The 144,179-nt window shown below is 42.2% G+C and overlaps 3 protein-coding genes across 6 annotated transcripts in view; all 3 read right to left on the minus strand.

The window, feature by feature from the left end:
• Positions 1-14,226: 14,226 nt before the first annotated feature.
• Positions 14,227-74,806, minus strand: Faxc (failed axon connections homolog, metaxin like GST domain containing). 2 transcript variants are annotated; one of them, XM_075971317.1, is made up of 7 exons: positions 74,691-74,806; positions 73,924-74,045; positions 68,673-68,808; positions 55,584-55,780; positions 46,119-46,342; positions 26,192-26,308; positions 14,227-19,476 (listed from the first exon to the last, which is right to left on the minus strand). In XM_075971317.1, the coding sequence occupies exons 2-7, from the start codon at positions 74,028-74,030 to the stop codon at positions 19,187-19,189; spliced, it is 1,071 nt and encodes a 356-aa protein (XP_075827432.1). In that variant the 5' UTR covers positions 74,031-74,045; positions 74,691-74,806; the 3' UTR covers positions 14,227-19,186. The 2 variants fall into 2 exon arrangements, with proteins under 2 accessions (XP_075827432.1, XP_075827433.1); XM_075971318.1 differs by lacking the exon at positions 74,691-74,806 and having other exon boundaries at positions 73,924-74,439.
• A 14,116-nt stretch (positions 74,807-88,922) lies between these two features.
• On the minus strand, positions 88,923-124,946 carry Coq3 (coenzyme Q3, methyltransferase). Its single transcript, XM_075971311.1, has 7 exons — positions 124,790-124,946; positions 111,584-111,710; positions 109,150-109,302; positions 106,625-106,724; positions 105,322-105,564; positions 90,699-90,858; positions 88,923-89,517 (listed from the first exon to the last, which is right to left on the minus strand). The coding sequence occupies exons 1-7, from the start codon at positions 124,896-124,898 to the stop codon at positions 89,300-89,302; spliced, it is 1,110 nt and encodes a 369-aa protein (XP_075827426.1). The 5' UTR covers positions 124,899-124,946; the 3' UTR covers positions 88,923-89,299.
• Positions 124,947-129,279: 4,333 nt separating this feature from the next.
• Pnisr (PNN interacting serine and arginine rich protein) overlaps positions 129,280-144,179 on the minus strand; it is a 26,622-nt gene continuing 11,722 nt past the window's right edge. For 2 of the 3 annotated variants that reach the window (XM_075971312.1, XM_075971313.1), the window contains exons 5-12: positions 142,500-142,671; positions 141,323-141,513; positions 138,514-138,651; positions 134,881-134,980; positions 134,110-134,163; positions 132,840-133,010; positions 129,853-130,939; positions 129,280-129,613 (exon numbers count right to left, since the gene is read on the minus strand). In XM_075971312.1, coding sequence (XP_075827427.1) covers positions 129,583-129,613; positions 129,853-130,939; positions 132,840-133,010; positions 134,110-134,163; positions 134,881-134,980; positions 138,514-138,651; positions 141,323-141,513; positions 142,500-142,671 — 1,944 coding nt within the window. In that variant the 3' untranslated portion in view covers positions 129,280-129,582. Of the gene's footprint in view, positions 129,614-129,852; positions 130,940-132,839; positions 133,011-134,109; positions 134,164-134,880; positions 134,981-138,513; positions 138,652-141,322; positions 141,514-142,499; positions 142,672-144,179 lie in introns of those variants that run through there. The other variant, XM_075971314.1, reaches the window with a different exon arrangement.

A 144,179-nucleotide genomic window follows, 5' to 3' on the forward strand; every position in this document is an offset into this window, starting at 1 on the left:
TGAGAGTCCCTCCTTCCAGGTGACTCATGAAATAACGCATCAGATTTTGTGTTGGGTTTTCAGCCTCACCTCTAGAAAGAAAAGACTAGTGTAGGCCTCCAAGTTGCTTCACATTGCAAAACTTCATATCTTCCGATGAAAAGGGACATCCGGCAGGGAAGGGCTATAGGCAGAGAGCAGGAAGGGGAGCATGGAAGGAAAGGGGTCTGCACAGGCTAAACAATAGCCAGGGGAAGGAAAAGTTCCAAAAGAAAGGAAATGCACAAACCAAAGTTATGTAGCGACAGGGAATTTAAAAGACAGCAACAGGCAGAAGCGAAGTGGAGGATGCACATGGACATGGTGGTGAAGATGCTCAGCCTCTCTTTAGCCTACTTCAAAGTGCCATCCAGAGCGCTTCAGAAAATCTCAATGGCACTAGTGCAAGTCACGTGATTAGGACCACAGTTTTAACTTCCAATTCAATTTTATTATTAAAGGTTCTTCTAGTCCAAACAAGGGTTTCCCCGAGACTTGCGGCATTTGATCCTTTATACCCACCACCTATTAAAGATTTCCAGCATCACCTAAACTCCCCACTTATGTTGAGCCCCCCATTCGGTATGCGGAAGATTCGGCAGCACCCCTCGTTATGAACGAGCTACAGCGGCACCGCAGCAGCACTCAGCAAGCAGCGCCTGACTTCCAGGTGTTGTTACACGCGAGTTAGACTAAATGGATGAATTTCTAGCCGGAATAACGTAGTGCGTGTTGACATTACTCGCAGCTTCCCCAAGAAGACAAGCATTAATCAGACAACACTCGTGTAGCTCTCTGTGTATAAATATTTGGGTGTCTGGCTAAACAGTGCCCTAACCTTTAAAGGGCATATAGACCTTCTGCTTTAAATAGGATCATCAGTATAAAGGGCAATTTAGAACAAATAGGAGGAAGCAGCTCTTTGCCCAGGAGTCTGGATGTTTGCGGAACCCATCATTTCAAAAGTTTGAACGGCACAACAACAAAAACAAGCACAACAATAACTTAGGTAAGTCACTAACCACAGGGTCCTATGGGGTTTTCTTTCAAAATCACCCAAGCAGTGGGGAGCAGTGGTGGCTCAAGCCTAAGAAAGGAGAAGCAATTGAGCTGGAGGTTTTGAGACAGACTGGGCAGCACAGTGAGACCATATCACACTGCCACCTCCCTGAAGATCACTGTCATGTGTCCTTTCCCTTACATTCTCACTGTCCCCACCTTCAACAGGATAGTTGTTGACATCCCTACTTCCTCCCATTCCGCTGTCACAAACAGACACACACACACACACACACACACACACACACACACCTAGCAAGGGAATAGTTTGTTTTCATTCAGGAACCCGGTTACTTTTTTCTGGAAGTGTATAATGTATACAGTGAGATGTGGTATATCTATCCCTGGGGATGGATAGAAACTGTGTATGCCTAGGCTAAGTGCTAAGTGAGCAAATGAACTGTGTTTGCTTCAGAAGTTAAGATGGAACCGTCTTTATTTGGGGGAAAGAAAATATTTTTCTTTAATGACATGATTCTCTCAAAGTTTTAAGTAAATGTTTCATCACTCCACAGCTCTGAAGGGCATCACTTTAAAGAGACTTTCCCAGAAAGGATCTGGAAGAGAGGTAGAATCTGAAACAAGAAGCAACAGCCTCACAGCCAAGCCAGTCTGAGGGAGAGCTGCTTGTTTTATTAAAGGTGATAGGTCTCCATTAGAGGGAAGTTTTCAAGGGGGCTGTGAAAGTGCCCCAGAAAGTCATCTTTACACATCTGTGGACATCTACAACCAGTTGGTGTTAGGCAAATGAGATGTTCCTTCAAAGCAGTCTTCTACCTCTGCCTCCCGAGTGCTGGGATTAAAGGCGTGCACCACCATCGCCCGGCACTAACACAGCTTGTTCCGGGACAGGCTCCAAAACCACAGAGAAACCCTGTCTCGAAAAAACAAAAAAAAAAAAAAGCAGTCTTCTACTTTAACTTGAGAAAAAAGTGCTGTGATTGAGATCTGGGCATAGTCAGTGTGTGCACAGGGTAGCAGAGAGAAGGTGGAGATGAAGCTGATAGAGCAAAGAAAGTGAAAGTGTCGTGCTCATCTTTAGATGGGGACCCAAGGATGGCAGGTGAGTGCGGTTCATGCTAACCATTCCATGTTTTCATAATAGGACAGTAACTATTCTGAGGAACTAGAGATTTCCCTCTCCGCTCTTTATTGTCTAAGAGTAAATATAATACACACGTAATGAGGCTTTCCTGGTACACCATCCAATATCATGGGGGACACACGCCCCACTGAGCTGCTGGACAGCTGCACCTGTGAAATACTGGTTGCACACATCAGATAGCATAGGAAAGAGGACCCAAAACAACACCATGTTTCTATAAGTTGGAATTCATCTTATAGAAGAAAGAAGGAGAAGAAAAAAATGAAAGGGTCCATCATCTCCTACTACCTAGGAATTTCTCCCACTGTCTCTGTGTGCAGAGATTAAGGGCACCCATGTGTGCAGGCACTTAAGCAAACAGAACATCACTAACCTTAGTCTTCTTTATATAGAATGCAAGAGCCAACAGATAACAGGAACGAACTTAATTTTAAAATTTTTTTTACAGTACTTACTGTTAGTAGTGTGTGGGTAAGTATATGGGGGGTGTGCATGTATGTGTTCATTATGTATATGCATGTGTGTGTTTACATATACCACTGATCCCATAGCACACATGTGAAGGTCAGAGAAGAGCCTTTGGTGGTCAACTCTTTCCTTCCACGATGGGTTCTGAGTGAACTGTACAGCAAGTGCTTTTACCCACTGAGCAACACTGCCAGCCTAGTAATGGATTTCAGAACAATCTATAACACTTTAATGTGTATACCTTTATCAAGTTAAATGTAGAAAGCAAGGTAATACAAAGAAATCTCCGAGTGTACCTGTGTTTTCATTAATCTGAAATCAAGATCCCTGACACTGAAGGTGCCAACAAGAGACTTTATTGTGCAGCAGAGAAGTTCAGTAGTAAAGACACACAGTGCCAACCAAGGCCAGGATTTGGAATTCATATCCATGCTACATGTGTTTCAAGGAAGCGGGAGCTATTTGAATTGTGGGGCTATAATTCCATCAAGAGATGCTGAAGACTGCATAAACCACCTGAGCCTACAAAAATTACTATCCTGTATTTCAGCCACCTGTGGTTTGTTTTATGAGTAATTTGCGAACTCCCTTTGCACAGTATGGTGTGTCAAACTTCAAACTTTGGATATTTCTCTGCAATTTGATTTGTCTCTTATCTGAGAATCTGTCCACTTCTATAGCAAATCTTCATTGAGCACTTACTATGTGTGTCATGCTGCGGAGAGAAGTGGATTGTGTGGTCCTGTTTGGACCTCCAGCTGCTGCAGGCTTGACGTCCTTCATATTAACCAGCACAGAAATCAGACACCCCAGAGCCAGCAAGGAAGCCCTGCCTAGAAAATAAGTACCTATTGACATCTGAAATGAAAGCAAATGTTTATTCAGGACACAACTACAAAGGTTTCAGGATGGGATTCTCAGGGGATTGCATCCTTGGGGCTCTAAATAGTTTCCCAGAACTCGACTTGGGGGAAAGAAAGCTAATGCACAATGACGTGGAAATGCGCCCCTTAAGGAAGCCTCTTGAAGGAAACACTTAGATGAAGCTAAAATATAAGGTAGACACCAGTCAGCCCATACCACTGACCTCCAAGGCGCTAGAATGCTATTGGATAAAATCTGCTTCTCTCCTATTGAAGACACTGCCTGTCTATTTTAAGATGCCTTGCTACATTCTTCATCCCTTCGTTGCACACAGTATTTAGTGTAATTTAGTGGATTATGGAGAATCCTTGATAGTATGAGTCACCCTGGCTGATGATACCACTGAATTTCACACTTATTATTTAGGATTCAGGTCAACAGCTGTTGATTGGTAGGAGGAAGGGTGGGCTAAAGTTGCGGAAGATGCTGGGGTTTATTTTGGTTTTCCCTCCTTACCACTCAGAGACCTTCTTGTCTGCACTGTAAGGCCCTTTGCTGAGACAGCAATGGGGCTACCAGGGACTGAAAATAAAATTACACATCCTTTTGTGAAGAAGAGATGGAATGACGGGCAGAAGACAGCAAGGAGACCTTGAGGCAAAAATGTACGCGATATGAGGACACTCCCCTCGGAGATGAACTTAATGCCTCTAAGAAGGACAAGAAAGACAAGGAAAGACAAGAAAAGTCCAGACCAGTCCTTCAGGCTCCAGTTTCAGACTCTCCCAAATGCCTCGAGACATCAGTCCAACATAACAAGAGCAAGCTGCAGATCCAATGACAACCCCTCTACTCCTAACAGTGCTGAGCCAGTCAGAGATTCCTTCAACAAGAAGGTCTCTGTCCAAAGCTCTAAGTATCCGAGACTCCTGCCTGCTTGCCTCATCAATAAGACCTCTTTGCCTCTAGTCAATATCAATGCATTCACTCCAGAGTCCCATAGAACATTATTCCTTCAATCAAAGGCCATGAGGAAGCCCAGAACTAGCTTGAAGAAATTTGCAGAAGGGGAAAGCAAAACAAAATGTGACTGCCTGCTAAGGCAACTGTTCTACAAACAAAACTAATATGGCTTCCTGCTATAAGAAAGAACTCTTGGAAGTAGAAGAAATTAAAGCTGAGGAATTTGGTACCGTCTACAAGTGCATTAAGAGGCTGGAGAGATGCATTTATGCAATAAAGCGCTCTACAGAAACCCTTCCAGGATTATCAAAGTTTGGATTTGCACCAAGTTAATGTTCATGTGGTGCTTAGCCTTCAGCCCCACATGGTATATTACTGCTCTTCCTTTGCAGAAGAGGATCATGTGATTGATCAAAGTAAATAAGGATGGGAGCTTGCGAGTTGCTGTATTTGATAATGCTAATGCTACATCTGGTAACCACGTTCAAGAGTCCAACTTAAAAGCATCCTTCTACAGATTGCCCTGGGGCTTAAGGACATCCACAACTCTGGACATCAAACCCAGCAACATCTTTATGTGTCATAAGATGCCAAGTGATGACCCAAAGAGATTAAAACTGAAGCTAACTGATTGTCCTCTCTCTGCTGGTATGATGTATAAAACTGGTAACTTGGGTAATGGGACATCAATTAGCAAACCCAAAGTAGATGAAGGATGTTCCTTTGCTTCTCAACTAATGAGGTGTTGGAAGAGCCTGGGCAATGCCTTCCCAGTGCATATTCTTCTTGTGGTTAACAATTGCGATAGTTTCAGGAGCAGAGTCACTACTCATCCATGGTGATATGAGGTATCACAGCCACAGAGTGTTTCCTGACATCCCTCAGGAGCTCCCAGATGACTTTTACAGTCTACTCAAGTGGACTCAGAGAGACATCCACCACAGTGGTCCTGAAAGCTCTGGGGCCCATCCCGAGACAAGAAGCACAAGACGCCTGATGAAGGAAAGGGCAGGAAGTCTTCAAACTTTAGCAGTGGGAATCTTCCTTAGAAGAATTCATTTCTCACTGGGCAGGCTTTTTGCCACACAGCCTTCAGAAATCTCTTACAGAGTGCAGAAATGAGCTAGCTTGAATATCCAAAGATTTTAAAGACAATCCTGATTCGGCTTCTATTGACAAAATCCAAGCTTCTAGCTCATGTATACTATTTCATGTATAATAACTACTAGGCACTTCTCTTCCCTGATGTCATACTTCTAGTGCCACCTACTGAGAACTTCTGGTTAATCAGAAACCTGCCTCTGGAAGACAAGGAAACACCCTTTGTCTTAACCTAGGGATCAAGAAGTTGTCATTTCTGGTTACTCACTAGGGACCCAAGGAACTTTCCCTGTACATAGAAGGGGATAAGATGCAGCTTTAAGTACCAGCTCATACAAGAACATTGTCTGTATTTTAGCACTGCTTCCCCAGTTGAATCTGCTCCTACCATTGCCAGCTCTGGTAAGTAAGCAGTTTGCATATTGCATTTTATGGATATAGGCAATCGAAGCAATCTCTTACCTGATAGTGCATTAATAAATAAAAGACGATTATTATGTGAAATGATTACAAATAAGAATTTGGACATTCCTGAGATGCATATTAACTTGTTAAACACAATCAGCAGATGCAGAGGGGCCGAAGGACATTTGGTGTGACTGCTCTCCACGGGGCTAGCCCTCTGGTGGTGGGTTCTGATTGCTTTTTACTTCTCTCGGTTTTAGCAGAAATTGTCTTTGTCTCCTGTGCTTTGTGCATATTTTAGTCAAACCTCTCCCTCTGTGTACATTTTAAAGGAGCAGTACATGATTAGATAAAATTTCTTATCTTGTCCAAAGACCACAAAAGGGGGCGGGGGGGGGGGGGGGGGACTGGGATTCAGATCATTCATTCTATAGCCTGTCTGTTTTCAACTATCTGGTTTTAAAAATATATTTTTCCAACAAAAAAAGCTAAATTTCCCACTCTCCTAGAGAGAGGACACTTCCGGAATTGTTCTGACTTGGAAGAGGAAGTTAACTGTTCGTGCTATGAAGGCCTGTGAATAATGGAGATTAAAGAGCCCGGAAGGACTTCCATCTGCAAGGATCCCATGTTTGCAGGCTTAAAGGACTCATTCCACAGTGGGGCCCAGACTATCTTGTTACCGGCACCTCTGCTTGGTCACGTTTGTGTGTTCACGCCTTACCTTCCACTGAAGGTCAGTGCTTATCTTTATTGATTCCACCCTCAATGGAAGGTGGAAGGATCTAATCTTGAGTCCAGAAACAAGAAAACCTCGGGCATTAATATGTAAATCTCAGTCTGAGGACAGACGACAGGAGAAGTTCCAACTGAAGTAGGAAGGCAGACAAGAGGTGAAGATTTACTTTTTCCTGCCTCTACACGTTTTCTTCTCTGGGCCCTCTGTGGAATGAATGGCGCCACCCTAGTCCACCCGGCTGAGTCCTTTTCTCTGGAATACGTTGAGAGTCAGGGCAACCCAAGGCTTTCTCAACAATCCTGATGAAAGGACAGGGGAATGCTAGTTCTGCGTCCTTGCGTAGAGGCAGAGTTGGCAAGGTCCAGTGTGGGGTTGGGACCTCATCGAGTTTAAGGTTTCCACTGCTGGGAAGCTGGCCTTTCCCTGTGAAGAGCCCTGGAGTTATCAGAACCGAGGCTGCTGAGTGTTCGGTCTACGGTGAGACACCCTGTGTCCCCTTTGTGCAGCCTTGCTTCATTAGCTTCCCACTGGTTTTGCCCACTGTATGATAACTTTCTCCTGACTCTGTCCCATCTTTTCACCGCGAACTGAATATAAGATGCTGTATAATACTTCTTAAAAATTTTCTTAATAAATTTGCTTGACATGAGCCATCAGTTCACGCAGGACCTCCTGGACCCAAGCTTCCGGTCTTCTGGGTCTTCTGTACCTTCTCGTCTCCTGTCCTCCCTCTGCACACTTTGTTGTTCAGGATCCTTATTCCTGAGGCTTTGAGTCAGGAATATATTTAGGAATGGAAATAAAGTATGTATGTTCTCAGCTTACCATGTTGTTGTGTTATTCGCCTTTTACAGTGTTAAAATTCCCAGAGCATATAAATTCCTATAATGCTGATCTTATCCAGAAACACCCTCAAAGACATGCTCAGAAGCAACTCTTAATCAAGGCACCTCATGACCCACTCAAGCTCACACATAATATTAGCCATCATAAAACTAAAGCGATGGTTAATAAAATTAACCACTATTAACTCGCCGTTAAAGAAATGAATATTTACAATAATGACTATGGTGGGGACAAGGACAAAACGTATCTCCTAGCATTGTAGGGATGATTACATGAGTTATATGCGCAGACTCCTAAGAACGTTGTGCTTAGTGCATAGCAGTTTGTTCATGTTAGCTATAATTACTTGATTTGGTCAATTAACTCCTCTTCCCAGTGCTGTAAAATCATCAAAGCAGGAGGTAAAGTCAGTGTTTACAGAGAAGGAGCCAGCTTCAGGGAAGGATGGGAGGAGATTTGGGCTGGAAGATATCAGAGATCAACATGGAAGATTCCTCATTTTATGGAGAAGGGCTCAGGCATGGTTGATATTGCTCTTTACATGTATGATATTTATATTTAATTAATTAATTTAATATAATTAATTGTTCTCTAGCCTGCCCCTTTGCTTCAGCATCTCGTCAGGGTGAATTCACTTTCCCACCTTGAGAAGTTTGAGAACTCTTGGGATGTAAAATAAATTTAAAAAAAATTTAATTAATAAAAAATGCAAAAAAAAAAAAGAAAAAGTTTCAGAATTCAACCCCCTGCAGGATGGGTTTAGTGTGGCTAGCACCAAACTCTCCCTGTTCTTCCTTCCCTTTTCTGCCACCCGACATCAGCAACATCAGGCCAGGAACCTCAGCATCCCCTTCATCTCAAGCACGGAACTTCGGTGCCGCTGTCAGCACAGTGGCCTCTTCTCTGAGCATTCCCTTACACGGGCTACCCTCATTAAACGCAGTGCCCATGCTAGTCTTCTGCTCAAGTGCCCTCTTTGTAGTCATGGAGATAGTTTCCAAGTAGCCTGGTCCTACTTCCTCATATACCCCATCAAAGCTTAAGCCACCAGCAAATGTGAATTATTTTATGTCACCAAGTAAATGTATAAACTTTCTGCCACCTTCCCTGAATTCTCAAGTAAAGTTTTAGAGAGGCCTAGGAGGACTGAGAAGGAACCCAGCATGATTGCCTATTACTTGTGAACCTCATAGGACAGGGGGCTGAGATTCCTGCTTCTTTTTACCTTTCTCTGACCCTCGTCCTTTTCAAGGCTGCCAAGAGTCTTGGTGTTGCTTGGAATTCAGGTTACATTGAACTGTATGAACTATAGAACACTTGCCCAAGCCAAGGCAACCCCTCCCCTCAGGTAGGAAAGCCTCAGTCTCAGACCCAGGGGTGCCTCCCCTACAGACAGCTTCCAGGAGTTTCAGCATCAACCAACTAGGCACCCTGCTCATGCCCAAAGAGCAGTCTTACCCTAACTCCCTAAAGAAGGAACTGACTCTCTTTCCTCTCTATTTTCTAGAATTCCCTTTGGTCCATAGGAAGTCTCTAAAAGAAAAGTCTACAACCAAAAAGTAGCAGCATATCTGGGAGACGTTCAACGGGAGCTGAGCAGGCAATTCCTGGAGCACAGAGACCAGTTCTTCCACTCTCCTCTTGCAGGAAAGGAAGACAAAAGATGAGAGTTAGGGAACATTGAGTACAAGCAGCAAAACAAAGTGTTCATCTTCACTCTGTAGCAGCACAAGCAGGGAAGGCAAACAGCCCTCCCCTAGTGACTCCTAAAGGCAAGTACAGTCATGCCTTCCTAAGTAGGCAGGTGCCAAGTTTAGAGTATACGCCCCCTCCTCCTAGAAGAGTCTGGTACCAACTTACATTTGGGTAGAGTATATTTATAGCCAAATATATCTGATGAGGGTCCATGAAGGCTTGGCATGGTGCTGCATGCCTTTAATGCCAGAGTTCAAGAGGCAGAGACAAAGGAGTTCTGTGAGTTCAGGGCCAGCCTGGTCTACATAGCAAGCCCCAGGCATTCCAAGTCTACAAAATAATGCTGTGTCTCAAAAAGTACAAAACGTTAAGGTAGGCATGGGTGAATGGTTAAGAATGGAGTTCTTAGACCATATGATGGTGCTACATGACTTTAGTCTCAACACTAAGGTGGCAATGGCAGGCAGACCTCTCTATTCAAGGATAGCCTGGTCTACAGAACAATCTGAGGACAGCCAGGGCTACACAGAGAAATCTTGTCTTGAAAAAAATGAGTGGGGGGAAGGAGAAAATGGAGCTCTTAACCAAGATTTGTGTATATGGGGTGGTGGAGACTCTGGGGGTGTTAGGCAAGCACTCTGTCACTGAGCTACATCCCAACCCATGAGTTCTCACAGGACAGAAATTCCCATTCTATTTAGAATGTAGGATCAGAGAGAGAATCCACTCATTTTCTACGTAGTGTTCTAATTGTAGGGTAGATTTTGGATATTACCATATTGTAATTTATCCTAAATGGTAAAAAAAAAACTATTATTTGATTATTAAGGGATCCAACTTGATGATTACATTTGAAACTTTCTGCATATCTCCACAGAACCTGATATACCTATAGGTCCAGTTACCCTCTGAGGTTCAATGCCACACACTTACTGTGAGACATGTAGAAACAAGATTTATCTTTCCAAAACTTTACCTGTGTGCACCTCTGGTGCCAAGATTTATCCACACATTAGCCATATGCAAATCCCACCCCCTTGGTCTGTAAATGGAAAGTATAGTTACTTTATTGAAGAAGTGTAGAAACTAAGAAAGGCAATATCATACAAGTGGGTTCTTTACAGGTTCTAGCCACAGCTAAAGTTTTAAGAAGTGCCACTAGCTGTCCCTCTGATTCCTTCCTAGCCAGGGTTATCACTCCTTCTAGTGTTCTTAGAGGGCACATGAGCATGACATAAAAGCAGAAAAGGGAGGGCTGCATAATCCAGAGACCAGTGCTGCTTCTCTTAAAAACACTCATTCAAAATCCAAGCAGGAAGTTATATGTCTAATCAAGTCATTACCTTGTTCCAATTGTACAATAGCCCTACAATAGCCTTAAAATGTTAAGAAGAGGCCACCACTTACTTAACAGCATATTTGATGCAAACTTCCATATTTCCTCATAGGTATAAATATTAAACACTTAAATTTTCAATAGAAATAAATTGGAATAAAGACATTCACAGCAAGCTATTTCATATCCATTAGTTATCATTTACACATCAAATACATACAGCATAAGACCAAATATAGAGAATTTCCACATTTACATGGAGTAATCAACATAGTGCACAATTTAAGTCTATCTTACAATCAAGTGTACAAGTGGAAGTATGGCTTTATAAACTACTAACAGCAACTGTGCTAAAGTAACTCGTGGCTCCAGAAATAACACTGCACGATGCCTCCACAGTGGGGCCCTCCATCAGTGAGATGCTAGTCACCGTGTTTGCGAACCAGACGACACAGGTAAACGTCCTCCATCAGCCCCAAATCACGCCAGTAGGCCCTCACTCTTTTAGTTTTCTTAGGGTAAACCCGGACATCTTCCACACATTCGGATACACAAGTGAGACGGGAGGGGATTACCTGGTGTTAGCAAAGCTTGCATTTCAGAAAGGTGCCCAAATTCTCCGACAATGCATTTTTATTGAATAGTTGGGGTTCATCTCCCTTGATCTTCTTGTTTTCACCTTAGTATGGTGAAAGAATTTGGGGAATTGTCAAGGCATTCTAGACCAAGTGTCCCCAAAACCAGAATGAAAACGAGTTCTTGCGAAAGCGAGATCTAGCCACATGAGATCCTGCCTCAAAGGAAAACAAGCTACATCTAACTCTTGATTTTTCTTGCCACCTACTTTACAGAAAAATTAGTAAATAACTTGACCCAAATCATGCATCCATATCTATCCACTTGCCACACGGGCTACAGCCTTCTGGGTGATAAGTAACCGCCCCCATTCCTTAAACTCTACTGAATAATAATACACTTTCTAATGTCTAGGCCTAAGATGCTTTGAAATGAACATTATAAATCAGCAGAGCCATATACACATCTACAACAGTGTCTGCACATATACATCTGCATTGCTCATAAGTAGATACAGAGAGACAAGTACAGAAAGTTCTACGGATAAATTAAATAAATGGTTTGGACAGATGCCTAAATATGAATGACTTAGTGTGTCTCCAAACATTTTAAAAACGTCTCAAAAAAATATAATTGCTTCACACACTTTCTATAAGTGCCATGAGTTTTGATACTAGAACGTAGTTGCGAAATCAAAGGAGTAAACACACTGGGCCAGGACCTGTCAATTGCACAGCAAATTGCCAATCCCGCCTCAGTGGAACAGTACTGAGCACTGAGGTCAGGATGAACAGTGACTGTCCTCAGTGAGGTAACAGCGCTGGGACATGAGCACTGATATCAGGATGAACAGTGACTGTCCTCAGTGGGACAGCAGGGACATTGAGCACTGAGGTCAGGATGAACAGTGACTGTCCTCAGTGGGACAGCAGGGACATTGAGCACTGAGATCAGGATGAACAGCACTATGCATTCAGAGATCATGTCTATGGTCAGAAATTAAGCTAGACAAACCTTACTTCGGTGCTTCCCACATTGGCCACTTGTACATCCATAGGCAATCCATCACTGTGGAGACTGTGTTTTTTTTTTTATTTGGAAGCCTGCACTTTTTATTATTTTCATAACATTCCATCACCTGAAAAACTTTCCATGACCAACACATCATCAACACAGCCACACTCCATTGTCGTCTGAGTCCTGGTATTTACTGGCACTTCTTTCTCTCCTGTCAAGGTGAAAGGCTAAGAATCCCAAGAAAGGGACTTGGTACCTCACCTTCCCAACCACCATCATGAAGCAACCATCACCCAAATTAAAACTTGAGTTGTCATTTAATACAGTGCAGGTAAGTGAGTCAAAACTCTGTTTACAGTTGGCATGATCTGATCTCAGGAGGCTTCTTACTGAGGCAAAATCAGTTTGACAAGAGCCACAGAAACATGGCACTCCTGTTGACAGAGAGACCTGCCAAACGTTGAAAGGTTGTCTTCTGTCATAATACTACAAAAAATCAAATATAATGAAAAATTAAAATATAGCCACTGGACTTGGCTAATAATCAAAAGTGATCTCCCAGAGGGTGTAAGATGGAAAGAAGTATAGAAGACCACTTCCATTCTAAACAGCTGTTAAAGGGGAAACACCTCCTACTGAAGAGCCTCCCTCTCTTATAGCCCTGAAACAACCGTTCTGTCTTTTTTGTTACCGGTTTGACCAGCACTAATAAGCAGGGTAATTTATAAGCTAAATCCATTTTTTTTAAAGATCAGAGGGTAGCTCAATAAAGGAAAACACTAAAATATTATTGACAAATGAAGTATTCTAGAGTCATAGAATAAAAGCAAATAAATAAAAATAAATGCTTGCTGACAGAAGTTGGGAGACAAATTGTTCTCATTTAACAATACTGCTTTTTAAACTATAATCCGGCCATAATAAATGGGTGTGTGTAGCACTCAGCAGTCAGTAGGTTGTCTTAGAGTAGTGAAAGTTGTAATGAGGGGTGCTAGTGTTCTTAAATGCTGGGAAGCAATGCTGGAACTCACTGTGCACCCAACTCCAAAGCACTGTAGCAGTACTTGGTGTGGGACCAGATTCATAACACTATTTCACTATTGGTTTCACTATTGCAAAGGCCCCTTCTTGTGACCACAAGCTAGATATCCTGGAGCAATGATCCTCCTGAAACCAGAGCTTTGTGCTTGTCACGGTCTAGCACAATGACTTTTGGAAACTGTGGGTCTGAAGAAGCTCTCTGCTTCAGCAAAAGACAGAATGTCCGGGGTCACACTGTCTATCAGCTCTAAAATTGCCGAGTCCCTTTCCCTGAAGCCGCTTTTCACTACCTCCCATAACTGTACTCTGAAAAGGAAAGTACTGACTGGTGCCGGCAATCACTGGTTCAGGGCTTCAGGTATTCTTCAAAGACCAAAAGCTCCAGGTGAAGAGTTGGAAAAAAGAAAGAGCAAAGAATTGAAATAGGGGGCTGGAGAGATGGCTCAGAGGTTAAGAGCACTGACTGCTCTTCCAGAGGTCCTGAGTTCAATTCCCAGCAACCACATGATGGCTCACAACCATCTGTAATGAGATCTGGCGCCCTCTTCGGGTGTGTGGGAAGCAGAATGTTGTACACATAATAAATAAATATTAAAAAAAAAAGAATTGAAATAAACGAAGCATCCTACGTGTGTTTGCTACCTACCCATGGCATTAGTAAGAATTCTACAGGCAAGCGGCACGCCAGTCTTACCTACCCACCAAGGGGATCCTTGTGAACTCTGCAGGTTCATTCAGCTCACCAGAAGCACAGAATATAGGCAAAGCATGTCACAGGTGTTCACCATTGCTCTCTGGACCTGCTAACAGTGGACTGGCAGAGCTCAGCTTTCAAAGTGGGAAACTGCCACTGAATATACATTCCTAGTATATTCAGCATACTAGTCCTAAATCTAGTCAAACAGTACTGCACACCTAGAAAGGAACCCAGGTCAGTTGGAAGCACTAAAGATAACTTTGTTCTGGCTTTGTTTGTTTTTATTTTTTGTTTTTAAATTGAAGAATAAACTGAGCTGTTCCCTACCAGGATAATGCATCACCATCTTATGGAAAATAGAATCAGCAATAGACCCATAATAAGATGAACACAGGAAAATTTGTTGCATAGATCTCATTCCACAAGAAAAAAAAAATCCAACCACTTCTTTCAGCCCCAAGTCCACCCCTTAGCCACTCAGAAGAGGTGGGTTTCAGGGCAGAAATGATGCTGACTTGGTCCTGAACTCACTTTGCTACATCAACTTCAGAAGTGGCTAAAAATAAGTAACAATGACAACAATGACAAACTCTATCGCTTTCAAAATTGTAAATCTGGGAGCTAGAGGAATGGCTCAGTGGTTTCGAGTGATTGCTGCTCAATTATGAGGCCCAGAATCCTAATATTCCTGCTTGTGAGCCTAGCCTTTAACAGACGAAGCATTTCTCCAGCCTGTGAGGACCAGAATTCTAACCCCAGCACCCACTTCTTGCAAACACCCATATCTCCAGCTGAGCAGGATCCAATTCCCCATGCTGGCTTGTATACCCTCAAAGGTGCGTACATCCCAAAGACAATGTACACACACATAACATAAAAATTCCAGCTCTGTCTGAATAAAGATATTTTCCCAGACAATGTGAGGCAGCTGGTCTTTCTTCCCTCTCTGTCACTCAGCACATATTCAGGGTGAATAACAATAGCCTTGTGCTTGCACGCCTCATACCAATTCTCTCCTCCCTGGATGTGTAAAAGACAAGAACACCACCAAGAGTGCTGTTTAGAGACGCTTTAGAACAAGACCTCTTCATCTGGGGTCCGTGGGCCCCCTGAGGAATCAAAGAACAATTCTACTTTCCAAATCTTTGAATTTATATGTAAAATTGTGGAGATTTGCATATGCGCACTTTTCTGGGAATAGAGCCTAGGACTCTCATTAGATTATCAATGGAGGAGGCACTGATACACACAATGAAAACCCATTACTTTATAGCACGTGGCCCACTTTCTGAGCACGCTTTTCCCATCTAGCCTTCAGGGAAGGAAATGATAAGTGTTTTTGTTTTTAGAGGAAAGGGGGGATGATAATAAATTGGGGCTCTTCATGCGGAACTGATGAAGTTGGGCCTTAAGAGATGATGATTAGGGCTAGAGGGTAGGGCATTTCAGCAGAGGGGCTGGCATGACCAGCAACCCAAAGGTGGGATACGGGAGGCTTGTAGAGGTAATGATAAATGGATCTGCTGCACTAGAGGGTGTGTGGAAAAGCCATGGGAGACAAGAGAAGGAACTGAGAATATCAAGCCCTAAGGAGGAGGCCTCAGCCTAAGGCAATTGAGACCCCCTACAGACCAAAAGTTTGTTCCAAAGACTGCTCCGGTGGTAATGTGTGAGACAGATCTGGGGAGAGTCTGGGCATGTGAAGGTTATCACTCAAATCTAAGCAAAAGAGGATGCTCTGAAGTCAGTGTCAGTCTGCCTTTTCAGTTAGTTTACACCCAATGTGCATCCCAGGGCCAGACACAGGGTGGATGCTCAGTACAGATTCAGTGAACGAGTGACTAAGGGAACACAAGTTATTTTAAAGGTAACAAAAGACAGAAAGGGAAGCGTTGAATTTGAAAAGCCATCTTCTTGTGATTCACAGAGCTTAGCAGTGCTACACCTAGGATAGATACTGAGGAAGGGTCTCTTGAACTGGCCTGAACCAGCCTGGCTGGGTGTGGGTGGCGAAAGAGATGTAGTCGGAATCCAGCACTCAGAGTGAGGCCCGGGTGTGTTGGTGCTGAAACAGGGAGCAATCATTCAGAACATGGGTGTGTAAGGAAGCCAAAGCAAGGTGGTGCGGTGGCAAGAGCGCTCTAGGGCAAGGTCAAAGACGACAGTTGTGGATCTTACTCTTCCTCCAACTACACAGTGTGTGATCGAGACAGCAATGACCTCTGCAGCTCTCTTGCAAGGGCCCCTCTACAGTTATGTCCTAGACTTTTTTTCAGTTCTCTACTTGCAAAGAACTCTAGTTCTTCCTTTCCTTGACTCCTACTCATTTCCCAGAAGCAAATCAAATACCTCTGTGCACTCAGGCAAGACTCACCTGAAGCCTAGATTGCAATAATGATTCAAGTCCAAAGGTTCTAAGTCTGTAATCAAAGATGTGGTGGCCATGGCCTTGGTGTGTCACTGGTCACAACTGATTATAAGACAACAAAATGGTAGACTCTGACCACATAGTCTATTTCTGCAAAAATGTACCTTGTCCTTTTAACTGCCCTGATGGATCCAGAGCTCATAACTACTGCTCTCTCATCCTGGGTGTGGAATGGGAGACAGACATATAAGAAGCTTTGTTTCTATAATAAAAACTTAAAAGCAACCCTTGGTCCTCGGATTTTCTGCTCAATCAAAAGCATCAGTTTACATTAAAAGATTGTGCTCCCTTACATAACTTTCCAGAAGGAAAAAAGAAAGACTTGAGCAAATGAGTAAAATGTCCCCAATTTTCTTATTGTTGTCATTACCAGTAGCACCTACCCACCAAACTGCACAGGCCTTCAAATCTGGGCAACACATATAGAAGTTAAGCCCTCCCGTTAGGGACCCACACAGCCATAATTTTTGTCTTGATCATTTTGTTCCAATAATCCATATGGAGGAGGGAAAAAGAGGTATAGTCTCGGGCTCTATTCAAATCCGTATCTACAAGGTACCCAGCTGTAAGCTGTCCAAGTGTCTAGGACTCCAGTTAAGAATGCCCACTCATTACCCTCCTCTAACGGTGCCTGGATGGAATAAATTGCCCTACGACTTAACAACAAACACTGCCTGTCTATGGAGTTGCCCTCCAAATAATGCACAAGAAAGCAGATATTAGTCCACATACTCATACTGAAAACATTCATACAGGGAAAAGCATCACACAGGAAGAATAAATCAGTTATAAGCAAAATGTCAAGAATTTCTTTCCAGTTGAGAGAGAGGAGCGGACAAGAAAACTTGTACCCGGTCAGGTCCACAGTCGTCCTAGCCACGCTTCATTCAGTAGTTTCCCTTGTCACAGAGGACTGCCGCCAGGTGCTCAGAACACCAGGAGGCAAACGGGACGCACGCGTGACACCAACACACAAGTGTGTTTAATCAAACGCAGCTTCTCGAGCCTATGCTGACTACTCACCAAACAGGTTCCTCCACACAGGAGTGGCTTCAACAGAAAATAATCTACAGCTAACTTTTCTACAGGTAAGACTTTCTAACCTAAGAGTTCAACATTATCCCCATTTCCATACGCTCGCTCTGCAGCGGCTTAAGTGGCAAGCATCTTCAAAATGCTTCCTCTTGGCCTCTTTGAAAATGAACAACACTCTTTAAAGATTTTTTGTGGGAAAGCTATATCAAAAATAGGTTGCTTTTCAAGCAAAATGCATTGATTTGTCAGGAACTTCCATCTTTGAGGGGCCTCATCAACCCAGTAAGGAGTAACTTTTACGCAGTTGATCAGAAGAAAAGTCATTGACTTGCAGTTAAGACTTACAGCCCAATCCACAGCCACCACACAGAACCCTTGCCCCACCACTGCCTGGAAAATGAACTAAGCTATCCAACACTGTTTTCAGAGACAAATACAGAGACATTCCACCCATTCGGGGGCTTTGGGGAGAGGGAGAGAGAGGGGGGTGATGGGAAGGGATGAGAGATCATGAAGTCCTGTCCTACTCTGACCCACGACAGTGGGACACCTAACAAGGTGCATTCAGGAAACTGCAGGGGACTCAGACACAAGGAACACCCTCAGGCTTCTCTTTCCAATGTATCTTTGTCTTCAAAAAGCCATGACAGTCAACAAGCTTCTGCCTACAACAAATACTGTCCTTCACCTCTGTTAACCCACCATGGTTAACCTAAGCTTTATCTTCTCCAAATCAATAAACACAGGTACATTAGCACTTGGGAGGCAATGAAGCCACACACCAATGCACTCGGCAATGAAGGAAAGTGCTGTTCCATAAAGGCCTAGAGTGGAGGACCACATTGTAGCTGATGATGATTTGCGAAGCTACTTCCAAAGTTCTTCCAGCCAAGCCACAAAGAGGAATGACTCGGCCCTAGTTGGCTTTGTGTGTGTTTAGTCTGCACAGCCTTTGCGAGTGGCCGTGCTTGTTGCCCAGCTATGGAAGTCACTTTGCCGGCAGATCCTAACATGTATGAAGCCCAGTGAAGAATAAAATTGGCTCGTGTTGCACCACTTCCGAGAAGTTTAAAGCGCCATACTAATGCGGCCGCGCGAATCCCCACAACACCCCTGTGAGGTAGGTAGGTGGAGAGTATTGTCACGCCCACTTTACAGGTGGGATAAATGAGGCACACAAGAGTTAAAGGACCTGCCCCAAATCACCCAGCTAGTCACTGGCAGGGTTCAGAGCGAAACTCCTGCTGCATAGCACCCCCACTCAGCGCCGCACGCATAACGGTTATCTGTCCACTGAATATCGGCGGACTTCATCTGACTTCTGTCTCAACATACAAGTACACACACAAAGTACAGCAGCAGCTGAAGGACATCACCGCCTACGTGTTTTTTGATGATACCTCTTATTACTTAAAACCCAGGTAGATGGCTGATGCTCAAGAATCCACCTGACGATCGAGTCCTCAGATGGAAAGGATCAATGTCAACACTCAGGTGACAACCCACACTCACGTATCTGCCCTCCCACACAATATTGGTTTTCTAATGAAAACGAAAATGGATTTCAGGTACCATGCTGATATTTGTTTGGTCTGTTTTAAACGGAGCCATCTGAATGGCTCTGTGTTTTGTTTGTACAAAAAAAGAAATAAGGCGGCTTATAGTCCCGTTAGCATGTCAAAACTGAGCCAAGCTTGAAGATCTCCTCCCAGCTCAGGTGGATTTCTACCTGGGAAACCAGACCGACCCCAGGGAGTGGTAGCTCCTAAGGAAGAGGGGTCCGTGGCGGGACATCACTTGCACTGTTCATGGTCTGTACAGTCATCCATGTCCACGTCAGAATCAAAGAGAGAGTGTCCCGTGAAATCCGTGTCTGGCGTCCTGGAAAAACTGTTCTCAGCCCCCTCATCTTCGAAGGTCTCTGTCCTTGAGTAGAAGCTAAAATCCAGCATGGGTGTGTGAGTCTTGCTGCCCTCGCTGCTCTCCTCAGACTCGTAGATAGTATTGTCGTCATCATGGTGCCACTCGGGCCAGAATTTCCGCCTGATCCTCTCACAGTACATGGCGAGGTTGATCAGCTCCCCTGCAGTGTGGCAGACAAGCACGAGTTAGCGCTCAACAGCTGTGACCTAACAGTGGTGTGGTCAGAAGGCCTGTGCCCCCCCGGAATCCAAGCGCTACAATCCAAACTCCCAAGGAGATGTTGGGAGGCGGGGCATCTGGAGGGGATGAGGGAGGGGCTCAGGTGGGCACCTGAAGGTGATGAGGGAGGGGCTCAGGTGGGCATCTGGAGGGGATGAGGGATAGGACTCAGGTGGGCACCTGGAGGGGATGAGGGAGAGGACTCAGGTGGGCACCTGGAGGGGATGAGGGAGGGGCTCAAGTGGGGCATCTGAAGGGGATGAGGGAGAGGGCTCAGGTACATGTACATAAAGGATGCTCAATCACACCACAAGAACACTTCCTTAGTTATGTTCATAGCAGCTTTATTTGTAATAGCCAGAACCTAGAAACAACCTAGATATCCCTCCGCTGAGGAACGGATAAAGAAAACATGGTACATTTACACAATGACGTATTCCTCAGCTGTTACAAACAAATACACCAGGAAATTTGAAGGCAAATGGATGGAACTAGAAATAATCATCCTGAGTGAGGTAACCCAGACCAATAAAGACAAACATGATACGTACTCACTCATAAATGAATGCTAGCGGCAAAATAAAAGATAACTATGATACAATCCACAGAGCCAGAGAGACTAGGTGACAAGGAGAGTTGATTGTGGAACGCCCAGATTTCCCTGCTGAGGGGAAATAGAAGAGATTTTGTGAATGGACAGAGGGCGAGTGGGGATGGGAATGTGAGTGATCGAGTTAGTGGGGGCAGAAAAGGGGAGAGTGTTGAGGGGACTGCTGGGGGGGCAGAAAAGGGGAGAGTGTTGAGGGGACTGCGGGGGGGGGGGCAGAAAAGGGGAGAGTGTTGAGGGGACTGCTGGGGGGGGGCAGAAAAGGGGAGAGTGTTGAGGGGACTGCTGGGGGGGGCAGAAAAGGGGAGAGTGTTGAGGGGACTGCTGGGGGGGCAGAAAAGGGGAGAGTGTTGAGGGGACTGCTGGGGGGGGCAGAAAAAGGGAGAGTGTTGAGGGGACTGCTGGGGGAGCAGAAAAGGGGAGAGTGTTGAGGGGACTGCTGGGGGGGCAGAAAAGGGGAGAGTGTTGAGGGGACTGCTGGGGGGGCAGAAAAGGGGAGAGTGTTGAGGGGACTGCTGGGGGGGCAGAAAAGGGGAGAGTGTTGAGGGGACTGCTGGGGGGGGCAGAAAAGGGGAGAGTGTTGAGGGGACTGCTGGGGGGGGCAGAAAAGGGGAGAGTGTTGAGGGGACTGCTGGGGGGGGCAGAAAAGGGGAGAGTGTTGAGGGGACTGCTGGGGGGGCAGAAAAGGGGAGAGTGTTGAGGGGACTGCTGGGGGGGCAGAAAAGGGGAGAGTGTTGAGGGGGACTGCTGGGGGGCGTGCATTTCGGAGTTGTGTGGAAGCCCAGCACAAGGGAATCTCCCAGGAGTCTGTGGGGAAGACCCAGCTCAGGCTCCTAGTAATAGTAGATAGGTTAACCTAAATTTGCTGTCTCCTGTGACCAGACTGGTGCCTGGCTCAATTGTCATCAGAGAGGCTTCAACCAGCCACTGATGGAGGCAGATGTAGAGACCCACAGCCTAACATTAGGTGGAGTTCAGGAAGCCGGCAGAGGAGGAGGGAAAAGAGGTGTGGTAGCCAGAGGGGTCAAGGACACCATGGGAAGGCTCACACAACCAACTAACTTGGGCTTATAGGGGCTCACAGAGACTGAATTGACAACCACGGAGTCTGTATGAGACTGATCTAGGCACTCTGCAAATATGTTACAGTTGTGTAGCTTGGTCGTCTTATGGGACTCCTAATAGTAGGGACAGCGGCTGTCTCCAACTCTTTTACTGACTTTTGGGACCCTACTTCTCATACTGGGTTGCCTTGCCCAATCTTAATATATGGGGAGGCACTTAGTCTTACTGCAGTTTGACAGGCCATGTTTTATTAATTCTCATATGAGACCCGCCCTTTCCTGGATGGAGATGGAAGAAAAGGGGATCGAGGGCTGGGAGAGGGAATGGGGAAGGGGGGGGGGGCTGCAGGTGGGATGTAAAATAAATAGATGAAAAACAAAAGAATTGTCCTTACAGATGACTGTGCCTACAAACACATCTAATAAAATTTGTTTTTACTCCTTTAAATATTTCAAGTTAAACAGCTGTACACACAATTATAAATAGTATCTGATCACCATTTCCAGCAGAAAAATGAAGAAATTGTGTGAGTTTTGCCTTTGATCCACCAGATGGCAGTGTTGCTTACAAACAGTAATTCAACTAACTTCCTCTAAAGACACTTTCTTTTTAGCTTTATAAACATTTCCCTTCTTACATGTGTAATCCATGTTTAGTGAAAAAACTAGAAAATACTAATAAGCAAAGATCAAAGAATGTCTAGTAACATTTTTTATGTTCATGTGCTTTTCCTGTGCTTACACAGACTTGCATTTGCTACACAGTCTGCCGCGGTCCCTTGTCTACTTAACAGCACACACAAGGACCTGAGCTTCACAGTACAGCACCTATGCTTATCTCATGACCTATCAGTGTGTGAAGGCAGCACACACGAGTTTTCTTTCTTTCAGTCCCTTGACAAAGGACGCTTCACTTCTTTCCACACTGATGGCTGTTGGTTAGAGTCTCACTGCTCTATTAGAGAAAATGATTTGTAAGGCTACAAGTCTGTGCATGGAAAGGATATAAACACAAAGGAAAAGCATTTATCATCAATCCAGGGTAATCACTATTAACGCTTTAACTTACCTTGTCTTTTCTACTTATCTACTGTCATTACCGGTTACCCCATTTAACATTACTGTAAACGTTTTCCCCTGTCATTAAAACATCCAGACCCTGATAGGTGTTTTCCTTGAATTTACACGCCCTGATAAGCATAATGACACAAGAGTCCCTGCTTTACGGGCCTGCAAATCTAAGGCCTTCTACTGGTTAGAGGTCACCAATTTTATTCTTAAATCACAATAGTGAAGGCCACGTGGTTTAAGAGCCCATGCTATTTGTCTTCCGCTGAGGTAGTTATCCATAGGCTCAGGAGACAGAAACTGAGAATGGGCATTAACACTCCCTTGAGGAGATGCATATAAACTCTTTCCCTGTTTTCTCCTTCGGGGATAGGCATGGGACATCTTCCCAGTACCAATGAGAACCACAGGTAACCAGGAACTGTAAAAGAATGTGGAGACAGCAGCAAGAGAGAGGAAGACTTGAGAGCCTGAGGCAGGCAGATCAGAAGGTCAAGGTTGGTCTGGTGTGGTAGTTTGAATGAGAATGCCCCCCTAAAGGCCCATACATTTGAATGTTTGTTCACCAGAAAATGGCCTTATTTGAAAGGACTGGAAATATTAGGAGATATGTAGCCTTGTTGAATCAGGTGTGATCTTGTTGGAGGAAGGATGCTATTGGAGGTTTCAAAAGCCCATGCCAGGCCCAGGGTGTCTTTCTGCTTGCAGATCAGTTACTTCTCCAGCGCTATGCCTCATGCCACACTCTGAGCCATGATGATAATGGACCACACCTCTGGAACTGTAAGTCACCCCTTAATTAAATGTTTTTCTTTATAAGAGTTGCTGTGGGTCACGGTGTCTCTTCACAGCAGTAAAATAGTGACACCTGGACTACAAGAGTGAGTTCAAGGCCACCATGGACAACTTAATGAGATCTTGTCTCTAAATATAAAAGTAAAAATTTTTAAAAGTATATTAAAATGAAAGCTAGGGACATGGCTCAGTTACAGAGCACTGGCCTAGCCACAAAAAGCCTTGGGTTTTATTCCCAGCATTAACAAAAAAATGGGAGAAGAGGAGGAAGGGAAGCAAAAGGAGGAGAGGGAAGATAAAAGGGTAGAACAAGAAAAGCAGGAGAAAGAAGAAAAGAAAATAAAACTCTAGCCATAAGATCTATGAGACACACAGCATTTGAGCCTCTACCACTGGGACTGCTTTTCTTTCTATGCCCTTGTTTCTTTACCTTTCTAACAGAGGAGTCGTTCCCTTGGGGGGGACACTAATGTCACTCTTATGTGAGATCATGAAAATTAATAATTACTGTGGATTATGCTCATTGTTAATAAAAAGCTGATTGGCCAGTAGCTGCCCAGGGAGAAATTGAGCTCAGCCAGACTAGGAGAATTCTGAGAAAAGGAAGGGTAGAGCCAAAGTCGCCAGCCAGGCGCAAAGGAAGCCAATAAAGAAAGTGCCAAGTGGCAGAGTGTATGTGAGAACTATAGGTTAACTTAAAATGTAAGAGCTAGTTAGTAACAAACCTGAGCTATTGACCGAGCATTTATAATTCATAGTCAGCCTCTGAGTCAGTTACCTGGAACCTGATGGTCAGGACAGGAAACGTCCATTTACAAATAATCAGGGGACATTTATATGCTCTTCATTGTGACCAACACGCCACTGCATGTGCTTTCCTCGTTTGCTGAACTCATACTAACCTGCACATTCATCACCTCCAACCATGATCCTACAGTCTCGGCTGAGGAGTAGATTGACCTGGCATGTAACTTTACACTATTGGTCATGAACTACTGCCCTGTGTTTCTTCCTGGAATTACGAGAGGTAAAGACCTACTTCCTAACAGCCATGAGCTATGCAAGACGAAGTCATAATTCTATTGCATAGTTAAGAGAACCCTTGATGCACAAGTTCCGGGACCCCACATATCACACCCTACCCCTGAAAAGAGAATGGAACAAAGAGTGAACATCTGGAGCTGGAATCTGCCTTTACCCTGAGATGGCCCACTCAGCATGCCACCAACCAAAAAAAAATTGTAAAGGTTACAATAGAAGCAGAAGTTGGGAGGACAAGAGAGAGGTGGGGGAAGGGAGCGAAGGACAGAGGGAGAGAGGACACTGTGTTAACATAAGTGCCTATGCTAAATATATAATCTTTATGAAGAGAAAAACAGGATTTCTTCAAGGCATGCTCAACAATCACATAACAATCTCATTCTCTGTAGAGTATTGGATGTGTGGTAAGGATACAATCAATCAATGAAGACAGGAAAGAAGGAAGAAAGGAAGGAAGGAAGGAAGGAAGGAAGGAAGGAAGGAAGGAAGGAAGGAAGGAAGAAAGGAAGGAAAAGAACTGAAATGACTCTCTCGGACTTCAAATCTGAATGTTCTTCTACCCAGAAGGCAATCCTAGACAGAAAAGAGCCTTCTCTTGGCATTTCCCACAGGGAAACACCCTGTACTCCTTTTTGGAAAAAAAAAAATGTGAGTAGTTTTCTCTTCCTGTGTCACCTTAATATCCATAATAATCAAAAAACATTCTGTGCCACTGGAAACACTGTCACCAGACCGAGATCCAAGACAATTTTCTCTAAGATTCAATAACATACAGTAGGAATGAGGAAGAAGGAGAGGTCTACAACATTCCCCAGCAATCCCTACTGCCTATTCTGGGGCATTAGCCAGCAAGCTTTTGTCAAACATGGGGCCACACACACGCACATACACGCATTCTGCAGGCAGGCATGTACTCAGTACAGCCCTGTCCCATGTGCTGGAAACTTGTAAAAAGAATACTAGCAAAAATATCTTAAACAACCCATAAATACAAAAAAAAAATATTAACCACATAAATTACAATATAGCAAAAGAATAGGATATTATATAACTACTAAAAATACATTCTTGAAGAATATTTAATGACAAAGGAAGTGTAAAATGTACTGCCTATTTAAAACTTCAGGTTAAAACTGTGTCAACACGACAGTTCCAGCTTTTTAAAGTGCATGCACACTTGTGCTTGATAAAAAAAATGAAAACACATAGCACAATATATCAGTGTTCTCTGTAATGGGTGAAATCACAACTATGTGTGTCTGTCCGCTTGTCTGTTAGCTCAGGCCTGGAACTCTCTATGCCAATAATGCTGGTCTCCAGCCCGCCATTCTTTAGCCTCTGCCCCCGTGTGCCAGGGTTACAGGTGTGAACCCCCATGCCTTGTTTACTTTTCTCATTTTTCACATTTTCTATCTTTTCTCCAGTTAAATGTGTAATATCTGACAGTTGTATGTATAGCTGCAGTGCATGGCTTTATTTTTATTATACTTATCTATTCAGAGTGGCACAAGTAAGGTCAGAGGAATTGATTCTCTCCTACTGTGTGGGTTCTGGAGATCAAACACTGGCTAGCAGGCTTGGGGGCAGGCCCCTGTACCTGCTGTGCCATCTCACTGACCCTCCACAAGTGTAATTTCAGAACTGCTGACTATTCGGTCTGTCTTCCTAGTCATCTACACTAAGGAGAATTTCTCACCCTGTCAAGCAGCTCCAGTAGTAGCTTGTGTGGTTCTGCCAGCAGCAAGGACCAAAGAACAACCCACTCCATCACACTCATACACAAAGACAAGGCCAACGGTGTCCTAGTTGTTCCAAAGCTATGGCAGAAAACTTCCCCACCCAAGCCACTTAGGCTCCTGGGTTTGGACCAATTCTAAATCATCCTGGTCCTTTATTGCTACTTTCTTGGCAAAGTTTCTACCAAAAGAACAAAAGCAGTGAAAGGGGTGGATACCAAATTGGCTACATGTTAGGGACACAGAACTGGGGGCCTCACTGAGTCTCACTGCACCCATCTTCCCATGCTGCCCCCTACCCACCCATCCCAGCAGCTCCTATAACACAAAGGGGTTGGTACTTGCCTTTGATTAGCCGCTCTGGCCTCGTCCCTGGCAAAGTCCACATTGCCTGTGCCAAGTGCCCAAAGACAGTGGCATCAAGAGTGGAAAGCTTGGGCCCCATGATGTACTTCTTGTCACCTGTAGCAAATGGAACAGAAAGGTCACTAGACTGGCCCACATGGTTTGATGTGATCACAGACATTGAGCAGAGTCTCCTTATGCAGCTGTTTAACTGTGCACCAAAAACTTTTATAAGGTCAAAACACAAGCATGCCCTTGACAAAAAAACAAAAATGAACAAATGTAACTCCCAAGGTAGCAAAGCAGGGAAGCATGCTTACATACACAAAGGAATAAGGATGCTCCCAGAAAAGGGAATAATTCATCAATAATTAAATTCCAGAGAACCTCCCTGTCTCGACTCTAGTAATAAAAAGATGTGATGCTTACCAAAACCCGGGAAGTTTGCTAGAACCATCTCAAAAGTAATTTACACCACACACCCAAGACCTCAATACTTATAAGCCTAAATCAATACATTTGCTTAGAAATGAGCAAAAAATCTAGGCTAAGGAGTTTGGAGCAAGGTTGTCCATGATACTCCCAAGAATAGGACAATTGTTTTGCAGAGTGCCAGCTTCCCTGGGAAACCTCGACTACAGAGAAGATACAAGGTCACAGGTTCGACCCTGGCATCAGGACCTAGGCTCACATAAAGGTCCTTGTGTCTCTGTTTATCCAACACTGATGTTAACTAAGTTCAGGTCTATCACACTTGGCTAAGAAGAACTGCCCACGTTATGTTTTGGGCTGTTGCTGGGTACTGTATAGCATAAACAGGAACTTCTTGCAGCAGACTGAGACCAACAGAAAGTCACAACCAGTCAAAATGTAGAGAAGAGTTGATCATGGGATTGTAGTAATACGAGCGGCAGGGCTGCGTCCCCAGCACCCCAGCTGCCTGGCTAGCTTATGCCCCGAAATAACAACACACAAACTGTATTCATTTAAACACAGCTTGGCCCACTAGCTCTAGCCTCTTCTCGGCTAACTCTTGCACCTGGACTAGCCCATTTCTAATAATGTTTGTAGCACCCCAAGGTGTGCTTACCGGGAAGATTCTAGCCTACGTCCATCCTGGGTCTGAGCTTCATGCATCTGCCTGGAAGAGGGGAACATGGCGTCTCTGCTCCTGAGAGCAGAGCTGTCGAGTCTAAGCTCACTTCCTCTTCCTCCCAGCATTCTGTTCTGTTTACTCCTCCCACCTATGTTTTAACCTATGAGGCCAAGCAGTTTCTTTATTACTTAACCAATGACCTTCCTCCATCATGGGATGCCCAGTCCCAGTTGATATGATACATCTACAATATAACTCCTATACCTAGAGCTCAGGAAGCATAATAGAAGAGGGGACAAAAGTATTTTAAGAGCCAGAGGACCAGGACATCTGCCTTTAGACATCAGTCACAGATGATCAGTCACAGCCCTTGGGCTGTTGTCAGAAAGAGGCAACAGTAGCGCTGTATTAACCCAGGTTACATTTTTATAGAACCTCTCAGAGTTTTCCTGTCTGTAATAGGGAGATGTTCCTAGGATCTGGGGACATATCTTGTCCATAAAGTGCTTGCTTTACAAAGATAATAGCTTAAATTCACTCCTTACAACCCACATAAAGCAAAAACGAGTGCAACAGCATCTGCTTGTGCTTTTGTGGGAGGTGGAACCTGCTTCGCCGGGCAGCAAGTCGAGACTATTTTGTGAGTGTCAGGTGAGTAGGAGGGCCTGTCTCAAAGGAAAGGGGGATGACGCCTGAGGTAAAACCTCTGAGGCTATTCCCTGACCTCTAGATGCCAAGCACTAACGAGCCTGTTCCTCAGGACTGCTGTGGGGATGTCAAACACTCTGCATCCATTTCAAGTAACTTGGTGAACACTAGCACTCTCGATAAGAAATTCTCCCTTTCTTAAGTGCGCTACATTAAGTGCGTGCCTCACACGATATGGATGTAATCTTATAAAGCCTTGTCACTCCTTTCCACAAACACTTCCAATGGTTTATTAAAGGAGTCCAGAAATAAAGTCCAAACTCAACTTGGAAGACGAGGCCCATGGTACTCTGCTCCCAAACCAACCTGTACTCGGTGAAATGTGTCTCTTCTCTTACTCTAGCAGCCCTACTGTTCCGTTCCCCAGAACAAGCTGTCTCCCACTGAATACTTCACATGCTATGCTCCACAGCCTGGATTAGTCCCCACTTCTGCATCATCCACCCTGTCAATCTTTGAGGCTCATCACCAGCTTCCTTTCAGAGCTTTCTCCCTCACTCTGCCCAGTGATGACGAAAGCTTCCAATTCACACAGCAGAAGCTCAGTCTGTCCATCTTTAAGTCCATCAGCTGCCCAGGACATAAAGCATTTAATGTCTATTAACATCATAGTCCTGAACTATAAAGTGGGAATAGTTTCAAGTCATCAAGAAGACTAAGGTGACTTCAGCTGAACACAGAGAAAATAAGTATCTACCTGGCTTCCTCCTCTCAGGCCCCTTACATGTATTTTTTCTCTGCTGTGTGTGCTCAGGTTGTCTTTTATTGATAGATTTTATCCTTCTAGTAGATGGAAAGAAAGCTCTCTGAAAGCAGGGGTCATTTCTGATTTTTACTTAACAAACTCTTGCTATGTGCTTTATTTTCCTGGTCTTGTCATATCTTTGAGTGACGCGCTGAGGAAGTTGGACCTCTGATATCAAAGCACAGGCCAAGGAAGAGGAGAACTTCTAGAGGAGGCAACACGAGGAAACAAGATGTAAAGACAAACGAAACTGGGAGATGCTGCTTTTTAAATGGCATCTACTGCCAGACATGGGGTGCACCCCTTGGATCCCCATATTCTGAAGGCATAGGCAGAATTTTTGTGAGTTTGAGGTGTACACAGTGAGTTTCAGGCCAACCGGGGAAAAATAATGAGATCCTGTCTCCAAAAATGAGAGAGGGAGGGAGGGAGGAAGGGAGGGAGGGAGGGAGGGAGGGAGGGGAAGTGGAGAAGGAAGAGAATGGAGGAAGGAGAGGGAGAGAGAACATCTATTATGTATTCTGTAGGAACCAAGGAATACCCTATGGTAGGACAATACCTGAGCTTAGCCAAATTATCTTTTCTGATGAAGAAAATCAAGTTTTCCTTGTTAGAGCCCTCGGTGTTTCTCATTGTCCACTGATCTCTATTACTTCTGTCTTACCTCAGAATCTAAGCAATTTACTCAAGTAATAGGAAAGTAGTGATATACTATCCAGGCAAGAAGGTCATCATTCAATCTAAGGACTGCAATGTCTCTGTTTTTAACTTCATAAAAGTCCTAAGTGTGTGTGCGTGTGCGTGTGCGTGTGTGTGCGTGTGCGTCTGCTACAGCAGGTATGTAGAGGTCATAGGACAATCTCAGGTACCAGTCCCCACTTCCCCACTTCTACCTTGCATCTCTGTGTGCCATACTACACCAGGCTACCTGACATACTAAGCACTCACCTGCCTTTGCCTACTAGCAGGAGCACAGACACACGCTACAGTATCTGGCTTTATGTGAGTTCTGGGCGACAGAACTCAGGTTCTCAGTCTTGTGTGACAAAGGCTTCCCCACTGAGCTATCTCCCAGGCCAATGATTTTCTGATGGTAGATCTTGTTCTCTCCATGCCTCACTTACTGCTCTATTTACATGGGAAATGTCGGTGGCTGAGAGATACTTCTCAGAGCTCTCATGCCATTCTGCTAAGGCAGGAGACATCAGCAGATGATCCAAGAATCCCTCCTAGGGATTGTGTCAGGATTCCTCCCAGTCACAGTCCAAACCAGACCAGCCCACTTGGACACCTTAAAGGTAGTAAAAATGAAGCCACATAAAACCTACAGAGCAAGTAACACTGAAAAAAAAAAAAGGAGGAAGAGGGAAGGAGGAGGAAAAGGAGAAGGAAAAGGAGGAGGAGGAAAAAGAGGAGGAAGAAGAGGAGGAGGAGAAAGAGGAAGAAGGAGGAGGATTTCTGACTCCTGTCCCTCATCCCCCCAAAAAGGAAAGAAGTATTCTAGAGGAACTAGAGAGATGGCTCATCAGCAAGACAAGCGCAACTGAATTCTGTCTGCAGAACACACTTTGGGATTTTTTTTAAAAGACTGAACAGGGTGTCGCATGTTTGTAATCCCAGAACTGGGGATGCAGAGACAGGGGACCTTCAGATTTGTGGGAAAGCTAGCTCACTCAGAAAGCTGTAGCCACTAGGAGGTCTGCATTAAAAAAGAACAACAATGATGAACAGTACCTGAGGAACGGCACCTGCAGTTGTCCTCTGGGTCTTCATGCACACACAAGCACACATGCACAAGCACACACACACGCAAGCACTCTAAGGGAAATACTAGGGTGTGTAATATGAAGTCTGATAAAAAATCAAAGACTTTGAGGACAAAATGGAAAGCTGCATACAGACAAAACATTTAGAAAATCTCAACGTAGAGCATGATAATACATATAATATCTATATAATCATTTTAACTTGTCCATCAGCTTGTGTGCATGGTAGTTAGCCAAAACTATTTGGTCTTAGAAAATTACAAGTGGAAAGAAGCCAAATTAACAACAGAACCAGACTAAGCTGCTGGCACCACAGCCTTATGGGTTCTGGCCCAGTGTTCTTTGTCTTCCTAATAATATGCATGCATCCATCTCAAAGACAAAGGCACCAGAAACAACAAGGCCAGCAGAGCCAAGAGAGGAAAAGCAGAGTAGAAAAAGAAAAGTAAGACAGAAATCTGAGAGATTTTAAAGAGGTATTCATAAAATAAATATAAATTGAATCTAGCACTCGTGGAAAACATTGAGGTAGACAGAAAACTGCATGCGTATGCTCACAAACATGAGACAGTTGTAAATTTAAATGGTATAAAAATATCTTCTATCATTAAAAAGTCCTCAGAGTACCCATTACGCTTCTGTTTTGAGGGGCTAGAGAGATGTCTTAGTGGTTAAGAGAATGTATTGTTCTTACAGAGGACCCAAGTTCCGTTCGCAGCGCCTGCCATCAGGCAGCTCACAATCACCTGTAACTCCAGCTCCAGGGAACCCAGCACCTACAGCCTCTGTGGGCATGTGCCCACACACGGATATACACACCCATACATCTAATTAAAATGAAATAAATCCTTTTAAAAATTAATCTAAATGTTTATTTTAAAATAAGTTGAGCCATGGAAAGGCTGCAAAAATAAGTTTCTGTATGTCTTTCAACTGGTTTCTGCTAATATTAATACCCTACATAATCATTTTATGTTTATGAAAATCAAGAACCAGGAAATTAAGCATGAGTGCAATATAATTAAGACCACTGTGGAATTTATTCTAATTTTATTGGTTTTTGGATTAGCATCCCTTTTTGTTCCAGGTTCCAATTCAGGATTCCACGTTGCATCCAGCTGTCCTACTTGAGTGTGCTTCGACTGACTGAACTCCCTCAGTCTGTCTGTTTCTCTTACACCCTTGGTACCCTTAAATGACACCGGTCAGAACTGGATGCGGTGTGCACACAGGAAGCTGACACAGGCTGATCTCAAGTCTCAGCTTCTGTCGGTTATTTTATCAAATACTTATCAACTTGAATTTATCTAAGGCTCCCTTATGTTGAGAAGAGATTCCCATATTGTTTGGGACAAATACCACAGAGATACTCATGTATTCTTCTTATTGGCAAACAAAATTATGTCATTTTATGACTAGGCCATGGAGTGCGCTCTTTGCACAAACAATATTCTGGATGTGTCTGTGAAAGTACTCTGAATTAAATTAGCAAGTGAGCTGGAGGACTGAATACAGAAGGTACCTGCCCTACCTTGAGTGGGTAAGTCTCTCCCTGGCAGGTGAGCGAACAGGACAGAGAGGCTGATCCTCCTCCCAGAAGGAGAGCTCCTTCCCAACTGTCTTCAGACTTGCTGCTGCTTGCCTTCGGACTCAGTCTGAAACTTTGGCTCTCTGAGGGTCCTAACTGCTGTCTCCAGATCTATGCTTCAGCAACAACCTGCCCGGTTCTCGGCATTTGGCATCACGCTGGAGCACACCATGGGCTCCCCAGTCCTCCAACTTACTAAGTCTTTCTGCTGATTTGGGGACTTGTCACCTTCCATAACTGTGGAGCAGCTCCTTACGATAAATGTACTTACATCCTAATAGCTGTGTTTCTCTGGAGAGTTTTAACTAACTCCCTTCTGAGGGTGTGTATAAAGGGTTACAGGACTGTGTCTTATCACTGGCAAGGGTAACTCTGACCATGTGGGAAAAGTGAGTTATGACAGGCTGCTTCATAAAAGTACTGTATTTCCATTTGCAATTAATAATCTTGGAAAGATTGATTGAAACAAATATCTCGGTTTTCTTTAAATTCTGACCCATTAATGTCTTTATTCATTAGTAGATATTATCTAAAACAATGCTACAGTACTTGCTTCTGATTTTCTATTTCTCTAATTCTTTCTGTACAAATTAATTAGAATTTTACTATCCCATCATCTCATTTACTAATGCATTCAATTATTTATGTATTAAAGTATACACTCATGGATATTTGACTTGTTCTATGGGTTATAACCCCATACTTTATTTATTTTTGTTTTGAGACAGGATCTCATGTAGCCCAGGCTGGCCTTGGAACTTTATTTATAGCCAAGGATGATCTTTAATTTCTGATCCTCCTGCCTCTACCTCCTGGATGCTGAGATATAAGTATGTGCTGGGTATCAAACCCAGGAACTCAGACATGTTAGATAAGCACTCTATCAACTGACTTTAAACACACACAAAGGAAGGGAAAAATTCATCAGATTTTACCCAACTTATAGGTAAAGAGACTTATAAATGCCGATCTGGAAGTGACAAAAAAAATTCAGGGCCTGACAATATTTGCCATTTGTACTCCAAACTTCAGCTTATGGTCCACTATATCTCAGAGTCCACTCTTCTCCCAAATCACAGAGAACAACTCTACAGCTCTCAGAGAATCATCCAGCAGACCTGGCAGAAACACAAATCAAGATGGGTATGGAGATGTGAACTTGTAACTCCACCGTATTGAAAGGGGAGGGAGAAGGATCGGGATTACAAAGGCCAGCTTTGGCTGCATAGGAAGCTAAAGGCCATCCCGGGACACATGTCTCCGAACAATCACAAAAGCCCGCAAATAAATGCAACAGATGCTTGTGTGGGGAAGAAGAGAACACATGCAAAGACGTTTTCAAATGAACAATTCTCAAGTTTAAGGGGCATTAAATCACTAACGAATCTCCTGCCGTGTCACATTTTAATAATAATTTTTGAATGACTTTTATTTATACTAAAATCTGAGAGGCACTGAGAAAAAAAATTGAGAACCATTAAGACATACTAGAGTGGAGAAATGATGCTAAACTTGGGAACACTAATCACAAGGTCAGTGAGGCACAGCTCAGAGCTGATGCTCAGCAGGCTGGAGGCCCTGGACGGTCTGATCCCCTCCAGCATCAACAGGAACAAAACCCCCTGGTTCCGGTCCTCACTCCAGGGGTTTCTCATCATAAGTACGGAGTGTGACCTGTACCTACTATTTGTTTTCTGTTTGTTTGTTTGTTTATTACTTTTTCTACATTCTCTTCCCTTCTCTCCTCCCAGTCCCCCAGCCACCCAATCCCCTCTCTTCCCAGCGCTCCATCTCCTCCTCCTCTGTTTCTGTTTAGGAAAGGGCAGGTCTTCTATGGGTATCAACAAAGCAAGGCATATCAAGTTGCAGTAAGACTAAGCATCTCCCCATGTGTTAAGACTGGACAAGGTACCCAGTATGAGGAGTAGGGTCCCAAAAGCTTGTAAAAGAGTCTGAGACAGTCCTTTTTCCCACTATTAGGTGTCCCAAAAAAAGACCAAGTTACACAACTGTAACATATATGCAGAATGCCTAAATCAGTCCCATGCAGGCTCCATGATTCAAGCAGTTCAGTCTCTGTGAGCCCCTATAAGCCCAGGCTTGTAGGTTCTGTGAGTTTTCTTCTGGTGTCCTACAATCCTGTCTCCCCCTGTTCTGCAGGATTCCCCGAACTCCACTTAATGTTTGACCATGGGTCTGCATCTGCTTCCATCAGTTGCTGAATTAAGGCTCTCTGACAACAACTGGGCTAGGCACCACTCTTGGAAATAATATATTCAGCAGCCTTCACTGGTGTTCCCAGCAAACACCATTCTCATCACAGAGTTCTTTCCACAATAAGGAGCTTTTCTCTCGGTTGAGGTTCTGACGCACTTCGTGGGTAAATCTCAGAGCTAAAGTCATCAACTTTGACAAACTAGTTGCACTAGCTTGCTCAAAATCTGGGGAGCCAGACTAGAAGGCACTGCTTATGTCTTATCACCACATTAGAGTAAGTAACTAGGTAGTGCTTTAATTTCCTGTGTGATCCTCAGAAAGAACTTTTTTTAGTTTGTATGGAATTTATACATCATCCCCACTCACCACCAACATCAATGGCCCTTCCTCTTCCCCCCAACCTTTCCTTTGCTGATCTCCTACCTCTTGAAGTTCGCTAAGGACGAGCGGGCAGTGCATGAGCCCCACACACTCTCTAAGAAATGGGCTTTGTTCATCTCACCTTATTTGATATGTCTGAGCACCTTCTGGACTCCATGCACTCAAAGGCCCATAAGCATATTCTGTAAACCTAGGAAACTTAGGTGTAGGATTGCATCCATGCGGAAAGAAAGACTCATAGGAACTGCGGACGATGAAAGCATTCCTCGGGAGTCAAAAGCCTCCTAGGCTCACTTCCTGTCTCCTAGGCTCAGTTCTTGCAGTTCAACACCACTGAACAGCAGCTCATAAGCCTTACAGTCTACAGCTAGCATCTGGAACAAAGAGACCCGTGTTTCTAACTCACTACTAACCAGACTTGTTGCTCTGGGAAAACATTGCTTCAATATTGTTGCTTCTGGGTCTAAGGATCTATCTGGCAGAAATGGTGAGATTTGAAGGCTATAAAAGCCAAATGAAGGGACTGAAAAGATGGCTTTCTGGGTAAAAACAATTTGCTGCCAAATCTGGCAACCTGAGTTAAATCCCTGCAACCTACATGGTGAAAAAAGAGAACCAACCCCTACAAGTTATCACATATATGTTCTCTCTCTCTCTCTCTCTCTCTCTCTCTCTCTCTCTCTCTCTCTCACACACACACACACACACACACACACACACACACAAATAAATGTAAGAGAAAATTACGCCATATGAGTCAAATGTTCCTCCCAAGTTTGAATTCCCAAAAACACTTTTGAGCTAAAGAATATAAAACATGCAACTGAACTCATCAAGACAGGCTCCCTCATTTCTGCCTTGGCTGCCTTATTTCAAGCATCAAATGAACCTGCTTTTCTATCTCTTTATTCAGACTTATTCTCCTTACACGACTATTTGGCAACCTCCAAATTTGGCTTGATAACCTATTACAGAGAACTCAATGTCATGATGAAATTTTGTTTTCAAACCTTCTACAAAGAGCATGCCTTTCTATTAAGAAAACACAATAGTAGCAGACCCTGGTGAATGGTTTTGTATTTGATCATCAGGGCCAGAAGAGCTCAGCTGCACAAGCAGACTCCTGGATGTTTCTTCAATTATGAACCCCATGTGTCACCTTAAACAGAACCTGAGATCTTCAATAACTTCCAACACCTGTGCAAGCAGCAAACAGGTGAATGTCTTTAACAATCAGCACACTGGGCCTGACTAGAGTGGTATACACAATCTAACTAATCTAAAACTATACACAATCTAACCCCTGAGCATGGGTCCCCAAGGAGGAAGTCCAGGTGCTTTGTGCATGGGGTTGGTGGGGGGGCTGGGAATCACATGTGCAGGTACAGGCACATATACATGTACATCTGTGCACATGCATTGAGACCAAAGGCCAATCTCAGGCACTGCTCCTTAGGAAACATTCTCCACTTTGGGGTTTCTGAGACAGGGTCCCTCATAGGGAATCGGGGCTCACTGATTAGAATAGTTTGGCTGATTGATGGAGGAGGATCATCTTTCTATCTGTTGTTTCATTGGTTAAGTAATAAAGAAACTGCTTGGCCTCTGATAAGACAGAAAATTAGGTAGGCGGAGTAGACAGAACAGAATGCTGGGAGAAAGAAGCTGAGTCAGGCAGTCACCATGATTCTCTCACTCCAGACAGACGCAGGTTAAGATCTTTCCTGGTAAGCCAGCTCATGGTGCTACACAGAATATTAGAAATGGGTTAGATCAATATGTAAGAGCTAGCCAATAAGAGGCTGGAACTAATGGGCCAGGCAGTGTTTAAAAGAATACAGTTTCCATGTAATTATTTCGGGTATAAAGCTAGCCGTGCGGGTGGCCGGGTGCCAGGAACGTAGCCCACCGCTCCTATTACTACAGCTGATAACTGAACTCAAGGGATCCCCCATCTTTAGTTCCCTAGTGCTGGGATATTAACATGTGCCTCTGCACCCAGCTTTTTACATGGCTTCTGGGGGTAACCTCAAATCCTCATGCTTGCAGGGGAAGCACTTAAGCAGTTGAACTATCTCCCCAGGTTCCTATCTTTAAACACAGGAGTCCTATGCTTTCTTAGTTCTCTGGGCATCATGACAAAATTCTGTATGAGGCTTCTTGGCAGGTACAATACTGAACCTCTAACCCCCACTCTGTGGGAGACTTTATTATTGCCTGCCCGATGCTCTTCTTGCTTGTGTCCGGACCACTAGAAAGTTAAGAGTGGCCACAGCTCTTCTGCCAGTGCACACTCCCTTTCCAAAGACCATGGAATGCACAGACAGAACCCTCGACATGCCATGCTCTGGAACCTTGGCATTAGTCCTTTTCTTCACAGTCGAGATAAGAATACCCCTGCTGGGCTCAGAATCGTGGAAATAACGAGAATATCTCAGATAATGAACAGTAAGATGGTACCTCTAAAAGATGTCAAGTCTTTTATCTAAACAATTTGAAAATATCTGAGATCCGGTGCCTGCTATCAATGGATTGAGTAAGCATTCTTAGGACCGATGACAAACTGGCTTTCCTCTACCAGCTTAGCAGCTAAATAAAGGAGCCTACTATAATTAATGGAGCATTACTGCAAGCTGATAACAAATCACCCCCTCAAAAAATTAGCAGATTACAACAATAAACTTTTGCTGTTGTTACTGTTTTTAGAGACAGGAGTCTCTCTATGTATCCTGGCTTAAAACCTACAAATATCCCTTACAGCAGGCTGATTCCATAAAGCCCCCTTTCCAGTCATATCTCTCTCTCTCTCTCTCTCTCTCTCTCTCTCTCAACACTCTCCCCCTCTGCCCAACCCCAGATCAATCCCTCAAGTTTCCGTACCCACCAACCCCCAATCCATGGGAACTCATGGAGTCTGAACCAAGAACCAGGGAACCTGCGTGGGACAAACCTAGGTCTTCTGCATATATGTGACAGTTGTGTAGCTTGGTCTATTTGAGGGACTCCTGGCTATGGGAGCAGGGGCTGTCCCGAGTGCTATGGCTGGTTCTAGGGAACCTATTCTTCATGCTGGGTTGCCTTGCCCAGCCTGAATACAAGGGGAAGTGCTTAGCCTTAAGGGCAGTTTGATATGCCAAGTTTTGCTGATGTCCATAAGAGGTCTGCTCCTTTTTAAGCAAATACTGAGGAGGGGTGGGTTGAGGGGGGCAGAGAGAAGGGAGTAAGTGGGAGGAGAGGAGGGATGGGAGGCTGCAGTTAGGATGTAAAATAAATAAATTATTAAATTTGAGAAAGAGAAAGAAAGAAATGGGAAAGCTGCAAATATCTACCTACCTCTGCCTCCTGAGTGCTGTGATTTTTTTTTGGTGGGGGGGGGTTTCAAGACAGGGTTTCTCTGTGGCTTTGGAGCCTGTCCTGGAACTAGCTCTGTGTGCTGTGATTAAAGGTGTGTGCCACCATGCCCAGACATATTTTTAATTATATTTATTATGTGTGTGTGCAAGAGAGAGAGAGAGAGAGAGAGAGAGAGAGAGAGAGAGAGAGAATTCGTGTCATGGAGTATTTGTAGATACCAATAGACCAGCTGAGAAGTTGGTTCTCTCCTTCCACTATGTTGATCTTGGTAACAGAAAGCAATTTTTTCAGGCTTGGTGACAAGTGTCCTTACTCAATAAGCTAGAATCTATGGGTCCAGAACCTAGGAAACCTTATCTAGGTACCACTGGATCAGGGTCTCTCAGAATCTACAAATAAGATGCTAGCCAGGTGTGAGAGTTTTAATCTTACATGTTCTCCAAAGGTCCACATATTAAAAGGCCCATCCCTAGAGGAGTTCTCTTGGTAGACAGCAAAACTCTTAGGAGGCAGGACTTTAGTGGGAGATCTTTAAGTCAGGAGAGGCATGCCGTGAAAGGGACATCGGCATGCATTCTCTCTCTTTCTCCCTCCCTCCCTCCCTCTCTCTCTCTCTTTCCCTGACCCTCCTCTTTCCTCCCACGATGAAATGAGCAGTTTTTTCGTGACATGTTAACATATCATTACCATCCAACACCACTATCAAAGCGGTAAAAGCAATGAGTTTCCCTGACCTTGAATAGCCTCTGTCAGCCAAAATAAACCTTTTCTCTTTGCAAGTTGATTGCCTTTGTTATTTATTATAGCATCAGAAAACTGACTGATATGTCAGAGCTAACTTGGGGAAGATCTACTAAAAAAATATTGTTCATGTAGCTGCTAGTCCATCTCGGTTCTTCACTGGCTCTTGGGTAAGGGCAACTCTTCCTTGGTGCACGTTCCTTTGTACAGCAAAGTTGGCTTATCAGAGCAAGTGATAAAGAATTAACAGTGGCAGGACAGGGGGCCTAGGACAGACTACCATCTTATGTAATTAAAGCTTAGGATGTCACCTAATAATAATTCACAATTCAGTTTTTAGAAGCAAAGTAAGTTTGGCCTATGATCACCCAGGGAGGATTCACAGAGGTTGCATCCCAGGATCATTGGTGCCTTCTAGAGGTGCCTATGCCAGGAGGGAAAGATCCCTATTCCCCTGCTCAGAGGAGGAAAAAAAACAATGTAAGTAGTTTCATGAGGTTGGAAAGAAAGAAAGAAAATGTCTAAGGAGAAATAAGTAACAAGCAAGGAAGGGGAGATAGCAGTGAACTTCAGCAAGCAAGGGTTCTACAGTGCAGCAGACGCATATGGGGACAAGTGGGAAAGATGTTATACACACACACACACACACACACACATATATATATATATATATTATAGTGATATATATATAATATACATATAGCGAGAGTAGGGTTAGAGCCATAAAAAGAGCTTAAATTTTAGCAAAGAACAGTGAAGGACTTTGGTTCTGGTTTATATTTTTGAAACTAAAATAAAAGATAAAACTAAAGCTTGGGCCAGCAGCCGTGAAGCTAGAGCAAATCGAGGCAAGCCACCTGGTGCTTCTACCACAGCTTAAGAGCAGAAAGCAGGGAGGAGACTAGAGAATTTGGTGAGCACTCTGACAGTGAAACCTACCAGTCCTCCCAGTGAGCAACCAGCTACTGAGCATCTCTACAGCCAGGGTCTTCCTTCTACACACCAGACATAAGTACACCACTGGTAACAATAATCAGAATAATACCTACAGTCTGGTGAGGTTTAATATAATAATACCTACAGTCTGGTGAGGATTAATATAATAATACCTACAGTCTGGTGAGGATTAATATAATAATACCTACAGTCTGGTGAGGAGTAATATAATAATACCTACAGTCTGGTGAGGAGTAATATAATAATACCTACAGTCTGGTGAGGATTAATATAATAATACCTACAGTCTGGTGAGGATTAATATAATAATACCTACAGTCTGGTGAGGATTAATATAATAATACCTACAGTCTGGTGAGGATTAATATAATAATACCTACAGTCTGGTGAGGATTAATATAATAATACCTACAGTCTGGTGAGGATTAATATAATAATACCTACAGTCTGGTGAGGAGTAATATAATAATACCTACAGTCTGGTGAGGATTAATATAATAATACCTACAGTCTGGTGAGGATTAATATAATAATACCTACAGTCTGGTGAGGATTAATATAATAATACCTACAGTCTGGTGAGGATTAATATAATAATACCTACAGTCTGGTGAGGATTAATATAATAATACCTACAGTCTGGTGAGGATTAATGAAGACAATCTCCATTCCTACAATCTCTAATCTCACCAAACCTACATAAGACATTGTCATTACATCAGAACTAGGACACATATCTAACTTATAGCCAGTGTTTTTGTGCACATTGCAGCATATATAATACATTCATAATAACATAATATACATAATATACAAATTATTTTGAACTGTGTTCCTCTGAAGGAACTTCATAGTTGCACTGAACTACGAAAGTGCGTACTATACCCTGTGTTTCTGCTGTCTATGTGCATTGTGGTTGTTGCATGAATGGCAGCTCTTGTCAATGCTATCTTGATTCTATGAGGCACAGCTCTGGGGGCTTGAGATACAGACATGAATAGAATAAACAAACTCTTGTGGAGTTTCCATCACAGGGAATGTCTATAAATAACCACCAAATAAAAAAACAGTAGCTAGTGACACATGGCATTCGGAGACGGAAGGTAAGGGAATATGAGGAGGGCGACTGTCAACTGCGTTAGACAGATGGTCAGGGATCCCCGCTCTGGGGAGGTGACACTGATACAGAAATATGAAGAAGGACCCAGAGATGCAAATGCTTAAAGGAAGATAATTGACTGTTGCAAAACAGCTAAGACATATACTTGAAGGTTAAGCTGGGTGTGGTCTTGAAACATGGAGGTTGACAGATGCTGTTAGGATACAGCAAGAAAGAACTGGGTTGAGGTTAAAGAGAAGGCGGGAGTAAAGAGACAGTAAAAGGCATGAAGCAGAGGCAGAAAACGGAGATAAGGCAATTTCTGGTCATCTTGGGCAAATGATTGGATAAGGCTCCTGTTCACCAAGGGAGGTCACAGGGGTGCTAGTCTGGTGGGAAGATGGTATGTCCCGACTGAAGATCTACTCCATTAGAGGAGGTTGTAGACATCTAAGTGAAGAGCTACAAAACACCTGAGATTCAGAACAGAGAACACTTGGGAATCTACGTGTGTGGAAGTGTGCAGTGAGAAACAAGTGGGAGGGGCGGGGTAAGATCTGAATCTATCCATTTGTTATTACCTGTAAAGAAGAGATGGGAAGGAAGGGCCAGCGAGCATCATAGGTAAGATAAAGCTGGGTATCCTTCTTCTTGGCTTGCTCATGGAGCAAGTCATGTGAACAATTAGGACGCCCGAATGGCATGGGGCACAGTTCCGGCATTGAGGCATAGCTTATCCTATCCGGCATAAGCTCTGGCTTATGTTTCACTCAGCTTAAATGTCACCCCACCCCAATGGAATGACCCACTCCAGGAATGACCGTATCCTGCCCACAACCACTACCCTGGAAACTGCCCTCTTTGTGTCCTGTTCTTCCCGGAGGTATCCCTCACACATGTGTGGTTTTACAAATGATTCCCAACAGTATTTATTTCTCATGGCAGTCCTGCTAACTCAGAGCTGTGCCAAACTTGTTCATCCCTTCACAAAGATTTCAGCATGCTAGTCAATGCATGCCTCTTTGATAAAAGACACTGCTCTGAATTCTCATTTTTACAAATACATCCTCCTTCTATGTTTCTAGCTCGTGGAAATGGGTCTTGTGGCGGCATTAGAGCCTGTTACTCTTTTTGTCCCCATCCTTTAAAAAGTATCCATAATTTAAGATATTCATGATGACTCATGCCAGTAATCCCAATACTCAGGACACTGAGGCAAGAGGATCGGGAGTTCAAGGCCAGACTCTGCTACGTAGTGAGTTTGAGAGCAGACTACGCTTCCTAAGACCCTAGCTAGAAAAAAAGAGGGGGTGGGGATTTGTGAATTTAATACTCTACTCAGAATTAATTCTTAGATCCAGAAATCCTGAGCTTATTATTGGCTGTCTGCTAACAGTCACTATTAGCCACTGCCTATGTAGTGTTGGTCCCCATACCTAAAACTGGGTTTCATTATTCTCCCTATCACACACACACACACACACACACACACACACACACACAAAGAAATTCTCCATTTATCAATTACTCATCTACTGTCAAATGAGATCATGGTTGTTTCACCACACAGGACCTAGAGATGTCCCAAAGCAAAGATATAATTGAATAGTCTATACTGCTTCATCATGATCAGAGATACACAGTGCTCAGATGGATGGTCTCCAAATTCAATTCCCACAGCCAGGAGCATATTATTATTACTCCATCATGAGCCTTAGAAGTCAGTAGAAATTCTAGAGAAGAAACCAAAGCCCATTTCAACCCACCCCTTTACTGCTGTCATGCATACACCACACGCATACACACACACACACACACACACACACACACACACACGGTCACTACCTCCATATTTTGTAACACTTAGCTGTGATCAATACTACGAAATCTGTTTTTTTCAAAAGCAACATAATACAATCTTGTTTTGTGACTTGGAAGGTCTGAGAAACAAAAGGTAAGATGGTTACCCAAGAGGGCTAGAGATTTTCTATTTCTCATTACAGCTTTTCTCTGCAATTCTTGGAGAATAGTTTAATTTTCTATATATGATTTAACCCAGAACTAAGTGATGAGCCAAATACGTTTACTTGAAAAACAGAATGAAATGACTTCTTTTAGCCAGCACCACCACATAACCATTTTGTAAAACTGCACCACCTTGTAATGACACATGCTTGGGAAGGGGGCAGCTTAGGAAGGAAGGCCGCCTCTGGCAGAACTCCCTCCTTTGTATCATTTACCCTTCGTTAAATCATCAAGATCACAGATAGTTATTAAAATAGCCAACGCATGTAGTTCTTACAAATGTGCCAACCTGATGTCAACAAGGACTGAAAACCAAAGAGACCCTGAGCTATTTTTGTACTCAAATACTTCACACTAGAAAATGCACAATCAATCTTTTATTAAGCAGCTGCTGCTTTCTGGAAGTCAGCTTTTCATCACCTCCATTGTAAGTCCCATTTTTCATCTGGCTCCTACCGACCGGAGCAGGCTCTTAAAAGCATGCCTCTTGAGAAAGGGTACAACCTCAATTTACAGACATATCCATGATTGTTTTGTTTTGTTTGCAGTCCTGGCGGTGCAGCCCAGGGTCTTCCACTGGACAAGCACTCTGCAACAGAGCTACATTCCCAGACAACGGGAAATCATCCCATAGTCCACTTCTAGGAGCGGGCAAATAAAACATTCTCAAACATTACTTTAGAGACCATTTCTTAATTCCATAGTCCAGGCTCTGACTACCTCCGGAAATGTTCTATATCTGCCATCCTGAGATAATAAAAACTCACCTTAAAGCATAATTAATGAGGAAATTTGGAGGTGTAGCTGGGTAATAGGGAGTCAGTGGAGTCCTAAGGGAACATGTGTTGTCATGGGGGCCATGTCAAGGACCCCAGGGCCTCAGGCCCATGACAATGGCAAGGCCTTCCCTCCCAGTTCATGTGTGGATGTTGATAGCATGTGTAGAAAATGTTTACCGTAGCTTTGTCTCCTCAGCCCAGATTTACAGCCTGAGGCTGCTTCACCACTGATTTGCACCCACCATGATTACCTAAACCTGTGTCCCTGACTCCACTGTTTGCCATAACCCTGACTCCTTATTCAATGGTATATAATAAACACACTGAGCTTTGGGATGCTGCAGCATCTCCATCAGAGAGTCCACACCAGCCAGTCAGAGCTCTCCTGTATGTGTCTGACCTTGCATTATTCCCTCATCACCTCAGTCAGGTTCTCAAACCCAAGCCATGCAAAGATTCAGCAGTTCGAAAATAATGTCTTAAGCTTGACATTCCAGATGTGAACCCCGGCTCGAATCTACCTGATTGTGTGACTTTTGGAAAGTCATTCAATTTCTGTAGGCTTCAGATTTCCTCATTTATCAAATGGGTGGTCTTATTTGACTCTGTCCTGGATTCCATGGTCTTTTCTTACTTTGATTGCATACCTAATGTCCACAGCTGGGGAGCTCTTTGTTACTAATAGACATGGCTGTACAAATCTTCTTCTCAGACTGTCTTATTTTCTGTTTGTTTTTTGAAGTATCTGTAGACTCAGAACTAACAAAACCAAAGTATAAGACAAGTAGTAAGCAAAATAGAGTCTGTCTGGTAAGTTTTCCCAGCCCAAGTGATACTAGGCATATAATGGTTCAGAATACTTAATAATGGAAAAGATAGAAGAAATGAAAAATAATGTATCATGGTACACAGAACAACAACCAACTTCAAATTTACAAATATTAAATGGTACTTCCCATTCAGTTCACAGTCAACCACTGGTGGTTGAAACTGTAACAAATGAGCTGACTGAGGGCAAAATACCGCGCTTACAAGGTCTCCAGGCTACCCACCAGTGATGCACTGGCGTCCTGTCATCCCGATTGGGAACAAAGCATTGGTTTAGTCATTGAGTGCTTGGAGAAAGTGTCTGTTTACATTAGTGCCTTCACCCTGCCCCCTAAACTTCTCTCAACGAGAAACACTCTAGTGAAGTGATATTTACCAATGCTCTGATGGAGAAATTAATGCTGTGCAATTGTTAAAAGGCTTTTATTGCCATAATCATTGCCACAATAACTCTGGGACTCAACTCCTTATTTGCTGAGGCTTCCAGAAGCATTCACTAGAGAGGAGGAGGAGTGAGTCAGAAACAGCAACTGCCACTGTTAGGGAAGAAGGACCCAACTCAGGGCTGGTCATCTGAGGGTATGATCTCAATTCCCACAGCAAGGCACCAAATGGAGTTCAAAGGAGGATTCTGGGTCCAGCAAATATCTGGCATGTGGAACAATAAAGAGTGGTCAACACAGATGATTATGCCAGAGAGGTGATGTCCACAGAGCCTCCACTTCCAAGGCACCAGGTAGGTTTTATCAAAACAAGTCCCATACCCCACTTCGTCATGGAGGCAAGGAATCTAACACGCTCTAAGATGAGGATGGTGACAGATCTGGACATCACTGCCTTTATGGGAGGGCTCGGAAACAAAACCAACTTCTGAAAATAAAACCAGAAGTCCCGTCGAGAACTCGGTTCCTGTAACTGCCCCATATTGGAGGACATTGGTTCACATCTAGGCCCTTGATTTGAACAGTCTCTTTGTGAACTGTCAGAGCAAAGAAACAAGCTGACCCAATGCAGAACTACAGCAGCCCAGGGCTCTCTGTAGCCAGCTGGTGAGTGGAATATGTCTATCCTCACTGGTCCATGGGAATTGAAGGCCCTGTGCCTCTCTAAGGAGCTCTCCAAACACACTTTAGCCCATGGTGTGCAACAAATGCAACACCTGGAATAAAACACACTAGGAAGAAGAAAGCTAAGGCTTCACACCAACATGACAGGACTAAAACGATGACAACTGTCAACACAATCACACACACACATACAAATAGGTCAGAAGCCCGACTGTCACCTCATCTGTCTAACTTTATTGGTGTATGTGCTCGCAACCAGCCTGACCCGTATATAAATAGAAGAGGTTCCCTGCTCAGAATCGCCCTATCCTCCCAGTACACTGGGAAATGACAGCATCCTCTGCAGCCAGGTCCTGATGCTGAAGCAGGCTCCACATATTCTCACATGGAACCTCAGTAACTACGCTAATATTGAATACCAGAGATGGCTCCAGGAAATTAGGAGCTTGGTTAAATGGTGCAAATGCAACCTACGCGTAGGAGCAAAAACCCCAACCAAGTTAAGCTCGTAAAGCAGCAGCACTCTACTCGTCATGCAACAGTAAGCACAGAAATATAGAAGGTGTGGTACATTACCCAAAAGCCCCGCTAAAGACCGCATGTCCTTCTCCATCAGCATGTAAATCTCTTCCTCCGAGAAGCGGCCAATGCCGTGGCCGTGCATCTCCCGTTTCACAATTCCTTTTGTTATGTGGCACACGACCCACCTGAGCAGGTTACTGAAGGGACCACCACCACTAAGAGACAGCATCTTCCGGGTCTCATTGAGATTGTCCACCCACTGGCAATAAGCTAACGTCCTGGAATTGTGTGGAAACAAGTTACTACTGTGCACCAGAGATGTGTAGCTCTGCAGTCACTTTCAAAAGCATTGTTCAGAAGTTAGCACTTTCTGGAGGAACCAAACAATCGCAGCGTTTAACCTGTGGGGGGCAGGAATTACCACAGCAGCTCTGGTCGATGTCTAGACTTACAAGCCTTGAGAGAATGACAGTGTCCCGCGTTCCTTTTTGACCAAATCTCCCCAGTCACCTGCCCCCAGCCTCCTTTGCTCTTCCTCTTATGCCAGTTCACAGAAGCCTTAGTTTCTCAACTGAGCTGGCAAGTACTATGGGAAGCACCTCAGCGACAGCAGCAAGGGGGAAGAGGGCATCGCTCCCTCCTGGAGCTTAAGGAGGGCTCCACGGGCAAGGGCTCTGTGCTAAGTCGTGTGTTTCTATTCTCTATACTGCATGTATTTTACATTTCGTGATGAAAGGGGTTCGGTTAGTTCTCAAGACACTTTTTTTGCCTTTTGGATAAAGTTTATTGGGAAGGTACACCTGTCTTTGTTGATATGTCATAAATTATATGCTGTGAACATGTAAATTATTTGCTCTCCAGAAAAATCAACTCTCTACCTCAGGCTGTTTCCAGAAATGTTTAGTGCTCACCCAAGGAACTGTGGAGTCGCTTTTCCCATTGGGTGGCACTTGTGGCAAACTCACCCATCCCCTGTTCCCACAGGACACACACAGACAGTCAAGCATCCTATTGGTTGCAAGGCCTGTACTTTTCCTTACTTGGTTTTAGAAACCTGTACAATCTCAAAAGTGCCTTTTTATAACTAACCATGTTGTCAGATATAAAGTAAAGGGTTCCTTCTGAGAAGAATAGAGCTGTGAGAATATACACATGAAATATTTTTTAATTGAAAAATGTATTGATCATTATCTCTACCCCTGATGCGGGCTAATATTTAGTAATGGCCTCTTAAAAAATCATAAATGTAAAAATAAATATTATTAGAGAAAACACAAAAGGTGATAGTAAGTTGTAGCTATAAAGAAATGTTATTTTATACATTAGGAAGAAAATGGGAGCTGGGCTGCATCTCAGTAGTATGTGTTGGTCCTGGTATCCATCCCTAGCACCACCAAAAAAAAAAGCCCTGAAATTTTTAGCATTTTTATGTAGTTATGTTCAATTGGGGTCCACTCAACTAAAAATGAAAATATACAAGAAATAGGTTTGAGCTGGAGAGATGGCTCAGAGGTTAAGACCTCTGACTGCCCTTCCAGAGGTCCTGAGTTCAATTCCCAGCAACCGCATGGTGGCTCAGTCATCTGTAATGAGATCTGGTGCCCTCTTCTGGCCAGCAAGCATACAGACAGACAAAACACTGTATACATAATAAATAAATAAATGTTTTAAAAAAATAGGTTTACCTAAAGTTTTTTAATCATCCTTGAATTTTTACTAAAAGTCTTCATTTTAATGCCCTCTCCATACTACAGCCATATTTAACTTTTACCTATTATCTTCTAAAAGGAATACCTACAATTCTTGTAGAAAGCTCTCTGTGTGTTTCATAAATCTCTCAAAACAAAGCATTGCAAAGTAAAGAACTGAATTTTGCTGAAAACAGGAAAAAATATTTCACAGCAATATTTGACTGTTCATAGACAGTGCAAGCGACAGGCCTTCTGATGTAAAATATCTATTCCACTGAATTCTACGCAAATGTGAATATTTATCTCTTTTTTTATACCTGCAATAATTTAGCGGTGGATTTCACATTCCATTAGAATAATAAGCACCGAATCATCGAAATTCACAACAGGGTTACACAGTCTTTGATTGTCTGGAAATCCAACGGCCTTAGGGAAAAAATTAATTCTAAACTGAATACAGAGAGGTAATAACAGAACAGAGGAGGCGCCTGGAGCACAAACATAAGGGACAGATGACTCTACCCTGGAAGGTTCACGTAAAAAGAAAGGAAGTTTTGTGCCAGCCAGTCACACAAGTTAGATCCTGGGCAGAGCTGCAGGATGGACAGGCATGAGCCGAAGCGGTGCCGGCCTGAAGACTAACCTGCTGGACCCACCAGAAGTCCAGGAGTGTGGGCTCCAGGATGCATGTGAAGAAATCTGCAAGGCCTGTGGCAGACGGGTGCTACGGAGCAGATCACCACAGAGCCAGGCTTAATCGCTTAATTCCAAAAGGAAAGGTTAAGCATGGGAAACATCAGCCCGACAAGAAACATCATCAGACCTGTGGCAGTGCTGGGAGGAAGGCTGGCTAGAAGACAGGCTGTGGGAGGCAGGCAAGAAATGAGGCGCTGACTAGACCAGGACAGAGATACTGAGGCAGAAGACTCCAGTCACAGACGGATATGCGGGGAAAGTGAGTGGTTTGTCTCCCAGACTAATCATTTGAGTGTATTTCACTAATCGGGGCTGGATTACAAAGGGCAGGATGAATTTGGGGAAGGAGAGATAGGTCCCCCACTTGCATTTGAGGGTTCCAAAGAGCCGCCAACTGAAGACGTCCAGAAAGTAGAAAGAACTCAGGAGACGAGTTTAGACTTTCCACAGAGAACTGGTGGGCAGGGACATGTTAGCAAGTTTTAAAACGGTGAGGGGAAATGAGATTATCCAAGGAAATTTCTAGAATAAGGACAATGTCAGGAAGACCATAGCTCAAAGATAAGAAAGTGAGGCTGGAAGAGGGTATGGAGAGGAGAGGAATCTCATTTTCCAAGAAGGGTGGGGGAGGCGGATGAGGGTCTCATAAAGGATACAGGGCTACAGAGGTTAAGCTTCCTGCCCTGTGATGACTTCTCTTTTCTCTCCAGAGAAGGAAGCGTGCATGTGGGCATGTGCAGGAAGTAAGATATGACAGTGGGTACAGAATAGCAGGTGGCAGTAAAGGCAGCTGTCGGGCCACACAGCAGGGATGACAGGAAGTCAAAGGTGTTAGGTTCTTACCCTGCAATTGCAGCTTGAAAACATAGTACAGAAGAAGAAACACTGCGCTCAGTTAGAACTCTGCCCTAAAAGTAACCTTGCAAACTGGTCTTTCTCTCTTCCCCTTTCTGCTCTGCATGCATGCATGCGTGTGTGCACGCATGCGTGCATGCCTACCCATGTGCATGTTCACTATGTATACAAGTGAACATATTATGAGGGCACATGAGCGCATATGAGGCTGGAGGTTCCTCAGGTTCTGCCCCACAATTTTTTATTTAGGCAGGGTCTCTACCAACTTACCAGGTATAACTAGGCTAGCTCGCCAGTAAGGCCCAGAGCCTTTCCAGCACTGAGATTTAGCATACACCACCACACCTGGTTTTCTGTGGGGGAGCAGTGCGGGCAGTACACTTTATGTGTGCACGCGCCCTAAGAAACCAGAAGATAGCTGGTAGCTGGAGTTACAGGTGGCTGCTAGCTGCCTTCTGTGGACACTAGGAACAGAACTCAACTCCACTGGAAGAACTGCAAGTATTCTTAACCACTAAACCATCTCTCCGGTCCCCAAACTCATCGTTTTTAAAACATGGGTTATGTAAATTAAACTCGGGTCTTCACTCCTGCAAGGCCCTGCAGGCACTGCAGTAAATGACTATCTCCCCCGCACCTGCTTTGTATTTGATTTCTCTGCTTCTCTACTGCCCCCATTCCAGACCAGGTTGTTAAAGAAGGACCCCACAGGCTTGTTAGGGATCAACTCCAACCAAGTGTCAAAAGTACCAAAAGAAGAAATAATGTGTGAATCGCATACTCTTATCTCACCTATGACAAGCAGGGGACTTCATATTTTGTGTTTCCTTGGCATTACAGTTAAAGACACACCTCTCAGCCAGGATTCCAGAAATAGTGAGAGATCCCACCTCATCCCTCCACCCAAACAACTCTCATCCAATCCAGCAGCCAGCAACTTGCTGTATGCCCTCCAGCACCTCTTCTCTGAACGTAGCTTTCACAAGCCTACCGCATCGGGCACGATTAGCCTCTCTGGGAACTTACCTTTGGCTCATATGGCTGATTTCCCTCCCATTTTTCCCATGGTCCAAAGATTTATCTATTTACTCTTCTTCTGTTCTCCTACCTACTTAATCTACAGTCATGAGGTGATCTAACTCATACCAGCAACTCAAAGGGATGCCTAAATCTATACCTAACCCAGACCTCTCTGTCCTGACACCCAGGAGTCCCACACAGGAGACCCTCAGGAAATGCAAACTACATTTCCAAAATTGGACTCATTTTTTTTTTTTTGCTTGCTTCACCTCACCCTCCAAGAATCCCAGGAGTCACTCGTCAGGAATTCCAGGACATTTTCTCCATGGCTCCCACCCAGGTGTGCCTAACGTACGCTCACAGGCCAACACGTTGGTAGATTACATAATTTTGCAATGTCAGAAACCCCTGGACCCTCACCAAGGTCTGGCCCTTCCCAGACTCCATCTCTCAATATGGCCTTCCATAAACCCTTCAGATCAGCTGTACAGAAAAACATGAACCTGCCCTCCCTACTACAGACTGAATGTTCATGTCCCCAAATATCTTATATTGAAACAAGTCTAGTGGTATTAGGAAGCAGGGCCTTTGGGGTACTAAAGTCATGAGGACAGTGTCCTCAAGAGTGAGATTACTGCCTTTATAAAAAGGACCCATAGAGTTTCTATATCCTTTCTGTCAAGTGATCTTACAACAAGAAGATGGTTATGTGTGGACCAGAAAGCAGGCCCTCACTAAACACTGAGTCTGCCAAAACCTTGGCCTCAGGCTAACTGGTGTCCGTGACTCTTGAGATAGAAACTTCTGAACTTCCCAGACTGCTCTTCAGTGACAGGAGTCTAGATAGACTGAGACACTCCCCAAACCCCAGTTTCTTGGCTCCAAGTATTTACAGACACTGCCGCCTCTACCGGAACATCCTAACTGCCCTTACCATCGGCTCCTTCACCTGCTGCTCCAGTTGTCCTTGGTATTATCACACTGCGCTTCCTCTGGGAGCCTTGCTTTCATCTCACCAGCGGGTGCTTACTGCCCTCCCTCCGCTCCTCAAGCTCTCCCTCCCCCAACAGTGACAATTCTGGAGGCTTAAGGACAGCTTTCTCTATAGAGGCTCCTGCCAGCCTGAGAGCCACTTGGGGGTAGGAGCATGGTATCTGTACGCTATAGTGGCCATTCACTTCATTTGCTGAAGCATGAATTGTTGATTGAACGAAAACCAACTTTAACTGAACCAATGCTGGCTATGTGATGTTTCTGAGGGAGGACATGTACTTAGGAAAAAGAGAGAGAAGGATCCATGAGGAAGATGAAGTGGCTGGCACGGGTGTCTACACCTTTATCTTCACTGGGAAGAAGCCCAGTGCACCAGGAGTCCTGAATTATTAACCGGAGTCAGCAGGCAGGGTCAACTGGGAAAGCAGAGTAGCGTAAGCAATTAGTGAAATTTATCATGGGAAAATCTATTTCAGAAAGTTAAGATCCTCATTTTCCTCAGCACAACTAATGGGTCTAATCTTGCCGACAAGAATGTGGTCAAAGATTTAAAGATACTTGCTCAAACGTTTCTAAAGGAAACCAAGAAAACAGGCAAAAGGCCAAGCATCATCACCCATGCCCATGCCCAGCACCTGGGAAGCTGAGGCAGAGGGATTGTGAGTTTAAGTAACTCACCAGACTACATAACACGACTGTGTCAAGGAGACCAAAACGTCAGGGAGGAAAAGGAGGAAAAGAACAGGGCAAAACCATTGATCCCTGATTGGTTTGGTTTGGTTTGGTTTTGATTTGATTTTTAGTACAGAATCCAACCCAATACCTTGTGCCTGCTAAGCTGGTGCTCAACCTCTGAGCTATATCCCCACCCACCATAACCTGCCATGAAGTCAGGCACAAGGCATAAATGAATACTACTATACAGAAAGTTACAAACTACTGAGTCTGAGAGCATGGTCTTCCAAGCCATAAGAACGCCTTTCACTGCCAGGCATGGCGGACTAATGCCAGCACTCAGAAGGCAGGGGTGGGTGGATCTCTATGAGTTCCCAGCTAGCCAAGATAATACAGTAAGACCCTATCTCAAAAATAAATAAACAAATAAATAAAATAAGCCTCTCTTTCCATGGGGCTATACCCTTGCTGCCTTTTATTTATATTCTATTATACAGGGGTAGAAACTTAATGATATATTTTTTCCACCGTCCTCAAATCTCACAAACCATCCAAAAAGGAGCACTCCCTACAGTTAAAATTGGGTAAGAAAAAAGTGGAATGAATCTGTGCCATCATAATCTGCCATCGTGTTCAGGCTCCCTGTAAACCACCTTACACAGGTTCCCCATCTTCCTCGGATACTAAAATCACACCAAAAGCCAAGTTCAGGCTGGAGATGGCCTTCAACACTGGAGTTCTTGCCTACCATGCACACGGCCCTGGCTTCAATACCAGTGCCAAAACACACTGGAACTTAAAATTCACAAATTATGGGAACCTAGAAGCAGATTTGTATCACTGAAAATGTTGAGGGCTGTAGTTATTATACAGGGTTAGAAGCCTCTTAAGGTCGTCTCTGATGGCCACAAGGGGGCAGTATGTATCACCGAAGAAGCAAGGGTATTACAAAAATCAATTTCATTCTGGTAATTTGATTCTCTGTCTCAGAAAACCTCTTATACCAGTTTCCAAGCATTGGATCTAACTTAAGCACTCATAAAACAAAGGAGATAAGAAAGAAAGAAAAAAAAGCCTTATCCGTCTTCAATAATAGCTTTTATAATGCAAGTGGGATATAATTATATAGATTTCAAGTGCAAGAGAAACAACTTTAGAGCTGACTGTGCTTATCTGAACAGACCAAAAACAGAGCTTCGAAATTATGTCACGTTATGTAACAATGCCAGCTTTCCGCCACCTCTGCCTTGCAGAAAACTGTATCCAAACATTTTTAAAGTTTTGAGCCAAAATAAAATATACCTAAAAAACAAACCTCAGATGATCAAGTAGCTGAGCCAAGCACCAAGGGTTTTACTGATTCTGCCCTCCCACCTCTGTAAGAACAGGAGCTCAACGCTTGTTAACGTGTAAGAGGATCTCACAGAAAATCCCATACACTGAGGGCAGCTCCTGTACAGGTTCCACTCTGCTCTCTGAGATGGATAGAGCAAGACAGGAAAAGGGCCAGTCCAGGGATTCGTGGTTTAGACATTCCTGTGAGAGAGGGGATACAAAGCTTTCCAGTGGGTGTGGGGGAGTCTCTACAGGAAGGAATTGGGGGAGGAAATGAAACAGGACAAAGATTTGTTTTCCTTTTGCTACTAGACATGAATATATATTATATCTCAAAATGCCCCCAAATTTTTCTAATAGAAAGTGAATTCGAGAAGCAATGCTGGCCTTTAAGGAAGCTATGTGCCACCCAAGCGTAGTAAGCTCTTGGAAGTTAATGATCTTCCTCCTGCCCCACTCTGGATCACATCCACAGCTCCCTCTACCTCCCATATTAGCGGAGGGCTAGTGAAGAGAAGAACAGAAACATGCCATCTGTGAGCTCCTACCAGAGAATAAAGTAGTAATAAGAATAATAGAACACTGTCAAAAGGTCAGGCTCCTCATTTCCCTCTGCCACTGCAGAGGCAGGTCTGAAGCCTGGCAAACAAACGGCATGGGATCCTTTCCAAAAGCCTTTCCCAGAAGCCAAGCGAGCCGGACAGTCATGCACCTTAATGCCCACTGTGACAAAGCAGACCTGGCATCTCCACCAGCATTACATGAAAGGACCCAGGCTCCTGCCAACACTCGATCTGCTCTCTTCCACACTGCTGTGTCTACACTCTCCCACAAGACACCTCCCTGGTCAGCCGTCCTTCATCCTCACAGTGGGGTGGGGAGAGGATGTGGAATACATCAGCCCTGGGATAAACAGAGTTTTAAGAAAAGCAAACATAGGAAGAGAAAAATAGAGGTTCATTTAAAATCTCGGAGATAGGAACTTCCAGTTTTCTACTTATAAAGAGGACAAATGGATGAAATAGTGCACCAGCGAGGAAGAATCGCACAGCCAGTCCCAGGAGGAGATGGCCACGATGGGAGGAAGTGGTTAGTAAAAGCTCCTAGGCCAACATCTGGCCAAGAAATAGCAATGTTAATAAAGTAGAATTAATGATGTTTAATTAAGTATTGAGGTCAAAGTAAAAGTCTGCAAATATTTGGAAGAGACCTCCTGTCATCTCTAGGAGTATAGAGAAGGGGTGAAGTGCCAGAAACTAGATGTAAGGGAGAACAGACCACAAGACAAATAAGTTTGCAAAGCAAGACTAGCCAAATGGGATTGATTCACATGGCGCTGAAGCTCGGGGCCACCAAAGCAAAACAGAGCAAATGGTCAACACAACTATATGATGCTTCAAATTTATGTGATGCTTCAAACTTGGGGAGTATGAACTACGAAATGCAGCAATCAGGGAAGAAGGCTATCTAAGGAAAGGTGACATTATCTCAGAAATGTGATAATTTTACTGAGGAGTCCAATCTCTACTTAGCCTTCTATGCCTTCCTCTAGTGTCTGATGCTCTTTCTTTCTTTCTTCCTTCCTTCCTTCCTTCCTTCCTTCCTTCCTTCCTTCTTTTCTTTTCTTTTCTTTTCTTTCCTCTTTTCTTCTTTTCTTTTCTTTTTAGACAGAGTTTCTCTGTGTAGCCCTGGCTGTTCTGGGACTCACTCTATAGACCAAGCTGGTCTCAAACTCACAGAGATCCACCTGCCTCTGCCTCCTGAGTGCTAGGATTAAAGGCATCTGATGCACTGTAGTTATTTAGAAGGTTGTACTAATGAGCCCCACAAATTAAAATATCCACCTCACCTAAAATCCAGCAGGCTGTGAAGGTTTTGCGTAAGTATGTGGTTGGGAAAATATCAAAGGAAGATTGTGTTAATATAAATGAAACCCAAGTTTTAATGTACATGATAGATTTACTGAAATGCAGTCTGCTTATAAACTTCCAGGCTTTTTGGCAGAGCTGAGTGGTTGTAACTGTGGAAGATGGGCTCTAGAGAATACCTGTGTAGTCCTGGTGTACTTGGAGACAACAGAGAGAACTCTGACCCTAAGTCAAAGTTGTTTCTGATTTAAAAAAAAAAAAAAAAAAAAAAAAACTTTGAGAGAGGTACGTAAAATGTAGCCAAAAAAATGAGAAAGTGGGTGTCAGAAAACCCAAAAGGTTTTGGGCTAGCTGGGGGAGTGCAGGGACACACAGCAAGGACTCACCAATAGAAGTGCTCTTCCACCATCTTGGTGACGGCTCTTGAGACGGCTCTTTCATGAGGGCCAAGGTTTTTGTTTAAGTTCACGCCAAGTTTCTCTTCCAGAAAGTCGATTATGAATTCTGTGCCAGATACTTTTTCATTGTTATATTCAATCCAAGGCATTTTCCCTTGAGCAGAGAGCTTTCCACCAAAATAGTTCTGGATAGCATTTTTTAAAAAAGAGAAAAGCAATGTGTTTATGAATTTCCCCGGTTAGCAGAGACAAACACCCCAACCCATGAGTGTTTGTGCCCACACTATCCACTCAAACGAGCTCAGCATTTTTTTAAGATCATTATTCTAGAAGGGAGAAGAGAGACTTTTACTGAACATTAAAGAATTAATTCATTTCCATAGGTTTTATCATGAACTCAAATTCTATCTAGACTAGGGGAGTTAGGGAACTCTGAAGCACTGCAGTGTCTCCTAAAGGAAATTCAGCAGGTTCCTGGTTTTCAGCCCAAACCTTTCATTTCTAGTCCTAGGGGTGGTACCCAGAATCTGTGCAGACAAGCTCCATTCTGATCTATAACGGTATTTGAAACTTACAGTATCTCAGAATATCTTGATCCAGAAAGGAGGTAGCTAGATCAAGTCACACAATTAATTGTTAAAATTACAGTAACTTGTGTTCTCTAATGTATAAAAAGCAAAGACCTGGACCACATGAATGAGGGGATCCTGGAGAATTTCATGTCTTCAATCATATTTCTCAATAAGTAAAGTCATTTAAGCCTCAAAGTTGATTGTCAGAACTGTATCCACTGTTTTGCAGACTACACCACCTAAATTAATCTGATTTGCCACAAACTCTTCCTCATACTTTGTACAAATAGGTAATGCAAACCCTGTTACATATCGGCAGATGTTAGCCCCTCTGAGAAAACAGGTACTCAACTACATGGCAGGGATGTTAAATGGCCAACCACTTAAAAACCTCTGATGATGTCTTAAGTTAAAAACACACCTCTCTTCACCTTTTTAAAAAAATACATACTTATTATTTTATGTGTATAAGTGTTTGCCTGCATGTATGTCTGCACCCCATGCATGCCTGGTGCCAGTAGAAGCAAAAGACATCATTAGATCCCTAGAAGTAAAATTACAGACAGTTGTGAGCCTTCATGTGGATGCTGGAAACTGAACCAGGATCCTCTGGAAGAGAAGTGTTAACTCAACTAAAAAGCCATCCCTCCAGCCCCCTACAACTTTCTTCTAATTGAGCCAGTTCACCCCTAAGTATTTACCCAAAAGTCAGAAAGCATATAGCCATGCAAAGACATCTGAACAAAAGTTTGGGTGGAGAGATGTTTCTGTAGTTAAGAAAATGTAGTGTTCTTCCAGAGGACCTGGAATTTGGTTCTCACTGACTATAACAGGTGGCTCACAATCCACCTGTAACTCTATACACATAGACATAAATCAAAATAAAATAAATACTTTAAAAATGCACAAACATTTTTAATGATCAAAAACAGGAAGCATGTTATTCAGAGATAAATTAATAAACAAGTCTACAAACATACAACGTATTATCACTCTTGGAAAAAGAAAGAAAATGAACTACTTATACACAAATAATATAAACTGTTAAGTAATTTTGTGAGTAGAATTAGCCAGACTTAAAAGGACTACACAGGGCTAGGAAGACAGCTCAGTCAGTAAAGTGCTTGCCTTGCAAGCATAAGGATCTGCATTCAACACAAAATCCACACGGAAGGCCACAGTGGAACTGGCAAGTGGTCTCAGCACTGGGCAGGCAGAGACAAGCAGAATCCTGGGGTTTGCTATCCCGCCAGCCTGGTCAAAATCATGAGCTCTGTGATGGTTTAAATGGAGCTCAGGTGTTTGAATTAGAGCAGGTGTGCCGTTGGGGGATGGCTGTCTCTGCCTCCCCCCTCTTCCGCATGCTGTCTGGGGATCAGCATATAATATTCACAGTTACTGCTCCAAAACCATGTCTGCCTCCTTCTTGCCATGATGATCATGGACTAACCCTCTAACACTATATCCAAGCCCAATTAAACACTTTCTTTTATCAGGGTTGCTGTCGTCCAGGGACACTTGCTCAACTATGTTCACAGCAGCATTATTCGCAATAATCAGAACCTGGAAACAACCTAGATGTCCCTCATCCGACGAATGGATAAGAAAAATGTGGTACACAATGGAGTATTACTCAGCTGAAAAAAAAATCAAATAAAAAAAATGACCTCCTGAAATTTGCAGGCAAATGGATGAAACTAGAAAAAGGCATTCTGAGTGAGGTAGCCCAGACCCAGAAAGACAAACATGGTATGTGTTCACTCATAACTGGATATAGGAATAAAGTACAGGATAACCAACCTACAATCCACAGCCCAGAGAGGCTAGATAACTAGGAGGGCCCAAAAAGGTATGCAAGGATTTCCCTGGGAAGGGGAAAAAGAAGAGCTCTCCTGAGAAAACAAGAGGCCAGGGGGGGGGGGGGGGGTGGAGGGGAGGGGAACTTGAGGGAGCGGGTAGGATGCAGGAGGCAGGTTCCAGGCAGGTTGGAGGGGAGAGTCAGGAAAGAGACTTCTTGATGGGGAGCCCATTTAGGGGTTAGGGAGAAGTCTGATACCAAGGAAACCCCAGGAATCCACAAGGATGACCACAGCTAAGACACCTAGTGGAGAGGGTGCCTGAACTGGCCATCTACTGTAATCAGATGGGTGACTACCCTAATTGTCATCGGAGGGCCTTTATCCCGTAATGAAAGCAGATGCAGAGATCCACAGCCAAGCCCAGCTCTGGGAGTTCTGAAGAAAAGGGAGGAGGGACTGTATGAGCCAGGCAGGGCAAGGTCATGCCAGGGAGTGGGGGGCACAGAGATAGATGACCTGAGCTCATGGGAGTTCGTGGACTCTGAACCAATAGTTAGGGAGCCTGCATGGGACCCACCTGGGCCCTCTTCATGTGTGTGAGAGTTGTGTAGCTTGGTCTCTTTGTAAGGCTCCTAGAAGTGAGATCAGGAGCTTAGCTGAGGCTTAGCTGGCTTTGGTAACCTGTTTCCCATTCTGATTACCTTGTCCAGACTTATATAGAGGGGGAGCTTGGTCCTGCCTCAACTCTGTGCCACGCTTTGTTCAAGCCCTTAGGAGGCCTGCCACTTTCTGAATGGAGAGGGAAGAGGAGTGGATGAGGAGCAGGTGGGAGTGGGCAGGGAACAGGAGGAGAAGAGGGAGGCAAAACTCTGGTTGGGATGTAAAATAAATGAAAAAATGTTAATTAAATAAAAGGAAAAATAGAGTTGTCATGGTCATGGTGTCTCTTCACTCCAGTAGAAGAGTGACTAAGACAACTCCAAGTCAGTAAGCAGGAGACCGCGTCTCAAACCTTACAATAGACAGCAATAACACCAGCCTATGGCTTCTACAGGCCACACACAAACAGGCACACGCATGCTGGGCATGGGGGTGCCCATCTTTAATCCCAGCATTAGATAGGCAGAAGCAGACAGATTTCTGTGAGTTCCAGGCCAGCACACATACAAAAGAGGTACACTGTAAATTATTCTTCAGAAACTCTGGAAAATATAAACTAATCTCCAGTGACAGAAGATCTTTCCATGGTTGTTGAGGACAATGAAGAATGGAAGGAAGTGAACTTCCAAGAGGAAGATAAAAATTTGAGAAGAAAATGGATCCTTTTACTGTGTTTTGTTTTGAGACAGTCTCAAGCGGCCCCGGCTAGCCTTGAATTCACTGTGTAGTTAAGACTGGCCTCGAACTCCCAGTCCTTCTGCTTCCGGCCCTAAGCGCTAGGATGAGAGGTTTGCACCACCACCTGGCTGGTCCCCTCACTCCTGACTGTGACAACGCTTTTTTAGTACTTCCCTGGTTAAAAAAGAAAAAGAGGAGGCAGTTGCCATGATTCTCCCACCCGACACAGATGCAGGTTAAGATCTTCCCTGTTCTTAGACACTATGAAATGCCTCAAGCACTGTCAACGATGAAACAGACTGAGAAGACTCATCTCGACTTTTCTAAATAGTGTAACAGCTGTTTGACAATCTACCTCTCATGGTTAATCTTCATGGTCAGCCTGGCCCATGGAACCCACTTCTGGCTGTATCCTAGGAGAACTCTTCCAGGAAGGTTTTAGCTGCAGAAGGAAGGCCTCCCCTGATCGTGTATGGCACCATTCCACAGGCTGGAGTCTTGAACTGGATGAAAAGGAGAAAGACTGGCAAAGCAGCACTCCTCCCTCAGCTTCCTAACTGTGGGTGCCATGTGCTGCACACTCTTGCCGCCACCGTGAGCGGTAGATTGCACCCTCAACCTGTAAGCCAGAAGGCGCCCTTCCCTCCTTAAGCTGCTTTCGTCAGAGCCATGAGAAAAGTAATTCACTGTCCATCTTTCCTGCTGATCTCTTCCTGGTTTGCAGAAAATCATGTCACATCTACTAGGCCAGTTAGCCTCCTATAAAGAATCCTGATTTCACTGGGGGAAGAGTCCACATAGCCCGGATGGATCCGCTTCCTCTCTCTATGCCATCACCAGTGGCCCAGGAGCTCAGCCATAACCCCAAGTGCACTCACTGTAATTAAACAATACAAACACACTTGGGCTCAATAGACAATTTTAAAAAAAAAGAGTTATCAACACTCATACTTGAAACATGTGTAACTTTTTGCATGTCAATTTTAGCTATATAAAGTTGTGAGGTTTTCCTTTTTTTTTAACATATACAAACAAGTTTTTATTTAATCCTTAGAATCTATAATTTTTCTTTTTTCTTGAAATTATTTGATGGTGTGACATTTATACTTATTGTCCTATTAGCCTTTTCTGCAGTCAAAATGCAACTGAATTGTGACTGAAATTTGTTTTTATTCCCATTATCATGGTTCACTAAGTATTAAGCATTTTTCTCTAGATTTAGTCCTTATTAAATTTTTATAAGTAAACAGTTAAACAGACAGATTCAAATATAAGTTTTGGTAATATATATTTTTTCAATAATTATTACAACATGCAAGAAAACTCTTTGTATTCCTCTCCTCTTTCCTTTTAAGAGAAGACAGTATTAGATAAAATTTGGGATCTATCAGTCCTGAATATCTTTAAATGTGTCTCTAGATGTCAGCAAAACCTTCCCATAAAAAGACATATAGTCCATTCTTAAGGCCGTAAAGTCTACTAAGAGCGCAACACCGCAGCAGACGCAGAAGAGCAGGCATGGGTCACCACAAGGGAACAAATATGACTTCCAACAAAAACGCGGAACATTGAAATCTGAGCTTCATGTATTGATGTGGGATGTCCTCAATAAGTGTTGCTTTTATTGGGTAATAAATAAAGCTTTTGTGGCCAATGGCTTAGCAGAGTAAAGCCAGGCAGGACATGGACAGAGGACGCAGAGTCAAGGAGACACCATGTGCCTGCCGATGAAGAATGACACCCAGAACCTTTCTGGTAGGCCACAGCCTGTGGTGATACACAGATTAATAGAAATGGGTTATTTTAAGATATAAGAGTTACTTAATAAGAAGTTTGAGTTAATAGGCTAAACAGTGTTGTAATTAATATACTTTCTGGGTGATTAATCAGGTCTTGGGGGACAGGCACAAAAGAGCAGTTTCTGATTACAATGTACAAAAAAATATTTATTTACTCCCCCTCAAGTATTTAAATATGTATAAAAGTTTCTCCCTGCCGGGCGGTAGTGACACATACCTTTAATCCCAGCACTCAGGAGGCAGAGGCAGGCGAATCTCTGTGAGTTCGAGGCCAGCCTGGTCTAGAAGAGCTAGTTCCAGGACAGGACCAAGCTACAGAAAAACCCTGTCTCGAAAATTAAAAATAAATAAATAAATAAATAAATAAAAGTTTCTTCCTTCGCAGGCCTGATATGACAACCCCTGCTGCAAAGACTGGCAGCTACCCACCTTATCTGCTAGAAAAAAACAAACTAAAACTAAGGTAGCATTCAGACCAAACCCTTCTTGCAAAAAAGAAGAATACACCTTTTTGCAAAGGTGTAATATATCAGAAAATTCTAGAAATGCACTAGCCAACTCTCCCCAGTAATCCCAAAACTTCAAAAATTTCAGAACACAAAATTCTTTGTGTTTGGCCACTGGGATTAAGACCCAAATGTTAGAGAAGACCAGAAGAGACAGTGTCTTCTTCATAGGATAGGACAGGACCACAGTGCTCACCAATGCACCACAGCTGTGCTTGCGTGCATAGGACCTGTAGAAGACACGTCAGTCAACTGTAGCACAGTGGAAGAAGAGGCTGATGGGAGCAGCCACAGAGGATGGTTGAAGGTGAGGAACAGTCGTTTTCGTTAAGCATGTGGTATCTGGGAAGTTGGCCACGTTCTAACGGATGACTCCACACCCATGGGTAAATGGGGCCCAACAAATTGGATTCAGTGTGGTATTTAAAAAAAAAAAAAGATTGAAGTGGGTGGAAAGGTAGATCTTGGAAAAGTCAGAGGAAAGAGCTGAGGGTGAATATGATCTAAGTGTATTAAATACATGTATGAAATTCTCAAAAAGATTTTTAAAAATTATTGTATTAAAAGTCAATCATGTTGCAATTGGAAACATGACTTAGTAGTTACAAATACTGGGTTCAAGTCCCAAAACTCATATGACATCTCACAACCATCTGTAACTCCAATCCCAGAGGATCTAATGCCCTTTTCTGACATTCACAAACACCAAACACACACACATACATGGTCCATAAACATAAATAAAGGCCAAATACCCATAAGCCAGATTAGGGACATATGTGTTTTTAAATCATTCAACTTGCTTTTGCCTAAATCACACCAAAATATGTACGTGCCTTTCCCAGTGACACATGTTGCCTCAATGGATAACAACAGAAGATGGCAACTCTCTAAAGCGAGTCTCTGTCTAGGAGCTTCCCTTCTTACAAATTGTGTATGATACCCTCTAGAGTATGCCCTTCTTCTGAAATCTCAGTGAGATCACAGGGTCATGGTGACAGGGCAGGCTTGTGCTCACAAGCTTGGACAGAGTTTCAGGGTCCTGGACTTCTCAAACTGGTAGATGATCTTACCTTTTCAGAAGACTCAAAAGCAGTGTAAAATAGCTAAATGCCACTTGGCACTATATTGGGTAGACTGGTCTCTGTTCATAGAGTGTTGATGCTTTATTTCATTTCTTATTAACAAATGAAAATAAGCCTACCCTGAAAAAATGGTAACTAAACAGATTGACTATGCACCGTGTGTGTGTGTGTGTATATATATATATATATATATATATATATATATATATATATATATTCTATGCCAAGAACCTTTGGCCCTATACTGCTATACAGTAAACAACTTGTACAGCATACATGGCCACTGCCTAGACATTATTAATGCTAACATTATTAATGCTAACTAAAAGAAACATCACACATCTGTTGTGGAATATTGTTTATACAGTGAAGATGTGTCTTTGCCAAGACGCCTTCTGATTGGTTTAATTAAGAGCAGAATGGCCAATACCTAGGCAGGAAGAGGTTAGGCAGGACTTCCAGGGACAGAGAGGACTCTGGGAAGAAGAAAGGCAGAGTCACCATCCAGACTTGGAGGACAAAGGGGGTTCAAGATATAGGAGGGATAATGCCACATGGCAAAATGTAGATTAATATAACTGGTTAATTTAAATTATAAGAGCTAGTTGAGACAAACCTAAGCTAAAGACTGAGCTTTCATAATTAATATAAGTCTCCGTGTCATTATTTGGGAGTTGGCTGGTGGGACAGAAAAAGACTCATTACACACATCTCTGAAAGTTACTAGGGCACCTGACATTCATGCAATTTGTATTCTAGAGGTGTAAAATCCCCATACCACACAGCCACACAACTGCTTCCAGTTTCTCTTGCTTCACTGGTATCCTCCTAACATATCCCTTCTAGACTCATCGCTTCAAAAGTCACCTAGCCTCAACGCCACCAGAAGGAACTCTTTACACTGCAAACAAGGGCAAATATTCTTCCTCAAAATCATCAAGTGATAATCAAGCATGGTAGCATATGCTTGTATCCCTACACTAAGAAGACTGAGGCAGGAGGATCACTTTAAGACTAGGGTCTGCTTGGACAACATAGTTGAGTTCAAGACCAGTCTTACCATGTACTCAAGATCAGAGTTCAGATTCCCAGACACATGTAAATGCTGGGTGGGCATGGCAGCTCACCTATAATTCCAACCTTGGTGATGGAGACAGCATCCCAAAGCTGGTGAGGAAGACTAGCCAAGTCAGCAAGCTCAGGTTTGATTGAAAGGTCCTGCCTTAGTGAATAAGGTGGAAGAGCAATCAAGGAAGATTCCCATTAGCGACCTTGGGCCTCCAAAAACAAACCCTCGCACTGACACACACACACACACACACACACACACATACACATTCACAGGCATAGCATACATGCACACATGAAAACAAAGCAAAATTTAAAAACTGAGGCTGTTATTCAGTCGTAGATCACTTTGTCTCACGTACATAGGCCCTTGGTTGATTCCAGCAACCTCCTCTCACAAGAAACGAATTCCAGTGGCAACCCTAGGCTCACACCACACAGCAACTGCCACCTGCCAGCCTCCACTTCCACACCCAACCAGATCATTCTGCATAGTCGCCGCTTTTATGTGAACCCTGCCCCCCCATCCTCTGCAATACCCTGGCCTCCTAAACAATTTTGTTCAAATTTCACCTTGATGAACTACTTACCCAAGGTGAAACCATTATCTGCCCTTCCTTTGGCTTCCACTAAACAGTGTACATGCTCCTCCCCTAAAGTAGAACTGTTCCCATATCTGCCCCTAGACCATGCTCTCCCCTGGACTCTTGGTACATGTTTGTGTGACTTGTAATCTCCTACAGAAACATCGGGGCATAGTGATGCATGCTTTTAATACCACCAAAGCGGAGGCAGAAACAGGAAGATCTCTGTGAGTTTGAGGCTAGCCTGGTTTATATAGTGAATTCCAGAACAGTCAGGGCTACATAGTGAGATCCTTTTCTAAAACAACAAAATGAACAAAAAACTACAGAAATAAAAATTAGAGATTAATTCTGGAAATGATTGACTCAAGTATGTTTTCCATAATCAATTTTTGCTTTATGGCCAAAAAGCAGGAGACAGCATTTTAGAGACAATTATAGCTTTCTTAGATATGATTATACCTAAGTGTGATACTGCCATTATCATCGCCGCCATTTTGAGATGAAGAATTTCAAAGTCTAAGAGGGATTTCAAAGTCTTAGGCTTCTGACCTGTTAAACCGACCACTAAATCTACAGCTCAACAGCTATCCACTCTAGAAGGAAGTGAATAATTACTGCACTGCAGAACTACCCCAGACACCTTCCACTGGCTACCTTCAAAACAATCTGACTACCTTCTGAAAACTGCAACATATTGGGAAAAGCCAATGTATCTACTGTATATTGTAGTTCTGTAGAAAAACTGTATTTATTTGGGACATATGCATGTTAAAGCATTTAAGGTGAAGTGTCATAATTTCTGCATAGTACTTCCAAATGATGTACCCAAACATGTTTTTAAAAGAAGAGTAAAGCAAAGGAAGCCAAATAATAACCATAAGTGGATCTGTGGGGAAGGACTGGGGGTGCTCATTATACTAGTCATTTAAGTTATCCATAGATGGGAAATAATCCAGTCAAGAGATGGAAAGACTGGATGAGGAAAATAAGTAGAACATCGGAAGTGAAGCCTAAGAAACATGGAGAAGGCTTTAGCTCTTGCCCAGTACAAATTCCTGGGCAGGAAAGCCAGTATCCCTCATAGGAGATCTAAAAACAAAGCACTAGACCTCCAAGAAGTATAACCACCACAAGAGAAAAGGAACACGCTAAATATAGGCACCATGAAGTAGAAATACTGGAACAGACCAGTATTTTCGGTAGCATAATAAATATCCTCCCACACATAAAGGGAAATATTAGGAAAACTGATTAAGGAAACACACTTTTTAAGAAAAAAGTCAACTTTAGTCAACTGTCGACCAAGAATGGCGATACACACTTGTACTAGGAAGAAAAAGACAAGAGGAAAAACCAACCAAGGCAACATAGAAACCATCTGAAAAAGAAAGAACACAACACACAAAAACACACACAATGAGGGCTTGGAGAGATGGATCAACAGTCAGGAGAACCCAAGTGTGATTCCCACCACCTACATCTGGCAGATCACATCTACAAGTTCAAAGGATCGCCTGAGTCCTCCCCCAAGCACCTGTATGCACACATGCACACCCCTAATCACACAGGCACACCTAATTAAAAACTAAAACAATAAAACTTGGGAAAAAAATAATGGTTACAAAAACAGAACACTGCATTACATTGGAAGTTCAACAAGAGGAAAGTTCCGCATAGAAGCAGAGAATTGCAGGACAGCGCAGAGACCCAGACAACAGGAAACAGGCAGGAAAAGTTATTAAAGGGGATATTTTAAGAATATTGATCATTAGTTTCCTCAGAATTTAAAAAAAGCACATAATCCATCTCACTCCAGGCAGAGTGGCTCTTTCCAAGAAAACAAATGATAACAAATGCTGGAAAAAAAAATACAGAGAAAGAACAACACTTAAGCACCGCTGGAGTGGATATAAATTGGTGCAGCCAGTATGCAAAATGAAGGTGTCTGACAATATGTGAATGAATAAGGAAAATATGTACACAGTGGGGTTTCACTCAGCCACAAAGAAAAATGAAATTGTGTCAGTTAATTGGAAAATGGATTGAACTGGAAATCACTGTGGTAAGTGAATCATACCAGACTCAGAAAGAGCAAGTTCATATTTTCTTACATATGAAAAAACCTAGATTTAAATTGATACATAGACATGCATTTGTGTGCGCCATGAAACTAGAGAGAGGACCATGAGAGGGGAAGAGATCTGAAACAGAATGTTGGCGAAATAGAAGGTAACGGAATTTATGTGGCTTGAATACTGGAGGAGGAGACTATTTGGGAAAAAGAATTGGACCATCAAGAGAGTAGGGGAGCAGTGGAGAACAGGGCCAAATTAAACAAAGTATAATAATGACACACGTGTAAGAATATGTATACTCCCAACCAACAAACTACTAAGGAAAACAACAGCAAACCCCAAGCAAGCCTCTCTAGTTCTAAACTATGCATCTTCGTGGAGTCAGATTTTCTTCACCAATTTCTGACATCAGCCAAAATAAAATACTGAATATGAAAGCAAATATGAGAATATGGCATTTACCCAATAAGCTAGAAATAAAATAGATTTATAAAAATGCAAGAAAGTTACTTTTTTCAGGAAATGTTTTTATGTTTGAAAATTCGATTATTGTCCTAAGAAATGTCATTTACACTCATGTGTATTAGTCTTGTTATCTTAAAGATTCAAAAGATATAATTATGTTTAATAAAAGAAAGAAAATAACATAATGAAATCCTTTGCTTTTTATATTAGCTTTAAGAATTATTGAAAAGACTAAAGATACATAAGAACTGATATTGGAAGAGTTTAGAAAGAATAGGAGGGGCACTGTACTTTAAAAACTAAGACATTTTTAAATGTGATCCTTTGTAATATACATACCCAATAAATAGCCTCAAATATATAAGTAGTATTAAAATGCTAATAGAAGAGCAAAATAGAGATCAATCAACGAAGACTAACAGACAAAGCACTGTATAAGAGTTAAAACTGTAGCTCTACATAACACATTCAATATCTTCAAGCAAGGAAACACATAAATAGCTCCATATTGATAAGATTTTATAAATTATTTTCTACTACGTAAGAGAAAATAACCACATACTTGAATAAAGACTCAGTAAACTGAAGGACTTGGTATCACAGAGATTATTTTCTCTGACCATAATATCAAAACCCATTATAGAAACAAAGCTTCAACAAATTTACTTACAGATAGAACTTGTTAAAAAAGGAAAACATAAGGGAAAAATTTAAAGCTACACAGAGAAACAACAACAACAACAGCAAAATCACATCAAAAGTGTTAGCTAGCTCCTGCATGACTGAGGGAAAATGGATACCTTCAAATACATACTTTTGTTTATTCTTTTTTAAGGGAATAATGTTTATTCCCATTTTTATATTGGGGAAGATTTGTAAATCATATATATATATATCCCATATTCTAAACTTCAGTAATTAGGTATAATTAAGAGTTTGGCTTGTTTCCTTTTTCTCATGGTGTGAAAATACTTGCAAATCACTTACTTCTTATGAGTATATATGTATGTGTAGGCATGTATATACGACTGTGTGTTTCTTTTTTTTTCTTGAATTTTTTAGCTTTATTTACTTTATGTGTCAATCTTTTGCCACATGACTGATTGACTTGATGCCTGAGATCAGAAGGGGACCTGGGTTGCCCTGTAACTGGAGTTACATATGATACATGAACCACATGTAGGTGCTGGAAACCGAACCAGGATCCCTTACAGGAGTCACTACTGAGCATCTCTCCAACAACCTTTGCCTCTTTTAGCGCTGAAATGAACAGATACTTCCTTGAAAGCCACTTGAGCAAAACATGGAAAAGTTCAAAAATATATTCGAAGCCCAGAACTATAGCTAAGTGGTAGAAACCTTGTCTAGTACACGTCTAATACACTTAAATCCTTGGTATTGCCAATCTTTCTTTTTTCAAATATCCACCCAACACCTGCTGTGCCCTCCAAACCCACATTCATGAAGGACAAAATGATAAATGAAAACCTAAAAGAAAAGTCCCACCAGGAAGTGGTACACTCACACTTCTCACTTGTTGCCCAGTAAGCTCACCCAAACCTCTAACCTAAGGACAGATTAAAAGAGATACCATGATTCCTTCATTAAAACTGATGTAAAAAGAAATCAAAGACCCTGGAGTCAAGCATCTCTCTCTTACCAAAGACTGGGCACTGTTACCTTCAGACCCTTCTATTCTGACATCCATTTGTGTGACATTAACTACACCCCCTCTATGTGATATTGAGACCCATAAGAATAAAACATATTTGCAAACAAGTACCTGATAGGGTAGGTCAGCCATTCTTAAGTAGGTTTCCATTTTCAGACAGAAAGGAGATAAGCTGGGGACCCCATTATTAGGTCTGGCAAACTGATGTAAAATAATAGCATCCTTGGAGTCAAGCTCTTGCTGTTTCCTGTCAAAACCAAAACAGAAATAAAGAACACCCTGCACGTTAGCTTTGTGTTGTTGCCTTAGGGCCTCAAGGGGACCCTGTAGGGTTGGAGTCCTCCATGAACAAGCAGAAGTGTGTGTGCAGGTCTTACCTCATCCCCTGTTTCGAGAACAGAAGCCCAGTAGACATGCAAGAGGTTCTTACACACTCTGAAATGACTATAACCCAGTGGCTCTGGGAAGTAACTACAAATCAACTTGTTTCCATTACATGCAGCCTATGGGCAAGAGGATTACCTTCGGGTTTCCTCCAAGAGGAGGCGTTTTGGGTTTACTATGTGTTCTACCTGATTCTGCAGCATTCTGATTTCATGGGTATTATCTCATTTAACTTTCAAAACAACCTTATGAAGTAGACATATTGCATATATTTTATGGATGCAAGTTCTAGAAGGTGAGCATAGTACGTCAGGCCCTTAATGCTAGCTCTTGGAAGGCTGAAACAGAAGGATCACATAATTATGGCCTGCCTGAGCTACAGAGAATGCTGGGTGCAGAGACAGTCATGTTGTTAGTACATTGCAGAACTGGACAGAACCTATGTGCCTGCCTTATACAACACATCGGAACAGACCCTTCCCAATACAATGAGGTGATAACCGGATGGGTCTGCTGTGACATGATGCATATTTATGGGGAGTCTGATAACAAACATTCTATTTCTTTTTCTATATTAATAATCACCAGGATTAAATAAAACAGTATCTGTAAACATTTAGTAAGCTATTAAACATTGAAAGTGTGGAGGAATTTATTTTTACACAACAAGATATGGTTTTGTTCACATGCAAACTCTTCCTAGTTCACCAAATCTGACTCAATAAACTCCACAAAAACCTATTACAATTCCATCTTTTAGTCTGCCTAGTTTTCCCAGTCTGATGAACTCCATTGTCAAGGCTTGACCTTGACCCTCCCTAAGCTTCTACTTTCCTCTCCACTTTCCGGCTTAATTCCGCACTGACTTCTGGCCAAGCAAGCATGGTTTATCACCTTCACTGCACGGTGCTCACCAGCTTCAGCACCTCCACTTCCTAAAACAAGTTCTCTTGAGGTTCACCAGCCAGGGGGCTAGTCAATTTAAAGAACTCAGAATGACTCGTTCTGAAATTATAAGCCAAAAAAACCCACAAAACATTTACTATAAAACAAAGGCTTTCCTGGATAGGAAATGTGTGGGAGGGCATATATGAAAATCCAGGATTTATTTGGACTGTTGGTAGACAACACAAACTCTACAATTCACAACTGACTTTACCCAATAAAATAATTCACAACACAAAGTAGTGTTTTGTGTAAATTAGCAGGTCAAAAGTTTAAGAACTAAAAGGCGATAAATATGAAATCCTCTGCTCTACTGGCCAGAAGAATTGAATTCTAAAGGTTCACTTGGGCATCTCATAGTCAAAATAGATGCTGGTCAGGAGCCAGCGTGCTAATGACTTTATAGACACGATCCATATTAGCCCACTTAACTCTGATAATAGCACTCTAAAGTGGGGACTCTTAAAGTTTAAATTTGGGACACCAGACTAACATTTTATAGTAGACAGGAAATCTAAAAGTCAGAATGTAACTTGCCCAAGGAACACCAATTTCAGATCAAGTCTGTCAGGCCAAGCCTGGCAGTAGACCCCAGCTATTCAGAAGGCAAGAAAACTGCAAATTCAAGGCCTAGACAACTGAGCTAGACCATGTCTCAAAAACAAAAAGGAAAGGAAAGGAAAGGAAAGGAAAGGAAAGGAAAGGAAAGGAAAGGAAAGGAAAGGAAAGGAAAGGAAAGGAAAGGAAAGAGAAAATGCCAAACATGGAGTGAGGTGATGAGGACATAGTTCTGTGCTGGGTTACTTGGCTTCCACAGGTGGAACACTGGGTCCAATCCCTAGTACAAATGAAAAAAAAGGTATTATATATCAAGTTTGAAATAACTCCAGATCCCAAAATTCCAAAGAAAAGAAAACTGGCAATTTCTTGGTTAGTTCTATTAACCCAGACAGTGTGGCTCAGCTTGCTAGTGATGGCTAGTCTTTATAGAATGCCCACAGGGCAAACTGTCCTACATAGTTCACATGTGTTTACATATTAAGTCAACTGGAAAAGGAAGACCACTATTATTATTTCTACTCTATAGATGATACTAATTAAGAAGTTGTTAGCACCAACAGTGTCTGGTTGGCTAAATACAGAAGCAAATTTGAACCCAGATAATCCAGCCGCTCCATAGGCCTCCTATTTGTCAGGACACACCCCCTAGTTTAGGGTCAGACAGATGAGTTGCTTCCTGTGCAGATTGTTTCATGAAACGACCTTAGAGTGAGATCTGAAAAGAGAACACCTGCAGAGGCCAGCTGGCCCACCAAATAAGAGACTAACTAGGTCCTGCCCTCCTCTAAGGACACCACAGATGATCATGCCTCTGTGACAGGCATGAGTCACTTGTGGAGATCAGATAGAGACTCTTCAGCTGGAGTACCAAAGCGCAGATGAGCTCCGGGGAATGAAGAATTATTTAGTCATTGAGCTTACAAGCAAATATCCAGATGCCTGAGTAAATTTATTATAGATGCCAGGCCATCTCCACTTGAGGAAAACAAAGGGTTAAGACAATAATCATTTAAAAATATAACAGTAGAGAAAATACAGATACCCAAAATAATATCCCAGACAAGTACCCACGCTTCCCGCTAGAAATAAATACGTTGGTTATACTCATTAATTAGGCTTCTTAAGTGGCCTGACAACTTCACTTTCTCATGAGACAAAGTCACAGACTAAGGTTAACCTGGGCAGCAGAAAGTCCAGGCACGGTAGGGAAGGCTTGAGAGCTGCCAATGAATGACAGTGGGAACATTTTACATTATGTTTTTCTCCCACACATTTCAGGTGTTGATTTGTTGTTCTGCCTACACTGTACAGACAGTTGAAGCTTTGATTACAGAACAAGTGGCAGTTTTCCTGTCCTGTACCCTCTGAAGCTTGTCTTCAGTGCTCCTGTCTGTCCCTTATCTCTCTACTCTTGGAAGCTAGCAGAAAGTTGCATTTTGACCACAGGCCTGTCTTCCTAGGAAATGCCCCTGTTCTTCTCCTCTCTTCCTCAACAAAACACCTCAAAGTGAGCCCTTTCTCACAAGCAGCCAGGCTTCATACTGGAACCTTAGCCTTACTCCTGTTTCTGCATAGTCTTGGGCAGGTTCCTTAACTTCATTCTCCTCTTGAGTGGCAGTTGTTAAAGACACTTGCAATCACAGGCACAGAGTCCTACCAAGTTCCGAAAACTTTGACAGCCTTCTTTCAGCTTGCATTATAATAAGGTTTATCAACTCATTTCTCAAGAAACAAAAGTAAATAAACAGGGATCTTAAAACATCTTGATCCAAGGAAGTATCCAGAGCTGAGATTTGTGGTCACCATAAACAGGAAGGACCTAACATGGGCAGAGGACTTAAAAGTGTCCAGGATCCTAAGCTTCCAGGGCGTGGTCTTTTCCAAAGTGAGCTCCCAAGGCCCCATTATTTCTGCAAGGTCATCTAGGCCACATTTTAGATTCAATTATATGAAGCGTTCACTCTCCACAAATGGGAAAATGTCGGGAAGCTGCATGGTGCGGGGTCAGTCCCCACAGGCTTTGGATTGAAATAAAGTCGGGATACAACTAGCTACTGTTTAAAGTGCTGCAGAGGTGTGCGTGAATTCTCTATATGGACAGAACCTGACTTGAAACAGGGTTCTAAGGCGGCACAAATGGGGAGTAATCTTCGAGACATTTCACTTTAAAACTTTTGTATTTGGTTCAAGTAGATTCGAGACAACGTGCTAAATGAGATGTGGCGAGCTTAAACCTCTCACTCAGTCTTCCACTGTGGCTAAATAATAGGGAAACCAACACAATTTCTCAGCCCTAGCTGACCTCTTACCCTCTCAGAACCAACAATGTGAACACTGTCGGGCTATCACAGCGTCCTCCTGGAGCGCCCGTCAGCCCACTGGAGGTCACCAGCCACTTTATAACCTAGCACGGTGTGTCTTTACTCACTATATTCTAGTCACCATACCTCTGGGGAAAGTGGTGTTAACACATCCTTGCCCCTCCAGAAAATGCTGGGCAGAAGAGAAAGGCTGAACTACTGAAAACTGTTCTGCCTCCAATAATCTCCAGTGACTTGGGATCCAAAATCAGGGAAATTTTAACCATAAACGGACGTATCAGTTAACCAAAGACTTTCTGGGTATCCTGTGGTATCACCTACTCTGCTAAAGACCTATGGGACTAGCAGGACCAACACCAGGGGGCCTCCGTTTATTGTTAAGTTTCGAGTCAGCCCTGTACACATTCTGCGGCAGGCAGCCATGAAACTGTTTACAGCCCAGGGAGACTCCCTGTTATGGCAAGTACCCCATGTGCTAATGCTGCCCTCGGATCTCCTACTGTGCACACAACAATGGCATTTAAACCTGAAGGCACTTACAGTTTCACACCAGATAAGCAGGTAAGCAAGTTAAGGCTGCATCAAAACTGAACAAGGGCTACTTAGCCAAGCATCTTTAACAGCGACTGGAGGTTCCAAGCTTCTGTAACTGCAGCCTCTTAATAATGTTGACATTTAGAGAGGAGTAAGGGAGAACTAACCTTTTATGTAGAGATGAGGTTAATACTTAATATTCCAGCATTGTTACCCATAAACCAATTAGGCGTTTATAAAATGTACCTTCGTATTTCTGCAGAGCTTCATTTTATTGCTGCAAAGGCATTGATTGCAGTTAGAATCTTTCTATGGGGCTTTAACAGACTGTTTTGATCCATAGCACGAGTGACTCACAGCACTTTGCTTTTAGCATCCAAATGCTAGAAGGCAAATGCTTTCCCCTCCCAATTTAATTCTCCCATCAACTCTAAATGACCCCTCACAAGTGGCCAGGTGACCATGAAACCCTTAGAGGAAAGAAGATAGGAGAGGACGCTTGGATCTTTGGGCGGTAGGATGGAGGGGCTGGCCCCGGACCCCCCTTCGCGCCAGCCCTGTCTGGGCCAGATGCCCCTGTGGGCGCCCGCGTGTGGGGGTCCCTCTCTGCGGCTCACCTAATGACCAGGAGTTCGTGGAGCAGATACGCAGCCGCGGCCAGCAAAGCTCCCCCGGTCAAATAAAGGGTTTTCTTCCACCAGGGATCCGAGCCCAGCCCTGCCATGATCCCACCGTAATCCTGCAAAGGGAAAGCGATGATGTCCCCATAAAAGGAGAAGGGCTCCTCGGACCCGGCCCACCAGCCGAAGAAAGAGATGCTCTGGTTCCAGCTCAGGTCCACCACGCACGGCCTGGACGAGGCAAAGCCAACCCCCCAGTGCATGCTGCGCGGCTGGCTCCGGGCGCCCCTCCCAGGGCCCTCGCAGCCCGCATGGGAAAGAGCCGGCGCCCGGGCGGGCTCAGTGGTGCGCGGGGGGCGCAGGCGACGGCGGTGGTGGCAGAAGGGCGCGGACAGCGGGCGGAGGGCCGGGCTGGCGGGGCCCCGGAGCCCTGAGAGGCAGCGGCGGCCGCCGGCCTCCCTGGCCGAGGCCTCTCGCAGCCGCTCTTTGTGTCGGCGCGTGGAAAGGGCCACGTGATGTCATTGCTCCCCTGGGCCGGGCAACAGAGGCGGGATAAAGTCACCTACCCCGCGCCCTCCCCCCCGCCCCGCATCTCGGCGATGCTCGGCCTCCGTTTGCTCGGGGACAACTGCAGGGCTGGCCGCCGGGGCTCGGGGAGGCGGGTGGCCTGGGAGACTGTGACTGCGGCTAGGCCGAGCCCGCAGCCGCCGCCCTCGGTGCCGCCCGTCTCCGCAGGCGCTGTGCGGGGCGGGCGCGGGACTCACCTGCCCTGAGCCGCCGGCCGGAAGCGTCAGGCGGGGGCAGGTTAAGATCGGGAGAGTCTGGCCATCAGGAAACCTCTGCTCAGGGAGGCACAGACACCTAAGTCTGGGTAGGGTGCCGACGAAGAGATGTCTGCCTTGACAAATAACAGCAGAAAGTACTCTAGGTGAGAAATCTTCCCTCTGACTGCTTGTCTTTGCCCCTCAGAAACTGTTAGCAAGGATATCACTGATGCATGATTTGTCGGTCTCCTTCCCCTTTGGTACAGAACAATTGTAAAATAAGCAACTGTGTGTTCAGTGGTTCCCCCTACCCTGGATAACACTGAGGAGATTATTAGGAACTGAATTTAGGTTCTTATACATACATACATACATACATACATACATACATACATACATACATGTTTGTATGTAGAGCAAGTGCTCTACTAACAAACTATGCTTCTCCCAGCCCTTTAAGTCCTTAAGCGCAGAGAACAAAACAGTGTCTTATAGAAGTTTGTGATTTGTGCACGAATTCTAACCAAAGCATGGGCAATTTTAGTTTAGAAGAAATAAAATTAAAACATTAAAACAAAACGTAAGATTCTTCACAATTAAAATGCAGGTGTGAATTTAAGAACACATTCATCCCCCAAGATGGTAGAAAATAGGGTGGTGATGAAGGACCCTCCCATATCCTTGACTTCGCCCCTTTAGAAGAAGCAGGTAGTCCAGCCGTGCTAGAAATAATCATTGCTCCCACAGACATGGAAGGAGTCCCTACCCAGATTGACATGAATTTCAGGGGTTCCTTTCCCCATCCCGCAAAGCCATTCACACAGCTCCTCTGCTGTTCCCTGTGGCATATGGAAAGTCATTGGAAAGTTGTTGAGTAGTTCCTGGTCTTTGACTCAAATATGGTTTAAATGGTCATGATATTCTACAGTGGGTGTCTTTAAGAAGCAAGTAGAGTCAAGTAGAATCTCACAAGAGAGGGCCGGACGGTGGAGGCACCAGCCTTTAATCTCAGCACTCAGGAGGCGGAGGCAGGTGGATCTCTGTGAGTTCGAGGCCAGCCTGGTCTACAAGAGCTAGTTCCAGGACAGGCACAGAAAACTACACAGAGAAAGCCTGTCTCAAATAAACCGGAAAAAAAAAATCTCACAAGAGAAACCAAAAGAGCATCTTAATCTGATGCAGGTTAAATTTTAGCATGCCATAGAAGGCAAAGATTATTATTACTATAGCCAAATATGTTGAGAGAAGACAGTCAACTCAGAATCGGTAAACTTTGAGAGAACAAGGAAAGCAGATACAACCATTAAGGCAACAGCTATGAAAGCTATGAAAGCCTTTAGCCAGCGTTTCATTCAAGGTTCACCTAAATCTCACTTAGAAAAAGCATCTGCACAGAGGAGCGCAGTCCAGCTACAGCAAGAAGGCAACACAGGGCTCAGGGCAGGGATTCAACCAGGTGGTGAGCCCAACAGAAGGATATTAAACAGGCCAGAGAGGTGACTCATGCCTTTGATCCCAGCACTCCGGAGGCAGAGGCAGGGAGATCTGTCTCAGTTCAAGGCCATCCTGGTCTACAGAGTAAGTGAGTTCCAGCACAGCCAGGGCTACACAGAGAAGCCCTGACTAGAAAAAAGTAAAAAAATAAATACACAAATAAATAGCTAAACAGGATTGGGTTAACCAAAGAGCTGGGCAGAGTGAGCCATTAAAAAATGGCTTTTTAAAGCCCAGGGGACACTCCGATCCCAGATTGGACTGGCAGTTGCGGTGTGGTCCTATCTCATCTGAAGGCAGAAGGTGTAGAAGCTAAACATGAGCTATCACACTCCATCTAGGTTCCACCAGTCACTGGGATGGTTTGAAGATCCCGGGATCATAACCAGCACCTTTATTCCATCCCACCCATTATCACAAGTGATTTTGTCAGCTTTGCTGTTTCCTGGTGGTCAAAAGAATGGAATACACCTCTGGGTATTCCTGAGTAGAAACATGGCATTCTGATCTTCTCTGAAGAATAGAAAACTTCATACCATTGTCTCCTCCCTTAAGAGTTAATTCATCTGGGCCTGTTAATTCACTTGGCCAAGAGACCTGCTCCTCAGGAAGATTGATGCTAGCACTGATAAAATTTCCCTGGAGCTCCTATTGACTATTTTTAAGTTCATCTGTGAACAAAACTAAGAGCCCAAAAAGGGAGTCTTAATTTCCCCTATAATAGCATTAAAATCATACTTGGTTCAGAACTGTTATTTTTCTTTTCCAAGTTTTTTGTTTTTCAAAATTAACTTGCATCAAGTTGTTGAAAGGGGAAGGAACTAATTAACCCAACACCACCTGCCTATGCAATATTATGCTACATAATTTTTCAAAACAAACTTTTTTTCTTTTTTTTTTTTTTTTTTTTTTTTTTGGTTTTCCCTGTCTGTCCTGGAACTAGCTCTTGTAGACCAGGCTGGCCTTGAATTCAAGAGATCCGCCTGCTTCTGCCTCCTGAGTGCCAAGTTTAAAGGCATGCATGCCACCACTGCCAGGCCAAAACAAACTTTCTTAGACACATGTTTTCACCCATCTTACAAAGAAACAAAGATCCCAGAAGAACAATGAATGACCCAATTCCGAAGCTTATAGCCATAGAGTCAGTGTCAAAACCCAAAAACGTCTGAAGTCTCACCCAGTGGCCCTGTGAACTGTCTATCACTTCCCTTGCCATTCACACCACACATGGGTGCTGAAGCACTATCTACAGTATTGCAGGAATACTTCTGCTACAATCTGAATTGTGTCTAAACTGAATGACTAAGAAACCTCAGTGACCTACAGTTACATTGTCACCTCTTCCATAACAGCTGGCCAAGAGAAAACCAAACAAGTTTCCCAAACTCTCAAGTGTATGTATATAGCCAGGTGTGTGTGTGTGTGTGTGTGTGTGTGCGCGCACACACACACTCAGGCTGAAGCAGGAAAATTTCCTATTCAAGGCTAGTCTGAACTACCCGTTTCAAAAAAAGAAACCAGCTCATGTATCGCCTGTGAGTCAGTCATCAAATTAATGACAATTAGGTCACACCAGTGTTTCTCAAACACTTCTGAGCTCATGAATTATGGGAAAGCTTGTTACAGTATAAATCCGGAGTGTGTTTTGAGTAGCGCAGGGGTTCTGCCTCTCTAACAGGTTTCCAGGTGATACCAGACAGTCTGAATGGCAGTTCTCTATACCACTAGCTCGGAAGGAATTCAGACCTCTGAGGACTAAAAGCATTCCTGGACATATGGTTCCTCATCAACCCCACCAGGTCACACTGTTTTTAAGTAGCTTGACCATTACATACAGATAAAGGGATTGGGCTGGAATCGAATCAGAAATTTAAAAACTGTACCAAGACTCTAGAAGAATAATTATGGCAGAGGTGATGCATAACTGACCCCTGAAGTGCTAAGCTGAGGGAGGAAGCCTTAGGACAGTAGAGAAACTTAAAGAAGAGGGTAGGAGAAAAGGGGACAGATAAGAGGTGTGTTATCTTGTCTCTACTTCCCTGTCTGAGCAGTTAAAGATCTGGCAGATTTCTCAGGCATAATCAAATGAGCAAGATGGGCAGTTTATTTGTGTTAGGAAATTTCTCATAATGCTACACTTCTCATTTTAAAATACAATTTTTATACTTAAAGTATTTAAGATCTTGCTATTGTAACAAGTAGATGTGAAGCGATTCTTTTGCGCATTTTAAATAATTAAATGTATCAGGTTATTTTATTAAAATGTTTATGTATTATTCAGTAATAAATAATTTATTTGATAATGTTCTTCTGAGTTTTATTGTAAGGATTTGGTTCTCTTGATTTGTATACTGGGTCATTTATGTCAACTTGACACATGCTAAAGAAATCTGAGAGGTCAGAACCTCAATTAAGGTTATGCTTCCATTAAATCCGGCTGTAGGCACTTTCTAAATTAGTGATTCATGGGGGAGAGCCCATGTAGATGGAAGTTTCTGTCCTGCCTGATCCTGCAGCCATTCAGTCCTAAATAAACACACAGAGGCTTATAAACTGTTTGACCTATTACTCAGACTTATTATTAACTAGATCTTACAACTTAAATTAACCCATAATTCTTATCTATGGTTAGCCATGTGGCTTGGTACATTTTCTCAGTAAGGCATTCTCATCTTGCTTCCTCTGCTTCTGGATGACACTGCATCTCTGTCTTTCCTTTTCCCAGGATTCCTCAGCACCACATAAAATGGTGGGGGAAGGGCAATCCTGCCTGTAATCCTAGCAGTTGAGACATAGAGGCAGGAAGATAAAAAGGTTGTGGTCATTCTTGACTATAAAGTGTGTCTCAGGCCAGTTTGGGTTACATTAAACCCTGAATATCATATCTCCTCTCTCTCTCTCTCTCTCTCTCTCTCTCTCTCTCTCTCTCCCCTCCCTCCTTTTCTCTCCCTCCCTCCCTTTCTCTCTCTCCCTTTCTCTCTCTCCCTTTCTCTCTCTCTCTCTCTCTCTCTCTCTCTCTCTCTCTCTCTCTCTCTCTCTCACACACACACACACACACACACACTACCCACACAAGTTTGTTTTCTATGTCAGTCAGTGATTTTGGAAACTGTAGAAATGTAGATAGATTTTTTTTTTCCTTTGGGCTGTCCACTCACAAATAATGACATGAAAACTTGGCCTTAGCTTTTTCCCAACTAGCTCTTATAACTTAACCCATTTATATTAATCTAGGATCTGCCACATGGTATTACCTTTCTCTTCACCAGGCTGGCTACTCTGCTTTTCTTCTTTCCAGAATCCTCTCTGTGCCTGGAAGTCCTGCCTATACCTCCTGCCTAGCTATTGGCTGTTCAGCTTTTTATTACACTAGGCATAGCAATATATCTTCACACAGTGTATAAATATTCCACAACATTTCCTCTTTTTGTTTTAATAAAAAAAGGGGTTTAATTCTAACATAGTAAAACTATATGCAATAAGAACAGTTATCAAGTAAATATATTCACAGTGTTTAATCCATTAGTATTTGGTAAATTCAAAGAAAATACTCCATTATCTATCCATCTTGGTGAGCCCAAAGTTTTGTACCTGATTTACTTTCTATCAAAACTATGGACAACTGTAACTATAGCTATCCAATCTTCAACTCCATCTGAGATCTGAGAAGGATATAATATTACCTGAGTAAACAGGAAACGGAGAGCAAGCAACTTCCAAAAGAACCATAACTTATTGTTTCCTGTGGAAACAAAGGCATAACCTCTCCCCCAGTGCAACATATTTTATTACTTTCATTTTGAAGTTAAGATACTCTTAAAATATACGGGTTGGCTTAATTGGACAGTTTCCACAAACCAATGTCTCTTAGCAGTTAGCTATTGGTTTTTGTTCATTAGCATTTAAAAAATTCAAAACTGGGGCTGGAGAGATGGCTCAATGGTTAAGAGCATTGCCTGCTCTTCCATAGGTCCTGAGTTCAATTCCTAGCAACCATATGATGGTTCACAACCATCTGTAATGAGGTCTAGTGTCCTCTTCTGGCCTGCAGGCATACACACACACACACACACAGAATACTGTATACATAATAAATAAATATTTAATAAATAAATAAATAATTCAAAACTAACAAAGCACCATTAAAGGTCCAAACTTTCTGTATTATAGTATTTTTCATCTGTGTGTGGCTTATTTTTATATTACTTTAGTCTCTCTTTAAATATTTAAACTATTTTTTCTATGATTGTCTATATACATTTTCTTTTCTTTCTTAAACATCTAAGCAAATTTTTAAATATACTTTGCCTTTTTTGAGGTTTTCTGTGTCTGAACCTGGCCTTTTGCGGGGTTGCAACCACTCACTTGCAGTGTTTTCTAACCACAGAAGGCAAATCTTAAACTGCTAGGCTGCCACCACAGAGTGGCACAGGCAGGGGCTATGCCCCCTCAGGTCCATGAGAGCCTATCCTCACGCTGGTGGTATTGAGCCCCCAGCCCATAGCCCCATTTATCTGACGCAGCCTGAAGTAAGAGTATGTACTCAGTATTGGCTGCTCAAGGGCTCTGCTGAACAACCAGGCCTCTTAAAAGAGCCTCACCTCAGGGGCTGGAGAGATGGCTCAGTGGTTAAGAGTATTGTCTGCTCTTCCAAAGGTCCTGAGTTCAATTCCTGACAACCACATGGTGGCTCACAACCATCTGTAAAGAGGTCTGGTGCCCTCTTCTGGCCTGCAGACATGCACACAGACAGAATATTGTATACATAATAAATAAATAAATAAATAAATAAATATTTTTAAAAAAGAGCCTCGCCTCTGTACACCAGGTCTCCCCAAGAGACTGCTATTTAAACCTGCACTTTGGATGCTATATGTAACGTGTAAAACCTGCCTGTGAACCTCAAAAAAGAACTAATTTGAGGACTGGGAAAAAATAAGAAGTTATGTGGGCTATGATTTTTGCTGAGAGCAAAGGTCCTACTTTAAAATGGAAACAAGGACTCGAGGCTGAAGGAGAAACACTCGCAAGCATAGCTGCCTTGTAACTCTCCAGTAGAGCTCAACTTGACCACCACACTGTCTTGAGATCACACTTTCTTTTCTTTGGGTCTTAATCGTGCTTCTTATCTTCTGAACCAAGCCTCTTTTATGACCTGCATATATTTTTTTTCATTTGGGTTTATTGGTTTTACTGTGTCCTTGATTTTTTATGTCAATTATCAGTGCTGAAATGCTTTTTCTGATACAGAAAAAAACCTGCATATTATTTGCATCAAATTAGTAATAGGCAAGTTAAGAAGTTTCTTCCTAAAAGAGCCACATTGTGACTTAACCAAAGTGGTTGTGTGTTAGCTGTTCAAACACTGTCATTTAGTCTCATTTCATACTTGTTTCCACTTGGACTTTTTTTTTTCCTCAAATTTTCAGACTACTTCTTCGTAGCCTATAATAATGCGAGTGTTTCATAAAATGGTGACAATCTCACCAGGCTAGGTTTCTAAAATAGCGGCTGGAGAGGTGGATCAGCGATTAAGAACACTAGCTCTTCCAGGGGCCCTGGATTCAATTCCCAGTATCTACGGGACGGCTCATGGCTGTCTGTAACTCCAAATACGATGCGGTTTTCTGACCTCTGTGGACACCAGATGCACATAGTGCACAGACATACATGTACATGAAACGTCCATACACGTTTCTAAAAATTCTTTAAAAAGAAGTTTAAATATCTCCATAAAGACACACACCAGTTAGCACATTCTTTTTTTTTTAAGATTTATTTATTATGTATACAACATTCTGCCTCGATGTATGCCGGCATGCCAGAGGAGGGCGCCAGATGTCAGTACAGATGGTTGTGAGCCACCATGTGGTTGCTGGGAATTGAACTCAGGACCTCTGGAAGAGCAGCCAGTGCTCTTAACCTCTGAGCCATCTCTCCAGCCCGACACACACCAGTTAGTAAGCCATCATGAAATCTCTAGTTGGTGATTCCCCAGTGTTGTGGTGTATTCTAGATCAATGGCAGCAAAGAAACCCTCTTGAGTGCATCTAGCAGACAAAACGAGATATTTCAAATAATATCCAAAAGTTTTATTTTTTACTTGACTAAGATTTTAAAACCATATTTCTGTTATAATTCTCTCTCTCTCTCTCTCTCTCTCTCTCTCTCTCTCTCTCTCTCTCTCTGTGTGTGTGTGTGTGTGTGTGTGTGTGTGTGTGTGTGTGTGTGTGTAGGCCAGACAACAACTTTGAGGAGAAGTTTCTGTCCTTCTACCCAGTCTCCAAGGATCAACTCAGTCCATCAGGTTTGTGTAACTAGCACTTTCAGCCTCTAAGTCATTTTATCCATGCGACTAAGATAGTTTTGATGGATATTACTTAAATGCCAGTTTCCCTTTTATTCAACATGATTACCATATCAAACCTCAATATATGACTTAGAAAGAAAGGGTAATGAGGGCTGAAGACATGGCTCAGTGGTTAGGAGCCCTGGCTGCTCTTCTGGAGGACTCAAGACTCAACTCTCAGCACCCACTTGATGGTTCACAACCACCTGTTACTCCATTTCCAGGGATCTGATGCCCTCTTCTGGCCTCTTCAGGCACAAGCCATGCACATGGTGCACATACATAATACATACATACATACATACAAGCAAAGCATTGATACACATAAAATAAAGTTTAAAAGAAAAAGTTTTACAAATAAAATGGAATTTAAAAAAGAAAAGATGGGCGGTGGTGGTGCACATTTAATCCCAGCACGCAGGAGGCAGAGGCAGGTGGGTTTCTGAATTCAAGGCCAACCTACAAATCCAGTTCCAGAACATCCAAGGGTACACATAGAAACACTGTTTTGTAAACCAGCTTTCTTGCTTTTGAAGGGGCTATGTTGTGTGCAGACCATTCAAATGTGCCAAGATAATCCAGCTGCATGCTTATACTGCAAAAATGCAGCTGTGACCATATAAAGGCATGAAGTACAGAGGATCAGAATTGCCTCCTTACTAACTGTGTAATTCTGAATATGTCATGTGCTATCTCCATGGAACAGAGTTGCTAATAGCCCTGATCTCATGGGGTCACTGTGAGGATTAGAGGAGATAGCATTGGCACACGACCTGGCTCTTGATAAAGACCTGGCACAGCTACATAAGAATTCTTATTTTTAAAAAAAAAATAGTATGAAATGTAATTTCATATTGATTGATGCAGGATTTTCCCTGTTAGGCTAATCAAAACTATTTTCAATGCATCTTCTCCCTGTTTATTTTGGAACTCTTCAGATTTACAGAGAAGTTAAAGAAGCAATGCAGTGGGCATCTGTGTACGCCCATCAAGTGAAGCGTGATACTAATCAGTCTTAGCATTAAAAACCACAAGTCAGATATCAGTGTAAAACCCTGGAAGATCAGAGAACCTTCCTTCCTGGGTCTGAACGGGCTGAGATCCTGTCTCCACCCCACCTTATCACTTCCTGTCTCTACCTCCCAAGTGCTGGGATTAAAGGTATGTGCCACCACTGCCCAGCTTCGATGATTACCTAGTGACTAGCTCGGCCCTCTGATCTCCAGGCAAACTTTATTTGTGAGAACACAAACAAAATCTCACACAAGCACCTAGAATCTCCAGCAGCTGACATTTCCCTGCATGTTCATTCTCTGTTTCTACCCAGGCACGTACACATTCACAGAAATCATTTCTACAGTTCTGAAAAGTGTTTCATCCAGCCATCTTTTTCTATTCTCATTTTCTTATCATGTCTTCTTGTTATGTTTAGTTTTGCCCTTGGGAGTGTGTGTGTTTGATTGATTAATAGAGACAGGGTCTTACTATGTAGCCCTGACTGACATAGAAATTGCTGTATGGATCAGGCAGCCTCAGACTCACAGAATGCCTGCTTCTCTCACCCACGTGCTGGGATTAGGGGTGTGCATCCCCATGCCCAGCTGCAATCATCCTTTTCTAACAACATGGACTGTTTCCATTTTTAAAACCATTTCATTGCATGTCTCTTACTTTTCAAGGATTCAGTCCCTAAGAACAAAAACATTTTCTTTAATGGGAAAATGAGCCTATGTAAGAAAATTAACCTCATCACTTGTCGCAGTGTATTTGTTTACATTGTAAAGATGTGTCTCTGCCTAAGGCACCTTCTGATTGGTTTAATACAGAGTTACATGACCAATAGCTAGGCAGGAGAGATAGGCAGGACTTCCAGGCAGAGAAGTGAAACTAGAGATGAATCTAGGAACCAGATACACAAGCAAGATGCGGAACAAGTCAGACACACAAAATGGGACAGAGGTAAAAAGCCACGTGGTAGAATGTGGATTAATAAAAAATATAGGTTAGTTTAAGTTATAAGAGCTAGTTGAAAGCAAGCCTAAGCTAAAGAAGCTAAAGGCCAAGCTCTCATAATTAATAAGAAGCCTCTGTGTCATTATCTGTGAGCTGGCAGCCCAAAGAAAAATCTTACTACAATCAGTTCGTTACACGTGCCAGTTATGTGCCAGATGTTACACTAAAATAGAAAGAAAAATCTTACTACAATCAGTCCGTTACACGTGCCAGATGTTACACTACAATAGAAAGAAAAATCTTACTACAATCAGTTCGTTACACGTGCCAGATGTTACACTACAATAGAAAGAAAAATCTTACTACAATCAGTTCGTTACACGTGCCAGTTATGTGCCAGATGTTACACTACAATAGAAAGAAAAATCTTACTACAATCAGTTCGTTACACGTGCCAGTTATGTGCCAGATGTTACACTACAATAGAAAGAAAAATCTTACTACAATCAGTCCGTTACACGTGCCAGTTATGTGCCAGATGTTACACTACAATAGAAAGCTATGAACCTGAGCTAAGACATACGTGCACATTTTACCCACAAATATTTGTTTCGTGAGGCAGGATTTTGCTGTGTGAATTTGTTGGGAGCTGTTCCGAGGCTTTCTCAAAGGCCCCAGTGAAAGGACAAAATAAAATTAGCTGTGTCCTTGCCCAGGGGCAGAGTTGGCAAGGTCCAGTCTGGGGCTGGGGCCTTGAAGGTTTTCTTGTCCTACTGTATAACCACATTCTGCTGACTCCATCCCATCCAAACTGTATGTAAGAAGCTGTGCTTCTTAATAAACTTGCCTGTGTGAGCCATCAGTGTGTGCAAGACCTCCTGATCCCAAACGTTCCTATGTTCCTTATTTTCTCATCCCTTCATTGTCCCCCTCAGGACCCTGTCACTGAAGAATGATCTTCTGGTCCAGACTGAGGACTAGAATGGCCTCAAACACTCTGTTACTTCACCTGGTCTCAAGCTTATGATCATTACCTACCCTGAAAGTCATCAGAACAAAGAGCCTTCTAACGAAGTTAAGGACAACACTAACATGTAGGTACTAGTCAACTTGTTCACATGTGTCTGAAAAGGGGAGTGAGGAGTAAGAAAGAGACAAGAGACAGAGGGTAGAGTTGGAAGGGCTTCCAGTGGATACTGTAGCAGCCTAAAGTTTACTCCTATGCATAGTCCTTATATTCCTCAATCAAAAGGAGAGAGAAAAAGTCTTCCCTCCCATGATACAAGGAACAAACAAGCATGATTACCTCCTCACATCTCAAAACGCCTGGTAACCACGCCCTAAATCAAGTATCCTGTAGCACACCTTTGGCTGAACATCTTATTTGTCCTTGAGGAACAAGAATAGGTTTGAGCTCTCTGTTAGTCAAGATGGAACAGATTCAAAACTGTGGGCTCCCACGCTAAAATATAACAAATTTTCCTCTTTAAGACTTTAATTCTCTCTCTCTCTCTCTCTCTCTCTCTCTCTCTCTCTCTCTCTCTCTGTGTGTGTGTGTGTGTGTGTGTGTGTGTGTGTGTGTTGATGTGGAGGTCAAAAGAAGGCATTGAATCACCTGGAGCTGCAGTTATAGATGGTGGTGAGCCACCCAGTGTGGGTGCTAGGAACTGAACTCGGGTCCTCTGGAAGAACAAGTGCTCTTAACTGATGAGTCATCTCTCCAGTCCCATATTAAAAACACTGGCACAATAAATATAGTGTGTATCAGACAGAGGCAAGGGAGAACAGAAGGAGCAGTGCCATCATGGGACTAGTCATGGCTAGGTATGTAGTTCAGTTGGTAAAGTGCACAAGGTTTCATCTCCAGCATCATGTAAACTAGACATAGTAGTGTCCTAGTTAGGGTTCCTATCGCTGTGAAGAGTCCCCATGACCATGGCAACTATTATAAGGGAAACATTTAACTAGGGCTGACTTACTGACAGAGGTTCAGACCAGTTCAGTCCATTATTGTCATGGTGGGAAGCATGACAGCATGCAGGCAGACATTGTGCTGGAGAGGTAACTGAGAGTTCTACATCTAGATCCATAGGCAGCAGGAAGTGGACTGGCTTGAGCTTCTGAGACCTCAAAGCCTACCCCCGAGTGACATACCTCCTGTAAGAAAGCCACACACACTTCAATAAAGGCACACTCCTTCTTAATAGTATCACTCCCTATGGTCCAAGCATTCAAACATGTGAGTCTGTGGGGGACATTCCTATTCAACCACAAGTAGTGAACTGGGTAGAGTGAGGAATATCTGCAGGGAGGTAGTGGCAGGAGAATTAAAAGTTCAAAGTCATTGTTGGCTATACCGTCAGGTCAAGGCCACACAAAACTCTGTCTCAAAAACAAAAGGTGTCATGACACATGCCTTTAATCCCAGCACTAGAAAGGTAGTTTATTTTAATTTAAGAAGGAAAGTTTATTTTACTTTGGGGTTTCAAAAGCAGGTAGATCTTTGTGAGTTTGTGGCAATCCAGGTCTACAAAGTAAGTTTCAGGTCAGCCCAAGCAGGATGAGTGATGGCTCTTCTTAGTTGTCTATTTGTCTACATCTGGAATGAACTAGAATCCAGAATTGGAGGCACACTTGTGAGAGAGTTTTTGCTTGGTTTGAAGTGGGCGAATACACTTCTAATCCAGGTATTTGAGGTATAAAGACACACATCTTTGATCTGGACCTTGAGGCAGGAATGCCTTTAATCTGGAACACACCTTCTGCTGGACTTCTAAATAAAGATATTGAAGAAGAAAGCATTTGTTCTGTGCCCTCACCTTGCTAGCACATCCGTTCCTTCTGGCATTAGAGCCTACTTCTTTGATCTTCTATAGAAGATCAGCTGAGACATCCAGCCTCATGGAGCAAGCAACTTCAGGATTCTTGGGCTTTCCATTCCTAGCCAGCCGTTGTTGGATTAGCTGGACTGCAGCCCGTAAGCCTTTCCAATAAATCCCTTTATATATAGGGAGAGATTCATCATATAAGTTCTCTTACTCTGGAGAGCTCTTACAGGATGGTAATAAGAATGTGGAAAATAGAGTATTTAAATATTCTCAAGCTATTCTCTTATAAGGCACTTAATCGTGCCAAGGAAAAAGTAGTAAATTTACAGAAACAAATCTATCAGACACCAACCAGCCAAAATTATGAAAATTAATGCCACCAGTAAGTAATAAGGAAATTGATGGCATAAGTTTCCTGATGGGAAACTTCTGTAGTGTGTTTGTGTGTTGTTGTTTTCTTATTCTTCTTTTTATTTATTTATTTTTAATATTTATTTATTTATTATGCGTACAATGTTCTGTGTGTACGTCTGCAGGCCAGAAGAGGGCACTAGACCTCATTACAGATGGTTGTGAGCCACCATGTGGTTGCCGGTAATTGAACTCAGGACCTCTGGAAGAGCAGACGTTGCTCTTAACCACTGAGCCATCCCTCCAGCCCCTTCTTTTTATTTTTATTTATTTACTTTGGATCACGGAGAAACCTGTGGCCTTTTCTATGTTGGTCAAGTGCTCTACCAGTGAACTATATCCACACTATATAGTATTCCTTATAAAAAAAATACACTATCTGAATTAACTAATTTTCATGAAGAAAATCAGAAAAATAAAAATTGCAGAACATTCTAAGCAACCCTTTATTGACCTTCAAGAGTCAGAAGAAATATGAGAAGTCTTCTAAATTAAATTGAAAATAGTTGATAATACTGAGAAATCTGTCTCCCTTGAGTAAGGATGGGGTGCAACCAGATGAGTACAAGAAAATGTTTTCTAGATTCAAGGAACCATTGTACATATGGTGTGAACTAAGAGTGGTTGAGACAGCATGGACAAGACCTGCACGAGTTTATGCTAGACAAAATCCCAGTATGAAAAGGTGAGGTAGGTACAAAGTTCCACCACTAGCTTAGAAGTTATTGGGAATTGACAGCTACTGGAAGACATAATATCAGGTTTTTGTTTGTTTTGTTTTTAAGGGTGGGGATCCTGGTAAGTCAATCACACTTCAGTGCATCCACACAGTCAAAAGTCTAAGAGCAGCACAAATTGAACTTGACAGACAGACAGACAGACACACACACGCATGTGCACACATACGCGCATACAGGTGAATGGGTAGAGAAGGAATTGGGGTAGGAGGTTGAATATGATCAAAATACAAAATATATTGTTCAGAATTCTAAAAGAACAAATAACAAAGAAAAACATTGATTGACTGAGACAGGATCTCATTATATAGACCTAGCTGGCCTATATACTCACTGTGTAAACTAGGCTGGTCTCCAACTCACAGAGATCCACCTGTCTCTGACTCCTAAATGCTGGAATTAACGATGTGCACCACCACTGGCTCAAAATATATTTTGTATATCACAAGTAAAAGTGACATAAATTACAGTAGCTTTTATTTAGTCAGTGTTTCTTTTAACCAAAAATACAGAAATACCACAAACAACAGAGATTCCTTTGGTTAAAATAAATAACAGCATATGTTTTGTATATACATGTGAGAAATGCCTAGTACGTAGAATGAAATGAAGTGAGCACACATATTTCTATAATAAAAGCTCCTTTAGCATACCTGACAAAACCTCCTGAGAAAATTTCACCAAGTGTCTCCTAGGTGACACAAAAACTTTTCTCCCATGACTTAGCTATTTTTATTGACCTTTTGTTCTTCAGGTTCTCGTTGAAAAAATTAAGCTTTCTGAATCTGTAAACAACAAACTTTTAAGCACATTACTACTGTCGTCAGAGCTATCTCATTACTGCAGCTCTTCATGTACACGCGGGCTACTTGAGGCATTCGCATGGAGCGTTTCTGCGTCCCCCTGTAAAGCAGACGCGGCAGGCTCCTGGCATTCCTGTGCACTGGATTTCACAGCATGTGCTGCATAGTTAAGGCTGGTATTGTCACTCCACTGCCAGTAGCCCGAGAAGGGATTGTAGAGCATTCCTGCCACAGTGTGAACTGACAGACCATCTGAAAACAAATCAGAAAACTTGAACTCAATAATCATGTACAATTCAGACCACAAGAGTCTACAGTAATTCTTAATTTAATGAACAAAGCTGCTTTGATCATACTTGACTGCAGTGAGAATATGTACTCCAAAGCAGAGGACTGGGGTCACCATTGCAGCTCTGACACCTGCTGCAATGGTGGCCCATTCCGAATGCCACAGACAGATCATGTGTCCTGCAGCATTGGAATTAGGGGAGATATGTCTTAAATAGCTCAGTACTTAGAATTCTCTAAGTTCTCAACAAATGCTAGCTGCCACTTGAGAATACCTGTCAATAAGAGATTGTCTCCATAAGGTATCTTCTTTGTTGTTTTCTCTTTTATTTGTTGAAACAGAGCCTCACCTTTCTGTGTAGCCCAGGCTAGCCTTGAATACCCAGTTTTCCTGTCACAGCCTTTCATATGCTATAATCACAAGCATGCACTACTATTCCTGGTTCCAAAAATCTTATTTAAAATATCTTTTTTCTAGTCTATTTTCAACAAAATTACAGACATCTCTTGAAGCCACCACACTGCCCTGAACGGAGAGTATTTTAAATGAAGCGGTTGGTGGGTACACTTCTGCCAAGTGGGGGAGCTAGGAAGCATTACTTCACGAGCACGGTGAGGCACTGTGTGGAGTACAAGAAGGAGACTGTGGGCCAGAAAAGAGTGGAGAAATGTGAAAATGACATGCAGCCATATTTAGATCACACTCTACTGCAGGGTGAAATATACGAGCTCCAAAGCCGACTGCAGCTCTCATGTCTACCGTGGTCACTTCTGCAGGAACCAGAGATACACAAGAAATTACATGGAAGGTGGGAATACATCTGAGTATAGAAGAGTCTGGAGAAATCATATGATAAATCGAGATAGGCAGGGCTCACCAGGAGCCACTGAGCACGTGTAAGTAAGACAGATACACTGAAGCCCATCCTTAAACAAGTGAAGATCCAAGCAGCCAGGACTAAGAGCCAGGTAGAAGCAGTATCTCCTCCATAACCACCATTTCAAAGAGTTGAGACATTGCTGAAGAGATACAACTAACATGGGGGAAAATGGTAACCTGCTTAAATATGCGCTAGATCATGAGATTAATAATTATACATGCATTAAAGGTTCGGAAAGGACTGGACAACAGTCGTAACACTTACTTGGTTCTAGAATACTCTCCAGCTTTTCAGGTGAAACAAACTTCTCCCATGTGTGTGTGCCTTTTGGAACAAGGCCCATGATTTGTTCTGAGAAAACAATGCCCAAGGCGTAGGACAGCTGTGTTTTGTTGATTGTAGTGATGAATAACGAGCCACCAGGCTAAAGGGAGGAAACATACATGCAAGTGAACGGATGGAGGAAGTGTAAAAAGTTGGGAGCAACTGTCAGGGAGAGGCTTACTTCCCCACTCTCCTTCTTTCCAGATGATGTTGGTGCAAACAAGACATGTAAGTAGATAGAAAACAGAATTTACCAAAGTAGCACTTTTTCTTCTCTCTTGGGAAGATCTGTTATCACAGGCAATCTACAGGCAGTCACTAAGTCTGTACACATCAAGCACGGCTTTCAACTCAAAATCCTTTTATTGCTATAGCATATTTCTATAATCTCTTTGGTATGTATTAAACACTTTATCAAAGGTCGATACCTGCATACATTTACATTCTTTTCTCTTTTTATTGAAAATGGTTTTTTTCCCCATACAATATATCCCTATTACTGTTCTCCCTCCTCCTATTCTTCCCATGTCCTCCCATCTCCCCTCCCATCCGGATCCATACCCTTTCTGTCTCTCAGTAGAAAACAAACATGTACCTAAGGAATAATAAATAAAATAAACCAAAAATAAATAATCAGAATATGACAAAACAATCAAACAAGAAAAAAGGCCAAAGAAAAAAGCACAAGAAACACATAGATGCAGACACGCGTTTGCAACGTGCAGGAATTCCACAAGAAACACATAGATGCAGACACGCGTTTGCAACGTGCAGGAATTCCACAAGAAACACATAGATGCAGACACGCGTTTGCAACGCGCAGGAACCCCACAAGAAACACATAGATGCAGACAAGCGTTTGCAACGCGCAGGAATCCCACAAGAAACACATAGATGCAGACACGCGTTTGCAACGCGCAGGAATCCCACAAAAAAATCAAAACTGGAAGCCATAATATATAAAGTAAAGGATTTATAAGATTAAGAAAAATATTAAAGGACAAAGAACCTTCAAAGATGTCACTGAGTTAGTTTTGTGACCAGCTACTGCTGGGCATGGGGTCTACCAGGATTTGTTTCTCCAGTGAGACCCCCTTGGAGAAAACTAATTGGCTCTCAATTGGAGATAGCTTCTGGGTTAAGAATGTGGCAGGTGGGGTGGAGTAATGATTTCATGGTTAAGAGCACTGATTGCTCTTCCAGAGGACCCAGATTCAATTCCCATTACCCACATGACAGCTCACAACTGTCAGTAACTACAGTTCCAGGTGATCCTAAACCCTCACACAAATATACACGTAGGGAAAACAGCAATAAATAAAACACATAAATAAAAATAAATAAATTATTTGAACAAGGAGAATGGGTCTGTTGTCTACTTCTTTCAGATTTAGGAGCCCATCTCATGCAGACCTATGCAGGCCCAGGCCCTGTGCACCTGGTGCAGACCTATGCAGGCCCAGGCCCTGTGCACCTGGTACAGACTTATGCAGTTCAAGCCTTGTGCACCTGGTGCAGACCTATGCAGTTCAAGCCCTGTGCACCTGGTGCAGACCTATGCAGTTCAAGCCCTGTGCACCTGGTGCAGACCTATGCAGGCCCAGGCCCTGTGCATGTTGTCATAGTACTGCTGAGTGTGTGTCAGCCTTGTTGTGTCTAGAAGGCCTTGATTCCTCGGGTCCCCTTAACATACAGAGGTCTTCCATGTGTCTCTCAGGTGCTGCACCTAATGTGCCTGGAGCAGCACCCCCCCTCCCCCCCATACATCGTGTGCTCAGGAGTACTGCCAACAAACGCTCTCTCACACAAACATTAATGATTAAAGCTCAAGCATTTTTTGTTTTGATTTGTGAAACGGTTACGAAAAGATCGAGAAAAACACTTAGATTTATGGGAGTATTTAGTCTGCCTATTTAAAGACAATCTTTTTATTTCGTATGTTCATTTTCAAAACAGCATGAAAGACGTACTCCTTATAGTCTCATTAGCCTAACGAGTATAAAATACCACTGCAAAATCACCTTATGGGTCTTTCTGTCTTTCTCTCTCAATTGTAACAGATGGATAGATCATAGATAGATAGATAGATAGATAGATGATAGATAGATAGATAGGTAGGTAGATAGATAGATGATAGATAGATGATAGATAGGTAGGTAGATAGATAGATAGATAGATAGATGATAGATAGATAGGTAGGTAGATAGATAGATGATAGATAGGTAGGTAGATAGATAGATTGAAAGAATAAAAGACCCCTACCTAGTAGCATTAAGTTAGCAGCAATAACGAGCCCAGCCGCCCCCCCCCCATAACCCACAGCTGGCCGGCTCTCATGAGAAACATCCTGTCCGCTTGAGACCCTCAGGACCCTCTCAGGACCTGCAGCTAGCCGGCTCTCATGAGAACATCCCGTTTGTCTAGGGGAAACAGGAAGCCTATAGCCAGCACATGTGCCCAACTTAGAATATATCAACAATTCACAGGAGAAACAATTCCCCCTACGGAAGATCCCAGCTTAGCTGCTGTAACGTCATTCCACGCGGCTTTTGACGAACAATGTAAATGCAGAGTGAGGTCAGGGTTCCTGGCTGCAAGGCAGAATATAGAATCAATTAACAGGAAGCCTGTTGCCATACATCTGGGCTGGGAAAGGAAGAACCAAGAAAAACAGGACCCCATACATCTATTCTGGGAAAGGAAGAACCACCTGTGCCCCTTGCCCATTCCAGCTGACCAATAACCATGCATTTGCTTCTGTAATCTGCTTCTGCTACCCTCTTTCCTATAAAAAGACTTTCCCCCAGTCTGCAGGCGCGCAAGCCCTACGAAAGACTTGCTGCCCGCAGGTACCTGTGCTTACTCAATAAACCTCCTGTTAATTGCATCCTGTGGCCTGGTCTCGGAGTGTCCTGGTTCTGGGGTCTTCATCAGAGAGGAAAGGTCCTCTCTGGGGATCTTTCATTTGGTGCATTGGCCGGGAATTGAAGACACCCCCCAGGAACTACCGACCCACCACAGGGAGGTAAGCTGGCCAGCGCTGATTCGTTAGTCTTTGCGTTTGTCTGTGTGACCGTTTGTGTTTCTATGTTTGCGCTTGCGACCGTACTAGTTAGCTAACTAGACCCGTATCTGGCAGAGGTGTCTGGGGCCCGTATCTGTAGGTGTATCTGTATCTGGCGGACCCGTGGAGGAGCTGACGAGCTCGTACTCCCGACCGCAGCCCTGGGAGACGTCCCAGAGGTGTCTGGGGCCAGATTCTTGGCCCATCTGTATCCGTATCTGGAAGAGGTGTATCTGTATCTGGCGGACCCGTGGAGGAGCTGACGAGCTCATACTCCCGACCGCAGCCCTGGGAGACGTCCCAGAGGTGTCTGGGGCCAGGTTCTTGGCCCATCTGTATTCGGTGAGTCCTACCCAGGAAGGGCTGTTCGGGGCACCCCCACAGTCCAAAGGGTACGTGATTCTTCTGGGAGGAGAGAGGTCTCCGTCTGAAAGTCTGTTTTGGGTATTACGCCGAAACTGCGCCTGCGCATCTGTATTGTTTGTGTATTTTTGTGCTTAATATGTTCTTTGTTTTGTATATCTGTTTGTACTCGAGTCTAAATCTGGTACCATGGGGCAGTAAATAACCATCTCTTTGGCCCTAACTCTATGAAAATCCAAAAGAAATGCTGACAGTCTGCCCCTCCTTTACTTCTCTAGGCTGTGCTGCTGAACTGTCCTGCTTGCTGTTGCAAGGAGGGAGGGAGCAGGGCTGTGATCTCCTGCAGCACAGCCTGGAGCCAGGCCTAGGCGGGGCAACCAGCTCCAGCTCTGAGCAAACTTCTCAGCAGGACGCAGGGCGGGGCATGGCAGCAACCCTGGCCAGAGTCAGAGAAGGGGGTAGCTGTGGCCCCCACATCTGCGTGTGAGTCACCTCCCCGGCCCAACAGCGGCCGCCTTAGCTGTTACCATGGGCGCCGACGCAGAGATGCTTAAACTCCTTAGCATCATTGCAGGAGCCCAGGGAGCATAACTCTCCCCTCAGTGCCAGGTGCTGGGGTAACACTGAGCCTCTGCCACACCCCACCCCACAGGGGAGCTCACTGACGGGAGAGCTCTCTTAGCTGTGTCAAAACCAAACAAAGGCTTTAGCTCCGTTAGACGCTGCTCAGGAATAAGCCCAGCTGATGACTAGTTGGGCCATGTAATCCTGCCCACCTCTGCTCACAATTTGCTCTCCCTGCTACGTCAGGTAGAGACTGGGGTTGGAACATCCACGAGAAGGGAATGCTTGCCCCCCCCCCCTGAAATCCCTGTGCTGAGAGTGACGTCCTCCCTTGTTGACCTGAAGTCTACCAGCACCGCACGGGAGGACTGGGGGAGGAGGGCTGCCTTAGACAGTCCAGGATGTTCCCTCCCCCTACAGCCAATGCACAGGTCTTCCCAGCTGCTACTGGCAGTGTGAGGGCTAAAGAGGAGCCTCAGTGGTGACCGATGTGGCATCCCCCAGGAACTGAGTTGAGGCTTCCAGATGGCCGACCAAACCTGACCTGACGAGTTCCCTGGAGGGAATGCCTCCTGGGGCCTCTGGAATCCCATTCAGAGAAAAGCTGCTAAATTGCTGTGAGTACTGAGGTGTGGATGGGGGAAGCTTGTGCTATACAACTAGGAGCTCACTGTGGACGGAGCTGCTGAAGCCAGGTCCTGGGAGGATCCCCAATGGGGTTCCCTATGGGGTCTTCTTTCCAAAGATAAGGCTTGTTTTCCTTGAAAAATAAGGTGCTAGGGATTAAATGGCAGCCTCCCCTCTACAAATGCCATATAAAGCCTTGTGCCAAAGATCTATGGCCCTTGCCCAGGGAAAGTAGCTGATGCTAGCGCCAGGGTCACGGAACTAAGGCCTCCTGGACCTTTCCGTTTTGGCAGTAGGGCAAGAGATTGCAAGTAAATATCCCTGTGGCTGTTGGTAAATGACAAATGTGGATTCAGGAGCTGCAGGTAATGGAGTAAGCTGACATTAAAAGGGCCTACCAGCCCTAATAACATCTGTCTTCTGGGGATGCTCTATTCCAGTCATCATGTGCTGCATCCAGGTAAAAGCCTCTGGTTTAAAAATTAAAAAAATTAAATTAAGTCACTTTAAAATAATGTGCTTATAAAAAACTACAGATTGTTGGTTTCTATATTTCTTACTATGCAGTGTGTCCAGAGAAAAGTGAATTCCCAGCTCTGTTTAGATGGGTGCAGGACTACACTGTCTTCAAGAACTATTGCTATAAAAGCCCTGGCACAGGGCTGGGGCCCTATGAACAGCCCAGATGAGCTTCTAAGCCAGCCCATGTTTAGATCTGGATTTAACACTTGTCTGCTCACAATGCTTGTAATAAGGTGGGGGCCCCGAGTTGCCCCACAAGGCAAAGATCTGCTAAAGCCTCTCACCCCACTACAATGGCAAAGGGGGCGTTACTAAATGATGAGGTTAAGTTGAAATGGCCCTTTTGACTCTTTATAATGTTTATGGATATTTCAAAAAAAAAAACATGGCAAAGATTCTCATTTATTATTAATATAAAAAAGATGCATTTTGGGTTGTTTTCAGATTCTGTCTATGATAATATAAAAAATGTCGCTAAGTTTTTAAGGTAATATGTTATCTAATTCTGAAAATCCACCATGCTAATGTTCAAAGTAGCTGTAAGCATAAATTGTCAAATGACATTTTTAATCTTGGTCAGTTTTACAGGAATAAGATAAAATCTCAGAATTGTTTAATTTACATTTCCCTGATGATTAAAAATGTTATATTTAAGCAAATTTTAAATATCTTTCAGACATTTCAAGTTCATTTGGTGAAAATTTACAGTTTTGGTCTGTGACGTAATTGTACTGAAATATTTGTTTTTTATGAGGATTAAGTTCCTAAGTTCCTTATATGTCTCATGATACCTCCCCATTCTACAGGCTGATATTATGTTGTTAATTATATCCTTTGTTATACAAAAAGCTTCTCAGTTCTAGAGATTTCAATTACTGATTGTTTCCTTTAATGTCTACGCTACTGAGGCCATGTTCAAAATTCTATTTATATTGTCGCCCTTATGTTAAGGTCTTTAATTTGTTTGGATTTCAGTTTTGTGCATAGAGATAAATATGGATCTATTTTCATTCTTCTACATGATAACGTCTAATTAATTCTTAAAGGGAAAAACTGACAGTCATAATGTTGGGCTCATGGCAAATCTCAGGGGGGCCTGCAAGGCACCCCACTAATTCGGCCAAGGTAAGAGAGGTTCTCCAGGGGCCAGTTAAGATCTGTGTTCCTTAAATGATTAATAAAAGTTTACAGGCATTTTACCCAACCTCTGAAGGTCAGCAGACAGCAGTAGCCATAGCCTACATAGGACGGACAACATCAGATATAAAAAAAGATACAGCAAGTAGATAAAAAAAGATTATACTTAGTAAAATTTGGAGAGAAAAAAATTGTTAAATGAGGGACAGAGAAAGGGAAATGAAAGAGAGAGAGGCGGGAAGCAAAAGAAAGATAGGACTCAGATAGATTAGGAGCCTGGGCAACAGAAGATCAAAGACAAATGAAGAGGGATCCTGGAACTGAATAAAGAATACAAACTGGACACCTTACGAACTATAAATTTAAAAAAAAAAGACAAATAAATGACTCGTTCCTCCCTGGTCACTTCTAAATATATGACCAAAGCCTTTTGTTGACCAAATGAGGGACTTTTGCTTTTGCTGCTGTTTTCAGTTCTGCAGGAGACACAGGCTGCTTGTCTGCCTCTGCCTCTACCACGCCCTCCTCACCAGGATGACCACCTCTCCCTGCCTCCACCGCTGAAGAAATCCTCACCTCCTAGCAACTGCCTTGATGCTGTGCTTGCTCTAAAGCTCACATGAGCCCTGACTGCTCACTTTACAGTCTTGCTCCCCTCACCCATGTCAGACTGCGATACAGCAGTCAAATGCTACCACAGGTGCCCTCCTGTGCCTGACTACTGCTCCTGTGCTGGGCTGACGTCGATGAACTATGGATCCTACCAGCATCTGCATAAAGGACAGGCGAATGGCAAAATGGCAGGCTAAGCTGTGCCAGGCAGAGCCGAAAACGAGGGCGAAGCTTGCCAGGGGCACAAGGCTGACGGTCTGAGCTAAGCAGGTACACAAGACTGAAGGTAAGCGGAAGGCGGGGGCAACATTGGTGGACAGGAAGCAAATGATCGGGGCCAGTAGCCTCCGTTCAGGGATGGCAACCCGACCAGAACGCTGAACTTGTGGCTTTGATACAAGCTCTACAGATGGCAGAGGGAACGTCTATACTAACAGCAGGTATGCTTCAAAACAATATACAGACAAGAAGGACTGACATCTGCAAAAATTTTGAGCCTCCAGGAGGCCACACATTTTCCAAAGAAGATAGCTATCATACATTGACCAAGATTGAGACACCCAATATAATGGCTAAAAAGATCAAAAAGAAATCATCCTAAGGTTTGGGATGCCCAAGATAATCATGTCCCATAATAGACCTGCCTTTGTTGCCCAGGTAAGTTAGGGTGTGGCCAAGACATTGGGGATCAGTTGGAACTTAAGCTTACCAACCCCAAAGCTCAGGTCAGATAGATAGGATAAATAAGATTCTAAAAGAACAAATTGACATAATTGGCCCTGGAGACCAGCAAAAATGACTGGACAGACCTCCCTCCCTCCTGTCCTTCCTGGGTTCAAAACACCCCGGCAATCGCTGCCACTAGTTCTGTTGCCTGGCTAGTTAGCTGCTGCTCATGTATCCGCTGACGGTGGCTGACCCTGGTGATAAAATCCTGAGCTCAAGGCTTGCACAGGGCAGGCACATCTGCTATAAGATGGGCTTACATCACCTTTAAGGCTCTTCTTTCCTAAAGTCAGAAACCCACAGGGCTCTGCTCATTTTTTTTAAAAAAATGTCTTTTAAAGCACAATATCAGACAGCAGAAGCAAAAGACAATCCTGTTCTGCTCCTCCTCTGTGTGTCTGGGACCTATGGACAGAAATTATTTAGTACAGTTTGAGACTTTTCCAGATCAGACCATATTGTGCAGATAGCTGCAGAGAGAAGCAAACACACCTAAAGCCTCCTTACCTCTTGGCAGGTTTTGTTTTTCTACAGAAAAATCTTGTTTTAATCTATAGGGATATGGCTTTCAAAAGATAAACAGATATGGTTTAATATATGATAAAATAAATTATCAATGGGATGTCAAAACTTTTTTAATACTGTACTTACAAATGTAAAGCCTGGGTAAGGTCAGTCTCAAAAATATTTATGTCTTCATTGGCTGTCCTCTGGTTTTAGGGCTTTTTGTTTATTTTGAACATTTGTCATCCTGTATTGCATTTTCTCTCATTGTTTGTTAAAGTTCTCACAATGGACACAACCCTGTATGTTTGGATAAAGCTGATGCTACAAGATGCAATGAAAACTCGTAAATGCCATGTGGTGCCAGCTGGACCGAAACTGACTTCTCCGGCACATTCTCTGGAGCTGAGAAACAACACTCCCGGTGCCTACAACAAAAGATATTTAAAACTTGCCTCTTGGGAGAAGGCATCCATGTGTTTCATAGGACTGAGTTAAGCCCTTTGTAGTCTATCCCCAAAAAAAAAAAAAAAAATGGGGAAATGAAAGAATAAAAGACCCCTACCTAGTAGCATTAAGTTAGCAGCAATAACGAGCCCAGCCGCCCCCCCCCCATAACCCACAGCTGGCCGGCTCTCATGAGAAACATCCTGTCCGCTTGAGACCCTCAGGACCCTCTCAGGACCTGCAGCTAGCCGGCTCTCATGAGAACATCCCGTTTGTCTAGGGGAAACAGGAAGCCTATAGCCAGCACATGTGCCCAACTTAGAATATATCAACAATTCACAGGAGAAACAATTCCCCCTACGGAAGATCCCAGCTTAGCTGCTGTAACGTCATTCCACGCGGCTTTTGACGAACAATGTAAATGCAGAGTGAGGTCAGGGTTCCTGGCTGCAAGGCAGAATATAGAATCAATTAACAGGAAGCCTGTTGCCATACATCTGGGCTGGGAAAGGAAGAACCAAGAAAAACAGGACCCCATACATCTATTCTGGGAAAGGAAGAACCACCTGTGCCCCTTGCCCATTCCAGCTGACCAATAACCATGCATTTGCTTCTGTAATCTGCTTCTGCTACCCTCTTTCCTATAAAAAGACTTTCCCCCAGTCTGCAGGCGCGCAAGCCCTACGAAAGACTTGCTGCCCGCAGGTACCTGTGCTTACTCAATAAACCTCCTGTTAATTGCATCCTGTGGCCTGGTCTCGGAGTGTCCTGGTTCTGGGGTCTTCATCAGAGAGGAAAGGTCCTCTCTGGGGATCTTTCAAGATGATAGATAGATAGATAGATAGATAGATAGATAGATAGATAGATAGATAGATAGATAGATAGATAGATAGATAGATAGATATGGCAATGTATAGAATAGGGAGAAGAGGTAATTTTTAACACCACCCTAGATTCAAACTAAGACAGAGGACAAAATATTAGGGTGTGCACATCACTACACATTGTACTTTGTCTCTGGAAACTCTAGTATTGTAAATCTTACTAAGAATCGTTTATGAGTCTCTCATCTCTGTTCTGTAGTATCCCACTTCATGGTGATAGTGGTGAGCAATGTTTCTTTTTCTTTAAACGAAGGCCCATATTTAGTTTCTAAGGCAGCTGCCATCCTGCCAGACAAGCTGTGGCTACCTAACAAAAGGCTCAGGGTGAACTGCTCCTTCTCTTTTGTTATTATGTAGATCGCCTGGGGAAAGGTGTGGATTCCAAGCTGGTGACTGAGTGGCAGGTGTGATTAAAAGAGAATATTAATGAGCCACTTTGGTTTACAGGGAGAATAAAAGGTGTTTGAATAATAAACGTGGGTGATCTTCAGGAATGAACGAAGCCTGAGACTCCCTTCCAATATTGCTGTGTAAACTGTGTCTCATTATTTTCCTGTGACTCCACACAGGTCCAGAGTGAGGAAAAAGTAGTTTTATGTTGGGGCATTGGACCGCAACAGGTCTCCACTAAAAACCAAATTAGATTTAAGTTTACATCCACATCCTTGTATGTGTCAAAGGATCTTTATTTAGTATATGTACTGATACAAATACAACAACTAATAAATAAAGATTTTACTTGAAAAACAGGAAATGAATGTAATAAAATTCCATTTAAGAGTGAAACACTTCCCTTTAATCCCAGCACTTGGGAGGCAGAGACAGGTGGATCTGTGAGTTTGAGGCCAGCCTGGTAAACAGAGTGAGCTCCAGGACAGCCAGGGCTATACAGCTGGGCCAATGAGATGGCTCAGGGCAAAGGGTAATGGACCTGACACAAGCCCGATGACCTGACTCAATCCCTGGGATCTATATGATGGGAGAGAATCAACTCCCTCAAGCTGTTCTATGACACACACATACAATAAATAAATTAAAAAGTAATTAAAAGGTACAAAAACATCTAAGATGGAAGGTGATTAAGGAGACGCAGTACCTAATGCAATGCAGAAGCTTAGGATGGATACATAGTGGGAAAAACATCAGTGGAGAAACTGATAAGCCTAGCAAGCTCTCTATGCATTAATAAGGCAATGCCACTGTCTGTGCCTAAGTCTGTAGATATGTACCAGGGGTTATGTGTAGGAAAAGGACATCGAAGAGGCAAGTGAGGCACAGAATTGAGGTCAGCATGGGCTTTTAGGGCATACAGTGATGTGCGGGCATCTGAGAGGAAATGATCCTTCAACATGGGGCCCTAAGTACCTGGTTTCTACCCATTTGTGAGCTGTTAATACAGTGGGTCACAACCCCTTTGGCAAACCTCTATCCCCAAAACTATTTCCATTACAATTCATAACAGTAGCAAAATTACAATTATGAAGTAGCAACAAAAATAATTTCATGGTTGGAGGTCACCACAACATGAGGAAATGTATTAAATGGTCGCAGCACTAGGAAGGCTGAGGACAACTGTGTTAATATACGGGAAAAAACAGGTGAAGGCAAAACCACTCTGTATTTGCAACTCTTCTGCAAATCTACAATTCTTTTACTGTAACGCTTTCTGCTGCAGCCAGCAAAGCAGGTAGGCTAACTGCATCTTCACCTCTCCTTCAGTCCTTCCAAATCCAATCCCCAGTCTCATCCCCAGCTCTGCAGCAGACAACTTGCTTTGATATCCCTTCCCTTCCTACCCCCATTCCCGATGGACCACACAGATTTTCCCCTCCCAGTCTCACTCCCCAGCTCATTGCTTGTCCCAGCCCTCAATTCCAGTAAGCATTTCCTGGGAACTTCAGTAGGTAAAGCAGGCAGTAACCTGCAGATCTTCACCTCGCCCGCCCGTCTCCTCTAAGTCTATCCGCCAGTCTCATACCCAGCTCTGTAGCACACCTGCTGTGGTCTCTCTTCACTCTCTACCCCACTCCCAGAGGACTAAGCAGATCCTAGTGGAACACCCTGCTTTCCTCCAGCTGGTGGGCCCCATCTCCCCCTCCCCTGCCCCCATACTCCTAGCCCATCCCCATTTCTATTTATCAGCTTCTAAGACCTAGAAACACATTTCATCTGGAATCCCCAGTGGCTACACCTAGGATCCCAGATGAATTTCCCACTAGGCAACACACAGCCACTACAGTTGCCTAAGATCCAGAGATGAAACAGAAACCAAGGAACAAAACATCCACCCAACAAAGATAAGACTAGATATCAGTATCTAGAATTACAATCTTCCCAATCCCGTATACCTAGATGCTAATATGAAAACACAACCAATCACATCCAGGACAATATCTCTCTACCAGATCCCAGGAAGCCTGACATAAAAAGCAATGAGCATTGTAACGTAACTGAAGCACAAGAAAAAGACCTTAAAACAGCCTGTATGAATATGACAGAGGACCATAAAGAGAAAATTAATACATTCCTTAATGAAATCTATGAAAACATAAATAGTGGAAGGAAATGGATAAAACAGTCCAAAACATAAAAGTGGAAATAGAATCAATAAAGAAAACACAAACTGAAGGAAATCTGGAAATTATAAATTTAGCAAATCAAACAGGAACCTTAGAAGCAAGCCTCATAAGAGATGGTGTCAGGAGCCATTTCTCCCCAAAATTGGCAGAGCCTATCCCACACCCAATTATCTGTTAATAGAGAGCTATCTGTTAGCGGAACCCGCCCCACATTCTAACTATCTAGAGAACTAGGTGTGTCAACTTGCGACTTCCTGATCAAGGAATCATGACCTGACCGATAGTAACCTCCTGGCCAACAACCTTGTGACCGGCTTGGACCATGCTGCAAGATCCCTTTCTGCTCTGGTCATGCCCCTGCCGCCCCAAATTCCTCATCCAGGGGCTATATAAGCTGTAACCATGACTCTAATAAACGGAGTCTTTGACAAATCTGCTTGGCCTCCTTCCTCTTTCCTGCCCATGTCTTTCAGATAACGCCTCTCCGGGACCCTGGAATTACTGACCAGCCAGGTGGGTTACAACCCCTAGACTAACCGACCCACCGAGGCGGTCTACAAGATGGAAAAGAGAATCTCACACATTAAAGACATAATAGAAGAAATGGATACCTCAACCAAAGACAACATTAAATATAAAAATCTCCTGGCACAAAAAGCATCCAGGAAGTTGGGGACACTATGTAAAGACCACAGAAATAGAGGAAAGTGAAGAAACACAGGCCAAAGGCACAGAAAATATTTTCAACAAAATCATAGCAGGAGATGCCTATCAAAGTACAACAAGCATACAGAACACAAAATAGACTCAACCAGAAAAGAAAGTTCCCTCAGTACATAATAATCAAAACATTAAATGTACAAACAAGGAAAGAATATTAAAAGATGCAAGGAAAAAAGGCCAAGTAACATTTATTTACATAATAATTTCTTCTATTATGTCTTTAATGTGTGAGATTCTCCTTTACATCTCTTATTTTGTTGGTGAGGCTTGCTTCTAAGGTTCCTGTTTGATTTGCTAAATTTATCATTTCCAGATTTCCTTCAGTTTGTGTTTTCTTTATTGATTCTATTTCCACTTTTATGTTTTGGACTGTTTTATTCATTTCCTTCCACTGTTTATGTTTTCATAGATTTCATTAAGGAATGTATTAATTTTCTCTTTATGGTCCTCTGTCATATTCATACAGGCTGTTTTAAGGTCTTTTTCTTGTGCTTCAGTTACGTTACAATGCTCATTGCCTTTTGTGTCAGGCTTCCTGGGATCTGGTAGAGAGATATTGTCCTGGATGTGATTGGTTGTGTTTTCATATTAGCATCTAGATATATGGGATTGGGAAGATTGTAATTCTAGACTATTAGAATAATACTTGCTTTCTCAATGGAGACTCTAAAAGCCATAGAGGCCTGGACAGATGTGCTACAGACTCCAAGAGACCACAAATGCTAGCCTAGACTAATATACCCAGCAAAACTTTCAATCATCATAGATGGAGAAAATAAGACATTCCACAATAAAATCAAATTTAGCAATATCTATATACAAATCCAGCCCTATAGAGGGTGGTAGATGGACAACTTGAACTTAAAGAGGTTAGTCACACCCAAGAAAACACAAGGAATAAAAAATCTCAAACCAGCAAATCAAAAAAAGGATAACACACACACACCATCTCCACCACCACCACTGCCACTATCATCACCACCACAACAGGAATCAACAAAGACTGCTCATTGATATCTCTCAGCATAAGTGGTCTCAATTCTCCAGTAAAAAGACACAGGTTAACAGAATGGATGTGAAAACAAAATCCATCCTTTGGCTGCAGCTAAGAAACACAACTTAACATCAAGATTAGACATCACCTCAGGGTAAAAGGATAGAAAAAGATATTTCACGTAAATGGACCTAAAGCAAGCTATTATAGCTATTTTTTTAAATATGTGACAAAATAAACTTTGAATCAAAACTAACCAGAACAGATAAGAAAGTATACTACATACTAATCAAAGGGAAGACCTACCAAAAGATCTTGGCAATTCTTAACATCTATGCACCAAACACAATGGCACCCAAATTCATAAAAGAAACACTACTACAGCTTAAATCACATATTAGTGCTCACACACTGATAGTGGGGGACTTCAGCACCACGCTCACCAATAGGCAAATCATCCAGACAAAATCTAAACAGAGGAATGCTGGAGTTAACTGACATTATAAACCAAATGGACCTAACAGAGAACATTTCACCTGATCACAAAAGAATATACCTCTCCTCAGCACCTCATGGAACTGTCTCCTAAACTGTCCACATACCAGCGCACAAACTAAGTCTCAATATATACAAGAAAATTGACTCAGGCAGTGGTGGTGCATGCCTTTAATCCCAGAATCCAGGAGGCAGAGGCAGGCAAATCTCTGAGTTTAAGGCCAGTCTGGTCTATTGACTAAGTTCCAGGGCAGCTAGGGCTACACAGAGAAATGTTGTATAAAAAAGAAAACAGGGGGGAGAAAAGCAAATTCTGTCTTACCTTTAATACTTGATAGCAGCACTGTATGAACAGTTCGAGGTCGATCACATGCTCTACAACTTCAGAAGCCACAACAGCATCAAAGACTTCTGCAGTCTCATTCACGATCTCCTCCAGGGAGCACACTTTGTACTCTATCCTCTCATCCAGGACTGGATCAAAGGACTTATGGTGCTGCGCTATCTTAATGTTTTCAGCCACAGGGTCAATTCCAGTAACTGAAGCCCCCAGTCGCCCTAGAGGCTAGAGGCATAAAAATGGTTATGCTCAAGAAGAAAACAGAACACATGTTACAACAAAAATGTAACCAAAAGGGTTATCAAATACCAAATAGTCAGCCCTAAAAACATACAAATGTGAACAACACTAAACAGAAGGTTGTATTCATATATTTATTCTAATACGTATATGTAGCAATAATAATTTTTTTAAAGAGGTCATAGATTTGACGTGGGAGACATGGGTGAGGGGTAGAGGGAGGAGAAAGATAAAAGAGAAATGATGTCGATACAATAGACATACATACATTTTTTAAATTAATTTAATTCTTTAGTAATTCAAAACTGCTATTCCATGTTTCAAAAGGCAGCACATAAAATACTAAAACTATCATGGAAAATATCCATCAAAGATTAAATTATGATGCGAAAGGCCCCTGTGCTGATGAAGACTATAAAACACAGTTATACCACATTCCTCCTGGACAACAACTGCACATCCCAGTACCCTACAACACTTCAAAGGACTGATTCCCACAAGTAGTAAAACTCTTGCTGGCTTTATTAAAAGGAAAGATTAAACCTGCATTTAATCTCGAAGAAGCTGCCTAATTTCTTGGGCTAAAAGAGATTAAACAAAGCTCTGAATGACCCATGCCCATTTATTAAAAACAAAACCCAAAAAACTTCAGTAGTTTCCTGAAAATTCTTTTTTTCAATTTTAAAAACAGAACTTGTAATAAAATCATAACTCATAATAATATTAAAATTAGTACTATTCACTTAAAAATAAACAATATATTTGGTAAAGGGATAAATGAAGCAGAAGGCCACTCTCAATTTTTTACCCAGCTAAAAACAACAAAATTTTGATCAAAACATATTAAATACATGCATAAATCTCCCAAGCTGTTTGATGAATCAGACATCTTTAGAAATGGGTTCTTTCTGTAAACACAGCAACACAGTCTACTTCGCTACTGTTGGGATGATTTTAAGAATTTAGTCACTTTTACTGGCACTCTTAGCCCCCCTAAGCCATTCTCATGACCATGAAGAGTGTAAAAACACAGCAAGGCACTTACTTCAGTTAATAAGCCTCCGCCACAGCCAACGTCAAGAATCTTCATCCCAGACAAGGGTTTCCCTGGATGGTGACTAGCACTTGTTTTCAAAAGATTGTCTCTGTAAAAACAAAATCCAAATATATAAAGACAGATGGTTACTTTTATCAACAAAAGTCTTAAAACATACAATCTTCAAGGAAATATTAACCTCCATTTAATTTAATTTGCGTATTTAGCTGTCTTACTGGAGACGGGGGCTCACTACAAGGCTCAGACATGCCTTGAGTCCTTGCTCTTCCTTCCTCAGCCTCCTGAGTTCTAGGATCACAGTGTTGCCACAATGCCCTGTCTGGAATCCTAATTTGAAATGACTCATTGAAATTTTTATAAAAGTATCTTTTATTTTCAGAATTAAATAACCTACTTAATTTGTACATTTTCAATAAAGTTCTGAAATAATCCAGCATTAATCTATATGGCAGCTCACAACTGTCTATAACTCCTGTCCCAGAGGATCCAATACCCTCATACGGACATACCTGCAGCCAAAACCCCAATGTATATACAATAAAAATAAATAAAATTTAGAAAAGCAGATGGAGTCCCACATTTATTTAAGTGGTCTTCCTTCCTGTCTTTTATTATGTCTCTTTTAGACTCCTAAATTAACAGGGCTTTTTCATGTATAATAGACTACTCTAGTATAATCAGTGTAATACTTTTTTAAAGATTTATTTGTTTTATATATATGAGTGTTATATTTGCATGCACACCTTTATCCCAGGAGAGGGCATCAAATCCCATCAGAGATGGTTGTGAGTCACCATGTGGTTACTGGGAATTGAACGCAGGACCTCTGGAAGTGCAGTCAGTGCTCTTAACTGCTGAGCCACCTTTCTAGACCTGTAATACTTTACCATATGTACAACATATATATATATGCACCTACATAATCTGATACACAATATGTAGTATAATACTATAAATTAAGTTTTAAATTGGATATATAATTTAACTATACTTATACTAAAATGAAAATAAATATAATGAACATAGATTAGGGTATGTAATATTGCTAGTAAAAGTAACTAAACTCTTAAAATAATCCAGACAGTAGCTAAGTAGATCACTTCAGGATGTTGTACAGAATGAGCCATTGCCAATGAAATCCAAGCCGTTCTTCAAACAGCCACATAATGACTGCTATAATTAGACCGTACCGTTTCCTTCTGATGGCTTCTAGTTATAATGAAAATAAAATGCAAACATACAACCACAGCGTGCACCACACTAGATGACCTGTGTTATGTGATGTGTATAAATAAAGATGCCACAGTAGTTGGACTACAGTTCTCAAACTTAGTAATGCTGGAATCACCTAGATTTGCTGAAACACAAACTGCATCTGGAGGACCCAGCCATGACAAGCTCAATAGAGGCCTGAGTCTCAGTACTTTACCCTAAGGCAATACCTGGTTCCAAGAAAGACCACAGACTGCTCAGGCACCACCCAGGAACAGACCATCCAAAGGAAATTCCTAACGTTCCAACCGTTGTAGATAGGCTCACCTGCCAGGACACCCCTAGACAAATGTCAGCCCATTGGGGATCCTGAACCTTAGAAATTCCTCACCCCCACCTTTGCTACTATAAAACCCACCCTTCACTGAGCTCGGGGCTGTCTGATCACTCCAGTAAGTTGGACATATGGAGAGTCCGAGTTCGTAAACTTATATAAGAATAAAGGCTCTTTGCTTTTACATACAGGACTCGGTCTCCTAGTTGGTTTTGGGAGGACTCTGTGATCTGGGCATAACACATTAATGGCAAAGCCCACTGAGTTCTTGCCTTTCTTTATCTCCCATTGAAACACATGGTCTACATTTTGTTCATCCAAGTAGCTTTCAAAGTCTGGAACTGGAGCCCCATAAGTGTGAGCTCTCAAACATCCTTGTTGAACCTATCTGTCTCTGTAAGGTTCCCTTTATCAGAACTGCCTAAAGGTCATCAAGGCCACTGCAGAGCAGCAGCTATAAAATAACCTGATGGTGTAGCACTTTGGTTCCCTTTCATTAGGACTGAATTCTAATCACCTAATAGGGCCAAAAATGTTTATAATTAAGTTGTAAAAGCAACATGGGTTTTAGTACTGTTTCTGTAAGTTAGTGGTTTAAAAGATATTTTTAATTTTTTTTAAAATTGTGTGAATGTGTCTGGGTATGTGCATGAGCCCCGTGTGTCCTCAGAAGCCAGTGAGGCTGTCAGATCTTCTGGAACTGGAATGGTGTAAGCTGCCTCATGTGCATGATAGGAACCAAACCCTGGTCCTCTGTGAGCAGCGTGGTGAATTCTGAACTGCAGAGTCATCTCCCCACCCCCAAAGTTAATGCTTGTAAATGGTGGATCCTGATGAGAGACAGACCTAACATCCAAAGCAAACCTAAGATGCGGAATTTTGAACTCAAGTAAAGCAAAGGTGAAATGAATACAAAATAGTGAATTATGCACTTTTAAAGACTTAAAAGGAGTTTCTGGAATATTACCTTATGAATGGCACCCTCAGGTCATTCATAGAATGAAGAGGTGCAAATATTCCTTGTTCATCCCACCACTTGTGAGCCAGGGCCAGGAAGGTTTTCACCTCCTTGCTGTCAACTGTTGTTTGTGAAGTACTGTATAAGCTTTGCCAAGGGGATCTAAGGGACAAAAACAAAGAACCAAGCAATACTGTTGTTCTAAAAAATATGATAAACAGAATATACTGTATATAAAGATATCCTAATTTATTAGATTCTAAATATATATATAGATGGATCAATCATGTGCTCATAGAAATTCACAAGCTTTTGAGTAACAAAGCCTGTTCTTCTAGGTCACATCTAATACAAAAAAATAATAACAACAACAATAGCTATCACTTATCAAGTATCCACTAAACGTCAGGTACTATCTAAGACACATGTTATTTTGGACAACTGTACTGTTATCCTTATTTTATGGTTGGGAAATGAAAAGTTCAGAGAGGTCAAGTGAGTGGTTAAGCCCTGACTTGAACACAAGTGATTCTACCATCCGCCTGCTCCCTCCACTCCCACAGATGTCATGGAAGTCTAATCTCCACCATCTCCTGACCACTGTCTTACTCTTCTATAGTCTGCTGACTCCATACATCACCTTCTAGTTTTCCCAGATGAACTACAGAGAGATTATTCTGAAATAAAAATCTAATTAATTTTTTTCTCACATAAAATGCTCTCAAGGTTTCCAATGTCGTTAGAAAAGACAGTAAAACCCCTGGGGTGAAAGAAAGCTCAGAATGATGGCGTCCCCAGCTTCTGTCCTCTCTAAGCTCATTTCCTCCTCATCTTCCCCCATCAGCCATGCAGCCTTTGAATGGGCCATGCTTGCTCCTACCTCACAGACCATTTTCCCCACAGCCCTTCCTTTTCTCTACTAAGCACTTCCGTCTCGCACCTCAAATCTTAATTTAAATAGATTGTTACTACAAAATCGTCCTTGGTATTCAAACATGGGTCACATCCCCCCCATTTTAACTCCTGTGTCACAGTATTTCTTCACGGGTTGTATACCTTCTGATCACATCTGTTACTCACCAGACTACCTACTGTGAAGGAAAGGCAAGGACAGTGGCAAATCATTTTATTCCTAGGGACTAGAACAGCTCCTAGAACACAGCAGTATCTAGGGAGATAATTGTCAAATAGATATTTGAAGAGAAGAGATCAGACAAAGTGGATAATTTGTCCTCACTCTTTTAATCACAAGAGAAGGGGAAGCAAAACAAAAATTAGACACAACACTGAACTTCATGTCAGTACAGTGTAGAGAAACACTCCAAAGTTCTACTTGGCCAAAGATAATTAGGCTCTTAAAGCAGAAAAAATAATGCCACTCGATTTTTCACTGTTTTATTATTTTTCTTGGCTCCATTTAGAGAGTACATTCTGTAGGTATTATTCCTTTTATATTATTTAAAGTCAAGTACCACGTGTCAGTGAGATAGCGCACTGTGTTAAAGCACTTGCTAATAAGCCTGACAAGCTGCGCTTGATCTTTGAAACTCACATGGTTGAAGAAGACATATGATTCCTCAAAGTTGTTCACTGACCTCTGCAAGGGTGTGAAGGCATGCATGACACCTCCCTACATACACACACACAAATAAATAAATGTAACTTAAAAATTTAAATTTAAGTTATCACTTTTCTCTAATGTTTTCTTAGGAATATGAATTTCCTTGAGCGAGATTAGTAAAACCTTCAGTAACCAGGACTAGCACACCAAAGGTAACGCACAGTAAGTAGTTGCTCCATTGACAGAGAAGAGTTACACCTACACCCAGTCTCAACCATGCTCACAAGATGCAAGGCCATGCACTCAGGAAGTAGACTCAGTTTTAACTATACTAGGGAGGTAGTTTTTCACAAGATTAGAAATGAATTTGTAAAATCTAAACACACATTTGTTGACTTATTCTTACTATGTAGCATTACAGACTTCTCTGCCTTAGTGTGTTTATGTTTTTGTTCCATCACAAGGGGACTACAGAGAAGTAAAACATCACCATGTCCTTAATGCAGCCTTCTCTATTTTCTTTTTTTTAAGATAGAAATGGGGGTTACTAAGAAGGAAAAAGGCACTCTCCAGGGTGGAAGTGGACTGGAGAACTGGAAAGAGATGTGTCTAATCTATTAAAAATGAAAATTGTCCCTGAATTGGAATAAATAGCATACATGGCTATATCCTATGTTTTCTTACAGCTTTTCAGTGACCTTGAAGTTTTCTAAGCCTAAAAATTATTACAACATATTATTTAAAAATATTTAAATAAAGGCCACTTTAGCTAAACCAGATGAGCTTTTACATACTGGTCAAGTTTATTACACACAATCAAAACTAAGCTACTATTATGCACAATTATGTAAATCCCTACCAGAATAACAAAAATAAACTCACCTGTAAGCTTTCATTCTGGTCAGACAGGTAAAAGTCATGTTGTAGGATCTAAACCACATGGTCCTGTGTTCACTGAATTTCTGTGGCTTAATCTGTAGATTCCTGGTGAGCTGATTCCCTGAGTTACCTGAGAACAAAGTTAAGTATCCAGAGAAAAGCATGTAATTTCTTGCTATGAACTGTTGAAGGAGCTGCGGGCCTCTTCCCACAGCCCGGCTCCTGACTGCCTGGCTAGCTTATGCCCCAAAATAACAACACACAAATTGTATTCTTTTAAACACTGCTTAGCCCATTATATCTAGCCTCTTCTCAGCTAACTCTCGCACCTGGACTAGCCCATTTCTAATAATGTATGTAGGACCCCAAGGTGTGCTTACCGGGAAGATTCTAGCCTACGTCCATCCTGGGTGGGAGCTTCATCGCGTCCGCCCCAGAGAGGAGAGCTATCGAGTCTGAGCTCACTTCCTCTTCCTCCCAGCATTCTGTTCTGTTTACTCCGCCTACCTAATTTTCTCCTATCAGGGCCAAGGCAGTTTCTTTATTTAACCAATGATCTTCCTCCATCATTTCCCCTTTTTCTATATCAATGAACACAGTTGAAGAATTTTTATATGGCATTCCTATGGTATATTGTAACTAATAAACAAATGAGTTTATTAATTTGTGGTTTAATTAAAAAATAAAAAATCTTACTTTCTTCCATCTAAAAATTAAAATTACCAAAATTAAGTAGAGAATATATATGCCCTGTCACTGTTTTTTTTAACATTTATTTGTGTGTGTGTGTGTGTGTGTGTGTGTGTATTTGTATGTGTTTGTGTTCTATGGATATGCAGGAAGCTAGGAAAAGATGTTGCACCCCTGGAGCTGGAGTTACAGGCAGTTATAAATCACCTGACATTAGTGCTGAAAACCATATTCCAGTCCTCTCCAAGATCAACAAATGCTCTTATCCAATGAGCCATCTCTCCAGTCCCTGCCATTAATTTTTACATATACGCTAGATTGCATTTAAAAAAAATCACAAAATGCAAATATAAACTATTTCATCTTATACTAAAATATCAATTTCTAGGCTGTCAAAACTAGTTCAGATTCTGCCAGTTCCATGCTAGATACCTGAAATAAGATTGTATGTTCAAACTTACATAGAGACATGCTTAATGGATTATTTTGTTGTTCAATTAATCTTTTGACAAAGGATCCTAGAGACAAAAATTACATAAATCATGACAAAGGACAATTCACCAAGATGATAAAGCAATTCTAAATGTGGTGTTTGTATAAAACGTGGAATTTCAAAACAAATAAAGAAAAACTGACAGAACTGAAACAAGAAAGAACAAACCCACAGCTCTAGTGGAGTGCCAACATTCCTCAGTGGGTGGAACAACCAGGAGAAGAAAGTCAGCAAGGATACCGAACTGAACATTGCTGAGCAATACGGAGAACTGAAATTTGTGAACACGCCACCCAAACTGCAATAGAATCTACATGCTCTCAATCATTCATGGAGTGTTTAAAAAGATAGACCAAATCATCATTATTCAACCTCTAGAGAAACTAAATTCATACTTAAAAACCTTCTTTAAAAATATCCAGGCTCAGCCAGTTTCACTAAAGAATCTCCTGTGCAAGGGTGGCAAGAGCTCTGAACCACTGAGCCATCTCTTGTACTCCCAAAGGAACCTTACATTTAAACAAAGCTCCTGGAAGAAGAAACAACAAGCAATGCTACCCAGTTTCTTCAATTAAACACCACAGTGGTGGACAGTGAGCATCGACAGAATACACTCGTGATTCCAGCACTGGAGAGAAAGACCACAAGCTGGAGGTCAGTCTATGCTACGTAGTGGCCCTAGCCTGACATATTTTGCTACTTTTTTTTGTCTTGTTGAAGTTTATGGTTTTTTGGGTTTTTTTTATTAGTTATTTATCTATTTGAGAGAGAGAAAAAAAAAGAAAGAGAGAGAATCAATGCAGGATACTTCCCAACTCATTTTACAAAGCTAGAATTACTCTAAAAAATTAAAGAAGATTACAGATTAATCCACCTCAAGAGCAGACATAAAAATAACAACAAAATCAATATTAATAAAATCTAGCAATATATAGAAAAATAATCTAGCAGGCCCATACTGGATGAGGCAGATGAAACACTTTACAAAATCCCCGCCCATCTAGGATGAAAACTCAAGGAGTAAGAATGGAGGAGAAATTATTTTACAAAGCATCTACAAAAATCCTATAGTTCACATATGACTTAAATGACAAAAGAGTGAGACGCTGCCCACATCAGGAACAAGACCTTGGCTATGGCAATAAGGCAAGAAAAGGAAGCAAAATGCATGCATGATGGAAAGAAAGAAATTTAACTTTGTAGAAAATCCCAAGGAATGTTAAATCTATTTTTTATTATTTATTTATTTATTTTTACCTTATGAGTGTTTTGCCTGTATGCAACTGTATTCTGTGTGTGTGGTGCATACAGAGGCCAGAAGAGAACTGGAGTTCAGAGACGGTGGGTTACCATGTAGGTATTGGGAACTAAAAGATCAACCATGCTCTCAACTGCTGAGCCATCTCTCCAGCCCCCACAGGAATCTTACATTTAAACAAAAGCTCCTTGAATGAAAGATTTGAATTCAACAAACTGAAACAAGCAGTAGGAAAAAAATAGCAAATTTTTGTTTGCTTGTTTGTTTTTTGAGACAGGGTTTCTCTATGTAACAGTCCTGGCTGTTCTGGAACTCACTTTATAGACCCGGCTAGCCTCAGATTCACAGAGATCCACCTGCCTCTGCCTCCCAAGTACTGGAATTAAAGGTGTGCACCACCACCACCTAGCTAAAATAGCAAAATCTAACTTAAGCAAAGCAAGATGGCTCCGCAGGGAAAGATGTTTGCTATCAAGCCTGATGACCTGAATACAATCCTTGGGATCCACACAGTGAAAAGAGAGAATGGATCCCCACAAGCTGTCCCTGACCTGGACAGGTGTGCACCCCCACCCCCTGCCACACACACAAAATAAAATGTAAAAAATAAAAGAGAAACCCACTGATGCTTAGCAAGCAACCCTGACTGAATTCAGTGAGTCTCACACAGAGAAAGACCTAACAAGATTCTTCAGGAATGGATGTTAGAGTAGGGAGATGAATAGGGAATGACTATGATCAGTGTGTGTGTGTGTGTGTGTGTGTGTGTGTGTGTGTGTGTGTGTGTGTAATTGTGAAAGAATAAAACAGATGTTCAATATTAATGAAAATGAGGAATAAAACAAATGAAAGCACAGTGGGAACCACGCACCTACCAAAATATCTAAAATTTAAAAACACTGATATCATCCAATGTAGAGCAAGAAAGAAGCAACTATATCTTTTATATATTGAGAGTGGGCACAGAAAATGGTACAGCCACTCTGGAAAGCAATTTAGCAGCTTCTGATAAAGTAAAACGTATGTTTAACGTGCATGTCAGCAGCTGTACTATGTAAACGCTAATTTCAGAGCAGTGAAATGTATACAACCTTCAAACTGAGAACAACAAAAAAGTACTGAAATAGCCGGCTTGAAACCGTGGAATGACTATACTTAGAAATATAAGTATAAACTGTACTCAGAAATTATAACTACAAACTTATATCCAGAAATAAAAGGCATACATTGATACATGCAGACTTAGATGAAGTTAAGGGAATTCAGACCAAGTAAGAAAGACTCTCAATATAAAAAGATACATAATGTATAATTCATTTATGTAATACTTAAATTTTTGTTTGTTTTTGTGACAGGGTCTCACTATGTGCCCTGGCTGGCCTGCAACTTACTATGTAGACCAGGCTGGCCTCAAACTCATAAAGATCTGAAGGCATAAGTCACAAAAAATCCCACACCAGTTTGGAATTATGATTAATAGGATGGTATTTATTTAAAGGGGAAAAAACTTACAGATCACCGTCCCAGACAACAGCCCTCTGCACAATCAGGAAGGAGTCTAATTGCCAGAAATGGAGCAGGAAGCAAAGAGAGCAAGAGGAGGGAAGTGGCCACTTTTTTAAAGAGAGAGACCACGCCCCAATGGGCTGGTATCTCAGTGGCTATCGGCTGGAGGAGCAGAAGGACCTCCTGCAACAAAGATCCACCTGCCATTGCCTCCTGAAAGCTAGATTTAAAAAAATCTTTTCAAATGTGTATGGTGTTTTGCATGTATATGTATATATGTGTAATGTTTGTGCAATACTTCAGTGCCTGGAGCCTGCAGAGGCCAAAAATGAGTACAAGGTCCCTTGGAACTAGGGTTACGGACAGTTATGGTCAACCACATGGGTGTTATAAATAGTTATATGGGTGCTGTGAACTGACCAGTGGTCCTCTGGAAGAGCAGTCAGCACTGTTAACTACTGAGTCATCTCTCCAACTCCCATTTACGTAAGTAACAGTTTTGAAATGACAAAATTATAGTTACGGAAAACAGATCAATGGGAGTTTTGGACGAGGCAGCAGACTAGAGGCTACTTCTATGAGAACTGATAGAGGAAGTCAGAATAAGGGGGGAAATAGACTTTATTCCAAAGGGAAATAGAGGAAATGTTTTGGAAATTCATGAGGGAAGTGAAAAGACAATAGAACAGAAATAAAGAAACCTGCCACATAGGAGTAAGCTGAACACAGCCTTCACCATGCCCCAGCTGCCTGCAAAAAGTAAATCATAGGAGCCAGGAAGTTCCACCCTCAGGTCAAGAGCCTTAAATCCAGTCACAGGCTTTGGTGACATCGTGATTCCTCTGAGGCACATTCAACAGCATCAAAGAAAAATCCCATTTTGTCACCCTGCATTGCTCAGAGGACAGCAGCCAAGTATCATCCTGAGAAAAACTATTGGTACAAATGAAGCCACCCCAGGAGCCATCATGGAATAGCCACAGCCTGAGGAACCCCAATTTAGCCTGCCACAGCTCCTGGATGAAGGATGGCCCAGAGGCAGCTGTAAGAAGCAGGAGGGCCTGATGTGCCAAAAGGTCAAGGGAGCAAGCAAGAGGGTGATTCAGGGTGGGAAGTGCATAAGGCAAGCCAGTTCCTCTCTCAGTGGTCAGAAGCAGATCTCATCCACTGTTTCCCTGGTGCTTGGTAGTTCTGATACTAAAGTCAGTGGGTAGATAGAGTGTTGACGATACTTCTCTATCCTTCACCGCTGAAGTCCATGACCTCTGAAATTCCTGAGGGGTACACCATTCCCAGTGACATCCCTCCAGCAGGGTGCTTAGAACTAGGAGGCCTTGCAGCTAGGGCAACAGGTTCTCTGCTTTTGCTCGTCCCAGTGCTGTGGTCACTTCCCAGCTCACTTGGGAGACACCCAGAAGCTAAGACAGCAGCCCTATATTGTATCATCTGGGGAGCTTCTGGAAGGTATGACATCTGCTCTGCCCACATAATGCAAAGCTAACTGTGGCAAGCAGGGGCTTCTGGCACACACACAAAAAAGGAAAACACCAACAGTGAAGATTACTCTGGAAGACACTGGGCACTTAAACACCATTCAGCAACAGTATAACCCAAGACAAGAGCCCACAAGCTCAGCTGGCTCTCCCTCTTTATGCACTGGACTAGGAGCCTCCAAATTTTAAAGACTCTCTCTCTCTCTCTCTCTCTCTCTCTCTCTCTCTCTCTCTCTCTCTCTCTCTCTCTCTCTCTCTCTCTGTGTGTGTGTGTGTGTGTGTATGTGTATGTGTATTCACTTCAGGGAGTTGGTTCTCTTTCCACCATGTGGGTTCCAGGAACCTATCTCAGGTTGTTAGGCCTGGTATCAGGAGCCATCACCTTCTTTTTCTATTTAATTAATTTATTTCAACTATTTATCTATCTAGTATTGTGGAATATTTGTTTAACTATGCAAAGATGTGTTGAATTTGTTTAATTATGTGAAAATGTGTTGCTCTTTTACCTTGCCTGACTAAGACACCTGATTGGTCTAATAAAACCTGAACAGACAATAGTGAGGGAAGAGGTACAGGCAGGACTTCTGGGCATCGAGAATAAGTAGAAACAGGAATTTAGGCTGACGGGAGAGAGAAAAAGAGATGCCAGGGAGATGACTGGGAGATGCCAGGGGCCAGACAGACAGACATGGAAGAAGCAGGAAGGTAGGACATACAGAATGAAAGAAAGGTAAAAAGTCCCGAGGAAAATGTAGATAAACATAAACAGGTTAAATTAAATTAAAAAAAAAAGTAATGGGACAAGCCTAAGCTAAGGTTGAGCATTCATAATTATAATAAATCTCCATGTCTTTATTGGGAGCTAGTTGGTGGCCCAAAGAAAATTCTAACTAATCTCTCTACCTATTCATTTATCTTACGTGTATGAGTGTTATGCCTGCATGAATATATGTGCACATTTGTCTGTTACCCACAGAGGTTTTGAAAGGGCATTGGTCCTCCTGGAGTTACAAATGGCTGTGAGCTACCATGTGGGTGTTGGGACCCAAACCCAGATCCTCTGAAAGTGTTGTAAGTGCTCTTAATCACTGAGTCATCTCTCCAGCCGTCTTCTTTTTAGTCTCTGTATCTGTCATTTCCCTTCAATCCATCTCATTTTATTTATGCTCCCCCCCATTAGAGGCAGACATTTTTCTTATCCTTTGTTTCTTTTTTCTCTTCTCTATACTTGGTAGTATTTTGACTTCATCTACTGATATGTGAGACTTTTCTTGTGGACACACAAACAAATGTCTACTCAGCCCAAACAAGGAACTAAAGGCATTCCACCAAGGTCCAATTTTTTTTTTGCACATGAATAACAGACCAATAAAGCTGTAAGTCGCTGGGCGGTGGTGGCACATGCCTTTAATCCCAGCACTCGGGAGGCAGAGGCAGGCGGATCTCTGTGAATTTGAGGCCAGCCTGGTCTACAAGAGCTGGTTCCAGGACAGGAACCAAAAAGCTACGGAGAAACCCTGTCTCGAAAATCAAAAAAAAAAAAAGCTGTAAGTCCACAAAAGACTCCTGCTCCTTAAACCTGGCCCTCATTCAGGTGACTCAAGGACATGGCCTTCCTCCTTAGCAAGGGATACAGTGGGGACATGCTTTCTTCCATCTGTTTTTGTGAGCCTTTAGTGAACTGTCAATCAAGTTTGAAAGCTTTCCAAAAACTCACAATTAGAGCATTTGGCTTCATCAGTTTTCCGGCAGAGGAACTCCAGCTGGACACAGGACTGCAGTAGACGTTTTCAGCTAACTGGGACAGGACCCATCGTTTGCTCTCTCGCTCTTTCACCTCCTCCTGAATGCTTTAGCATTTTATGAACACGATTTAGAAGCCAGGCTAGGTCACTCAGGGCTGCCAAAGTCTATCCTACCACAGGATTCAGTAAAGCCACTAAAGCTCCTACTGAATCGACTTTCTCAATTTTTCCTGTGGACATCAATACTCCGTTTCTCATTCTCACTTCCCCAGTAATGCATGTCCTTCCCATACTGTCTTCTGCTTCTTTTTTTTTTTTTTTTTTTGGTTTTTCGAGATAGGGTTTCTCTGTGGCTTTGGAGCCTGTCCTGGAACTAGCTCTGTAGACCAGGCTGGTCTCGAACTCACAGAGATCCGCCTACCTCTGCCTCCCGAGTGCTGGGATTAAAGGCGTGCGCCACCATCGCCCGGCTGTCTTCTGCTTCTTGACCTTCAGTGTGGATCTAAGCAGGGAATAACCAAGTGTTCCCAACAGCTTGTAATAATCCTGTCCACCAGGATATTACCTCAGGTTATATAGCCTTTGTCTGGAAAAAGGATGGATGGTTCTATTAATAGTTTTTCTGCCTCTACAGCATTCAGACTAATCCCATTCATGTTCATGCAGCTGTAAGACAAAGACTGACAGGCTTTCATTGCTTGTTTAAAAGTCCTTTCCACATGTAGGTGTGTTGGCACTGTCTTTAATCCCAGCACTGGGGAGGCAGACGCAGATGGATCTCTGTGAGTTCAAGGCCAGCCTGGTCTACATAGTGAGTTCCAGGATATTCAAAGCTACATAGTGAGAGCCTATCTCGAAAACAAACAAATGAAGTTTCTTCTATGCCACAGTTGAGAGACAGAATACTCCCTTGCATGGTCCCCTGGATTGCACCATTCCTAAGGTTTTTATTTACATGATCAGTCGTTCTTTCTCTTCTTAAAGACTGGACCTGAGGGCTATCGTCTATCACCTTTATTTGATCTTTCTCCGGGGAATCCCAAGAAGGCCTCTTCAGCACACACCCAGCATGCACTCTCTCTCACTTGAACTTGCCAACTGTGAGAAACAACACACCAATAACACTTCACTTCTCCTCTCTTTTTTTTAAACTTTCTTTTCCACATTAGTGACTAGTACAGATGCTAGAAATAAAACATTTTAGGGTTTGCTTGTTTTTTTTTTTTAAATCATAGTTCCTCCCATACTCTCAGAAGTTCTTTCTGAAAGAGAGCTAAGCCCTCATATGTATGTCATGTTGCCCAAAACAAAGGCTGAATCACTGAAGGCATATCCTGCTTAAGACACCAACTCATACATTCCACTTTCAGGGACTGGTGAACACTCTTTGGCCCACTAGCTGTTTAGGGAGCATTCCCATAACTCAGGAGGTGGAACCCATTTGCCAAAAAGACATGCCACCCTACCAAGAACAGGAAGATGGAATTCCCCTCAAAGATGCTTCACTCCCAGGCAGCTCAGTGGTCACACGTTCTGTCACCTATCTCATGAGGCCTGGCCACTGCTACAATAGGAGGCACATTATGTCATGGGAACAGGAAGCCTTGGAATATCTCCCATGGGTATTTCACCCTCATGGATCAGACTCAGTTGCATGTCTCAGCATGGGGGGCCATGCAACCAATCCTATACAACTCATCTTCTGTTCTATTGGTCCCTTCTTGGGTGTCAAGTGTGTTATGTGAGATGTGAACAAACATCTATAGACCTAAGATAGGGTGCTGTGGGATAGTCAACCAAAGTGTGAACCCCGAGTTTGCATTGGTGTTAAACAGAATCAACCTTGGGTCGGGAGGCTGAATTAGCAACTATTTGACAGAAAGTAACCATAGAGAGTCCTAAGATGTCTGGAATGTGATAGAGACAGACAAGAAGTAGTAGGAAGGGGCTTTGAGTGGTGTTTTTTTGTTTTTTTCTATTTTGGTTTAGCAGAGCAGAAGGACAGCTCTTTCTGAGACACTAGCAAAGAGAGAAGGCCAACTAGTTGCTACTCCGTCTTTCTGAGCTAGCGGGTTTTCAGCCCAGCCTCTGACTCCTTAATCTTATTGATAAGTAGAACAATACAGATTTAATGAAAAGCTGTTATTTGGTGGCAGTGATGGAGCCGGTGCCTGCAGGAACAGAATTCCCACCAGCCCACAGCCTAAACAGCTAGAGAAGCAGGCCAATGACTATGGAGCCACAGTCCTGGATAAAACAGCAGCAAAGTGCAACAATAGGGAGCCAACCACAAACCAAAGTTCAACTGGCAAATCATGAGTTCATTAGTACTAGTTACAGGGTTATGGGTGAGGGGCTGATACAGGAGCCAGAGCCACTGGAAGGCAGCTACATTGCCAAAAATCCCACCCCATCATGAGTAAGAACTCATGACGCTGGAACCCCTGGGCTCTCTGCAGGACTCACAAGCAGTTGAGTAGGCCAGTCTCTCCTCTCATCAATTGTTTATAGCTTCTATAGCCTTGGGGAGGGACTTGTGTTCTTTTCAGCTTTCTCAACTTGTGAGATTCATTTACTTTCCCTTCTTTCTGCAAGGAAAGTTCTAATTCAGAAGAAATTGTTACATAAAAGGTTTTTTATTTTAAAAAAATGTGCTTATGTACCTGTGTGGTGTGTATATGCAGTATGTGTCTATGAAATTGTTTGTAAACATGCTCATGCATGAGGCCAAAAGATGACATCAGATGTCTTTCTCCACCACTCTATATTTTAGGACACACTCTCTCACTGAACTCATTCATTCAGATAGGCTGCCAGCCAGTGAGCTCCAAGGAGCCACGTATCTCTGCCAATCTGACTGTCTCTGCCAGTCCATCCCACCACTGCAGGAGTTACAGAGAAGTCGCTGCAAGCGGCTTTTCCTTGGGTTCTAGGATCTATACTCTGGTTCTCCTACCTGAGCGCCAGATGCTTTACTGACTTAGCCATCTTCCCACCAGGCTTTAAATAGTGCAATAAAAACAATAAAACAATAAATAAGTTGAAGCAGAAATCGGCGAAATGAAGACTATGGGAACAAAACACAGAATCAAGCCCAGAGCTGGCTCTTCATGGGTATAGTTCAGTGGGAGATTTCTTGCCTGGAAAGCACAAGGCCCAAGTTTAAACTTGAGCGCTGAAAAAAGTTGGTTCTTTGTAAAATAAATGAGATCAACAAATCTTTAACCAAAGTAACCAAAAGGAAAAAAAAATGTGCTAAAAGCTGGATGGTGGTGGCACACGCCTTTAATCCCAGCTGGATGGTGGCGGTGCACGCCTTTAACCCCAGCACTAGGAAGGCAGATGCAGGTGGATCTCTGTGACTGAGGCCAGCAAGTTCTAGGCAGCCAGGGCTGTTACATAAAAAAAAAAAAAAAAAAAAAAAACCCTGTTTCAAAAAACAGAAGAAAAAAAAAAAGAATACTTTCACATCCACATTTATAAGTGAACTGTTCATGATAAGACAGGAAATGGAAGCAGTCTAGATATCATCAACAGATATCTATAGTTTTTTGTTTGTTTGGTTTTTTTGCAATTTGTGGGTTTTAAATGGCTTACAATAGTTTTTTCAGCCACAAAGTCCAGTAACGGGATAGCTCTCTCCAACTCTGCTGTCACCATCCAGTTTCTCTCCTTGTAAGCAGCCAGTGTCACTAGATTTGCATGCAAGCTTCCAGAAACCTTTTTATACATATGCAATTATTTTAATGTATCAATTCCTGTCATTTTACAAAACATGCACATTCTCTTGTACCTTGCTTTTTTATCTACCAGGGTTTTCTTGGAGACTGCTTCATAATATTGTAAATTTTTTGCTTAAATTAAGAGGTGGACAGTAATCCACTGCATTGGTATATTATCATTTATTCAAACATATGAATGAGCATTTAGGTTATTTCTTTTTTCTAATACCAAACCATGAAATTGAACTAAATAATTTTCTATATGTTCCTTTACGTGAAAATACCAAAAAAAGTCCAAATGTGTTCACGTTTACAAGTTTGCAATTGCCATTCATAAATATTGAATCAATCTATCCATTTATAACCCTATAGACAAAATATGCACATGAGTGTCTAATGTCTGGCTACTCATTGACCACCCATGCAATGTTAATTGGTGAAAATGGTTTACTAAAGTAGTTTTAATTCATCATGGGTGAGGTAAAGTATCTTTATATATGATGATCATTTATATATATACCAATTTTGTCTTGTTGTCATACTTATGCTCTTCAAAATTGTTTTATTGTTGTTTTGCTATTTGTGCTGCCATGGTTCTGAGCTGGGGATCTCTGAGCTGTATCTCAGCTGACCTGTGGGGTGTTGCTGTGGGGCCCAGGCTGACCTCAGACTGGTTAAAATTTGTTTTAATTTTATGTGTTTGCTTACATGAATATTGTGTGCACCTGATGTTTACAGTGCCCATAGAGGTCAGAAGAAGACATTGACTTTCCTGGGACTGGAGTTACAGACAGTTATAAACAACCATGTGGATGCCAGAGTCAGCTTCTAGCATCCCTAGCTCACAACCACCTGTAACGCCTGTTGTGGAGACTCTGCTGTCCTCTTCTGGCCTCACGGACACTTTCACACACAGGGTCCAGGCCAGGGGCTTCCAATCTTCCCAGACTTCTTGGATATAAAGGTGTTAGAGGGCTGGGGCGACGCCACCACCTTAATACCCTCTAAGCTCATTTGCTCTCTACCTCACTCAAGACTTTCCCTAATCCCAAATACAGATTAGATGCTCTTCCTACAAAATTTGTAGGTCTTCTTGGTTCCTTTTTAAATTTCTGATTTTATATAAAAGGCGTGTGTGTGTCTGGAGAGATGGCTCAGATTGTTCTTCTGGGGGACTTGGCTTCAGCAATAGGACAGCTCATAACCATCAGGAACACCAGACTCAGGGGATTCAACACCTTCTCCTGGCCTCTGAGGGCTCAAGATACCCACATGATGCACAGACACACATATTAGCAAAGTTCCCATATGCATAAAATAAAAATCCTTAAAAATAAAGGCTAAGTAAATAAAAGCATATAAAAGATGATAAAATGATACAAAATCACCTATTCCTAAATTTGCTAAAGTTGAATGTGTATTCTCTGCTACATTTCCAAGTTTATGACTATTACTGGTTTATATCTTTCTCTCTTAAAACTATCCTAATATTTTTTTTCAGGTGAGTACAAGTAGAATTTAAGTAGGTTTTGTTGCCTTTATTGTCATATTAAAATTCCCATCCATACCACTCTACCATGTTCATGTAAAGGATGAACCTAATTTTCTCTTTACTACTTGGGAGTTCAAAATCTATTGCACCAAACGCAACTAGGTTTTTTTTTTTTCAATCCCATTTCCAACAGGTGAATTGTTATTAACAAAGAGCATAAATGAGGCTGCCGGGCGGTGTTGGTGCACACTTTTAATCCCAGCACCAGGGAGGCAGAGGCAGGTAGATCTCTGTGAGTTCAGGCCAGCCTGGTCTCCCGGAGCCAGGGCTGTTAGAGGAAAACAAAAAAGCACAAAAGCCTTCAAGTCTTTGGCGGAGGTGGTAAGATATTGAGCAACAAAGAAGTGACACGGTGCTACGTGATCAGCAGGTGTGTCTTTCTTGATCTGGTAAGAAGAGCGAGCACCACCTCAGGGTCCAGCAAGACGACTGGGGGTTCCCGGGGGCAGAAGCTCAGAGTTCAAATATAACAAGTCAAAGGTTGAGGCTCCATGGCGGCGGCCCACGGGAAACCCTCCCCGCCGCCCAGATTCTTAGTTCTCAGTTTTTTCTCGACTTCTGCGAACTGGAGATACTACCGGGGAGGGCAACACCTAGTCCTGAAGGACAACCAGGGTGAGACGGTGGCAGCAAGATACTGTTTGGAAGCTGAACCAGCACGGAGCCCGCGACTGCCCGCCGCTCTCTGCCGCGCCTGCGTAGACCGCCAGCGGCAAAGGAAGATTGCGGAAAAGTCGCAGCGACACTCACCCGACCGTGAAGTCACACGAGGATGTTCGGCTACTGCGCTGGGACACCCAGAGCCAAGCGTTTCCAAAAAACGAACCCCACAAGAGCTCAGCCTTCGACCGCTCCACATCGCGACAAGAATCCCACTCCTTTTCCGGTCCCTCCACCCAACAAATCCCCAACAAAAGAGTTCCGATGCCCACACTCGCCATCTGCTGCCGACTTTTGCATTTACATTAGTTAATGTGAGTTTGGGACCACTGTTAATTCGAGCTCATCTACCAGATGTCTTCAATGAAACAATAAAATCTTCCTTATAGTATAGAAAGCCCATGAAGATCTTCTATCCCTACTTATCTCCCCTACGTATCAGTGTGCAGATTTTGTATTTACCAAGTTACCTTTCAAGAGACGTGTTTCTGGAAGACCCTGACTCTAATACTCAAAATCACTAAGTATGGACGCACTTCTTCCGAGAGCAGAACTCTTTCTCTCAGGTATCACAGAGAACAGAAGTACAAATTTAAAGTACATTTTTTGAAACTGACTTTATATTCTGTATAGGATACATCCTATGTAGCAGAAAACACTAGTTTAGACAAACAGGTCAGTACATAACATTTTCCTTCTGACTGCACATGCTAGTTATTTTTTGTCAACTTTGACACTTTAAGAGTCACCAGGGAATGTGGCGCCTCACTTGAATTGCCTTCATTAGAGTGGTCAGTGGGTATGGAAGTGGGGCATTTTCTTGATTGACTAACGTGGGAGGGTCCAGCCCTCGGGCAAGTGGTCCTGGGTTGTATCAGAAAGCCCAATAAGTAAGCAGCTCTCACTTATAGATCCTGCCCTGGCTTCCCTCAATGACGGATTGGAATCTCTAAATCCTTTTCTCAAATTGCTTTTTGGCTGGTGTTTGTTCATAGCAACAGAAAGCAAACCAGGCAGTTAAAAAAAAAAAAAAGAGCCCTTCCTCATAAAAGAAGAGTAGATTCCTAAAACTTAGGGCATCATTCTACATTTGCAACAGGCAGTGTCATTCTTTGAATCAGTGAGATTTACTAAGCTCTCATTTACATATCCTGAGCTAACATACTAGCTGCAGCAGCCTTTTCAGCTGCTAGAGCACATTCAGAGCCCTGTGTTTGAAGAAGTCATGTCTCCAGATGAAGGCGGAAAGTGATACACAAAAGTTAACATGTCTTATGTTTTTGTTGGATTGACAGATCCAAGGAAAATCAATAGTGCAAACATGGTTTGGATTCTAAGGACTTCCCGTAAACCTACTTACATTAAATGTACACCACACAGCTTCACAGCCTTCCCAGTCTCACTTCAACAAAGGCACCTTAAATACTAGAGGAAGCAAAGAGCTTTCTAAACCCCAACACATCAACAGAAAGCTTTCTGTAAGTTAAGCCTGAGGTGTGTCAGAAATGAAACCACGTTGACTCTACTGCCGTATGTGGTCACTGTTACAGAGATTTCCTAGAGTAATTCTGGTCTAACCTAAGAACAAACTGTAAACTAGCTTATACATATTCTAGAAAAGTCAATACCTATTTAGCATTCCTTAATGTGTTTTCTATAGTTTTTTTATAAAAATGTCTATTAAAGTTAATGTCTATAAAAGTTTTATTCTTTCACAATCTACTACTACATCCACTCAGTTGAATGGTTTTCATATTTACTCACAAAGATATAAAATCCTTATCACTTGGTAACTCTGAAAAACTCTCTCATACTAATTCTATTTAAAATTGAACTTGAAGGGGAAACTGGAGAAATGGTTGAGGAGGACCCACATTCAGTTTTCAGCACCCACAGTGTGACTCATCACCAACCACCTGTAACTCCCCACCTAGGGCACAGAGAGTATATATTCATTATTAGCTCAGTTTAGAAATTTCAGTATGTCCGAGTGGTGGCAGCACATGTCTTTAATCCCAGCACTCAGGAGGCAAAGGCAGAGGGATCTCTGTGAGGGCAAGGCCAGCCTGGTCTACACCCAGGACAGGCTGCAAAGCTATACAGAGTGGGGGGAACCCAGTAAACAAAAACAAAATTTAATACATTAAATATTTTTTTTTTAAATTGGGCAGTTAGTAGCACATGCCTTTAATCCTAGCACACGGGAGGCAGAGGCAAGTGGGTCTCCGAGTTTGAGACCAGCCTGGTAAGACAGCCTCAGAAATACTGAGAAACGCTTTCTTGAAAAACTAAAGAAAAATCAATCAACAAGATAGTCTACAAAGGCAGAAGACATACACATTAATGAAAATGCCAGTATTTATGTGGGGCCTGAAATAAATCTTCTAATTTTCTTTTCCAAATTACATTATTTTCAGGGGGGCATTCCTACACTAGAGAGAATCTCTTAGGAGGATTTCCCCCACATGTGCTGTGATGTGCAGCACACACAATGCAAGGGTGGGAGGTTAATGAACAGTATTTTCTCAGCTTTAACAATATTAATACTCACAACAGTAGTAGTATTAAAGTGAAAAAAGTATTTGACTTGAAGATTGATCTAAAACACTTTAAGCTATGAACAAGGGTTGATAGAACAGCTTTTCTACCAATGGGGTCTGAGCATTAAACTCAGGTCACCAAGATTTATGACAAGTACCTTTACCTGCTAAGGCAATCCATAGCCCTGAAGAGAATCAATCCACGTCTCTTCCTAATCTATGCTGTGTATGTGTGTCATGTATGGGCTAGAGAAGGTGTCTTACCCCCGGGCCTAGACTTATAGCAGACTGTGAACGGCCTAGGATGGGTGCTGGGAAACAAAGCTGGGTCCTCTTTAAAAGCTGCAGCAAGTGTTTAACCACTGAGCCATCTCTCCAGCCTTTCAAGAGAATCTCTTAAAAACAACTCTGATTAACCAATCCAGACTCAATGTCTCAAAAACTGAAGGTATTCATTTTTTGAAAGTGTCATTTTTTAAAGGATCCATACCCAAAGTTACATTTAATTAGCTTTCATGTATGACTCAGCATTCACATCCTCAATTATGCAAGCTCGATTCTACAATTATTTTCCCACTCATATAAACACTATGTCACATGTAAAAGAAACAATGGATTTTCCACAAAAACCTGACAAATACAACAGGTGTACCTACTAAAAATCATGAATACTTTGTTGGTTTTTAAAATTACAGATTTAATGATAAAAAGCATGCAAATTATTAAATAAAACTGGCAAATTCCTTTTGGCTCTCATTTGTATGTCTAAAAATGTATGTATCATAGCCAGCAAAATTTTTCAGTAGAATTTTATTTTGAAAATAATATTTCACTTGAAGATTGATCTAAAACACTTTAAGGTATGAAAATTTTATACAACTTATCTGTTACAAATTAATCAGAATTCTTCAATTAGGTACACTGTGTTAGCTTACCTACATAAAAATATTGCACATTTTGTCTCCAGGTGTTACTGATGAGTAAACCATATAAAACTCAAACTATTTATTCTGTGAAATGGCAACTATAAATATTGGAACTAAATGCACTGTAAACAGCCATTGTGGTAAACATGCATTTATTCACAGATTTATTCCTTTAGATAAATGCATAACTGCTCAAAATTAAGATGCTATGTCGAGGTACAAGCGTACACAAACAAGTCTATGTCTGTCTTCACTTTGAGAAAACACTGATCTTGGCAAAAATCTGGCATTACTTTTAAAGTAAACTATTGCTGGTAAGAAAGCATAATACGTTAAACCTCCTCCGCATTCTGCATGTGCACTCCTCCTTTCAGTTGGAATTTAAAAGCATTGTTTCCAGAGATCCATCTATCACTGCATACGTGTATCGTCTCAAAAACTCAGACCCCGAGGCAGCTGAGTGCCTGTCAGAATGCCCACTACTCATGAAGCCGTGGCTCACACAGACCACTCATGGGTCCTAATTTTTGGAAACTGACAAAATCAGACCATTTTAATGCTATGTAATCAACACAATCCTGCATAATACAGTATTCCTCCATTAAGCTGAGGCCATATTACAGTTCAAAAATATAGATATAGTGAATTCTAAGTCCTATTTCTATGGTAACCCCAAGGTGTTATGCATGTAAAACAGAAGTGACTATATAGTTCCAGACTTGACTGTTGGTGTCAAATATTCATTACAAAGAACTCTACTGGTGTAATGGCCTGATTGTTTTCAGCAATTTCATTTTACAGGAGTGAATCACATTTTATACACATATTGAATATATTACTTGAGCCCTGCCCCCCAAAAATATAGTTTAGAAAGCTGATCAGATGCCTTCAAGTGAAAAGTAAGGTTGTTTTCTGGCCCTTTCCCACAGCTTTAAAACTGGAATTTGACAAAAGTCCATGGGCATAATTTACAAACTCTGACAAACTATTAGGTTAAAACCATTTTCTTTGGGGAAGATGTGAGGAACTTTTAAAACCTGTTGTACAAAACTTCAGCTGCCTTTTTATAAAAGTACGTTCCTTAGGTTAAAATCATAAAATTAATGTGCAAGAGTTTAACAAAAATGAACTGAAGAGCTTTATTGACATCACAGTACATTCAGGAATAATTTTAAGAACAATACAGCTGAAAGAGAATGGCATATTTATAGTCTTATTATGTACTAGTTCTTGAAAAAATGTAATACAAAGAAATCCTATTAACTTGGAGCAGCATTTGGAAAAAGACACCTATTTACACAATTTAAAAAAAAATCTGGTTTCACCTACACAGCCACAATGTGCCTCTATAATGAGACAAGCCCTTAAAACTCATGGAATTTTTAAAACAGCGTCATGGCTCTTGCCACATCATTCCTCAGCGCTTACGACGGGGAGGGGTTGTTGATCTGGAAAAAAAAAATGGGAAAAGACAAAATTTAAAAATAAAAATGTATTTATACTTAAAATCTGCAATATAAATAAATACTGTTATATAGGATTTCTAACATTATTTAAAAATATTTAACAAATACCAAACTGAGTTTATAAAGAGAGAGAGAGAAAGGACACTTTCAACTTTGAATAAATTCAAAAAACTTTAAAAAAAAAAAAAAAAGCAGACAAAATACTTTAAAAAGTATACTACCTTGATCGGGACTTAGACTTGTGTTTGCGGCTTGCCTTCTTACCAGACCTTTGAGATTTCTCCATGGAGCGCGATCGACTATGTTTAGGCTTCTTAGCCTTCTTTTCTTTGCTACTTCCAGGGGATTCAGAACTGCTCCTTCCACTAGAATCAGAACCTGAATGCTTTTTACTGTCTTTGGTAGCACTTTTCTTACTGTCCTGTCTAGAGTCATGTCTTATGACTTTAACAGATATAGAACCACTCCTACAGAAGATTCTCTCACTTTCTCGCTTCCTTTTTAGCCGATCATCCTGACTACTGAATTTAAAATCTTTTTCTTCCCTTTTCTGTTTCTCTTTTCGTTTATCCTGTTCACGGTCCCTTTCTTTGTCTTTTTTTCTCCTGTCTTTATCTACACTTCGACTCCTCTCCTTTTTCCTGTCTTGTTCTTTAGCCTCACCTTTATGCTTATGACTGCTCCCACTAAGATTTCCACGTGGATCCTCAATTTTACGCCTATCTCGACTCCTACTGCGACTGGAACGATTGGCTCGTCTATCCCTGGAGCGACTTCTGCTTCTACGTCTGTCTCGGGAAGGACTCCGGTTTCTTCGTCTCTCTCTTTCAATGCTACTTCTATTAGATCTCCTCCTGTCTCGCAGCTTCACTCTAGTCCTACTGCTGTCTACTTTAACTCTGCGAGAGTAGCTCCTGCTCCTGCTCCGCCTCGCTTTCACTGTGGGAGACCTGCTCCTACTATGTCTCTTTTTTCTTTTAGGAGAAGAGGAGCGAGAGGACGTGCAGCTGCTGCCTGAGCTGGAGCTGTATGAAGAACTGGAGACGGAGCTGCTACTGCTGCTAGTCCTGCTATTGCTACTGGAGCTGCCGCTACTACTGCTCCCTGACCTACTCCTTCGTTCTTTCTCTTTCCCTTTATGCTCTCTTTTGGGCTCTAACGCTGATGGAGCTTCATTTGGAGTTCTTTTCTTTTCGTTAACCACATCACCGTCTGCTTCATTTGCTTCTAGCAGTGATAAACTATTTGACTCTCTGTGAATAAATTCATTCATCTCTTTTGTAACCCTTTCTGTTTGCTGCTTTTCTTCTGAAACAGAAAGACAAAAAGACACAAAAAAGCTAAGTAAGAAATGAAAAACTACCATACTAACAAATTATAATAATAGTTTCATTTTTAATAGAATTAGGGTACAGACTGCCCAAATAATTAAAAACTTTCCCACAGCTACATTAAAATGGTAAAAATAAAGTTCCACATTTCATGGACCTAATATGTCAAAAGTATTAATATTTCAAACACTAAATCAAAAAGAACTGAGACTTTTTTCCACAGAAAATCTTTGAAGTCTAGCGCCATCTACCTACATCAATACTTCAGTTAAAGGCTAGCTACATTTCAAGTTCTCAAAAGCCACATGTTGTTAGCCATTTACTATTCTAGACAGTACAGTAAGAGTATCAAAATGCAGACGTTTCCCCTTTGTCCAGTACAAAATAAAGATATCTAAAGAGCCTGGTTTATGATCACAGAGATGAATGGCTCCTCCAACAAACTGAAACAAAATAAAAAATACAGTGTGATCTTAATCTCAGCTGTTATCATACCACTTAAAATGAAGCCTCCAGTTCTATCCTACAATATCTCTACTTGGTCTAAAACTAAAACTGTGGTGCTACAATATTATAAAGCTATCTATTACATTCTCAGAGACTGGAGCTTTTGCAGCCAAAGTTAATAACACACCCTGAGGTCATTTAGGACATAAGACTGCTGTATACTCAGACTCAGACTATTTGGTTAACCTGCTTTTAAAGGGAAAAATAGAACAATCAACTTTACTTGCCTTGGATTGCCCATGCAATGAACCTTCACAACCTAAGCTAATCCAGAGCTGTAATCTTAAATGACTACTCTTCTACTATTCTCCTGAACCAAACTATGCATGTGCATCATTTGCTGAAAACTGCAAACGCAGAGTTGAAAGCAACTTCCTAAAATTGATCACAAAGGCTGATAAATGTGGAGTTGGGGATTTAGCTCGGTGGTACAGCACTTGCCTAGCAAGTGCAAGGCCCTAGGTTTGGTCCTCAGCTGGGGGGCCAGAGGAGGAGATGATGTTTGTTTTCTGGGTCCATTGGGATCAGTTGGAACCAGTGACTTGGTCCCTTGTCAAAGGCTGTTAATTTCTGTATCCCATTCTTTTCCCAGCGGATATTTTCTGTGCTGTTCAATAACTACAGAGCAAAGTCTTTTGCTAGGGAAAGACAGAGACACAGATAATCAGTCTCACAAGGACAGACACAGGTACAGAGACAGGCAGATTTGGACTCACACTGATGTGGGAGTGTCATATATCAATCTGTTGATTTCATTGGTTAAGCAATAAAGCAACTCCTTGGCCCTGATAGGTTAAAACATAGGTGGGAGGAGTAAACAGAACAGAATGCTGGGAGGAAGAGGAAGTGAGCTCAGAGACGCCATGCTCCCCTCTCCCGGACAGAGGCGATAGCTCTGCTCTCTGAGACACATGCGATGAAGCTCCGACCCAGGATGGACGTAGGCTAGAATCTTCCCTATAAGCGCATCTAGCTGTGCTACACAAATGATTAGAAATGGGCTAAATTAACATGTGAGAATTAGCCTAGAAGAGGCTAGATAGAAATGGGCCAAGCAGTGTTTAAAAGGATACAGTTTGTGTGTTGTTATTTAGGAGCATAAGCTAGCCAGGCGGCCAGGGTGCTGGGGACGCAGCCCCGCCGCTCTTATTACTACACTCACACAAGAGAGACAGAATACACAGTGAACATGAAGCAGAGATTTCAGATCGGAACTTGCTCTTGTTTACATGATTCCAAGGGGAAGTGCTTTTACTTCTATCCTTAATGAGACACTCACGCACTATTGCTGACTCAAATCACTAATATGCATAATCCATTCAAAAAAGCACATATGAAACTACACAAAAGCTACACAAATCTAGGATTACCTTCCATCTGTTTATCTTGTAATAGCTGCTGTTCTTTTTCTTTTCTCCAAAAAGCTTCCTGTTTTTGCCGGATTCGATGCCGTAATTCTTCATCGTCAGTATCAGATGACTCAGAGCCTCTGTCGCTCCTCTCATCTTCACTGTCTCCTGAGCCATAACCACCCAGGCCACCTGTGTGCATAAAACTCATTCTAGCATATGAAAACATCACATTATCCACTAAAAACTTTTAAAGCTCCAAGAAGAAATTTTATTTTTTCATTGCCTTTTCCTGGAAAAATATGCTTATTCCGGGTAGGGAGAGGCATAAATTCAAAGATTAAATTCTCAGAATCCTCAGACAATGGTGATAGTAATATCTTATTCTTTGGATGATTTCACATATTTCTCACCACCAAGGAATCATAACAATAGCTTTCTTTTATTGTCTACACAAACCAACAAAGCACTTAACATGGCAATAATGAAGCCTTACTAAAGTTTAGTCAATCCAACTACTGGAATAATGTTAAGGATGATTCTGAAAATATTTGTAAAATTAATTATTTTATTGTTCAAAGTTTCCTGGGTTCAGGTAGGGTGCTAAGCAAATTTTCTCTAATAAATCAGAATACTGTAATTCTCACTGGTATAGAAATGATGTGAACTACTCCCCACCCAGAAGTATATCAAAACTACACGGGCATTTCATTCTACCCATTTCTCTTGTTCCTTACATAAATTAACATGTGGAAAAGGCAAATTTAAGCTTTAATCTTAATACCATGCAAATAGCAAATTATGAACACATCACTACTGCTGTAACACAAATCCATTTCCTAAGTTGAAAACTGAGTTGCTCCAAACAATTCAGGTAAATCATTAAATCCATTGCTCTCTAGGCAAATTCCTAAGTATGTATGCTGTTATTTTGAAAGGCAGTTTAGACACCACCAAGGTTTAAACCACTACCTATTAAGTACAGACTATGTGTATGTAATATATAACACATATAATTACATATTATATATTACACACTGGAGCAATTAATGAAGAAATCCTCTACTCAACTCACTCAAATGAACTAACTATATTAACTATTGCATTTATAATCATTCTACTATGAATGCTTTAGTCAAATAAAGTGGATAAAGCTTTTTTAGGCTGAAGCAAACCTGACATCTAAGTTTCGCCCACTAAGTAGGAACAGTGCATTTCCCACAGAACAAGCAGAAAGACAAGAGCAGTGAGTCTCCCTCTAGCCCTCTCACACGCACACAGAGACACTTACCGAGGCCAGTGAGGGAGGCCAGTGCACTGGACTGTGCCAGCTGTTTTGCAGGAGCTTTGTATCACATCAACAACAGGAACAACATGTTAACACAAATAGCCACGATTTCATAGTCATGAGAGTCTACGGTATTGTTAAATCTACCACTATTGCTGCTTTTTGGGGAGAGAAGAAACATTAAAAACATAACATTCATTTTAAACCAGTAGCATGTCTGGCTTTGAAATTACAATTCTGATGTGAGCTGAAATTGGCTTACGATGAAGAAAAAGGTTGGTAAGTATATCTGTATTTCTTTCTATGACCTATGGCACATAATATATTTTCTGTATGTTTTTCAGGTGTTATTAAAATCATATAGGAAGGTGGTTGCCACTAGTGTGGTAAGAACTTTAACTGATAAACTGAAAACTCTGAAGTTTTGATGTAATTCAAAATTCATTTAAAAAGTTATATATTGATACCACGGTATCTATTTTTAAAAAACAAAAACAAAACCAGTGAAATCTACTGAGCTTGAGGAATTTTCCACACTGTGTTAGAGGACTACAGGATGAATGCTATCTGTGCTTAGGTAGGTCTGCTAACACAAAACACTCTAGCGTTCCAACATGACAGCTTCAAACTGAATCTTTCCCAAAGAGTTAACACATGCAAGGAGAGAATATTTAAGTAGTTGATGGAAATCCAGAGGACAACAAAAAAGTCCAAAATAACCAGTGAAATCAAAATTCCCCTACAAAAACAAAAAAAAGAACACCCACAATGTACCTTTCGTTGCTTTCCGGTGTGCATCTTTGGCTACATAATAAATTTCTTCATCTGTGACGTCCAGAAGAATTTCAGTTAGAAGCATTTTTGTCAGCAACATCTAAAGAATAATATTTTATATAGGGCTTCCAATTTAATTTCAATACATTTGATTATTTTCAAAATAATTAAAATGAAAAGCCTTTTAAATTAAGATATTTTAAAATCAGATCAATCATTACTGAGAATAGACCATCTTGAAAAACATTAACACTTGAAAAAAAGAAGTTCAAATTCACAAGTATCAAAGAATGACTACCCACTTGTGCTTGGTGTACTGGTGCAAACCTGTAATCTCAGCAGTAGAGACAAAAGGATTGGGAGCTATGGCGTGGGCCACACAGTAAGACCTTATTTCTAAATAATAATAATAAAAAAACTATAAACTTCTGTAGATGCCATAAATTCTTTTGCTAAAAACAAGAAGTCAAAGCTTGTATAAAGGGAATTATCTGTGGCTGGGCAGATGAGCCAGGGGGTAGAGCAGATACTGTGGAAGCACAGGGCTTGAGTGTGGACCCCAGCATCCACATAAAAAGCAGGCATGGCAGCATGCACCTGCAATACTGGCTCTAAGAAGTAGAGACAGCAGGCATCTTCGGGACTCGGTGGCCAAGAAATCTGACCAACTGGTGTCGGGTTCAGTGAGAACACTTGACTCAAAGATAATTAACTAAATAATAAAATAAAGCAGGGCAGTGGTGGCGCATGCCTTTAACCCCAGCACTCCAGAGGCAAAGGCAGGGGTCTCTCAGAGTTCAAGGTCAGTCTGATCCACAAAGTAAGTTCCAGGATAGCTAGAGCTGTAACACAGAGAAACCCTGATTTGAAGAAAAAAAAAAAGGATAAAGAGCGAGTATTAGAGACACCTACCTACCATAAACCTCTGGCTTCCACATGCGCACGCCTGGGCACCTGCACATGCACACCCACCACTCCCCGAACAAATGTCTATAGGAGTTTTAAGTTGAAAGGAGTAACCTTTCACTTAACAATATTGCTAAGAATATAATACTAGATTCTTAAATCACATTTCAAGGTTAAACTAAAATTCTGTAGGGGGAAATAAGAAAAAACACAAAGAAAAATGGTACTCTATTTCGCCAAAGATTCCTTTTCCCCCAGCCTAATAAATATACTGATAAACTGTAATAATATCGAAACATAGTATAGAATAGAAAGTACAGTGTATCTGAGCAAAACATGGAATGTAGCTGTGGTGTGACTATCAACAACTAGTTCTGACTCTCCATCCCTCAGACTTTCTGTACCCACGATCACTTATTTATAGAAATGGAAGCAGAGTGAATTGCCATGTTCCAGAGATTATGGACAAATTCCAATCTTATCAAGTGATAATGCACTTCAGAGAAAAAAGGCTTTAGGAATTCTCTTTCTCCCAGACACACACAAAATGTTTAACTCTGCTCAATCCCTGTGGGAGTTTGAATAAGAATGGCCCCTGTAGACTCACATATTTGAATGCCTGGTGCCCAGTTAATGGGACTGTTTGGGAAAGATTAGGTGTGGCCGTGCTGGAGGAGATGTGTCACAAGAGGGATCCCTGTGGGATGGGTGGGAGGTTTCAAAAGCCCCATGCTATATTCCCAGTTCTGTCTGTCTCTCTCTCATGAATCAAGATATAAGCCCCATGCTATATTCCCAGTTCTGTCTGTCTCTCTCTCATGAATCAAGATATAAGCCCCATGCTATATTCCCAGTTCTGTCTGTCTCTCTCTCATGAATCAAGATATAAGCCCCATGCTATATTCCCAGTTCTGTCTGTCTCTCTCTCATGAATCAAGATATAAGCCCCATGCTATATTCCCAGTTCTGTCTGTCTCTCTCTCATGAATCAAGATATAAGCACCATGCCTGAGTGCCATCATGCTCCCCACTATGATGGATTCTAATGCTCTGAAACTCTAAGTCCCCAATAAACTTCTTTTTGTTGCCTTGGTCATGGTGTCTTATCAAAGCAATAGGAAAGTAGCTAAGACAATTCCCTACTGCTTCCTAGACCATGTATTCTTTTAATCATTCTCAACATTTCCATTAAGAAAAAACTATAAAAAAATGAATCAGTAAATGTCTTCAAGCTTCATATTTTTGTTATTGTGTTAGGCACATGTGCAGACGTCAGAAGACAAATTTTGAAACCACTTCTCTCCTTCCAGCATGAGTCCTTACTAAGGACTTACATGACTGCGTTTTGATCCACTGAGCCAACCTGCTGGCCCAGTTAAGTGCTATTTAATTATATTGCTGTTATTAATATAGACTTGAAATAGACTTTATATTGGATACCCAATTAGGGGACTCTTCCCTAAGGAAGATCGTTTCTCCTGCTCTCAGCATTTCTTACCTGCATGTAGTTCTTTGTCTAAGGGTGAGGCCCTTTGAGCTTTCCCATTTCCATGTTACCATGTCTATTGGTGTTAGCCTTGTTCAGGTCTTGTTTAGGTAGCCATAGTGATAAGACTTCATGGGTAAAGCCACTTTGACATTTCTAGGAGATACAATCTCACAGCAAACTTTTGGTTCCTCTGGCTCTTACAACCATTCTGTCCTCTCCCCCACAACGATTTCTGGGCCACAGGTGCAGGAACTGTATTGTACATCTATCGGTTGTAACTAAGCATCATCAATCTCTTGTTCTATTTTTACTAAGTTTTGGTCTCTATCTGTTGCAAAGAGGAGTTTCTTTGACTAGGGTGAGAACTATACTCATCTATAGGCATAAGGATAAGTACGTAGAATGCTGTTAGGGGTTATGCTGGCTTAGTAAAGTAGCAGCTGTAGGTTCTCACCCAAGATCCATGACTTCACTAGCTCCAGGTATTCGACTAGGTTCTCAGCACCAGGCATGTTGCCCTCTTGCTGAGTGGGCCCTAAGTCCACTAGGCTGGATACCACCAGGGTATCTACGCCACCACCAGATCATTAGGATTATTTTGTCATGTCACTGTTTTCGTGCACAGGTGTCAAAGCTGGGTAGAACATTGGTTGCTTCCCTCCCTTGGAAACTTGCACGGTCTTTTGGTACCATGAAAGCTAGTCCTCAGAGAGGAGGCTTTAGGGTCAGATCCAGTGCAGGTCCTCTGAGTCATGTTCAATGTAGTTACCCAATACCAAGTAGTTAGCCCTGAGATCACATTCATACAGGTAACATTATTATGACTAAGCAGTTTTATTACACACTTAGGAGTGTGTGTGTGTGTGTGTGTGTGTGTGTGTGTGTGTGAGAGAGAGAGAGAGAGAGAGAGAGAGAGAGAGAGAGAGAGAGAGAGAGGACAATTAAGAAAAAATGTCATAAATTTGAGAGCAAATGATGTATACTTGGAGAAAGAAAGGAAGTAAAGAGTGCGATTATAATTTCAAAAAATTGTTATTAAAAGAGTTAATAACTACTTTATATAGCCTGTGGTTTTGTATTTTTAGAGGGTCGGAGAGGTACTGGGGAGTAATATCAGCACTCTTTACACATGCTTTACCTAGCACATCCAGACCCGAATAAGCACTTCACAATTGCTTCAGACTTCTCAACAGTTTACTGTAAACAAACAATTGCACATGGTAGGAAGCAGCACTTACCATCTGATACTCCTTCTCTTCTTCGGTCATCTCTGGCTCACTGTGCTCTTCTGGAGGAGCTGGAGATGGACTTCTGGTGACTTTGCCACTGCTCACAGCCTCAGTGTTTTCAGCATCTTCATCTTCTTCATCACTATCCTATGAAAGCAGCATGAGAACACACATTTATCACTATAATATAAAGAGAACACAGATTTATCACTATAATATAAAGAGAACACAGATTTATCACTATAATATAAAGCTGAGCAGGCAAACTAAGAGCAGCTGCTTCCTAAATTATTGTTTTTATTATTTTTTGGTGTTAGCTTTAAAGAGCTAAAAATGCAGCCTATTGTCGACATTTACCTTCAACCTCTTTAAATTACATTAATTGCTGTTCTTTTTCAACATATTTCCCCCTTGAGAAACCAGCTTCAGACTCATGATCCAGCCTCATCCCTGGAAATACTGAGAGCATAGTATTAGTAATTCAAAGTGTGACCTAGGGATTAAGATTATAACAAGTCTGGCCTTTGTTGTTACCTTTTCTTTTTATTTATTTATTTGTTTATTTATTTATTTATGTATTAAAGATTTCTGTCTCTTTGTTGTTACTCTTTCGAGACAGAATTTCTCTGCGTATCCCTGGCTATAGACCAGGCTGGCCTTGAACTCAGAGATCTGCCTGCCTCTGCCTCCTGAGTGCTGGGATTAATTAAAAGTGTGTGCCACCATGACTGACTATAAAAAGGTCTATGAAAAGCAGTTACTTTTCATTTCAATTGGTTTCTCCATTATGAACTTTGACCAATTTTGTAAATAATAAGGACTGCATCATATGCAGAGATGACTGAAAAAAATTAAATTTATGATGTTTATAAACAAAACAAATGTGAACACAATGTAGTTATCTGGCTCTTATTCCAGAGGCAGTAATCAGCCTTGAAATGACAGCTCATTTCCTCACATCTACACGGGTCCAGATCTGGCTGTCATACCAGGAATCACTAAAGAACAGAAAAATTAGTTAGCCACTCATGCCACATAACCGATGAATAAATATTAAAAGGATGTAAAGCCCTTTAACTGTCAAAAAGGATGAAAACTACTAAAGGCTCAGTTATATGTATTAAGATCAGACAGCGGTGGGGCACGCCTTTAATTCCAGCACTCAGGAGGCAGATCTCTGTGAGTTCAAGGCCAGCCTGGTCCACAAAGCAAGTTCCAGGACAGCTAGAGCTGTTAAACAGAGAAACCCTGACTCAGGGGAGGAAAATGTATAAATTATCTGCCTAAATATCAATTAAAACATATGCATTAAAAAGCTATTCAAGGGCTGGAGAGATGGCTCAGAGGTTGGGAGCATTGCCTGCTCTTCCAAAGGTCCTGAGTTCGGTTCCCAGCAACCACATGGTGGTTCACAACCATCTGTGATGGGATCTGGTGCCCTCTTCTGGCCTGCAGTCATACACACAGATAGAATATTGTATATATGATAAATAAATAAATATTTTTTTTAAAAAAAGCTATTCAAAGGTACATTTCTCTATGCTATTTAACACTGTTTTGTTTTGTATGACCCACTGTTAGGGAGTTGGCTGCACCATAATAAAGAAAATATAAAATTGTACATTAACATAAAAACTAACCAGAATTACAGGGTATATCCTTACAGGACAAACTTTTAAAAAACTTATTGCCTCCTCCCTTTTTTCTTCCACCTACCCTCAACAACATACATGTAAAATATAAGCCCCACTAGACATAATGGCACACACATATAACTCTTACTGTTGTGCTCTCTGGTCTCTTTGGGGGACAAGCCACGCCCACTCCCATTACCTCTGACCTTACTGCTGCTGCCATCTCACCCCTTCTTCCCTTCCTGTTCCCTTGGCATGCCCATGTGTCTCTCTCTCTCTTTTTATCTCTTCTCTCTCTCCCCCCCCTCAATAAATGTTTTATGGCTACTTTCTGTGTTCATGGTTCTGCTCACATCTGTCGCGCCGTTTGGCTTCCCACTGATGGGAACTCTGCCGCCTCTGGTGTGGGGGGGGAACGGACCACCCCCCAACATCTTAAGAATCACACTTGCACTTTGGAAACTGAAGGGTAGTGAGTTCAAGAGCAGTCACTGGAAGTGTTTGAGGTAGTGAGTTCAAGAGCAGTCACTGGAAGTGTTTGAGGTAGTGAGTTCAAGAGCAGTCACTGGAAGTGTTTGAGGTAGTGAGTTCAAGAGCAGTCACTGGAAGTGTTTGAGGTAGTGAGTTCAAGAGCAGTCACTGGAAGTGTTTGAGGTAGTGAGTTCAAGAGCAGTCACTGGAAGTGTTTGAGGTAGTGAATTCAAGAGCAGTCACTGGAAGTGTTTGAGGTAGTGAGTTCAAGAGCAGTCAATGGAAGTGTTTGAGGTAGTGAGTTCAAGAGTAGTCAATGGAAGTGTTTGAGGTAGTGAGTTCAAGAGCAGTCACTGGAAGTGTTTGAGGTAGTGAGTTCAAGAGCAGTCACTGGAAGTGTTTGAGGTAGTGAGTTCAAGAGCAGTCAATGGAAGTGTTTGAGGTAGTGAGTTCAAGAGCAGTCAATGGAAGTGTTTGAGGTAGTGAGTTCAAGAGCAGTCAATGGAAGTGTTTGAGGTAGTGAGTTCAAGAGCAGTCAATGGAAGTGTTTGAGGCCACCCTATCTCAGTGAAACAAACACAAAATAACATCAACAAACCCCAAACCTCAATATACTTGTCCCAAGAATGTTCAAGAAAATGAATCTCTTTCTGAAGGCTTAGGCCACTTTTCACATAGTCAAAATTATCAGTTTCATGTCAGGATCCACTTACAAATTTACTTCTCTGAGGTAAACGAGGACCATCTCCTCCTTCAGCATCTTCTGTGGCCTTCTTTTCTTTTTTTGACAATTGTGAACGCTGCTGTTCCATTCTTTCTTTCTCTAATTTCTTCTGCTTTTCACGTTCCATTTTCTCAAGGCCTTCACGAATCCAGGCTGGAAGAGTCCTGCGTTTTACTGCATCTGTTTCATATAAGGAAAAAAAATTCACAGGTCAGTTAAGTAAAACTCTAATAATCGAATAAAGTTTTGAACTTCTATAATTGCAATAGGCCCATATAAAATTCCTTTAATGCTGTTCCTTAAGAGCTATTCCTTTGAATAGCAGGAGGGAGCGCGTTCTAAAGCTTGCTGCCAGGGCACAAGAGCGTGTTAAAGTGTCACCTCATTTAAGGCTTGCAAAAGCCCTGAGATCACTACTACTGTTCAACCTCTTTTGTAGCTGAGGAAATTAAAGTTCAATGAGATAAAGCCAAGTGTTTGCTCAGGGTCAAAAAGCCTTCATCCAGTGATGAAGGCTAATTCAGACCCAAATTCTTACACTGAGCTGCTTGCTTAAATATGACAAGAGACCAGAGTCAGACAAAGATATAGTTCATTTTCATACTAAGAATTCATCTAGTTAAATTTAAAAAGCATCAAGTTAGAATCTTCCTAAGATGTTAAAAGTTCTATTTCCTGGCCCATTAAATGGTAGGTGATTTGAAACTTTCGATATAAAACATGGGTTAAATATATAACTTGTCATTACTAACGTTAATGGTAATTAAAAATTGATTTTGTTGTTGTTAAAATACTCATAGGAAGTAAATAGTTAAAGGAAACCAATGTGACAGAAATATATCTCATAACTAAGACTAGAAGGAGACCCACGGCAGAGAACACTGAACTATCAATTCTGAAGGTTAGCAAAAATTTATATCTTTAATTACAAACTACTGTTTAAGGCAAATAATTTGAAAAAAAACAGGACTATGCAATGCTTTTTACATTTAGATCAGTAGCTCTCGTTTTTTGTTTCAGATTCGTGACTATGATAGGGCTTTTAAATACCATTATTTCTACCACATTAAAGAGATACTAGAACAACTTAGGAAACCAAAAAAAGGTTTTTACAGTGATAAAGTTATCATGCTAGTGTGGTTCACAGGACATATTTAAATAGCTACCAATTTGTGGAGGCTCCTGCTTCACAGGAAGAGCAATTGGTGAACGTTGCCGGTCCCTGAATGATGGTGGCCGCTCTCTTCGGTTCTGTGCAGGTGCTGGAGGTCCTGGAGGTCCTGGTTGCCAATAAGGAGGATGAAATCCACCTTGCGGTGGACCAAAAGCAGCCCCATGCTGAAAGAGTATTGCATTTTAATTTTCTTCACTTTAGTACATATACCCCTCTGGGACACACACGTGTTATGAAATGGGACAGTAGAAATCCATGTGTGCAGCAATCCAAGAATTCCATGGTTCTAACATCCAACAGTATTTCTGTAACCCCAAAAACCTAAGCTTATTTTTCTCAGGAAAGATAAAAGATTTTCTGCCTATGCAAATACAAAGCTTTCTATAACCCAGCTTATAGATTATTTAACTACAGAAAGGCACGTGTACACATACACAGTTCTATTTATGTATATGAACCTTTGCAGTCTAAATTCATTTATACACCCTATCACCACAAAGACCTCAACATTCTTCTTCCCCTACCCCCTCTCAAAGGAAAGCTCTCACTATATAGCCCTGGCTAGCTTTGAACTTGCAATGTGCCCAAGACTGGTCTGAAACTCAAAGAGTCTCAGAGGTAGGCGCTGGGGTGACAGGAGGTACCACCACACTTAGTCAATTTTATTTAACCAAAAGCTACAAAATAATTCTGTTGTTGTTGTTGTCAATTTCAACTTCCCACTGCTAGTGAATTCAGGCTGTTTCTAAAGTGGTGCAAGATTTGTTTTTTATAACCCCCAAATGATACTGAATTATCTATTATAGTAAATGACTATTTCGAAGCTCTGCTACTTTTAGAGAGGCCTTTTAGGAGAAAGTTGCCAACAGGCTCAGCCTTTTTCACACAGGCTTCATTAGGCTCAACTAGGGCTCCTGTCACCACATCCCTTCATAATGGAGCAAAGCTCGTCACACGTGAATTCCAAGAGTGAATTCACAAGAATCTAATCATGCATTAATGAGAGGACTACCGTCTCAAGGTGAACATATTATCAAATTCACCTTACAATTAATGCTTAAATATGCAGTTTCTAAAATTTTTTTATTTTGACAGTGTAGTACATAAAAACTTGTTTTCTCACAATGACATCTAAACGTTTTGTTTCTTTTCGAGACAAGGTTTCTTTGTGTAGCCCTGGCTGTCCTGGAATTAGTTCTGTAGACCAGGCTGGCCTCGAACTAACATGAGATCACCTGCCTCTGACTCCCAAGTGCTGGGATTAAAGGCATGCGCCACAATCTCATGTTGACATTTAGATTCTTAAGGGTAGACCCTAGCAAAGCAGATTAAAGCCCGTACAATAACACTATTCTCCATAGAGTTCTACGTCCCTAGAAATGAGCTGAATGTCACAGAGGAAACCATGAACACAATTCCATTAATATGTTCTATAAATGGGGAAAAAAACCCGAGAAAAACAATAATAATTTTACACAGAAGGCATGGCAGTTAGGAATAATCTACGTTCACTGTGCTTTGTGTCTCACTCATAATCTATTAATATATAATGTACTCAACTATAACATTTAAACATATCATATTGAAACTGGAAGACAAGACATCATATAACTATTTGGCACTTATACACTTTTCACTTTATCCTAATTTTTCCCTATTTGCTTGTACCATT

Source organism: Microtus pennsylvanicus, chromosome 5, assembly GCF_037038515.1.
Source record: "Microtus pennsylvanicus isolate mMicPen1 chromosome 5, mMicPen1.hap1, whole genome shotgun sequence".
NCBI lineage: Eukaryota > Metazoa > Chordata > Mammalia > Rodentia > Cricetidae > Microtus > Microtus pennsylvanicus.

Excerpts from the sequence above, each read along its gene's own strand:
- Faxc (XM_075971318.1), bottom strand. The coding sequence starts at position 74,189 with ATGCACTGGGGGGTTGGCTTTGCCTCGTCCAGGCCGTGCGTGGTGGAC. Across the intron at positions 55,781-68,672 it reads TGGCTGACCTACCCTATCAG|AACTATTTTGGTGGAAAGCT; the intron begins GTACTTGTTTGC and ends AATGCTATCCAG. Across the intron at positions 46,343-55,583 it reads GTGGAAGAGCACTTCTATTG|GACGTTAGCTTATTGCCAGT; the intron begins GTGAGTCCTTGC and ends ACACAATTCCAG.
- Coq3 (XM_075971311.1), bottom strand. The coding sequence starts at position 124,898 with ATGTGGAGCGGTCGAAGGCTGAGCTCTTGTGGGGTTCGTTTTTTGGAA. Across the intron at positions 109,303-111,583 it reads ACCAGAATGAAAGCTTACAG|ATCCCCTTGGCAAAGCTTAT; the intron begins GTGAGTTTATTT and ends TTTGTCCCTTAG. Across the intron at positions 89,518-90,698 it reads GGAGAGTATTCTAGAACCAA|ATGGTCTGTCAGTTCACACT; the intron begins GTAAGTGTTACG and ends ATTTGTTTTCAG.